The sequence below is a fragment of the Myotis daubentonii genome, chromosome 2, assembly GCF_963259705.1.
Source record: "Myotis daubentonii chromosome 2, mMyoDau2.1, whole genome shotgun sequence".
NCBI classification, from domain to species: Eukaryota; Metazoa; Chordata; class Mammalia; order Chiroptera; family Vespertilionidae; genus Myotis; species Myotis daubentonii.
This window is the reverse complement of record NC_081841.1, coordinates 152563596-152707774: the sequence shown is the minus strand read 5'-3', so window position 1 is coordinate 152707774 and position 144179 is coordinate 152563596. Positions and strand designations below refer to the sequence as shown.

The 144179-nt window shown below is 37.2% G+C and overlaps 1 non-coding gene and 1 pseudogene across 1 annotated transcript; one reads left to right on the top strand and one right to left on the bottom strand.

Annotated features, from left to right (window-relative positions):
* The first annotated feature begins 23545 nt into the window (after nt 1-23545).
* LOC132229045 (small nucleolar RNA SNORA17) lies at nt 23546-23675 on the top strand. Its single transcript, XR_009451615.1, has one exon. It is a non-coding gene; the product is annotated as a small nucleolar RNA SNORA17 (small nucleolar RNA).
* Nucleotides 23676-66419: 42744 nt separating this feature from the next.
* Nucleotides 66420-129207, bottom strand: LOC132226726 (14-3-3 protein theta-like; annotated as a pseudogene).
* Nucleotides 129208-144179: the final 14972 nt, after the last annotated feature.

Here is a 144179-nt window from a genome sequence, read left to right as displayed (position 1 = left end):
TACATAAATTTGGATTAGAGCATAGGAAGTGTGAATCCAAAAAACTGCACTTTTTACCACTGAGATATAATATTTATTTCTAATTATAGTACTCTCCTGCTTCTGCTTTTCATGACAGCTATTTCTATACTTATCAATAATCATATTTTATTTATAAACTAGTTATGTTAATATTTTATTGAGATTTGACTTTGTTAGAGAATTGGGACATTTTATTACCACTTCCGGAAATAAAATTATACCAATAATTGTGTTTGTGTTACATATAGGTAAACAATATGGAACATAATAGCTTCATTACTATGTCCATGTGTTAGGTTTAATTTTGTAAAGAAATTCTATGTTTATATTCCTATATTTCTTTATTCATTAAGAATGGAGATTATGTAGAGATAATGTACATGCTATTTTGTCCTATGCCCTTGATGGTTAGAACAACTTTCATAAAAGAGTGTTTAACTTCATAGACCCAGGATATCTGGTCAGGAACATGAGACAGACAAGTAAACCCATAAACAGTAAAGTAGAGCTGCGCTACAGGCATTAGCCAAGAGGGATAATTTCAAACTTACAACCATTCATTGTTCATCAAAAGCTTAGTTCAAAGAAACAGTATTTGTGGAAAGGATTGCCTGAAGGTTATAAAAAATCATGTCTTTTTCTTGTTTCTATAAAATATACCTCTAGGTTTCCCCAGAGGGGTATATTACATTATTCTTGTAGTAATATCCTTATATTGAATCATGCAACATTAGATTTCATCAACCCATGTTGAGAAACCCTCCAAGAAATGAGTCTTAAGCAATCTGTCCTCATGTTTAAATAAAAGTAATATTATTTTGATGGGGGACATAAAATTACATTTTTGGGAGGAGGCTAGCTATCTGACTATGTACCTAGTTAATCAGTATCCCTAATGCACATTCTTGTTAGCCAATAATCAAGTCATTGCCCCTTCCTTAATTATATGGTTGTGCAAGAACTCTTTACCTAAGTACATTTTACAGAGGCCATAAACCATGAACCATACACACCCTCCAGAGGGGGCTGTCAGTGCTGGTGCCAGGCCAGGCCTTTAGGTGTGGTCTCACGACGCCCATCCCAACACACAGGGCTTTCTGCAAAGCCTATGAAAGGTCCAGAAGTCTGATCCATATTTGGGGGACAAAGAAACCAAAGGGTATAAAGAGAAAGCTTCCTCCATATTGGTTTGCTCAGGATTTGGAAACAGGTCGCCCTGAATCATGGTACCAGTACATCTGGAAATAAATGGGTTTTTCCTGTATCTCTGGGTACTCCTGTGTGTATTTTTTGGTCACCTGGTAAATTCTGTAACAGTTTACAATAGAGACTGTTTTCTTTTTTAACATTTTAAGATATGTTTTAATTGCTTATGGACCAAGAATAGTAGTAGTAACTATGAAATTATTTGGTTTTAAATTTGTGCCTACAGTGAGTTGTGTAACATTTTGGGTTTGGCTACTTTAGACAGCTAATGCTATCTTTATAGAATCATTTGGCATTGTAGCTACATATTCAAACTGAAACCAGCCCAAAGGACCCTCAGGTTCTTTTGCCTGCCTCGGTGAAGCCAAACACGTGGCACAGAAGCTGATGGAATGAAAGAGGTTTATGCAAGTACTGGTCACCTGAGAAGAAGGAGGACTCTCACCCCAAAGCCCATTTTAGCATCTCGTGCAGGCAGGGGTTCTTATAGGGCAGAGGGAAAGAAAGGGACTAAGAAATTCTGACCACATGCAGTTTCATCTTCCAGCTATCAGGTGGTTTAAATGTTCTCTTTTGGGTATGTCAGTGTCTGGCATTTTTTCTCCCTGAGGTTTTATTGCTGATTTCTTGGGACAAGATGTTTCTGGCCTAGCCAGCCATCAGCATCAGCTACACTTCTGTGGTCAAGGCCAGCAAAAAGGTAACTAAAACTGGGGCTACCCGCAGCATGCTTAAATATGATACTATTAATATATTAGACTCTAAGTTTTGTTAGCATATTCTTATTTTTAATTATTGGTTAGTTCAGCGGTTCTCAACCTGTGAGTCGCGACTCCTTGAGGGTCAAACAACCCTTTCACAGGGGTCACCTAAGACCATCAGAAATGGTCTTATATAATTACATATATGATTACAAATGGTCTTATATAATTACATATTACATATAAATGGCCATATATAATTACATATTGTTTTTGTGATTAATTACTACGCTTTAATTATGGTCAATTTGTAACAATGAAAATACATCCTGCATATCAGATATTTATGTTACGATTCATAACAGTAGCAAAATTACAGTTATGAAGTAGCAACGAAAATAATTTTATGGTTGGGGTCACCACAACATGAGGAACTGTATTAAAGGATCACGGCATTAGGAAGGTTGAGAACCACTGGGTTAGTTAATTAAATACGAGCATTTATATACCCTATAAGCTGTTACATAAACTATTTTTGTAGGTGTTTTTTTTGCTTTTTCTTCCTGTTGTTATTCATACTGAAACAGGGATTTTAGGGGTAAGATAGGACAGGTTTAGGAAATTTTAGAAATTTTGGAAATTAAGGGGACCATGGAGGAAGCACAGGGCTGCAGAGCAACAGAAGGTGTATTTCCATGGAATAGGGAAGCTAGAAAGCTGCAACAGGTACATTTCCATAAAATGAGGGAGCTGGGAACAGCAAAGGGTCTATATTTACAAAATAAAGAGAAAGAAGCCCTTCATCCAGAAGCAGAGGAAGAAAGTGCAAAGGGAAGAGAAAAACAGTAAGGAAGGAGGGGTGAGGTTTGACCTTTGAGCCCAGGAGTTACTATAGTAACCAGTCTAAGGGAATAGTGACCAATCAGAGGGGATATCAAGGCACCAGGATCTGCAGCCTTTATAAGCCATAGGGAAAGGGAACTCAGTGGGACCCTTTTCCCCCTCCCTACTGGGGAGTCCATTCTGTGGGACTCTTTCCCTCTCCCCACATGGGAGTCTGTACTTGTTTTTCAATAAATCTCTACCTTTGCTATACTATTTTCTGTCTTTGGGTTCATTCTTTGATTCTGGAAGACAAAGAATCCGGGTTCCAATAAAAAAATTCCATGTCAATACTACCTTGTTTTATTTTTGAATCCTGATATGACATATTAATAACTTCTGATAAAATAAAGTAATTAAATTAGTGAATCACCTGATGAAATCAGAGAACAATTTTGATTAAGATGTAACAGTTTTCTAGAAGTCAATAGAAAAGCCTAAACATGATTTGTCTTGAGTTCATGATTTATTTTGAGGACCTTAAGAAAAAAGTAAATGCACTTTTCAGACATGTAACTATTTCTAAGAAAAAGAAAGATTCTGCTGGGCACCTCTTAGTAATAAAAATGTGTAATGTAATAAAGTCCCCCTCAAAGTAGTATAACTTTAAGAAGAATTTTAAGCTACCTTTCTAAAGATTGGTTTATAGAATATCAAGTAGGATTAATCCAATAAAAATCAACTTTTTGCAGTAGGTACAATATGGCAATGGAGAACAAAAACACATTTAGTTGATAATTCCTTTTAAGTCCAACATATATCTGTCCATATTACAATACAGCACTTTACTTACATTATTTAACTTCTACACTAAGAATAGTAAGCAATTGTAAGATAAATTTTTGGGGGAGAAAAAGACAGGTTTTAGGAAATTTTAGAAATCAAGGGGACCATGGAAGAAGCACAGGGCTGCAGAGCAGCAGAAGGTATATTTCCATAGAACAGGTGTATTGCCATAGAATGAGGAGCTGGGAACAGCAAAAGGTCTATATTTACAAAATAAGGGAAGGAAGCCCTTCATCCAGAAGAAGAAGAAAGCCCAGAGGGAATAGGAAAACAATTAGGAAGGAGGAGGAAGAACCTCACAGGTCCCAGGTGAGGTTTGACCTTTGAGCCCAGGAGTTACTATAGTAACCAGCCTAACGGAATAGTGACCAATCAGAAAGGATATCAAGGAACAAAAATCTACAGCCTTTATAAGCTGTAGGGAAAAGGAACTCAGTGGGATCCTTTCCCCCTTCCCATGTGGGAGTCTGTACTTGTTCTTCCATAAATCTCCACCTTTGCTATACCACCTTCTGTCTGTGGATTCATTCTTCGACTCTGGCTGACAAAGAATCCAGGTTCCAGTCCAAAAATTCTGCTTCACAATCAGCATTTTTGCATAATCTTACAAACAATTTAACTTATGTTTGGTAGATAAATTTAAATATAAAAAACCATAGGTTCTAAGCATAGCTTAACTTCATGCTGGATATATAGCAAGCACTTTCAGTTACTATTAATTATTATTTCAATAATCTATAGAGTAAAAATGTTAATAATGCTAAAATATAGCTTTTCAAATTATTTTTAGTAGTTAACATCCCATTGCTAATTAAGAGGATATTTGTATCATGACACTATACAAACTATCACTAATATATATATAGTGTTATTTCTAATATATATGCACATATATTTATAATGTTTTCAATTTATTTTATTTTTAAAAAATATATTTTATTGATTTTTTACAAAGAGGAAGGGAGAGAGATAAAGAGTCAGAAACATCAATGAGAGAGAAACATCGATTAGCTGCCTCCTGCACACCCCTCACTGGGGATGTACCTGCAACCAAGGTACATGTCCTTGACCGGAATTGAACCTGGGACCTTTCAGTCTGCAGGCCAACGCTCTATCCACTGAGCCAAACCGGTTAGGGTACAACTTATATTTTAATAGATTTTTTTATTGCTCACCTTCCCCAAATTAACAAAGTAATGCTTGCAATCCATACTTGCTGCTGAATTAGCCAATTGCAGGGCAAGGGAAAGAGAAAATGAAAATATGTGCTAAAATTGGTGCCTTAATGTATCTTATTCAAATGTTAAAAATGAGTCCTCTGTGAATAATTCAGTTTTAATATAATTTTATGCATATTTGCTAAACATGCTTATTAAAACCATTTATTGAATGCTGTTCACAGTCACTAATGTAGTACAATTTTATTGAACATTACACACATTTTTCTAGTAGTGCTTAGATTGGAAAATCTGCACATTTAATCTCAGGTTAAGGCCAAAAAAAAAAAATTGCCAAGAATTCTATTCTCATACTTGTAGACAATGTGTTTTAAAGAATTGCAGAAAAACACTGGCTGACTTTTTTAAACTCCACTTTTAGTGTATGAATTTACTAATATTTATAAGATGAATTAGTTCTCTTTATCTAATTAAAAAAATAAAATAAATGGCTTTGAAAACCTGCATTGAACTAAGTCTTCCAAGGTATGTATTTCTAAAACTAGGCAACCTTAGTAATTGGGTAGAGATGGGTAAATACCTAAATGAATTGCATGTTTTTCCTCTTAATACTTTTGTTGACAATTTTCTATTTGCTTAAATTAAAATACAAAGATAGTCTTATAGAAGTATGAAGAATGCTATATTGACAGCCTTATTGTTCTATGAAGCTGTGTAGTATATTTTTCACAGGGGAAATTCATAAAGCATTTCTTACCAATTCTTGGTAAGAAAACATGACAGGACTAATCAGTTGCATGTATAGCATCAAATTCAATCTGTACACTAAACTAATCCCTACCTAGATTCAATGATTGCATCTGTATCAAAACGAACATTAGATTATAATAATTTGAATTTTATGTAAACATAGAGTAGAATCTTATGATAAAGTGCCTCACCAGGTCTCATATTCAGTTATATTACATATCAAATTGCAAGTCCTATATCAAAATGATGCATCTGTTTTACACTAAATGTACAAAAAGTATAATACAAATATTATTATAGCCAGAGAATGGTATGTAATGGATTTTACTATCTATATTTTCAGTTGAGAATGTATTTTTCTCGGTGTGAGACTTCTACACATTCAAATTAATGAAAACTTCAATTTTTCCATGTGGAATGCCTTATGAAAAGTAATGAAGACAAGTCTATATAACATAACCCGTTAAAAGTTTAAAATTCATGAAGGAGAAAATATTTGGAAAGGTCAAGCCAAATCATATGCTGGAAGGAGTAGCAATGTTTTATAATAGATTAAAAAAATTTGGAGAAAGTGCAGGAAAGAGTTACAACAATGGCCTAATTAGCAAATTTGTTTTTTAAATTGGCTCATTTGTTAGAATAACACCATATAGTATTAAACCCCCTATCAGACAGTTATTTTAAATCTGCTTTATAATGAGCATTAGAGAATGTTGTCATCACCTACTGAACTCAAAGGTAATTTTTTTATATAAATATATCTATTGATTTCAGAGAAGATGGGAGAGGGAAAGTGAGCTAGAACCATCAGTGATGAGAGAGAATCATTGATTGGCTATCTCCTGCATGTCCCCTAGTAGGGATCAACCCCGCAACCCAGGCGTGTGCCCTTGACCAGAATTGAACCTGGGACCCTTCAGTCTGCAGGCTGATGCTCTATCCACTGAGCCAAACCAGCTAGAGCTACCTTGTACTTTTATGTGTACTAAATGTACATTTAGGAGGGAGGCATGCAGCAAGCTGTTAACTTGCCATTAAAACAAACATTATATCCTGATAAAAATAATTTCAAGTTTGAGTGGGACATGTTAAAATACTTATTTTGCTAAATTCCAGATGCATGATATCTGATTGTTAGAAACTGCCTCGATGCTAATCTCATCTGAAGATGCTAATGGAAATTATGTACACAGTAGAATTATATTATTAGCTATTATTTATTACCAGTAATTAAAAGGTACTAATGGGGAATATAAGACATTTTTTGGGGGGGGGGAGGGGCTAGCAATCTTAATCTGTGCCAGTAACCTGCCTTCTAACGCACACTCTTGCTAGCCGATAATTAACTCCATTTGTGAAAAAATGTAAGAGGCTAGCAGCCTGACTCTGTACCTAGTTAATCAGTATCCCTAATGCACATTCTTATTAGCCTATAATCAGGTCACTGCCCCTTCCTTAATTATCTGATCTTGCAAGACCTATTTCCTAAATACTCCCATTTTACAGAAGCTATAAACCATGAACCATACAAAACCCCAGAGGGGGTTATCAGCACTGGGGCCAGGCCAGGTCTGTTGGTGTGGTCTCACATCCCCCATCCCAACACACAGGGCTTTCTGCAAAGCCCACAAAAGGTTCGGAAGCCTGATCCATATTTGGGGGACAAAGGAACCAAAGGGTATGAAGGAAAAGCTTCCTCCACATTCACAGACTCAGGGATTTGGAGAACTGATCCCTGAGTCACTGTGCTAGTACATGTGAAACATCTGAAAATAAATGGGTTTATCCTGGATCTCCAAGTACTCCCTGTTTATTTTTTGGTTGCCTGATAAATTCTGTAACAGTACCAAAGCATACTTAAAATGTATAGTAAATTTATTAACTAGAAAATTAAATGTAAGAATGGATTATCAAGAAAGAAGTAGCACCTTCTACTATATCGTGGAAAGTCTTAATCTAGAGATGATTCAGTTGTTTTCATTTTTTGAAAAGGTATTAATACCTCAGTCACATTGATTAATCTACTTATTCTTTTGTCAATGTCAAAAACATTGAAAATTGGCAGAGGCAAATTCTTATACTCCAGGTAACCCTTCTTTATTAAATGTATAATGTAATATTAACATTTTACAGATAGCAATTAAACTCTTGAATTAGCTTTGACTAAAAATAAATTTACTACATTATTCAGAACTAGCAATGTAGATTTTAATATTTCTTGCAAAAATTATTTAATCATATCCTGAAACTATTTTCCTCTATACATTTCATATTATTTCTTTTTAGAAGATGGTCCCACAAATGCCTCCAAAATGGAATGATTTTATACCAAAAGAGAAAAATAATGTTAAAGTTCTTCCTCTCTTCCAACTGAAAAATTTTTAAATATTTTATATTTTATTTATATAATATATGCTATAATTTAACAAGATCAGATTAATTTTATTCTTTATGCTGATAAAATTCATTCTATTATGAGAAGATAATAGAGTAGATTCTGTCACAATGATGTTTTAGATACAATAATCATTAAATTGTAGCATTCTAATTGAGATATTATGATATATATTGGATATTTAGCAAGTCTAAGTTATTATCTTACATTTATTGAGTTTTGAAGTTCATAAGAGAGCTTCAAATATCTGTCTTTGTTGGGAAAATAAAATGTAAAAAAAGAAAAGAAAATGAAATAGATTAGCTATTTTATGCTGTCATAGTTAATAATTTGGATCATTTACAACTGCTTAGTAACCCTTCATTTCTGACAAAATTACTGGCTCAGTTGCCAGTATCCTTCATAAATTAATAAAATATAGATGGAGTAATATTTAAGTATCTGTATCTATTAAGTGGAATTGCCTTCTGGAGTCATGCATTATTAAAAGTTTCTAACAAGTTATAATGGATGTAAGATAATAGAATATCATGTATAATGAGTGATTTAAAAGATCATCTTGCTGTGCTTGTCAATGGTTTAAAATATAGATAATAGAAAAGAATAAAAATATTAGGCTAAAAGTTTCTCATGTACATACTTAAGATGTTAATCTTTTTCTAACAAATATTTTAAAGAAATAAATGATTTAATTATTATTTTCAAAAATATTTTTATGAATTTTTGGAGTGGCACAGATTAATAAATTTCAGGTGTATGATTCTATAATACATTATCTGGATATTGTACTGTGTGTTTACCACACCAAATCGAGTATCCTTCCACCACAATTTATTCCCCGTATACTCTTTTTTACCTTCTCCTACACTTCTTTTCCTCTGGTAATCATCAGGCTAATGTCAGTTTATGAGGTGTTTGGGTTTTCTGGGGGTTTTTTTCTTTGTTTTTCACTTAATCCCTTTACCTTTTTTACCCACCCGGCAAACTACATCCCCTCTGGCAACTGTCAGCCTGTTCTCTAGCTATGAGTACGTTTTAATTTTGTTAGTTTTTATTTGTTCATTTGATTCCACACATGAGTGAAATCATGTGGTACTTGTCTTTCTCTGACTGACTTACTTCACTTAGCACAGTTCTCAATCTGTGGGTGGCGACCCCTTTGACGGTCGAACGACCCTTTCACAGGGGTCTCCTAAGACCATCCTGCATATCAGATATTTACATTACAATTCATAACAGTAGCAACATTACAGTTATGAAGTAGCAAAAAAAATAATTTTATGGTTGGGGTCACAACATGAGGAACTGTATTTAAAGGGCCAGAAGGTTGAGAACCACTGAATGCTCTCCAGGTTCCTCCATGCTGTCACTAACGGTAAAATTTCCTTCTTTTTTACTGTTGAGTAGAATTCAATTGTGTAAATGTACCACATATTTTTACCCATTCATCTATAAAGGACACTTGGGCTGCTTCCAAATCTTGGCTGTTATAAATAACACCACAATGAAAATATGGGTACATATATTCATTCCCACTAGTTTTTCAAGTTTCTTTAGATATATATTCCCAGAAGTGGAATCATTGGGTCATAACGCAGTTCATTTTTAATTTTTTGATGTAACTTCATACTGCTTTCCACAGTGGCTGCACCAATCCACATTCCCAAAAGTTCATGAGGGTTCCCTTTTCTTCACATCCTCACTGATACTTTTGTTTGTTAATTTATTCATGATAGCCATTCTAACAAAGGTGATGTGATATCTAAGTGTGGTCTTAATTTGAAATTCTCTGATGATTAGTGGCATTGAGAGCCTTTTCATATGATTTTGGCCATCTGTATGCCCTCTTTGGAAAAAGTACCTCTATTTAGGTACTTGGCCAGTTTTCTTTGTGTTTTTTTTTTTTTAATTAAATTGTCTACTTCAGGGGTCCTCAAACTACGGCCCACATGCCACATGCGGACCACCAAAAACATTTATCCGGCCCGCTGGGTGTTTTTGCCGTCGCTGCCTGTTGCTTAGCAGCCGACGAGTCCTGGCCCTAAGTGCACATGTGTGGAATGTGCTCCACACTCTCCGAATCCCCTCCTTCTCTCTGTCTCTCCATTCCTCCTCTCAGTCTCTGGTGTGATTGGAGGAGTTACGAGCTTGCCTGTGCAGAGCCTGCTGCTGCCTGAGGACTGAGGTAAGAACAAGTTAGGATTTATTTTTTTTTGAAGTTAGGAGGTCTATTTTTTTTTTTTTTTATTTTGCAGTTAGTAGAGCCTTTTTTTTTTTTTTGAAGTTAGGAGAGCCTTTTTTTTGAAGTTTTCTTTTTTACTTCAAAATAATATATGTGCAGTGTGCACAGGAATTTGTTCATAGTTTTTTTTTTAAACTATAGTCCGGCCCTCCAACGGTCTGAGGGACAGTGAACTGGCCCCCTGTTTAAAAAGTTTGAGGACCCCTGGTCCACTTATTTGGTGTTGAAATTCTTTATAAATTTTGTGTATTAACCCTTATCAGATGTATATTTTGTGAATATGTTCTCCCATTCAGTGGGTTGTCTTTTCATTTTGCTGATGGTTCCTTTGTTGTACAAAAGCTTTTTAGTTTGATGTAATCCCATTTGTTTATTTTCTTCTTTTGTTTCCCTTGCTCAATGCAATATATCAGAAAAAATATTGTTACAGGAAATGTCCAAGATTTTATTGCCTATGTTGTCTTCTAGGATTTTTATGGTTTCAAATCTAACATTTAAATCTTTATTCCATTTTGAGTTTATTCTTGTGTATGGTGTAAGTTGGTCTAGTTTCACTTTTTTTTTTTTTGCAGATATTTGTCCAATTTTCCAAACTCCATTTATTAAATAGACTATCTTAACCCATTGTATGTTTTTACCTCTTTTGTCAAATATTAATTGATCATAAAGTCATGGCTTTATTTCAGGGTTCTCTATTCTGTTCCATTGATATGTCTGTTTTTATGCCAATACAATCCTGCTTGTATACAACACTGGCCTTGTAGTATAATTTGATACCAGATACCATGATTCCTAAAACTTCAGTCTTCTTTCTCAAGATTTATGTGGCTATTTGGGGTTTTTGTGGTTCCATATAAATTTTGGGAGTATTTATTGTAGTTCTGTGAAATATAGCTTTGGTACCTTGATATAAATTATATTGAATCTATAGATTGCTTTGGGTAGTATAGACATTTTAATTATGTTGATTCTTTCTATCCATAAATATGGTATATGCTTCCACTTATTTTTGTCTTTCTTTAATGTCTTATATTTCTCCAAGTATAGCTATTTAAAACCTTGGGATTATTTTTTGTTTCCCTTTATGATAGTTCATTATTGGTGTATAAAAATGCAACTGATTTCTGGATATTAATTTTGTATCTTACTACTTTGCTGAATTCATTTATCAGCTCTAATAGTTTTTTGTTGGAATCTGTAGTGTTCTCTATATACAGTATCATGTCTTCTGCAAATAATGACAGTTTTACTTCTTCCTTCCCAAATCTGATGTTTTTTATATCTTCTTCTTGTCTAATTGTCCTGGCTAAAATTTACAATACTATCTATATACATAAAAGCCTAATCGACTGTCTGACTGTTCGACCATTTGCCTGGTAGCTATGATGTGCAATGACCACCAGGGGACAGATGCTCTGACCAGTAGAGAAGGGAGCTCAATTCTTCGCAGAATTGGCGGTGGGTTAGGCTGCTGCTGGGCCACTGTCAGCTCCAAATCTGTTTCACCCGCAACCCAGACTCAGAGAGGAGAGAGCTTGATTCTGGGTTGCGTCACCCAAGAACTGCTCTCTCACAATCCAGGACCCCTCAGGGGATGTTGGAGAGCCAGTTTTGTCCTAATCCCCATAGGCTAAGCTAAGGGACCCCACCAGTGCATGAATCCGTGCACCAGGCCTCTAGTATTTAATGAGTAGTGAAAGATGATATCCCTGTCTTGTTCCTCATATTATGGAAAACATTTGTAGTCTTTTTCTATTGAGTATGAAGTTAGCTTTGGGTTTTACACATATAGCTTTAATTGTATTGAAGTATGTTTATCTATTCCCACTTTGTTGAGAGTTTCTATAATATTTGGGTGCTAGATTTTATTAAATGATTTTCTACATCTGTTGAGATGATCATGTGCTTTTTTGTTTGTTTGTTGTTTTTGTTAATCCTCATCCAAGGATACTTTTTTTCATTTATTTTTTAGAGAGAGTGGAAGGGAGGGAGGCAGGGGAAAGAGAGAGAAACGTCATTTCAGAGAGACACATCAATTGGTTGCCACCCACATATGCCCCAACCAGTGCCAGGAATCAAACCTGCAACTCAGGTATGTGCACTTGACTGGGAATTGAACCCACAGCCCTTAGTTGTTCAAGCCTATTCACTGTCCACTGAGTCACACTGGTAAGATTGAGCATGTGTTTATTTGCTTATTTTCTCCTTCATTTTGTTTATGTGGTGTACAACATTTATTGATTTGAAGATAATGTACTAAGCTTGCATTCTCAGAAAAAATAATAATGGTTTATGATCTTTTTAATGTATTTCTGGATTCAGTTTGTTAATATATTTTTGTTGAGGATTTTAGCATCTAGTTCATCAGGGATATTGGCCTTTGTAGTGTCTTTATCTAGTTTTGGAATTAGAGTAATGCTGGCCTTGTAAAAGGGCTTGGCAGTTTTCCTTCCTCTTGTATTATTTTGGAATAGTTAAGAAATATACTTGTTCTTTGAATGTTTGGCAAAATTCACCTATGAAGTTATCGATCCAGGACCTTTGTTTTTTAGGAATGTTTTGATTACTGCTTCAATTTCACTAGTTGTAATCTGTCAGTCCAGATTCTCTTATTCTTCCTGATTCAGTTTTGGATGATATTTCTAAAAATGTATCTATTTTGTGCAGATTGTTCGCATGGTTGGTATATAGTTGTTCATAATATTTTCTTACAATCCTTCCTATTTCTTTGGTGCCAGTTGTTACTTCTCCTTTTTCATTTCTGATTTCATTTATTTGGATTCTCTTGTTTTATATTGATGTTTCTGGTTAAAGATTTGTCAACCTTGTTTGTCTTTTCAAAGAGACAGCTCTTGGTTTCATTGATCTTTTGGATTTTTTTTCTTTAGACTCTAGTTTATTTATTTCTGTTTTGATCTTTATTATTTTCTGTCTTCTAATTGCTTTGGGCTTTGTTTGTTGACCTTTTTTCAAGCCCCTTTAACTGTAAAGTTGGATTGTTTATTTGAGATTTTTCTTGTTGCTTTTTTTTGTGTTTGTTTTTAATATAGGCCTGTACTGCTATAAATTTTTCTCTTAGGACTACTGTTATCACTGTGCCCCATAGATTTTAGTTTGTTGTGTTCTCATTTTCATATGTTTCAGGGGATCTTTTGATTTCTTCTTTAATCTCAGTGTTAATCCATTCACTGTTTAGAAGCATGTTATTTAGTCTCCATGTCTTTACGTATTTTTCAGTTTTTTCTTGTGATTGATTTATAATCCCATATCTTTATGGTTATAGAATATGCTGGATATAATTTCAATTTTCTTAAATTTATTGAGACTTGTTTTCTGTTCTAATATGTGGTTTATCCTAGAATATATCTTATGTGCACTTGAATAGAATATATATCTGAAATGCTCTGAAGATACCAATTAAATCCATCTGATCCAGTGTATCATTTAAGGTTGTCATCCTAGATTTTCTGTCTGGAAAATCTATCCAGTGATGTCAATGAAGTGTTAGAATCCCCTACTATGACTGTATTACTATCAATCTCTTCCTTTATATCCATAAAGATTTGCATTAAATATTTATTTGCTCCTATGTTTGGTTCATAAACGTATGGGGTTATATTGTCTTGTTGGATTACTTCCTTTATCATTATGTAGTGTCCTTCTTTGTCTCTTACAATAACCTTTGTTTTAAAGTCTATTGTGTCAGATATAAGTATTCCTACCTCAGCTTTTCTTTCCCTTTACATTTGCATTAAATATCTATTTCCAGCCTTAAATTTTTGTCTGTGTTTATCTTTTGTTCTAAGGTGGGTCTCTTGTGAAAGCATATATATGTCAAGTTTTCTTATTCATTCAACTACTTTATGTCGTTTGATTGGAGCATTCAATCCATAAAAGTGACTATTGGTAGGTACATATTTATTGCTACCTTATTCATTTAACTATGTGCCTCTGTTGTTGTTTTTTTCCTCTCTTGTCTTCTCAAAGAGGGCCCTTTACAATTTCTTATAATACTGATTTATTGGAAACAAAGTCCTTTAAATTTTCCTAATCTGGGAAGCTCTTTATTTATATTCAATTTTAAATGATAGCCTTGCTGATTACAGTAGTCTTGGTTGTAGATTCTTGCTTTTCATCACTTTTAATATTTCTTGTTAATCTTTTCTGGCTTGAAATGTTTCTGTTGAAAAATCAATTCACAGTCTTATAGGAGCTGCTTAGTAGACTACTGTCTTTATCTTATTGCTTTTAATATTTATCTTTGTCTTTCACCTTTGCTATTTTAATTATGATATGTCTTGGTATGGTCCTTTTGTATTCATCTTGTTTAGGACTCTATGAACTTCATAGACTTGTGAGTGTTTTTTCTTCACCAGGTTAAGGGGATATTTGTTCATTATTTCTTCAACTAGAGTCTTGATCCCTTTCTCTCTCTCTTATCCTTCTGGTTACCTTAGGATTCAGATGTTGTTATGCTTCATGTTGTTCTAAAGCTCCCTCAAACTATTCTCATTTTTTAATTATTATTTTTATTTTTGCTACTATGATTGGGCATTTTTTTCTACCTTGTCTTCCAAAATCACGATTTGATCTCCTGCCTCATCCAATCTTCTGCTCATTCTTCCCAGTGTATTTTTCCTTTCAGATATTGCATTCTTCATTTCTGACTTTTTTTGTGGTTTCTATGTTCTTTATCAGGCTGTTATAAGTTCCTTGTAAGTTCTTATATAGTTCTCAATAAGTTCCTTGTAGTTCCTATAAGATTTTTCAGCATCATTATAACTATGCTTCTTAAAACTCTATATCTGATAAGTTGCTTGCCTCCACTTAATTTAGCTATCTTTCATGGAGTTTTCTCTTGTTCTTTCATTTGGGGCCTGACTTTTTGTCTACACATTTTGGCTGTTTCCTTCTGTTTATTTCTATGCGTTAAATAGATTTTCTACAACTCTCAGTCTTTGTGAGGCGGCCTTATGTAGTAGATGTCCTGAGGGGTCCAGTGGTGCAGTCTTCTTGATCACCTGTTACTGGTACTCCAGGAATGTCTCTTGTGCGGATCATTTGGGCCCTTCTGTTGTATCAGTCTTGATTGAGATTGACCCATTGTATATGGAATCAACCTTAAAGCTGGTTTGCTGTGAGCTCAACCCCAACCATGGTGTGTGAGTTGTATACACATGCTGACCACATGACTAAGAATTCACCTCAACATGGTGTGGTGCATACCAAAATATCCCTTTAGGTATGCCCCTTGAAAGCTTATTGGATAATGCACTGGTGTTGTCTGAAGCTGGCCACTGCATGTGTTGGTTTGGGACATCTTGGGAGGGAGTCTAGTGCAGGCTAATGTCAGATTCAGCCTATTACTAGCCCTGAGCAATCTGTTTGAAGCTACAGAGTGATGCACAGTTTGTGGCTGCCTTTTCTGGGCCTGGATGTGTGCAAGAAGGGCCAATCTATGTACCAAGGCTGGCTATTACCAGCACAGGTCCAGAGGGCAGGTCAGCAAGAGTCCTAAGAGACCTGCAGATCTGCCTCCACCTGCCTTTGCCTGGAAGCTTTCTTTTAGGCTCAGTCACTTAAAGAGCCTCTGGTGGTACTCAAATTGCATGAGGTAGGTTCTCAGAGAATCACCAGGTAGGGGTGTGTGGTATTCACCAGATTGATATACATTCAATCTTGGTGCCAGTGCTGGGTCTGAGGCTACTCAAGGTATACCAAGTTTAGCTGTCATCTGCTTGGTGTTTGCACACATATGTAGTGGAGTAGGGTCTCAGGGTAAGGCCAGCTGAGTTTATCAGGCCCAAGAAGACCAAGATCTGACCATGTGAAGGGAGGGTTCTGCACTGCTCAGGTGTGCAAGGGGAAAATGACTCCTGTCCTAAAGCCATACAGCTCAGTCCACCCCAGTTCTTCTGAGAGGAAACTGAACTCAGCAAGGTAGGGCCTTGGAAAGACAGGATGGTGGGGCTAGATAATCTTTGTGAGGGGGAAGTGCCAGTCAGGCTTTGGGGAATTTAATGGGTGTGGTCCCCAGCCCAAAATTATACAACTCAGTCTGTATCTGATTTTGCCCAGCTCTCAGCCAGGAGGAGCCACCAGGAGCTGGGCATGTGGGGCCACTGGGAGCCTAGAAGGTGGGTCCACCCTGAGCCTGGCGAGTGGGGCTAATGGGTCTCCCTTAAAGGGGAAGTGCTAACCAGGTTCACAGAAAAGTGGGCAGAATGACCCCCATCCCAAAGCCACACAACTCAGTCACTGACACTCCCTAACTTTTCCCAGGCCTCTATGCCCTGGCCATGGCAGCTGACTTTCAGCAGGTTGTATGATTCGCAGGGTGGTGCGAGAGGGAGTCCAGAGGATGAGGCTATTACTTTCCCCCAGGCGGATGCCATATGGAAGGAACAGCTCCAACCCAGAAAGAGGGTGTCTGTGGTCCTGGAGAATGACTCAGCATAGGGACCCTGCAGCTGTCCCTTCAGCACTCTCCTTAGTGCCAGAAACCCCAGCTCTCCTCATACAACTTTAGTCCAGCCTGCCCTCCCTCCACTGGAGCCCTTGGTGAGTGGCTTTGAACAAAATTTTGTGTGTTGGCCATTAAGAGTGTGCCTGTGGCTCTAGTGCAGTGGTCAGCAAACCGCGGCTCACGAGCCACATGCGGCTCTTTGGCCGACTTCTGCGCATGGGCCACGAAGTTTCAATTGCACTGTATGTGGGCGCCCCAAGCGGTATTTTGTGGAAGAGCCACACTCAAGGGGCCAAAGAGCTGCATGTGGCTCGTGAGCTGCAGTTTGCCGGCCACTGCTCTAGTGGATTCCTGTCTCTCTCTATAGAATCCTCACTGATTTTCACAGTCAGATGTTATGTGGGCATCTGTTTATGGCTTTTATCATCTGGGCTGGGGAGTCCAGCAGGGGGTTGAGGTCCCATGCTTCGCAGGCAGAATCCCCTACAGCTTCGATATTCCTTTGGAGCCTCAGCTGCACCCCTGGGATCCAGGAGTCCTTTTCGTGATTTTTCTATAATTAAGTTGTAATTCAAGTTTGGTCCTGGAAGGAGGTAAGTATACCTTCTACATACTCTGCTTCCATATTGGATCAAGACTTAACTTTTTAAATAAAATTAATTTTAAGTATATGCCACAATTTAATATTGCATAAACAATCACTTAAGTATCTCAAAAGTTTTATCTAAATTAATTTAATCTAAATATAAATAAATAAAATGAGTGTTCCATTACATAATATGGTGATCATATTGGCTTGAAATAGTTTTAAATAAATTTTATAATGTAAAATAATACAACCTTCATAATGAACATCTATTTTGATGATACAGTCACTAAAAATATTTGGAAAATATTCCTGGCAAATAATTAACTCACTATTGTTACCATTCCAGCATAATGCAAAATGTACTATGACATGATATGTCACACAAAGACACCTAAACAAAAAATAAAATAAAATAAAACAGAAGAAAATTGTATATATAACGTGCCTGCCTAATATATTGCATCCATATCTCCAGTAAGGATTTGTTTTGACATCTTAAATTATCCACTACGTTAAAACATTTTTAAATTTTATTTTATTGTTTAAAGTATTACAAATTGTAGTACATATGTCTCTTTTTTTTCCCCCATTGACTTTCCCATGGCCTCCCCTACCCCCAGTCACATGCCTTCACCACCCCCCCCCCCATGTTGTCTTGTGTCCATTGGCTATGCTCATATGCATGCATATAAGTCCTTTGGTTGATCTCTCACTTCCCCCTCCCAAACCTCCCCAGCCTTCCCACTGTAGTTTGACAGTCTGTTAAATGCTTCTCTGACTCTGTATTTATTTTCATTCATCAGTTTATAATGTTCTTTATATTCCATAAATGAGTGAGATCATGTGGTATTGTTCTTTCACTGACTGGCTTAGTTCACTTAGCATAATGCTCTCCAATTCCATCCATGTTGTTGCAAATGGCAAGAATTTATTATTTTTTACAACAGCATAGTATTCCATTGTGTAGATGTACCACTGTTTTCCAATCCATTCATCTGTTGATGGGCACTTTTAAAATGACATTATAAAATTTACTTAAGTTTAGATTATTTCTGCTTAAAAAGTCCAATATATTGTCTGGTGTCTGGTAGTACCTTTTCTGAGCTTGGGTAGAAATGCAGAAGTACATTTTACTAATTCAAATCTAGTGAATCAGAATCTACATTTTTACAATATTCCCAGGTGATTACTACACACATTAAAATATAAGCAGCACTAATATTTAAAAAAAACACACTAAATAAAAAGACTCACTATAATATTTTTTCCCTGACATATTTTGGCACTCTTCCTACTTATTATTTGGTGTCCCAAAGAAACTGCATTTATGTGAGTTCAATGTCAGTGTGGGGAACTCTGAATGAGACCAATAATTATTTTCTACATTTAGTTTCTAAATTCATGTGCTCAACGCTGTTCATCAAAATTAACTTCTCAAATTTTTATTTTTTATAAAAAGAATATGCAGGTCTCTTCCCAGATGGAATAGTTAAATATAATTTAAGAATAAGTAAAAAAGTTGCAAGGGTGACTGGAGTCAAGTCATATTTTAGACATAGAAAACATGAAACATATTTGCTAATAATCTGGATCCCCTAATTTTCTTTAATGAAGCTGATGTCATGAACGACATGGTCAGTGTACAACAAATTTGTGTTTTAAACTTTAAGTGGCACTAAAAATCCAGAGGAAGTGATCCAAATGTCCAAGGATAAATTAATGAACAAAGAAAATGTGATATATAAGTATAATGGTTTAATATGCAGCCTTAAAAAATCTTTCACATGCTACAACATGGATTAACCTCGTGGACACTATGCTAAGTGAAATAAGCTAGACAAATACTGTAGGGTTCCCATCATATAAAGTCTTAAGTGGTCAAAATCATAAAAGCACAGTAGAAATATGATTGTCAAAGGCTGGGGAAATAAAGGAGGAAGAATTAGTGTTTAGTGGGTATTGACTTTCAGTTTTGTAAGATGAAAATGTTCCAGAGATTTGTTATATAAAATGTGATGATACTCAACACTACTGAACTGTACACTTAAAAATAATGTTGCTATATCTATCTTGAGTATTGTATATAATGCTGCAGTAAACATGAAGGGTGCATATATTTTTTTTTTCAAATTTGCCTTTCGGATTTCTTTGGATACATGCCCAGAAGTAGAATCCCTTGGTCAAAAGGCAGTTCTATTTTTATTTTTTTGAGGAAGCTCCACACCCTTTTCCATAGTGGCTGTACCAATCTGCATTCCAACAAACAGTGCACCAGGGTTCCCTTTTCTCCACATCCTCACCAACACTTGTTTGCGGATTCACTGATGATAACTTACTGACAGGTGTGAGGTAGTACCTCATTATGGTTTTAATTTTCATTACTCTGATGATTACTTATGTTGAGCAACATCATATATGTCTATTTGCCATCTAGAAGTATCCTTATTATCCATCGATAAATTGTGAATAAAATAGTTGTAGTACATATATACAATGGAATATTACTTGGCCATAAAAAAGAATGAAATCTTACCATTTGTAACAGCATGGATGGATCTAGAACTGTGGTCAGCAAACTGTGGCTCGCGAGCCACATGCAGCTCTTTGGCCCCTTGAGTGTGGTTCTTCCTAAGCCTTAGGAGTACCCTAATTAAGTTAATAACAATGTACCTACCTATATAGTTTAAGTTTAAAAAATTTGGCTCTCAAAAGAAATTTCAATCGTTGTACTGTTGATATTTGGCTCTGTTGACTAATGAGTTTGCCGACCACTGATCTAGAAGATAGTATGCTAAGTTATGTTATGATAGAGAAAGATAAATACCATATGATATCACTTATATGTCAGATCTAAAGAACAAAATAAAGAGACAAACAAAATAGAAAAAGACAGATACAGAGAATAAACTGATGAAGGCCAGAGGGAAGGAGCATTGGGGGACAGGGTGAAAAAACATAATGTGGTTAAGAAGTACTAGCGGGGAGTTAAAAAATAGTCAAGTGAATATAAGGTAAAACATAGGGAACCTAGATAACAATACTATAATAACTATCTGTGGTGCCAGATGGGCACATAAATTATTGGAGGTAACATTTTGTAACCTGTATGAAAAATAACACAATGATTAATAAAGAATACAAGAATAAACTCTGTGTTTTGCATACTCACAACTGTAAACCTACTTTTGCCTCACCCTTTATATACACATATGAAATATCTATTTTGTATTAGTCTTCATTTATGTCTGGATTGAAAGACAGGGAGACATCCCAGATAAAGGGAAATCCCTCAGCAAATCAAAGTCTACTACACAAAGTCTCCAGGTGCTTAGGACTGTGGAAAAATGCGTGTGTGTGTCCACAAATGCTATTGCAATCCAGAGAGGTTTACACATAACTGTGTTCATGATGCTATACCAATCCATCCTAGGACCTGTCAATATTATCTAGTAAATTATCTACAATGATGCTGCCTTTTCTTCAATATGCTAGAACACATATGTTGTATTGTATTGTCTTTTTCTACTAGTTTTATTTGAGTTCTTCATTATAGGAGATATAAACTATTTTGTCTTCTGTTAAATAAATACCAGACAGTATTATACAGGAAGGAGCTATTTCCTAATAATGAGGAGACTACCTTCTACCTGCTCTCATGATTATCAGTTTTCAAATAAGAAAACCCATCGAGATAATTTGAGAAAAACATGCTATCTGATTTAAAGATGCATAACTTTAATAAAGAACATAAAGCTGGGAGTTTAGCTTTACCTCAGTAATAGGCCAGAGTCACTGACACAGAAAAAAAGCAGAAAACATCTGCCTCAATTGCTCATTTGAACCTCAGAGGGAAGGTGGGGGTGGGAGGTTGAGGAGGGAAAAGATTAACCAAAGAACTTATATGCATATATGTATAACTCATGGACACAGGCAATAATGTGGTGAAGGCCTGGGAGTGTGTGTGGGGGGGTGCGGGGTGGAGGGGATTAATGAGGGGGGAGAGGGACATCTGTAAAACTTTCAACAATAAATATCAGACAGTATTATACAGGAAGGAGCTATTTCCTAATAATGAGGAGATATTTATTTAACATCTGTAATACTTTCAACATTTTTAAAAAGGAAACACGTCTTCATTTCAGCTAAATTTTTTTCTTCATTGGCAGACTAAATTTTATACTTTCCAGACTCTATTTGAAAATGACACCATCCAGGAATGCTAACTTTAGTTCTTTATTCAAGTGAATCCTCAAGCCACATTTCCAAATTGGGGGCTTATTTATCATTGGTCAATCTCTAGTCAGGGGCCTTTCTAATAAACTATTCTTGTCATATTATTTGACCATATACCTCTAGCCTGGGACAGTCAAGCTTGCTTCCACCGTGGTTGCTAGGGAAGGTGTCTCCCCCTGCATGTGCTATGTTGAACTTCTAAGGAGAGAGAGCAGTTGAAGTCATTCTCCAGTATGGTATAATGAACAGGTTCTCAAACTTCAGCCTGCATGAAAGCCCTGGAAGTATTTTCTAATAAACAGATTGCTGGGCCTCACTCCCAGAAATTCTGAGTCAGTGTGTCTGGGAAAAGGTCCAACATGTGCATGTCTAAGGAGCTGCCAGATGACTTTCATGGTACTCCTTGGGGCCCACACTTTGGAGAGCCCATCGTGTAATGCACCGATAACACTGTTAAAGGACACACACCTATATCAGCTCTACTTCTTAATATAGAACATCTTAAATGAAGGGTGATTCAGTCAATTGAACTATTTGAACAAAAAATAGAGAAATTAATATTGAATTTTTACTCATAAGCTTTATTTTTAAGGACAGTATTAGGTTCTCAGTAAAAGTGAGCAGAAAGTAGAAAGAGATTTTGTATAAACCCTGTCTCCACACATGTACAACCTTGCCTCTTATTGACACATTCCACCAGAGTGGTACATTTGTTAAAATAGATACCCAAAGTCCATAATTTACAATAGAGTTCATTCTTGCCATTGAACATTTTTTGTATTTGGATAAATGCATAATGACATGTATCTGCCATTATAGTCTCACTAGAGGCCCATTGCATGAAGAGATTCGTGCAATAGGCCTTCCGTCCCCTGGCTGCTGGCACCAGTTTTCCTCCGGCACCTGGGACCCAGGCCTCCGCTCTGGCCAGGAGTCTTCATCTTCACTGCTCCGGCCCGGAGCCTTCCATCTTCTCTCCACCGCTTTGGGCCTATGTATGCAAATTAACTGCCATCTTTGTTGGGTTAATTTGCATACTCTCCTGATTGGCTGGTGAGCATTGCAGAGGGACAGTCAATTTACATGTTTGTCTATTATTAGGTAAGATAGAGAGTTGTTTCACTTTCCTAAAAATACTTTGTGGTCTGCCTACTCATTCCTCTGTACCACCAGCCCACCACCCCCAAAAATCCTGGCAACCACTAATATTTTAGTTTCTATAACTTTGCCTTTTTCAGAATATTAGAGAGTTGGAATGAAACAGTATTGTTCAGATTGATTTCTTCACTTAGTAATATACATCTGAGGTTCCTCCATGTCATTTCATGGTTTGGTAGCTTATTTCTTTGTAGCACTGAATAACATGTCATTGCCTGAATGTACCACACCCTATCCATTCACCTACTGATGCACATCTTGGTTGCTTTTAAGTTTTGGCAGTTTTGAATAAAGCTGCTGTATATATCAGTAGGCAGGTTTTTTGTTTGTTTTCAGTCCTCGCCCAAGGATATGTTTTTATTGATTTTAGAGTGAGAAGAAGGGAAGGGAGAGAGAGAAAGAGAAAAAAAGTGAGAGAAAAACATTGATTGGTTACCTCCTGTATGTGCCCTGACAGTGGATTGAACCTGCAACCTAGACATGTGCCCTGACGAGGAATCTAACCCAAAACCTTTTTTTTTTTTTTTTTGGTGTACGAGATGGTGCTCTAACCAACTGAGCCACCCAGCCAGGGACAGTGAGCAGGTTTTTGTGGACATAAATTTTCAAATGATTTGTGTAAAAGCCAAGTAATATGATTGATGTAGATTTTTATTCCTCTAGCAAAAATGGACAGATCCAGGCAGCCAGAAAATCAGGAAGAACATAGTTCAATTCAACAACACTATCAGGTAATTGAACATAATTGACTTCTATGGATTACTTCATTCAACAAAAGAAAAATTACACATTTTTCTCAGGCTCCCGTGAAACATTCACTAAGTAGAGCACATTCTGGATTATAAAAGAAACCTTAACTAATTAAAAAAATAGAAATCATACAATGGAATTAAACTAGAAATCAATAACAGAAAAATAGATAAGAAATCCCAAATATTACTACCCCTAGATGCGTTGCAGGTGTGGCTGCCATGTGCTGTCTGTGTCATTAGGTGGCAGAGAGGAGAGAGGCTCTCCTATGCCCAGGATCTTGGCTGGGGATGTCTGGATGGTTGACAGTCTGACACTTGGTGCCTGCGCTGGGCTGCTGGCAGGTGCTGGAGACCTGGAGCCGTCAGGTAAAAGCTCCTTAATTCTCTCCTAGGAGAAAGAGAGAGAGAGAGAGAGAGAGAGAGAGAGAGAGAGAGAGAGAGAGAGAATACAAATTAATAATATCAGAAATGAAAAAGGGGACATTATTACAACTCCCATTGAATTAAAAATATAATAAAAGAATATTATGAACTACTTTATTCCCACAAATTTAATTACTGAGATAAAATGGACTAATTCCTTGAAAGACACAATTTGTCAAAATTCACACAAGAAGAAATAATCTGAATAGACCTATACTTATTCATTAAATTAAATTGAATCAATAATAAATAACCTTTCAATATAAAGAACCAGGTGTAGGTGGGTTCACCGGTGAATTCTATAAATATTTTAAGCAAGATTTATACCAATTTTATTCCAGAAGACAGAAGAAGAGAAAACACTTCCCAACTCATTCCATGAATCCAATGTTACCCTATTATCAAAATTGACATATATTTTTAAAAACCTTACAAACAAATATACATTATGAACACAAATGCCAAAATGCTCAATAAATTATTAGCAAATTTAATCCAACATTGTATAAAAATTATGCACCATGACCAAGTGGGATTTATCTAACTCATGCAAGGCTAGTTGAACATTTAAAAATCAATTAGTTTAATCCACTATATCAACAGGCTATAGAAGCAAAATCATATGATAAGATCAATAATATTGAATTTTAAATAAATATTCATGAGTCAATATTGAGAGGAATAAATTTTCAGTGCTAAATATTCCAAGTAATTTATTTTGATACTTCACCCTTGAGAAGGTGAAGCGTAACACCCCACTTTTTAAGTGTGGGCTGGACTAGCAACATACCTCCAAGGTAAAGGTGAAGGGAGGAAGGTGTAATTGTATGGTATAGAAATCCTGTAAATACTACCACAGTCAAGTGATCAAATTTAATATTAACAGTGAGAAGTCATACTGATAGTATGTACTTTTGGGATAATTTGATTAAAATGACTCTTCATTTTTGTGCTCTTCCTTCTAAAAACATATAAACTCAGTTTAATCCTGAGAAAAAAATCTTAAAATCCAAATTGAGAGATATTAAAAAATATAATAGCCTACTACTCCTCAAAACTGTCAACATCATCGAAAACTAGGACAGTCTGAGAAATTGTCACAGTGAAAAGATTCTAAGGAGTTAACAACTAAATCAAATGAGGCATTATAGATGAGATCTTGATACTCTAAACAGAGATGAGACAAAACCTAAGGAACTCTAAAACATGGACATCCTATCTAATAAAAGAGAAACATGGTAATTGGCGTACGACCGATACCCTTTTCATTGGCTAATCAGCGAGATATGCAAATTAACTGTCAGCCAAGATGGCGGCCGGCAGCCAGGCAGCTTGAAACTAACATGAGGCTTGGTTGCCTCAGTGACGGAGGAAACCAACGTTCCCCCCCTGCAGCAGGCAGGCCTCTGAGCGGGCAGTTTAAGAAACATTGTAACAAATACGCCCAACTTCAGCCAGCAGATTGGCAACATTGTAAGCAAAGGCCAGAAACCTACTTTCAGCCGGAGGCCTAAGAGCTGGAGCCAAGCCTCAAGCTAAAGCTGGCACAGAATTAAAAAAAAAAAAAAGGAAAAAAAGGAAAAAAGGAGCGTTTGGGAGTTCAGTCACCCCCAGCCTGAAAACAGCCCTCAGCCCCTCACCCAGGCTGGCCAGGCACCCCAGTGGGGACCCCCACCCTGATCCAGGACACCCTTTAGGGCAAACCAGCCGGCCCCACCCATGCACCAGGCCTCTACCCTATATAGTAAAAGGGTAATATGCCTCCCAGCACCGGGATCAGCGTGACAGGGGGCAGCGCCCAAACCCCCTGATCGCCCTGCGGCCCTGTGTGTGACAGGGGGCGGCGCCCCAACCCCCTGAGCAGCCCTGCTCTGTGCCTGATTGGGGGGAGCTCCCCAAACCCCTCCCCCCCACGGGCCCTGCTCTGTGTGTGACGGGGTAGAGCCATAACCTCCCCATCAGCCCTGCCCTGAGTGTGAGAGTGGCGGCGCCCCAACCCCCTGATCCGCCCTGCTCTGTGGGTGATAGAGGGCAGCACCCCAACCCCCTGATGGGCCCTGCTCTGTGCGTGACAGGGTACAGAGCCCCAACCCCCCTGATGGGCCCTGCTCTGTGTGTGACAGGGGGTTGCTCCACAACCTCCCCATCGACCCTGCCTTGAGTGTGACAGGGGGCGGTGCCCCAACTCCCCAATTGGCCCTGCTCTGAGCCCGACCAGGGGCTGCACCTAGGGATTGGGCCTGCCCTCTGCCACCCGGGAGCAGGCCTAAGCCAGCAGGTCGTTATCTCCCGAGGGGTCCCAGACTGCGAGAGGGCACAGGCCAGGCTCAGGGACCCCCCCTCCCCCACCGAGTGCACAAATTTTTGTGCACCGGGCCTCTAGTTAGTTAATAACAAGATATCATTGGTTTATTAATAGTGACAAATGATCCATAGTGTAGATGTTAATAATAGAAGAAATTGGGAATACAATACAGTGGGGCCTTGACTTATGAGTTTAATTCGTTCCGTGACGGAGCTCGTAACTCAAATGACTCGTATGTCAAATCTTAAAGTGAACGAGTGAGACACGTGATGCTGGGCTGATATGGCGTTCACTGTGACGTTCGCTGCGCCAACTAGTGGTGGGGTATCTGAAGCTGGCTCGTAACCCGAATTTTAGCTCACAACTCAAAGCAAAAAATCAGCTGAGAAAAGGCTCGTATCTCGAAAAACTCGTCAGTGGGGACACTCATAAATCAAGGCCCCACTGTATATGGAAATTCGGTGATATGTTCACAACTTTTAGGTAAATTTAATCTAAAAAAATTTAAAGTTTATTTAAAAAGGTTATTTCCTTACTGTACACATGCTTGTTTTAGCTTCCCTTCCATCATGAACATTTTCTCAATAGCCAGCATAATAAAAAATTAACATTTCACAAAGTAAGGATTCTTTTCTTAAAGCTTTTCAGTTAGTAGTGTACAGGTTTACCTCTTCGTCACATTTTTCTCTTACTGCAATTTTCACACGTCAAAACCATTTATTTTACATCTGCTTTTGTTTTTCAATCCTTAATTGTTGAGATACATACTAGTTTAATTAACTAAGCCATGTTAGTCTGAAGTATTCTATTTTTTATCTTTTCTATGATAGGACAATTCTGATGTCTCCTGAATTTTACAAACCAAAAACACATTCTACCTGGTTCTCTAAGGGGAAATGTGATATTTATCTTATTATATAATTTAATAAATTTTATTCATGTATTTTAAAAAGAATCTGTATTTAATAAATAAATAAGAACAAATTTTATTGTACTTGAGAAGGAAAATAAAAGGAAAACTACATGGAATTATCTCTCTGATGCTTTGGAAACAGTATCTGTGTGAGGTAAGAATTATTTTCATTTTACATTTAAGATACATCAGAAAAATTAAATCCTTATAATTAGAGTTAGATGTAGTAGTATTTGAAAGCATTTTCTCTATGGGCCCATGGGCTGAGTCAAAATCTCTGGCAAATATTTATATAGCATACCATCAATAATGACATCAATAATGGCATCCTCAGAAATGTCTACTAAGATATATTGCCTACATTTAGTAGTCAAAAGAAGATGATATTCCAGCGATATGTGCCAATCCTCATGTATGTATATATATATTGTTGTTAGGTGGTTGAGTGTGAGTTGACCTATGAACCAGGAGGTTGAGGTTTGATTCCTGGTCAGGGTATATGCCTGGGTTTTGGGTTAGATCCCTAATATCCGGTAGGGGACATGCAGGAGGTGGCTGATGGATGATTGTCTCTCATCATTGATGTTTCCATCACTCCTTCTTTCCTCTCTAAAATCTCTCTCTCTCTCTCTCTCTCTCTCTCTTCAAATGTATTGAAGTATATCAACAGTTGTTTGACTATGATAATAGCCATTTTAACAAGGTTTGATTTTTGATTAAAAGGTATTCATTCTTGAATGAATCTTATGCAAAAAAAATGGGCCCTATGACTTCAATAATCTATTTAAATTACTAACAACTAAGCACATTTCTAGAGAGGCTCTATATAGGAAAGTAAATTTCAGACTTTACACTAAAATGTGAATGCACAATGACAATCATGATAAAGGTGTTTTAAGAAAAAAATATGCAAAAAAATATCCAAATTGGATAGTTACATTTTTTCCTCAAAGCATATTTTTTAAATGTTATATTTTAAATTCAATACTTTTATTTAGGTTTATGGAAAATTTTTAAAGATGCATGACTGTGTGTGTGTGTGTGTTTATGCTAAAAGAAACGAGTTAGTTGAAAGTTATGTTTAATTAATTTAATTAAAAACTTCTATATAGTGTTAATGAGGTATTATTTATGCTCATCAAACAGACAAAACAAACTTTTCACATAATAATTTTTATTCACTCTTAATATAATAGCCCAAAATTATTTTCAAGTTAATATTATCATCTTATCAAAATAAACAAATTTTAACTCCTCTGATCACATAAAAACTAATGTTGAAAACTTTATGTTCCAAACATTATGTTAAAGGCTTATCAACAAAAGATCTACATATATAAAAGCCTAACGGACCATCCAACTGTTTGATCATTCTCCTGGTAGCTATGACATGCAATGACCACCAGGGAGCAGATGCTATGACCAGTAGAGGAGGGAGCCTGATTCCTAGTGGAATAGGCCATGGGTTAAATTGCTACTGGGGAACTGTCAGCCCCTAATCTGCTTTACCCACAACCCAGACTCAGAGAGGAGGAAGCCCAATTTCGGGGTGCATCACCCAAGAACCGCCCTCTTGCAATCTGGGACCCCTGAGGGGATGTCAGAGAGCTGGTTTTGTCCTGATCTCCACAGGCCAGGCTAAGGGACCCCGCCAGTACACAAATCCTTGCATCGGGCCTCTAGTAGTTTATAAAGAGAAAGTAGTTATGCTTTTTAACATATTAGAAGCGTTTGAAGCTACATCATATAAAAAGAAATTGCCTGACTCCTCAACAAATATTTTTGTCAACATAACTAGGGAGATGCTGTTGGAACTTATATGTTCCAGTAGAAGAGGTCAACAATTATATTCAGATCAAATTCTTTAGAAGTCTGACATAAATTCTTTTGAAGTTTCAAAAATAGTTTTACTTAAATAACTTTTCACTCCAAATAATTTTTTTTAATATATTTTATTGATTTTTTTACAGAGAGGAAGGGAGAAAGACAGAGAGCCAGAAACATCGATGAGAGAGAAACATCGACCAGCTGCCTCCTGCACACTCCCCACTGGGGATGTGCCCGCAACCCAGGTACATGCCCTTGACCGGAATCGAACCCGGGACCCCTCAGTCAGCAGGCCGACGCTCTATCCCCTGAGCCAAACCGGTTTCGGCTCCAAATAATTTTATGAAATATTTATATTGTATGAATTTCTTTAAAAATATAACATTATTAACATGTTGGATTGTTTGTTACATTGCTAAGGAATTAATAATGGTTGTTTGGTGAAGCAGCATTAGTTAAACAATTCAGACTTTAGAACCTCCCATCTACTAGCTGCTGAACTTAGGGGATGCTAACTGAAAACTGGAAGAGTAAGTATTCTTAAATATTAAACAGAGATCATAAGATTAGCTATAAGTGTAACAGAGATTTTTTATATAAAGGACTACATATTTTACATTTAGTAATGATAGTAAACTTATTATAATGTCTTAACTGCTGTGTTTATATATTATTTACACAGCCCCACACACATATAAACTTTATATATGAATTCATTTTTTCCGTTTTAACAAACATGTTTCTTGTATTTATGTGATGAGTATGACAATATGAGAAATGTGTGGAAGGGTTCCATATAATTGAAAAGTAATCAGAACTCCTTATAATAGCAATACATAGGCTTTGATATTTTAGGGAGAGTATTAGGAGGGTAATACAGAGAAATGGAGCCTATAAGTTTCTCTCTCTCTCTCCCAAAATGTATTATAAGGCATTGGATGAGATAATGGAGGCTGAGAAGCCCTGCAATCTGCCAAGTGCAGACTGGATGCCCAGGAAAGCTGGCGGTGTACTTTGAAGGCCTGACAACACAGAGAGCTGTTGGTGTAGGTTAGAGTCCACTGTGAAGGCCTGAGAACCAGGAGTGCCTAGGTAAAACACAAACAAACAAAAAAGCATTTATGCTCCAGCTCACACAGTCAGGCTGATAGTGAATTCAACCTTTCTCCTATTCAACCTTTGTGTCCCATTCAGGCCCGGAATGGGCTAAAAGATGCTTTCCTAAATTGTGGAGGGCCATCTGCTTTACTCAGTGCAATAATTCAAATGCCAATCTCTTCTAGAAACACCCTCACAGACACAATCAGTAATAATGTTTAACTAGATATCTGAGCACCCAGTGGCCCAGTCCTGTTAAAACATAACATCTACCATCCCAGGGAAGGAATGGCAGCTAGGATTTCAAATGCATCAGGAGCTGCCGTTTTTCCTCCTCTCTAAATTATACTCATAGCACTGGGGCAATCCACAGCTCATTGCCAAGCCCAAGAGCATTTCATTTCTTACTGCCCTTTGCATGTTAATGGCAGATCATGCCTTTCAGATATGGAGGAAACACAGTAGTGTTGATCTAGACACACGTGGATCTTCAGGACCATCAGTAGAAACACACACATGCCCCCTCCCCCGCCACACACAAACACACAGTAACTGGAGTGTTTATACTTTCATAATAAAAATTTCATAATAATGTGGACATATACACATGTTTGTTATGCAAGTAACTAGGTTGTTCTTTAAAAAATAAATAAATAAATAAATAAATAAATAAATAAATAAATAAATAAATAATTGCCCTGGCCGGTTTGGCTCTGTGGATAAGAGTGTCAGCCTGCAGACTGAAGAGTCCCGGGTTCAATTCTGGTCTAGGGCATGTACCTTGGTTACAGGCTCCTCTCCAGCCCAGGCCCCTGTCAGGGCTCATGCAGGAGGCAACCAATCGATGTGTTTTTCTCACATTGATGTTTCTCTCTGTCTTTCCCTCTCTCTTCCACTCTCCCTAAAAATCAGTGGAAAAATATCCTCAGGTGAGAATTAACAAGAACAAAAAAGAAACAATTTAGTCTGTCTTTTTCAGCATCCAGTGCATAAATTTGTAAAGTACAAACAAAAATAGGTAGTTATAATTTGAAGCAATGTACATATAGTCCGGTGTTAGATCAATGATAAAAGACACAAAATCACAAAGATTTTTTTAAGTATTGGTATCAATCTGTAGAGAGGAGCAAATAGTAAAGAGGAGCAAGCATATGATAAAGAGACTTAAATGGTATCAATTTGGCAACTCTGTCTACTATTTTCAAGCTAATTTATTTGAGTACACCAAAACGAATTCAGAGATATGCTTAGTTTCTGAACCAGCTGTCCTCATAGCTGAATAAGGTTAGACAAATTATTTATTGCAGCTCAAATCTCTCTTCCACTCTTTCAGTTAACATATGGACATTTTCCAGCTCTCTTAATTTTCAATACTTTTGGGACACAATCTCTGAAGGTGACATACGGCACATGTTACAATTACACTTATGGGGAAAAAAAGATGTTTCTAGAAAAATCCTGTGTGTATTTATGTATACAGAGTATATATGTATATGTACATATTTATATGTGCCAATATGTACACACATGCATGGACAAAAACAACAATATTGTATGTGAAAGTTTCTGGATGGTCTATAATGAAATTGCACAGTTTGCTAGAAATCTAACCATCTCAATTAGATATCCTATCTAATAAAAGAGAAACATGGTAATTGGCGTACAACCGCTACCCTTCCCATTGGCTAATTAGCGAGATATGCAAATTAACTGCCAGCCAAGATGGCGACCAGCAGCCAGGCAGCTTGAAACTAACATGAGGCTTGCTTGCTTCAGTGACAGAGGACTCCAACGTTCCCTGCCTGCTTGCCAGCCTCTGAGCCTGCAGTTTAAAAAACATTGTAACAAATATAGAAGCTAAACAAAACCCCAGAAACCTGCTTTCAGCGAGCCGGGATGTCAGAGCTGGAATTGATACAGAGTTCCGATAAAAGAACCTAAACAAACCAGATACCTGCTTTCAGCAGTGGGTGCCTAAGAGCTGGAGCCTCAGAGCTAAAGCTGGCCCAGAATAAAAAAGAAAAAAAGGAGCAGTTGGGAGCTTCAGTCACAGCCTGAAAACAGCCCTCAACCCCTCACCCAGATTGGACAGGCACGCCAGTGGGGACCCCCACCCTGAAGGGTGTGTGACCAGCTGCAAACAGCCATCATCCCCTCACCCAGGCTGGCCAGGCACCCCAGTGGGGATCCCCACACTGATCCAGGACACCCTTCAGGGCAAACCAGCCAGCCCCCACCCATGCACCAGGCCTCTGTCCTATATAGTAAAAGGGTAATATGCCTCCCAGCACCGGGATCAGCAGAGCCGCGAGGCCTCCTGGCACCGGGATCAGTGTGATAGGGGGCAGTGCCCAAACCCCCTGATCGCCCTGCGGCTCTGTGTGTGACAGGGGGCGGAGCCACAACCTCCCTATCTGCCCTGCTCTGTTCCTGACAGGGGAAGGCACCCCAACCCCCTGATCAGCCCTGCTCTGTGCCTGATAGGGGGGAGCTCCCCAACCTCTGGATCTCCCTGCGGCTCTGTGTGTGACAGGGTGCGGTGCCCCAACCCCACCCCCCCCACGGGCCCTGCTCTGTGTGTGATGGGGTGGAGCCATAACCTCCCCATCAGCCCTGCCCTGAGTGTGACAGTGGCACCCCAACCCTCTGATTGGCCCTGCTCTGTGGGTGATAGAAGGTGGCGCCCCAACCCCCTGATCTGGCTTGCTCTGTGTGTGACAGGCAGCGGTGCCCCAACTCCCCTATCGGCCCTACTCTGTGAGTGACAGGAGGGAGCTCCCTAACCCCCTGATTGACCCTGCTCTGTGCGTGACAGGGTGGAGCTCCCCAACCCCCTGATTGGCCCTGCTCTGTGAGTGACAGGGGGTGGTGCCGCAACCTCCCCATCGACCCTGCCTTGAGTGTGACAGGGGATGGTGCCCCAAGCCTCCAATTGGCGCTACCCTGAGTGTGACTGAGGGCGGCACCCCAACCCCCTGATCCACCCTGCTCTGTGAATGACAGGGGGCGATGCCCCAACTCCCCAATCGGCCCTGCTCTGAGCCTGACCAGGGGCTGCACCTAGGGATTGGGCCTGCCCTCTGCCACCCAGGAGCAGGCCTAAGCCAACAGGTCGTTATCTCCCGAGGGGTCCCAGACTGCAAGAGGGCACAGGCTGGAGTGAGGGAGCCCCCCCCCTGCCACCGAGTGCACAAATTTTTGTGCACCGGGCCTCTAGCTAAATTATATTTCCTCAGGATTTTGTTAGTGGTTACTATTTGTATTTAATTAAAACTAAAGTCTTAATTGGTTTGGCTCAATGGATAGAGTATTGGCCTGCCAACTGAAGCATACCGGGTTTGATTCCGGTCAAGGGCACATGCCCAGTTGTGGGCTCAATTCTCAGTAGGAGGCATGGAGGAGGCAGCGAATCAATGATTCTCTCATCATTGATGTTTCTATCACTTTCTCCCTTTCCCTTCCTCTCTGAAAGCAATAAAAATATGTACTTTAATTAAAACTGGAGATGAATTTATGTAATACTCTTTATAATACTTTAAGCAATAAAACAAAATTTAAAAAACTTGGGAACTATAAAGCATTGTAAAATCTGAGATGATATTCTTATTATACTTAAATATTATATTTTATGTATATTTAAAATGGAATTGTGCATTCAATTAAGACAAGTGGTCCTAATCTAAAATTCTGCCCTTTGTTAAACAAATGTCAACCTGACAAATATTGTCCATGCTCTTTTTTAAGACACATTTACATACATCCTGCAAGATAACAGATTAGTACATTTTTTCCATACTTCTTGTTGAGATTTATTTATTCACAATTGTGACTTTGATCAGCACATTTCAATTAGTCATCAAGTGATAGATAGTTTCATGGATATGCACCATTACATAAGCAACCCAGAAAATTTAGAGATCAAAATGGTCCTAGTCTAAAACATAAACAATGCATACCCCCCCCCCCAAAAAAAAAAAAACTTTCTGTGGAAATAAGTATTTTGAAATTTTTTTTATCAATGTATGAATTTAATAGTGTTTATCCACAATTGGTGTAAATATAGGTAATAATACAGATACTGCAGAAATAAACCACTAATTTCTTAATTTATGATTCATTTATTAATGTATTCAAGCAATTCGTTTTGAAAAGACTTAATAATAAAGTAACGATTCATAATCAGATCTTTAATGTTAGAGTTGAGACAGCAATCCAAAGCCAAACATCTGTGGAATCTAGGCTACATGCACTAGATAATATCTGAAACAAGTGAAATACATTTTATGTTTAAAAATTTCACATTTTATTATTCAAGGCCTATCTATATCTATATGCATGACATACATTGTGGGGGAAGAAAACCTGTACTAAAAACACCTTGCACATGTTAACATTTTTAAAATTAAAAATATATCACCCTATTTCTGGGAGATAAATGAGAAATGCTTTGTCCCCTTTTTATAAACTAAGAAATTGTAGGTCAAAGATATATTCCAAGGCTATGTGGGTAACAACTCACAAAACCAAAATATAGTAATTATTATTTTGATTTCTACTCCAGTGACCCATTACCTCTGCTATGATAAGAAAGCAACTGATGAAAAATTCATCGTTTCTTTACAATTGCATGGTAGTAGAACAAGATGGGAGCTTAAATTCACATGAAATTTGAAAGTTAAGGGGAACTATCACAGTGAAAAGAAACCACGTTTCAGTTCGTACATTCTGGTGTATATATTCTAAATGATTTCTACTACTGTATAATCATGCCTTTTAAAGAAAATATGCCTCCCAAAAGCATTAAGACCAAAAAACCCAACAGTGAGAATCAGAGTGTGTGGTTAACATAAAATAGCTAATGAAAAGGATGAATTTTTTGGTACCTAGAGGCAAGGTCAAATCTACTGTAGTCCCCTTAACTGAACTAGTTCTCAGCTGGCAGCCTGCATGCCATGACTGCCTCTCTGTTGGATTCTCATTGGACCCCAACATTCCTGCTGATAGACTTGTCTGGAAGATGACCTCTGGTTACTATGGTATGTTGTTTTCAGAGCAGATAACAGTGTGCACTCATTTTAGGTTTTTAGCTATAGGGATGCATTAGGTGAAAACAACCATATACCCTGGCTCCTAATCAAAGCTCAGAAGCACTCTCATGAGGCCTGCTGTTGGATAACAAGTAGGTTTTGGAATGCCTACAGACAATTAAGTATAGAACTGTGGCAATGTGAAAAATGTTTTTAATCAATTTTTCCCATGTTCTATGATATATCTTTAACATCTGTAGAAACATATATGGTATTTATATAAAGGACTTCTTGAACATTGCCATTTTGATATGTGTAAGCCTATTTGTAAGTGTTGTGTATTTATGTTGAGTAGGACTAGTGCCTGTGCCTTCACTAGTCCTATGTAACTTTTATCAATGACTAGGACCAAAACAAGTAAAAAAACAGTTTAAATATAAAAAAACCTTCATTAATGTAACTTCATTTAACTCATCTTGACAATTTAGTTGTACATAAATATTTTATGATATTATGTGATACAAATCAATTCAAAATTAAAAAGTAGTCACTTGCATGCATAGCAATGAAATAAACTTAATGTAACACAGTTTTCACACTACAAGGATGGCTTTGGTAGCAGTAGCATGGGTTAAAAATTCATTGTTTGTATTATGCTTAATCAAATGATTTCAAATTTAATATAAAAATATATTCAGAATCCTGCTATTTTTTGACAGTTCCACTCTGGTCTGTTTACAAAGTTAAGCTAGGTCAAGACACCCCTCTGCTCAAGCCCCTCAATGCCACTCAGGGTAAATGCCACGGACTTACAATGTCCTCGTATGCCCTGTGCGATCTGATTTCTGCTACTCACCTCCTACCTACACCTCTTGATTCATTCTTGAATATAGCAGAAAAACCTCGGCCTCAAAGTTTAGCACTTCCTGTTTCCTATTTCCTGTGTATGGAATGCTCTGTTCTTATATTTTCTTTGGCTTGCCATCATCTTCAGATTTCTGCTCACTTGACATTTTCTTTTTGGCTTCAGTGATCATTCTGTATAGAAACTCACACCCCCTCCTCCACCCACAAACACACAAACACTCAGCATATCCTAGGCCCTTCACTTAATTTTCTCTAGAGCATTCACGACCATTAAAATATATATATAGTGTACTGTCTGTTTTTCCCTACTAGAATATAAACTCTGTGATAGCAGAAATTATTGTCTATTTTATTTATTCTCAGAAGCAAACTTCTAGAATATATTCTCTGACATGTAGTTGGTGTTGAATAACTATTGCTAGGTTGACTGATTATGCTAATGGCAATGTAGTCGACTTGCCTATCAAACAGTGTGAATTTGAAAACATATATAAGTAAAGATTTTTTTAAGAATTAATTTTCTGTTTTAGCTATTAAACATTATCTATTTACTCAATCTATGTTCCAGCTTGCTTGCTTTGGGTAAGTTTTCATTGCTAAGAAAAAATAAATGAGAAACACTTACATTTTGAATTCATGATCTGTTTTGTCAAAATATTTTATAAACTTCAAAATTATTTACACAGTGTACAGTTAGCCTTAATACACTAATAATTTCAATGATAAAATTATGCTATTTAATTTGTATAAAATCAGAATTAAGAGATAATGAGAGACCTCATTATTAATATGCTATCTATGAATTCTATCAAAATTTAATAACACAAAAAGCCTAGTGAATTAAATGTTCAAGTTTCTAGATGATATGCCAAGCTTTTACTTTTAGTATTTTTTCCAATAATTTAGTTTTAACCTTAATATTTAGTTAAATATTACAATTGAATTTTATACCTATTAAAATGTACATATGAGTGCATGTATTAATATGGCAATAAATATATATGTACTAATGTGGATTTTTGAGTTAAGTATTTCATTTTAACAAATTATGAATACTAAATTATGAGGTGCTATTTAATCCAGATCAAGGAGAATGTATTTTATTGAGTCAAAATTAAATTTGGATTAATTTTGCTGAAATTTTCCAGTCTTCAATTTTGAGAAATTTATTTATAGGCACACATATATACATACATATCCACCCAGAATATAGGGTTTCAGATATACTATAGAGAGCCACTGCGGGACCACTGCTGCCTGCTACCTGACATCACTTGGATGATTATTTAGCCAAACGTCAGCTTATATCTTCATATCTTCTAGAGCTGGAGACTTTCTGTGTAGAATGCCTATAAATTATGAATGTATGTGTTTTGGATTCTTTTTTGTTGCATAAATTCTCAGTGTTCATTATTACAGTACTATTGACAAATTCAATCTCTTCCTCAAGTATTCTCAATGTGAGGTTAGGGGTACAAGAAGAGATAAACCAAAGAATTTATATACTTATTAGAGGCCCATTGCACAGACTCATGCACCAGTGGGGTCCTTTGGCCTCGCCTGTGGGGATCAGGCTGAAACTGACTCTTCAACATCCCCCGAGTGGTCCCAGATTGCTAGAGGGTGCAGGCCAGGCTGTGGGACCCCACCAGTGCATGAATCCGTGCACTGGGCCTCTAATATGCATGTAAGATCTTTGGTTAATCTCTGCCCACCTTTTCCCCTCCCCCTTCCATCAGAGATTCATCAGTCTGTTCCATGTTTCCACGCCTGCGGTTTCCACTCCTGCATTGAGCATCTGTCCCCTAGTGGTCAGTGTGCATCATAGCTACTGGTCAGCCAGTCAGCCATTTGGCTGGTCGGCCGGTCACTTAGGCTTTTATATATATAGATATGCAGAGCCCATGGATATGGGAAATAGGGATGTGAAGACCTGGGAGGGTGAATAGGGGCTGGGAGGATGGGGAGAAAAGGAGGAAATATTGGCGATATCTGTAATACTATCAAAATAAAAAAATATATTAAAATATGAGACTTTTATTATATCTATGTGTTGTAACTGGAAACTACTATAACTAAATTTGAATAATAAAATCAAAAAATTGCATAAAGTTAAAAGTGCTTATGCTTCCAGGCATAACACTAAATTTGTACATTTTATATATTTTATCCAAACTGTGATATACTTGTTTAATGTAAGTCATTTATAATTTAATATAAATTAATTATATCAATTATGGGACATGTTTTGATGTAGTTCAATTTGGGAGAAGGGAGTTAAATTTATTAACCTATTGAAATACAAATTACACAAGGTCAGTTTATCAACACTCATGAAACTTCACCCACTAAGAATGCTATTGAATAATGCATACTCCTCCTCTCATTTTTTTTTTAACTTCTAAGATATTAAAGAAAGGCATCAGTATATGGATTGATACTTAATCGTTTTTAATGTATAAAATATGCACATTACTGTTCTGTGTTTTAATTACTTCTGGTTTAGTCTTTGTATTAAACTAGGAGTTAATATATAATTAAGCCAAGGAAAATTAACAGCACAATCACTGAAAATGGTGTACCTTCCCTTGTTTGCACATAGTGTTTTTCATTAAACTGCAACAGGCATTTGTGGGTTTCAACAAGATGCTAATGTAATAGTGACAGAGATAACCTATACAAATACCTATGGGGAAATTTGAAATTGCTATTAACAAGTATTCGGAAAAATACTTTCTAGCAAGACACCCAATATATTTGTTTCTTACCTTTCAAACTATGAAACATATTTGCTTTCTTCTTACAAAATGTTTTCATGGAAAAAATAAATGCATATGTGGGAAATGGACTTTGAGGCTATAACGTATTGTAAAAGTGCCTATTAGAGGAAAACATGCTGTATGGTGGGTGGGCTTAGATTCATGGACCCAGGGTTCACTTACTTGTTCCATCAATTTGAGCAAAAAATTCCCAATCTATCATTTTTACCCTTCTTTCTATAAAATCTGATATAATGCCATTCCCGCCTTCCTATCACAGTGCTTGTACAGATAAAAATAAAAATTAAATGGTCCCTATTAAAGTATTTTATAAACTTTAAGTTACTATACAAATACAGGAGAATTAAAATTCCAACACCATAGTTCACGTAACTAGTATTTCTATAACAGCTTCACATAAAAAAAGAAATTAGATTTGCTAATGTGTTAACCTCAAAGGACTATTGATTCCTTTGAGGTTAATGCATTAATAACATAACAAGGTGAGTTCAAGATTTGCCTGAAGGGATTTTTTTCCTGCCTCATTCTTTTGTCCTTCATTTCTTTTTGTTTTCAACAGAAATTGAAAAGTAAACAACCTCAAAAATTGGCTCTGCTTTCTGGTAATACAAAAAGCCCAAACTAAAGAGTAATATGTCAAGAGAAAGATAAACTATTAAATAAGAGCTATAAATGTGACTTTTTCTTTGGAGTCTTTGTATTCTTGCTCTGCCTTTGTAAATTCAAGCATCTTTAACTTGTCTATAATTTTTATGTCATTGTTTTATGTACAGATCATAGCTTATATTGTCACCACATACGCAGTCCAGATTTTTGTATTTATTTTACTTTTCATTTATTTTTTGTGTTCTTTGTATTGATTTTATTGAGTGACAGTGGTTAACAACATTATACAGGTTTCAGGTGCACAATTCCACAACACATCATCTGTACACTGGATTGTGTGTTCACCACCCCAAGTCATATCTCCGTCCATCACCACTTATCCCCCATTTATCCTCCTCCACCTCATTCCAGAACCTCCCTCCAAAATCACTACACTGTTATCCACATTCATGAGTTTTTTCTCATTACCTCACTCTCCAAACTTCAAATAAATCATTAAATGGCTTACCACCTAAGGATCATCTGAATAGAAGCAGAAATATTTCTATTCCTATCCTAGGGTATCCCTGTTTTTTCTTTTATCATATTAAGATTACACAGACACATTTTGGAAAATACAATGAGTCTACTAATATTTTCAATTACTCTTAAGTATTTCATTTGCTTGTACTCTGTTGAACACAATCTGAATACTGTGATTGTACTCTGTTTAACACAATCTGAATACTGTGACGAGCCAGCTCAGGCAAGGGTTCTGCAAGCCTGTGAAGGATGAAGAAAAGACAGACAAAGAGAATAAGCCGGGTCTAGGTGGATCTTCCTGTGCCTGGCTGAGGCTACAGAGAGAGGTCCAGACAGCAAACTGAGCCTTTATTTTATAGTCAAAGGTAAACAAGGTAGTGGTCACCATAGTTACAATGTTCTTGTGAGTTGCACTTGTTTTGATAGCACTTGCTGCACTTCCCTCAGCCCATTAGCTTCCCAGATAAGATCTAGGGAGCATCATAAGGTCAAGCCTAATTATGCTAAGAGGGCTGTGCCCTCTAAGCTGGGACTTGTTTGTGGCTTTGCCAACAGGTCAGTCCAAGGCTTAACCCTATACACGCCCTACAGAATACTAAACATTCTTCTCCACAAGTCCTTTGTGAAGTAACTTTGTTATTGAGTCCCTATTTTCCGTAGTTGTTCATGAATAGTTCTGAGACGGAAGTCAAAGAACATAAATTAGGAAGTGAAGGTGAAAAAAAGTAATCCCATTCCAGTGACTTTAAAGATGAGTAGGAAATGTTCTTTGAATAATCCAAACTGCAGAAGCCCAAATTTTAGCAACTGATAATTTTTATTTTATTAGACTCACACTCAGATTTGAGTCTTTAGGGTGTTGACCATTTTAAAAAATATATTCACTTACAACCTTCAAAAATAGATATAAAGTATGTTCTAAAAGTGAACACATAAAAAATATGTTTTCTTTGAATACCTGAATTATAGGTTTCTAAGTCCTGAGAATTTTCATAACTAGAGTAATGCCATCTGATAGAAGAAAAATGTGTAATATCTATATCTATATATAAAATTTTAACTTGAAGATTTGGGGAACTATAAATATTTAAAAATTATACTATCTCAACATTATATATTGAATTCACTAGCCACCTTGACATTAATTTAAATAAACTGAAATTCACATAACCCCTTGGAATCATCATGTAGACAAAATGAAGGAAATTATTAATTATTAAATAAAACCACCAATTTTACAAATGAAGAAACTCAAAGACCAGAATGATCCATTTGCTTTTCTTAGGTCATTCAAGAAATGAGTAGTTAGTATATAGTACACTGGTCTGGCTTATAAAATTTAGAATAGAACTCAATAAAATAAACCATGGGTTTGAGGCATAATTAGATACTTTATAGAGAAAAACCATTAAACTAACTTCAACATCAAAATAATTTACCCTCTGTAATTAGGATGTTAGTTCAGGAGCTTTTCTAAACCATTTGTACAAATATTATTTCTTTAATGCCCAAAATAATTTGTGAAGGAGTTTCCCATAGGAACTTCCAATCTTAAAAACAATACCATTATTTTACTATTCAGTCTTTGTTGGCAATGAAAGTGGAGAAAATGCCATTTTACACTAGTAAGACATTAATCTCTTAGACACTTCTCCCTAGGAAACAAAAGATAAAAATGTTTTAGATCAAAATATATGTTAGCTTTAAGTCCTTGGGGATTTTACCTGATTTTAATTCTTTCTAATGCTAAATAAATAAGGCATCAGTTTCAGGTCCAGAAACATTTTGTGGATACATAAAATCTTGCTTTGATTTTTAGGAACTCAGACAGAAAAGGGACATGAAAAAACAATTGTAGAATACAATGATAGAATAATGAATAGAATAAATATGTCACTGAATGTTATAAGTAGTCACATTTGGTTGTTTTGTGATACACAGGGTATCTTTTATCCAAATCCTCACTTAGTAGTTAGAGGAAATCTTAACTGTAAATAACTGGGCAAAGAAACATATGGGTTGTGGAATTTAGAAAAGGTGAACACATTCTGATGCATCACATCTGTTTTGAAATATAGAAAATACACTTTTATATCGTATTCTGTATATTTTATGAATATCCCTTCCTTTTGTTTCAGACTTGTTGTAGAAATTTTAATAAAGTATAATCTAAAATACTCATAACTTTTTCATCTGAATTAGCTATACATCAACATTCTTCTATTTAGTGGCTGTATTTTACCTCTTTCTTTCAACTCTCCATTTCATATATTTGTAATTGATAAATATTCAAGTTTTTAAAATATTTTAAGTTAATGGCTTAAAGAAACTCCAGTTGGAAGTTTTTGTCACTCAATGTATAATACTTTGATAATATGCTGAGATAAGTGATGAATGACATTAGATATTTAAGAGATTTCCACTATATAAATAAAGAACAATGCTAATTGTCAAGTAAGAAAGCAACATTTTGATATATTTGTATTTCTTTTCTTGAGGAGTTATCTCTAGAAACACATTACTGTAGACTGAATCTTTGCCCCCACTCCCCCACCCCCGAATTTATATGTTTAAACCTAATCCACAATGTAATTGTTTTTAAAGATGGGGCCATTGGGTGATAATAAGACAAAGCTCTCATGAGTGGAATTAGTGCCCTGATAAAAGAGACCCCAGAGAGCTCCCTTGCGCCTTCTTTCATTTGAGTCCATAGTGAGAAGTTTTCAGTCTTTAACCCAGAAGAGGGCCTTCATCAGAACCCTACCATCCTGGCACCTGTTCTGCTCCCAGCCTCCGGAACTGTTAGAAAAAAATGTTGTTGTTGTTCATAAGCCACTCAGTCCATGATGGTTTGTTACAGCAACCTGAATAGACTAAGACAGACCTACATTAGAGTTTTCATAAAATATGTTTTAAAATTCCAACTAATGTGGAAGGATTAATAAATCTGGTTAATTCGCTGATTAACTTCTCCCACTCCCCAAACTAATAAAAAACTACACCACTTTTCCTTCTGAATTCCTTTTACCTTATGAAACTCAGTTCTTTACTAAAAGCTTCTAACACATTCATTATTTAGGTTTTTCTGAATATAGTGAGAGAAAATATGGGTAATGAGTAAAAAGAGTACTTCCTAATGCACTACAGAAAAGGACTCAGTTCCATTTTGTCTATCAGTGTGACTTCCACATTTTTCCCCCCTTCAGCTCATTGAGTTAAATTTACTCTTAACACATTTTGTAAGAAGCCAGCAAATAGTCCCTTGGTTCCCAGAAATGAGAAACACTTCTCTGAGTCCACTGAAATGGAAAATAATTCCTGAATGTGTCATGAAATTACAGATTCACCTGTCTTGCATGACAGTGGGAACCTCATTATAGCCCTCTCTTCAATTTTAAAGCAAGAATGTTTAAGACATTGCAGAATAATTTCATAGGCACTGCTTCCCATTTGTTTTAGTGCAGATTAAGGAGAAGCACATGATTGCACAGGAGCAGGAAATTGAATAACCATACATTTTAGCCCGAGAGAGAGAGAGAGGGAGAGAGAGAGAGAGAGAGAGAGAGAGAGAGAGAGAGAGAACAAGCTACACAGATTTAGAAAGAAAAGTGCCCTTCAAGGAATAAAGAATGGTTCTAATCCTACCAAATTTTGGGAGTGATTGAGCAAAAAGATATTGAGTTATTTAGGATGGATTTCCTAGTGAGGCATTATCATCATTTTGGTAAATGATTAATTCTTACCTTTTGAAATGGGAATAATAGTTGACTTTCTTTGCCATTATTTCACAAGACTCTGCAGTCCTGAAAGACTCCTAAGAGAAAGAATCCTATGCTTGATCCTTGCTTACTACATAGTACAATGTTGGAGTAACAGTTGGCTATATAGAATTTACTGAGCACCATCTACCAGATCAATAATCTTGCTTACAATAATAAAAGTAAAATAGTACAAAAAAGGTTCATTATCTTTTACATGAAGATGATAAATCCATTGGTCTCTATTAGAAGTACAAGTAATTTAATTTTGCTTTTGGTAGTGGTGATAGATACTTAATGAGTCAAGGGTTTACTTTCCTCTATTGCTCCTAGTAATTAAAAACTCACCTTTTCAAGACATTCTGGTATCAGAGGAGAGTGTAAGATTATGCCACAGTACAGTTAAATGGAACACAGCAAATAATGATGATCAAAGTAGTTTTTCTAACCTGTCACAAAATTCCCCAAGACATTTTAAACTGGAAAGATCGGGATAAATATTCATTGTTTGCCCAATGAATTTATGGTTTCTTATTGGTTTTCTCTGTTCTTCAGTTCTCATTTTCCACAATGAGACTTCATAATCATAACTCTTGCTGTAGATCAATGTTTATCTAAGTGTTTTCTGTGTGTTACAAGTGGAAGAGAATATTAATATATGCTTGAAGTAAAAATTGGTTCATGGTGGACTTAAAAGAGTTGAGCAGGCACTTTCAGTGCAATATTTCTACAGCCTTTATGTGGTTTGACTTTTAATTGTGGATGAAGAGGGGAAAGTGTGTATTTTCATAAATTATTTGACCATGAACACATTTTCCCCCTATGGAACATAGCTATGAACCAGGGTCTTGTTATCTTGTGACCAGATTTGGAAAATTCTATTGTAGTGTTCATTCTATAGGCTTTCTTAAGTCAGATATGTACATGGTTTCCTTGATATCCATTAACTATGTTAAATAAATTTAAAAATTTCAAAGCTAATTTTTTATATATAGTTAGGACCTCATATAGTTTTCAACTTAAAAGATTTTACACTTAGCACATAAATTAATAGGAATCATTATTTTTATTTTCTAAAAATAAAAATAAGAATAACACATAGTTGAATGAACAAATGAATTAATGAAAATGTTAATTTCCCATGCTTAGGAAATGTAGATATAAATTGTAAATTGCTGTGAGAGTCCTTCCTGGTCATATTTGTGTATCCAGAGCCAGGTCTATTGTTTGGGTTTTAGTAAGGATTTCTAAAGTGTTCACTAAGTAAAAAAAATAAATAATTTTTAGAAAGAACAAGTATAATAACTAAATAAATTGAGAGCTCTCTAGGAGTTGGAGTCTATTTCATGGTAGCATTCTGAGAATGTTGTATTTCTTCCCTTTGCTGTATCTAAGTGGATTGTGTGAAACTTACAAGTGAAAAATACAAAAATAACATTTATCAAAGTTTCCAAGTCCAAAAGTCAATATATGGTTTCCCCTTCTGAAATTCTAGTAATGAGACTTTGATTACTTAAATTGTGTCTTTTAGGCAGAAAAAAAAAATCAGCAAATGTTCTTGGTTGTGTTAATGAGTTTTAAGCCTGTAAGAGTAAGTATTCCTTATAAGTTATCAGTTGTTTAACCTATATTTAAAAAATAAAACTTTAGGAGAAAGATTTACATTACCCATAATAATATAGTGGAATTATTTAAGCTGAGGAATTGAAAGACTTGATTTTATTAAGCATGTATATTAGAAAATTTAAAGATAACTTTACATGAAAAACATCCATAGTAAAGACTCGGTGAATAACTAGGTGAAAAATCTTACCCAATGACACTTTGAAAAGAGGTGAAATAAAATATACAGTCATTTCTCTACTTGGCATTCTACTTTATGTAATAGTGTTTTTCAACATTGAGTGTGGGCAATATTTCACATTAACCAGTTAATAGCCTTGAAAGTGTCAGAATATTAAATGACTTAACCAGTGACCTGCAATTAGTATTTTTAAAATAGAATACAGTAAAATCTTGATATAATGGGTTAATCTGGGCGAGAGGGTGTCTTTTAAAGCTAAAAGTCCTTTATACATAGAATGTAGTAGTTTTTCCAAATGTGTATGTTAAAAAAATTGACAAATTAGTTAAGCTGTTTTACTGATATGGACATGTTTGTGTAATTAAAATTAAGTATTTATGAAAATTTTAATTTCACAGAAAAGTTTTCTATATAAATTACTGTAATTTTAATTTCATAGTGACTATGTGCCCTGGCTGGTGTCCCCAGTGGCTAGAGTGTCAGCAGGTGTACCAAGGGTTGCAGGTTCCATCCCTGGCCCAGGTGGGGTGCATGCAAGAGGGAGGCAACCAACTGATGTGTCTTTCTTACATTGATATTTCTCTCTCTCTCTCTCTCTCTCTCTCTCTCTCTCTCTCTCTCTCTCTCTCTCTCTCTCTCTCCCCTCCTTCTCCTTCCCATCCACTCGATCTAAAATCAATGGAAAAAATGTCCTCAGGTGAGACTTAACAAAAATAAAAATAAATAAATTTATACTGACTAAGTCTAGTAAACACGTGCATTCACCAGCCACCAAGAGTAAAGCAATGCACACAGCTGGGGCGTGAGTAAGCCCATATGAGAACATCCACTGGTACACATTAAAACTGCTACAGAAAGTCAAGAGATGGGACAACAGAAGCAATTTCCTGGAAAGATCCAGTGTGATCATGTGCTAATCATTTCCCAGCATTGTTTACGAGTGGTGATTCTTGGATTTAAATATGTAGACTATGGTTGTAGATATGTAATATTTATTTGTGTCAGTGAAATTACTATCGTATTTTTTCTAACATATGGCCTATTCACTAAAATTTGTTAAAAATAACAGTGAATTAATAACAAAAAAATAACCTTTTAATTTAAATATAAAGCAAATCTTGGTTAAAAGCATTTTAAAATTAACAGGGTGTTAATTTTCACATATGACATATAGACTGGAAATTTCATTCATTAAATCCAAAGTCCATTAAATCAAAGACCACAAAATAGAGGATTTACTATATGCTATTTTCCATTTTAGGTTATTAAATTTTCAAAATTTTACATTGTCAATTTCTCCTATTGTGATGGAAGATCCAATATGAAATTTGCATTTTTGTTAGTTTAGCACATTTCACCTGGACAATGAGATCATTATAATTAAGAATCATGACTATTTTTACCATGTTTATAAACTTAATGCTTTGCTCTGTGAGTTTTAGTGTTTAACCCCCTCCACAGCATGAACACCCTTGACTTGGCCCCCAATTAACTAACTTGTATTGCAGCAGAATAATTTAATACACACCATTGCATTGAGGTTAAGATAAACTCAAATTTATTTTTACAAAAAAAGGAAAGCCCTTTTCTTTTCAATAATTCCTATGGAATTAGACCATGAGCCATAATCTACCCTTGCGCCATACCATATTTGACTTATCTGATTTACACAGTAGAATAAATATTCTTCTAGAAACGCCAAAAGGCAGGTCATCAGTTGCACAATATGCATCTGGGTAAACACACAAATAGCTGATTATGGAGGGTGTCACTGCCAATTCCCAAGTCCCACTGAGTCCAGTAATGCGTATTGACCAAGGAGAAATGGGTTTCCTCTCTGAGGGCCAAACTTTCAGAAGATTTTTTATTGCTCCAGTGTCAAACAGACAAAATAGGTTTTGATTGGACATAGGTAACTGCCAGAGGTCTCTAATCTGTGAGTGGCATTAATGCTAATTATCGTCTAAGTGCTCTGTAATAATCATTTACCTGTTTTTCTTCAGTCTTTTGACATAGTCACCATTCCTGGTAAGTCTGAGGATCACCTACATGTTAACAGAAAGAACCAAAACATATTAACCATGTTTCATTTCATTACAAAATGAAGTAGAGTACCTTAGCTATTGATGTGAAAATTGATATGTTTTGCCAACTTTATTTTAATTCTAGAAAATGCTGCTAATAGGAAAAAAAGAAAAAGGAAAAACTAAGAAGAAAAACTAGATTCCCTGTAAAGATTTCTTTAAATAAAATATATTCATGAGTAATAGCATTGCATATTCCCAGCTACCATAAGTAGCTTTCTGTAAAAAATAGAATAAGATATTCTTTGCCTGTATGTATTAGTTTCCCTGTGTAAACAATAGCACTCATGTAATGCTTCTTTTTTTCCTTGTGTTTTCCTCTTTGCTTAATTGTCACCAAATTTTTTCACCTTTATCTTCCTTTTAAACATGTAAATAAAGTCACCCCCAAATCAGTGTCATCCTAGGTTGAGAGCTTTCATGGGACTCTAATATCAAAACCAACAGGCTTCTGACCATTAATCTCTCTCTCTAATTGTAACTCGATGTCTATACCTAAATTTTATTTACATTTTATTCTCATTCTCTTCTCTACCCTTACCTAATTCTGTATTTAGTTATTTCTATATACAAGCACAATCACATATAGATATTATTCACCACTTTTATTTTTAGCTTAATATGATGTGAACATTTTTCATACTAACACTATTAATAAAGGAGAGTGGTCATATATAACTTGCTATATTCCAATACTGGTCTAAATGGCACAATATCCTGATGGGGAAGGTCTCTTATTCCCATTTTGTAGAGGAGGAAACAAGCAGAGGGAGCTTAAGTAAGTAGCCCATGAAGCCTAGCTGAAATTCTGTTGCAGACAATCTGGCTCCAGAGAACTTGCTTTTAGATACTACCCTATACTTCATTTCTACAAAGAGGTCATCTTTATCTTTTTAATAGCTGTCTGCCATTACATAATAAGATGCATCAGAATAAATTTAAAACTTTTCCTAATTGATGGATTTTTAGGTTGTCTTCAGTTTTTCAGCATTATAAATAATACTGAAATAAACATTTAGCTACATACTAGGGGCCCAGTGCACAGATTTGTGCACTTTGAAAGGAACTGTGAGCTACGAGGCTGTGGTAGGCACAGGGGCGGGTCTCGGCCCATCCTCCATGCTCCTGCCTGGCCCCACCCACTACAATTCCTGGTCCCACCACTGCTACTCTCACACACTGATGGTGCCGGCCTCACTCCACCCACTAATGGCGTGGAGTGATTGAGGCTGGTGCCAGTAGTGGGTGCGAGCAGGGCCGGTGCCATCAGCGGGTGCGAGCTGTGGCTGCTGCCCCGATTGCCCCACAGGAGCAGGGGGAGGTGGAGAAGCCCTCAGAGTGATCAGAGCTGGCAGCCACCACTTGCACCCGCTGATGGCGCCCAGTGATCAGGACCAGCGCCAGGCACAGGCAGCGTGTGCGAGCAGCGTCTCTGGCACTAGCTGCAGGTGTGCACAGGGCTGGAACTGGCAATGGCTGTGAACAGTGGCTCCAGCGCCTGCAGTAGGTGTGAGTGCAGGGAGGGATCGTGGCACGCAGGAGCAAAGAATTTTCAGTAACCACCAGAGGCTTGTCCCGATGACAGAGACCAGTGCCTCACCTTGGTCTGGCGCCCCTGCTCACCTGCTCCACCATCCTGCTGCAGCCAACGCCCTCCATGTTCTACACACGCCCCCTGGTGGTCAGAGCACGTCATAGTGACCAGTTGTTTGGTTGTTCCACCGTTCAGTCTATTTGCATATTAGCCATTTATTATATAGGATAGCCTTGCATGCTTGTGTTACTTTTGTAAGGTAGTTTTCTAGCAGATAATTGGTTTAAAGAGTAGTCACATTTAAAATCTTATCGGTGCTGAAAATTTTCCTTCACTTAAAAAAATATTCCAAACACATGACTTTAATTTTTTATTGATAGTTTGCTTCAAGATCATTCTGAAAATGTAATTACTACCCAGAATTAACTAGTGTTACTGACTTTATGTGATTGGCCAATTTGATAAGCATGCCATCTAAATCTCTATTCAAACATTCACAAATACTTGGAATAAGTAAGATAGGATTAGTGATTTTACTCTGGAGCTTGAAAATGAATATCCTTTCTACTTCAGTTTATTTATTTCTTCAATAAATAGATATTGTTAATTGAATGCCACTGAATAATATTTATTATTAGCTTGTTTTATGCCAGATATCAAGCGTAGAATATAATCACTAATATGAAAAATATATCACTATTCTTACTGAGTAGAAAACTAAGGGTCCAAAAGATTATATTGCCAATTCAAACACCTAGTATTTGCAAGAACTGGGATGTGAATTCATGTTTGTCCAGTTGGAAAACCTTCACTCTTATTGTCTACTAGTATACCATACCTACTTTCTTAGGTTTTATGGCAGCAAGAAACAGATTTACTCAGGTAATCTCAAAAACAAAAGTTATCAAAAATGCAAATAAACACCAATAAGTGCCTGCAAAGCAGAGCAGCATATGTAGGGTGCTAGGGAAAGTGTGACCATGGCTTAATCAGGGTGAAAGGAAGCTCTATGTCAATGATTATATCTCATGCACTTCATGCTATCAATAAATGGAGCTTATTGACTTTCTTTTGAGAGGGAAATATTAATTTTCTATTCCCTTTGAAGGACTCCTCTTTACTTTTGCAGACTTTTATCCTTTGCTTCTTCACGGTTTCTACTGTTTCAATGCACCTGCACACTATATTCTTCTGAGTTGCCTAACTTATTTTCCCATTACTAATGATATACTAGTATTTGGCAACACTACTAAGTGTTGGAGATAGAAGAACAAGTCATGCTTTATGGACATGAATACATTGCTTATATCTGTAATTGTTTTCATGAAGTTCCTCAAAATTTTCAAGGCATTTCTTACTTCTTTTTGTACTAGAGGCCCGGTGTATGAAAATTCGTGCACTCGGAGGGGGGGGTCCCTCAACCCGGCCTGCACCCTCTCACAATCCTGGACCCCTCGGGTAGGGTCCCTACGTCAGGGCCTATAGGGGCTTTCTTTCCCCCAGCAGCAGGCAACTGGCCCCAACCCCGCCACTGCCACTGCTTGCCATCTGTGCAGGGCTACCCCCACCTCCCCTGCCACCAGTGGCCTCCCTCTGCAGGCAACAGGTGTGGGGTGAAATGGCTTGGCTGGCCTGGGCCTCCCTTTGCAGGGTGATTGCTGGCTGGCGCACACCTACCATAGAGTTGCCCCTGGTGGCCTGGGCCTCCCTCTTTCTTTGCTGGGGGGTGAGGCCAGCCTTGAGAGGGGCTGTCTGCCTACCTGATCACCCCTAACTGCTGGCCTGCCTACTTGATCACCCCTAACCACTCTGCCTGCTTGCCTGATCACCCTTAACCATTTTGCTTACCTGCCTAATCACCCCTAACTGCTTGCTTGTGGGCAGAGCCAGCCTGAGGAGGGGCTGTTTGCCTACCTGGTTGCCCCTAACCACTGTCCTCCCTACCTGATCGCCTCTAATCACTTGCCTGCCTACCTGATTATCCCTAACTGCTGGTCTACCTACCTGATCACCCCTAACCACTCTGCCTGCCTGCCTGATTGCCTCTAACCTCTTGCTTAGGGGGAGGGCCAGCCCAGAGATTGGCCATGGTGGTTCTGGTCTCGGTTGTTCCAGTCATTATGCTTATGGTGGCTGGCCTTTATTATATAGGATATTGCACTAGGTGTAATTGTACAAGATGTAATTACCTGTTTTCATTACAAGTATTAATTAATGTAATTATTATTACATATGGCTTGTTTTTTAGTAAATCTTCCACATTAGTCTGTGAGGAGCTTAGTATCAGGATTCCTATATTTTCTTCTTTGTAGTTTCTAAATATCATACAGTGATTAGAGCCTAATATATGCACAACATATATTAGTAAAACAAATTATTTATCAAATCACACTGTAGTTTTTCTACTCTTGCAAGGAAATATTTTTAAGGGCCTACCTAAAATCATAATTTTTTACTAGTATAGTGATATTAAGATGTATAATCAATTCTGTTAATTATGTAGTAAATAAAATTGCATTTTTAAAAAATATTTTTAAAAATTACTTTATAGAGAGAAGAAGGGAGAGGGAGAGATAGAAACATTGATGAAAGAGAACATTGATGAATTGGCTGCCTCTTGCATGCCCCCTGCTGGGGATTGAGCTCCCAACATGGGCATGTGCCCTGACCTAGAGTCGAACCTATGACCTCTTGTTTCATGGGTTGACATTCAACCACTCAGCCACACCAGCCAGGCAAAAATGCATTATTTTAAATTGATCATATCGCAGTATTTATTTACTTATAAAAACTCATAAATCCTATTCAATCTTCTCTTTTTTAATTTGTCTTTGTATTTTCTTTTTTCTTTTTTTTTAATTTTTTATTGATTTTTTACAGAGAGGAAGGGAGAGGGATAGAGAGTTAGAAACATTGATGGGAGAGAAACATCGATCAGCTGCCTCCTGCACATCTCCTACTAGGGATGTACCCACAACCAAGGTACATGCCCTTGACCGGAATCAAACCTGGGACCTTTCAGTCCGCAGGCTGACGCTCTATCCACTGAGCCAAACCGGTTAGGGCTGTCTTTTTATTTTCAATTCAGTGTGTGCCTCTCATCCAACTTCTGTATTATTAAAATTGCAAATAATTTGCAAAAGGATATATTTTTAATGTATATTTATCTTACTCAGCTACCATTTACTAAAAAAAAATGACTTAAAACTTCACCTCTTTATCACATTATTTTTCATTTTTAGCCAATATTTTTCCTCATTTACAACCACTTTAGATCAGCTTTTAAAACACATGTATGCATTTTCTGGAGACAAATTATCACTTCACCTTGAGCTCTCTTCTTCTGAAAGAAGTGTGTGTGTGTGTGTGTGTGTGTGTGTGTGTGTGCGCGCGCGCGCTCACACGCTCAAGCAAGAAGTTGTTCTGAAGACTGGAGGGAAAATAATTGGCAATTATTCATTCTTGAAAATTTGTCACAAAAAGCAAAATTACCTAACTTCAGGAGAAATCTTTCTCTCCCCAAGGCTACTTCAACTTCACTTAGTAAAATTGCCAATATTTCTTTCCCTTAAACATAACCCTCCTAAAAAAAAGAATGTTTCATTCTTAGATAATACAAAATACCTATATAGGTAAAATTAGAATGAAATATATATTTTAGATATAAGTGAAATTAAATACATATTTGAATATCACTGCCTAATATTCTTAATATTTAATTAAGATACACTTAACTTCAATACAAAATATGACAGTAATAATAAAACAAATGACATGTAATACTTTCATAATGGAAAGACTATTTTTTGTCATAGTTTTAAATATTTAAAGTAAATATTTGTAAACACCTCTTCTCCAAACTTGACTGCTTACCAGTCACCAAGGATGCTTTAAAACTCTAGTGGCTCTTGGGCCTCATTTTAGAAATTATAATTCAATAGGCCTGAGGTCGGGACCTTGGATAAGCAATTATTAAGTATTTCAGTTACTGTGACTCAAATGGAAGGCAGATTAATCTTTGGAAAAATTGTTCTTTTTACATGTAGATATTTATAAGTAAATAGTGAATCAGTTACTATATCTGAAAAGCATGGGGGATGCTTAATTTGGAGATGCATTATTAAATCTTGAATTGGAGTGATACATATCAGTGTCAGAGACATTGTAATTAATTCCATTTTTCACTAAACACATAGAGAGTACATGTGTAATTGTATTCTTATACTATATACATATTATAAAGTATAAAGAATAAAAATATCTGTATGGATATATTCACACGGAAATCAATATATACATGTGTATATGTAATGAAATATACAAAGACACTTGGTGGAGTATTCTAAAAATTAGAGGTTTTTTGTTTGTATATGTGTTATTTAATTTGCACAAGTCATGTTGTGTTATAAATTGTGTTCCCAACATTTTATTTTTGAGATCAGTTAATGCTATTGTATGTAGCCCTAACTCAGTCCTTCTATTTGCTAAATAGACAGCCATCACACATAGATATGTAGTATGCTTATCACTTACTAATGAAAACTTACATTATGTTTAACTCTTTGCACTCACAAATAATGCTGTGATGAGTCATCTGTAAAATCTCTGCTAGTTTTTCTCCGGCTAATACCTGAGAATGGAGTTGCTGGTATGTGGGATATTTGAGTCCATAATTTTACAAAATGGGGTTGTATTACTCTTTAAAATTATATTACCCATTTGTACTTCTGAGGTAGTTTCTAACCACCCTCTACAACTTTTAATCTTACTCTAAATTCTATTTTTTTTGCTAATGTAAATAAGTTATAAAGTGATGTCTTGATGCTATTTTAATTCACAGTTCTGTGAACACTTATAATTTTGTAATACCATGCTGATTACATTAAAGTTCCCAAATATGCTTGTAATTCTTGACTATATATATATATTATTTGTTCAACTGATTCTGAGACATCTATGGCAAGGTGAGTCTCTTATCATTTGTTATTCTTATTCAAAACTGTACCAGCTCTTTATTCTCCTTTTTAACTTGATATAAATTTTAGAACACGCTTGTCTAGGTTATCCAAAAATTTTGCTGGATTTCTCATATTAATTTCATTATAGCTAATGATTGATTTAGGGCAATTTGTACATTTATAATATTTAATCATCCTAGAACAATATATGTCTCCTCTTGCATTCAAATGTTCTTTATATATAATGGTGGGATTTCTAAATGCTTCCTATAAAGATTTAATTATAATATATATATATATATATATATATATATATATATATATATATATATATATATATATATTTTAATGTTGTTACTGTTGTGTTGATTCTCTAGTTTTCCTTTTAAAGCAGTATAATGACTCCAAACAACAAAATGTTGACCTCTCATTTTCAAATGTTATACTAATTACATTGTTTTGTCATTTTCATTGATATGATCAGTAAATTTATTATAGTTATGGTTTTATAGCATCATTTATGAATATAGTGGTGATGATGAACATCCTTATTTTGTTCCAAACATTAAATATCATTGTGATATTTTTCGATAAATAACTTTTATCGGGTTAATATAATTAGTCTCTATTCCTTGTTTTGGCTCCAGTGATTTTAATCATAGCTATTGGCCAGTTTCTTTGTTTTTCTTTATTATGACTCTTCTAACAATTAATGTTTAGATTACCTATCTTCTTCATAAATGTCACCACATTTTTTTTTATTTTCCTGGTTACACCTGTTGTTAGCTAAAACTCCCCACTCCCCACCTTGTACAATCCAGAATTATTCACTTTCATTCTCCCAAAGACTTATCATCAATTCATTATTATTGTTGCTGTTACTGTTGTATTAATTGAGGTTTATCATCAATTTATTGTTGTGGTCATTGTTGTTTCATGAAACATACTCTCTACTTCTTTCTTTTCTTCTATCTCTATGGTTTGGTTTTGGAATTAATCCAGAGTCCTGGTTCATGCAACAACGTTTCCTAAACAGTTGTTATATTTATAAATTAAACCTAAGAAAACTTCGATATCTCTTGATGCAAAACAAACAACAAAAGTGAATGATAAATACTATCTTCTGAACAGAATCTTTGCAGTAACCAAGAATCAATCAAGACAAGCTAAGTGTTATTTTTTTAAACATTTGAGAGACATTGATTTTAGTGCATTCAACATGTGGCAACTGGAGAATTTTTGCTCCTGAACTTGGTTTTTGATATGAAAGATGTAGAAACATTTGCCTTTTACGAAATACTTTAAGTTAGGGAATAATACCTATTGGTCAATTTTTTGTCAATCTTTATTCAATACCCTGAAATCATTCAATCTTGAAGTATCTTTCTCATCCAAGAGTGCTCCAGATCTTCAAGTTCTTCATTGCCAGTAGAAATATTTATGCATGTTTACCTGTGAATGAATGAGCCCTACTTAAAGAAGCATGGATTATTTTAGGTGCCTTTATTCTTCCTAGAAAGTTACCTGATACAAGATGCCTATTTCTTTATTTTGTAACTGAGAATGGGATCATTTTATACATTGTATTTTGTTCAAAATGCATTCTGGACTTGTGTTCATAGTGATTAACTAAAATTGAATAACTATGTCCAGTATATAGTTACATTCAAGATAACCGATTAATTTTCATTACTAAAAAATGATACCAACACAGTATTTTAATAATAAATATGAGGCATGGGTGAATTTTTTATATCTTCATATGCTTTTCAATATAATTACAGATAGGTTATTAATACATATCAATTCAGTTCATTTTTATTGAATTAAGTGAGTGCATATGTTGCAAAGCTGTAATGTTTATCTGATTATAAGATTTGATTAAGATTTGTAGATAAACCTGTTGCAATAAAAAATACAATATTCCAGTTTAATACTCTTTATTCTTTAATGTATTTAAAAATGAACCCCTAAATCCTTACAATTTAGTAATGGCACCATTTTATCAACTTTACAAAAAAAGGAAATTAGCTTAAATATTGGTCCTGCATCTATATCAATGGAAATCATCTATCTATATAAAAGCCTAAGCCACCATCGCAACTGAACAGAGTACTGAACAGGCTGCATGTGGTGACCAGGCCGGCAGGTGGGTCAGTGAGGGGCGACCAAATGACCAAACAACAGGCTGTGTGTGGCGACCAGGCCAGCAGGAGGGTCAGTGAGGGGCAACCAAATGACTGAGCAGCAGCTACAGGGGGCAACCAGGCCCACAGGAGGAACAGCTGAGGGAAATCAGGCCACGGGCGGGGGGGGGGCAGTGAGGGGTGACCAGGCCAGCGGGGGGGCAGTCAGGGGCAACCGGGCTGGAGGGGGAGCAGTTAGGGGCGACCAGGCTGGTGGGGGAGGGGGAAGTGGGGGGCAACCAGGCAGGCTGGTGCAGGGTAGTTGGGGGAGACAGGGGGTCAGTTGGAGGTGACCAGGCCAGCAGGGGGGGTGTTAGGGACAATCAGGCAGGCAGGCAGATGAGCAATTAGGAGCAAGTGGTCCCAGATTGTGAGAGTGATGTCTCCAGGATTGGGCCTAAACCAACAGTTGGACATCCCCTGAGGGGTTACGGATTGGAGAGGGTGTAGGCTTTGCTGAGGGGACCACCCCATGCACGAATTTCATGCACCAGGCCTCTATTCCTATATAATAAAAGGCTAATATGCAACTCAACCAAACGGCTGAACGACCAGTCACTATGACACGCTTTGACCACCAGGTTGCAGACACTCAAAACAGGAGTTGCCCCCAGTTGTCAGTGCACTCCCACAGAGGGAGCGCAGCTCAGCTAGAAGCCGGACTCACAGCTGATGAGCACAGCGTCAGTGGTGGGAGACTCCCACCTCTGCAGCAGTTCTAAGATGTTGACTGCTGGCTTAGGCGCACTCCCTGCATTGGGCATCCCCCGAGGGCTCCCAGACTGTAAAAGGGTGCAGGCTGGGCTGAGGGACCCTCCCCTCAGTGCACGAATTTTGTGCACTAGGCCTCTAGTAAAATATAAACAGCTCTGTTGGTTTCTCCTATTCATAGGAGGAAACATTAATATAATTAAGTGTAGAGTCTAGGTATTTTTTGTTGTTGTTGTTTAATCATATTCTCGCCACATAAACCGAGAATGAGATATACTTGTGATTAGGTGCAGTCAGTCTTACCAAAGGAAAACAAACTATTTCATTAAAATAAATAAACTTGCAATTAATTTATATGGGGAAACTAATTCCCTAAACATGCTGACATAGTTGCTTCCAGAGAAAAATGGATTATTCAAGTGTTAAACTGATACTCTTCACAAAGATGGATTTCATTATTCACAACAGTGTGATAAAATTGTAAGTAATAGGATAAATTTTACAAAATGAGCATTGCTTCAGCAATGCCTGTCAGTTTGTGGAATGCTTGGAAGATTTGAAGTAACATTTTATGTTTCAATGGTTTAGGCTCTCAGCATCCATCTACAAAGTCATTTAATTAAGGATATTATTGTTTTCTCTAATGCTTAATATGTCATTCATTAATGAAAAAAAAAATATATATATATATATCCAAAGATGTCAATTTAATACTTAGTAGATTTTTACATCTGCTATCTTCAGAGTTTTCATATTAATAAAACTTTTTATAGGATTATAAAATTAAATATATCTTAGAAATTTTCCAAGCATATGCATAAAATATAATTTTCTTTTTCCTATTTGGGTTGCAAGTAGCCTTTAATGAAAAAAAAATGTCAGCAGTAGCTTGAAAATATGTAATACTAGTACTTGAAAACAAAATATTGCTAAATATGTTACCTGTAAAAAAGATGACCTCAAGTTTACTTTGATTTGGAATTATAATACCAAGTCTATAAAGAAAAGTTCCTAAAGAAATTATCAATAGTCTCACTAGAGAATTGAGAATTTTAAAAAATGACAAATTAGGCCTTAGCTAATATTTGTATATGATATTTAAATGATTGAATAAATGTGTACGTGGATATGTATATAAAAATCTTAATTGTTTTCTTTAGATATAAGTAATTTTAACTGCTAGCATATTTGACCTTTTCTTTAAAATCACTTCAGTAAGACATTGTGCTAGAGATTCATCTAATATATTTCCATAATGATAAGCCCCAATGAATGATGAAACTTTTAATTCACAGAAGCACTCTAATCAATGCTATAATAGAATGTAATTATAATTATCTTTCACATTAACCACTGTATCTTTGGTCCCTGGATATCACTTCATGAGTGCTGTCTTCTTTTACCAACTATCTCTGACAGAAATATATGGGTAATTTATTACTAAAGAAAAGACCAAAGAAACTAAGCTGAGTAATCTTTAATAAGGTCATAAGAAAAACATACAGCCCAGGTATTCATGAATTCAGTATGAATTCTTGGTGGTAGTTAAACAATTTCATATATTACTATCCATTAAGATAAAGAAATGACTTTTATTCATTGAATGCATTCATTTAAATTTAAATAGCTAACACAGACCTAATACATGTGAGGTGCCTAAAGATAGCAAGTGTCAGTATAATGAAACATCTAAAAAATCTCTAATACCTAACATCTTATAGTATAGTTATAGAGTTAGAGAGAGAGAGAGAGAGTGAATGTGAGAATGAGTGAGGCAGAATTATGGGAGAATGTAAAAAGAAATAATAATATAAAGGATTCACCATTTAAAAAATATATGTTGTTTTACAAATTATTATTCTATGACTTAGTATTTTTATATGTAAACTGTCAATGATAATTATAACTATCTGTTAGTTGTGTGTATGTGTGATGACTAATCTATATATATAAAAGCCTAATATGCTAAGTGTCTGACCATTTGACCTTGCGGTCTACCGCTCAACCAGTGTATATGACACACACTGATGACTAGGGGCCAGTAGTCAACTACTGCTGGGGTCCAGCCAATCGGGACTGGGCAGATGGGCCGGACACACCTGAAGTCCTTCCGTGGTCCCTCCCCAGCCCTGATCCTGCACCGGTGGGGTCTCTCAGCCTGGCCTGTGCCCTCTCGCAATCCAGGACCCCCTCGGGGATGTTGGAGAGCTGGTTTCAGCCCGATCCCCACAGGCCAGTCTGAGGGACCCCACTGGTGCATGAATCCATGCACTGGGCCTCTAGTAAAATATAAAAACATAAAATAATAGAATGTCCAGGAATTTAAATTAAAAATCAACAACAATGTGATCTGTCCACATTGAAAAATTCCAAACATTCTAACGTAGTGCTTTATAAGATTTAAAGACTCTTTTGATAATATTACACAACACAATGACACGTACATAAACGAAAGGCAGAACATTGTTATTTACAAGTGAGAGATGGCCACCAGGGAGTTGCACTTCACCACAGGGTAATAGCAAGGTAGGGCCATAGGAGAAAGTTTATATATATATTAGGTGAGGTAGGGTTAGCTAGGTTTAATGGGCTCACTGTCAATTGACTAATTTGATTAATTTCTCCATGTCCATAAGGGATGTCCCTCGCTGTCTGATACTTAGCACCAGGGGCAATTGTGGAGGGTGTGTTATGACCCATGATTGTAAAGTCTTAGTAAGGGAAATGGTTGGGGTGTGCCTTATTCAGTTGGTTAAGAAAAGTAAGTGATTAGACTGTACTAAGGCCTCCAAATTGAGTGAAGACAATGTTTTAAATCAAACAAAACAAAACAAAAAAACACTCTATTACATGTGTTAAGTTAATTTTTAAGTTAAGTTTATTAATTTTAAAAGTTAATCCAAACTTGCATTTCTGAAATATACTTGTTTTGGATATGAAATGGTATTCTTTATGCCACAAAATTCAATTTGCTAGATTGTGCTTAACATGTTTGTATTTATAGTCATAAAAGATAATGACCTATTATTTTCTTGCCTTTTAATATACTTTTTTTAGGTTTTGACATTAGAGTTATACTAGTCTTGTAAAATTGTTGGAAAAAGCTTCCTCTGCTCTTCTTAAAATTGTTTTATAAAATATTCGTATTTTTTTCTTAAGTGTTTGAATGATTGGTTATCCATGATCCAATTTGGACCAGGGATCTCATTTGTGGAATAGTATTCCCTTCAATTTTGAATTAAATAATTGTATATGCCTTCTGTTTTCATTAATTTCAGTTCATCTTAAGGTTTCAGTTACTTGTGTATATTGCTTTACAAACCCAATTTTTCTGTAATTTATTTTTCTGTATCCTCCTCAAACTACTGAAAGATGAAATTTATTTTCACCTTAGGATACCCTTGTTGTTGTTTTTTTAATTTTTATTGATGTCAGAGAAGTGAGAGGGAGAGAAATAGAAACATCAATGATCAGCTGCCTCCTGCATGGCCCACACTGGGAATGGAGCCGCAACCCAGGCATGAGCTCTGACCAGGAATCAAATCATGACCTCTTAGTTCATAGGCAGAAGCTCAACTACTCAAACACACTAGCCGGGCACCCTTCTTGAATAATTATTTATATAATTTATCTTGCTATAGGTCTAACTGCCCAACATTTAAAAAATAATTATCTTTACTGAAAGTATTACAGATATCTCCTTTTTTCCCTGATTCACCACCTCAACTCCACTCTCGCCCCTCTGTGGATTTTATGGGGTGCCCTCCACCCAATTACATGGTTCTTAACTTTTTCTTATGACTTATTTCACTTAGCATGGTATTCTCAAGGTTCATCCATGTTGTTGCAGATGGCAGTATTTTATCTTATGACTGAGTTGTAATCCATTGTATATATATATATATATATATATATATATATATATATATACCACTTCTTGCAATCATCTATCAAAGGACATATAGGTTGTTTCCATGTCTTGGTCACCATGAATAATGCTGCAGTTAATATAAGAGAGCATATTATCTTTGTAAATAAATGTTTTCAAATAGATACCAGAAAGGGGGTTGCTGGATCACATGGTAACTTTATTCTGAATTATTTGAGAAACCTTCATACTGTTTTCCACAGTGGCTATATCAGTTTATATTCTCACCAGCAGTGAATGAGGATTCTTTTTTCTCTACAACCTCTCCCACACTTGTTATTGCCTGTCTGGTTGACAATAAACATTCTAACAGGAATGAAGTGATATCTCATTGTAGCTTTAATTTGCATTTCCTTAATAGCTAGTGAAGTTGAACATATTTTCATATATCTGTTGGCCATTTTTCTTGAGAGAAGTGTCTGTTCGGGTCTTCTGCCCTTTTATTTTTTTTAAATATATTTTATTGATTTTTTACAGAGAGGAAGGGAGAGAGATAGAGAGTTAGAAACATCGATGAGAGAGGAATATCGATCAGCTGCCTCCTGCACATCTCCCACTGGGGATGTGCCCGCAACCAGGTACATGCCCTTGACCAGAATCAAACCCGGGACCGTTCAGTCCGCAAGCTGATGCTCTATCCACTGAGCCAAACCGGTTTCGCCCCCCCCCCTTTTTATTGGATTGTTTGTTTTGTGTTGAGTTTATGAGTTCTTTATATATTTTGTATATTAATCATTGTTTTCGGAGCTGTTGTTTGCATATATTTTCTTTTGTTCAGTTGGTTGCATTTTTGGCTTGTTGGTGGTTTCTTTGGTGTACAGAAGCTTTTTAGTTTGATATTGTACCATTAATTTACTTTTGTATTCATTTCTTTTGCCATGGGTGTCAAATTAATAATATCTTGATTTGTATCAAATGTCATTTCTAATCTAGTATTCTTAAAGCTTTCTTTTTATTTTCCCAATATAATAAGGAAAATACATTGATTTATGGTTACCTATAAGTTCATTTTTAAACCCTCAGCCATTTCTAAAGTTCACTGATAATCAGTGTTTCATCATTAAAATGTTTTTGCTACCATTCCTTAGTCCAACACCTCACTCATTCTTACTATTCTCTATCCATACTAGGGTACTGCTGCTTACTTGATCATTTTTTAAAAATAATATGTTTTAAATCTTATCAGAAAAACCTTCATTAAAACTTAAGGATTATAGTCAACATATACTTCACTTCTAAAGTCTTACTTAAAAACAAATGGTTGTTTACATATATTTCCATAATCAATATATGGATATATATGAAACAAAATAAGTTGGTTATAATATAGTCATATGTATATGAATATACATACACACACACACACACACACACACATATATATATATATATATATATATATAACAAATATGTAGTATTATATGAGATATATAACAGATATGTAGTGGAATATATATATATATATATATATATATATATATATATATATATATATATATATATAATGTCCCATAAATTTCATTTTAACAATACATAGCACCTGTTTCTTTGATTATGCTAAACCCTAAATCTAAAATCCTAACCTCATATAACCATAGTTCACTCTTCTTTTGGGTTCCAACTTATGAAGTTAAAAAACATATCTAGCTAATCCAGTTTCAATGATTTTTCCTTTTGTCTAAATTTCTATTTTTTATAGCTAAGAAACTCATTTAGTACTTAATTCAAAATTTACTAAATTTAACTATACCAATTTCATAGTCCATAAAAGTAGAATTGTAATGTATCTTGCATTAAATTCTTACAGAATCTAAAGTTGTATACCTTTCCACATTATAGTTTCTTGGTGAATATGTCTTTATTATTTAGTGTATTGATAAAATAGAATTTAAAAAGACATCATATATGCCAAAACCGGTTTGGCTCAGTGGATAGAGCGTCGGCCTGCGGACTGAAGGGTCCCAGGTTTGATTCTGGTCAAGGGCATGTACCTGGGTTGTGGGCACATCCCCAGTGGGAGATGTCCAGGAGGCAGCTGATCGATGTTTCTCTCTCATCGATGTTTCTGACTATCTCTCTCCCTTCCTCTCTGTAAAAAATCAATAAAATATATATTAAAAAATAAAATAAAATAAAATAAAATTGGGTTATCTTAAAAAAAAAAGACATCATATATCTTCTTTATAAATAAAATAACTTTGTCTATTTTCATTGTTCCTTTAGTTTCAAATTCATTTGTGTCTTGTGGATAATAAGATGAATTGGAGGGTTAGAGGGGTTTAAGGATAAATCCTAATGAAAACACATTATAGGGGGAAAGATGTGTTAAAAAATAATGTTTTTTGCAAGATTTCACACTAAAATATATCAAAATAATAAATAAAAATCTAAAAATCTGTGTATGTTCCTGCTACAGAATCCAGTTCTGGATTTTTCCCTCTAAGTATTTGCTGTGTATCTATTTGAACACTATGCAAGATGCTTTTATCCATTCTCTACATTTCTGTTATCATTATCTCCTAGCGTTCTTTACAGTTTCCAGTAAAACATCATACACTCATAATTCTCAATAACTTTTAATTGGTTGAACATAGAATCACACAAATGCTTAAAATATATATAAAATGTGTTGAATTTATTTTACTTAACAATGAAAACTAGCATAAGAAATAGTAATAGTAGACATATTGTGATAAAGCATAATATGAAAAAGGCTATTTTAACCAATTCATACATTTGAAGCAGCAATAATAATCATTTCAAAATTGAAAATTAAACAGTTACATGGTCCACTTTTTATAAAATGTGCTACTGAAATTTTAATAACACAAAAATATCTAAAAGCACCTTTAAAATTTCATCTGAAAAAAATTATTGAAAATTTACTTTATTTTATAATGCTTTAATGAAAGTTAATTTGGTTTATGTAGTTTAAATAGGATTGTGTTTGAGAGGTTTTAGAAAACCCAGAATAAAAAATTTTAATCTTCATATTTATATTTTATACATTTCTATTTATAGATTGAACCTTTCCACATTCTTATATTGTACTTTTTTTTTTCAAATAATGACTTTTTACTTTTCAGCAGGGTACTTCTATATATATTTTATTCAAATTTTAGATGATGTTAGAAAACTTTATTAATTCATACTTCTGCAGTATTTCATTGTTTAAACAATGCACAAGTGAATATGAGAGAATTCAATGGCACTATGGTTTATTTTTATATGGAAATTTTCTCAAGGGCGTATCTTCTCTAAGGCATTAAGACTTTTAAACTTGTTTTGGCTCTGTGTCCCATTTTCTTTTCAATTGTTCTCACAATCTTCAATTGCTTCAATTGAAAGCCGTGTCTCCATACATTTTAGTCTATTTCTGGTTGTAAAAATCCAGCAGAAAAGCTGAACACACCATGCTATAAATACTTATTTCAATCAAAGCCTAAGTAAAAAGCCTCCATAGTTCCAAATTAAGAAAGGAATTGAGGATATTTGCAGCTTCATTATGTGGAGGCAGATTCTAATTTAAAAGGTAGTACTTCTACTCCAGCTGATGTATGGTGCTGCCCTTAGAAGTGCAATTAAGCTGTGTTAGTAGAGAGGTCACTTCAGAAATCATGAAAATTAAACATTTATAACATTGGATCAAAAGTGATTTGTGCATCAAACTGATCATCTTCCATTTATACAATTACCCAGTCCTTAGATTGCTTGGGTCTCAAAACATAAAAACTATTAATAGGGCAAAAATAAGTATGAAAGGAGCATTAGATGGAGTTTCTAATGAAAAATGTATTAGTCCATGGTAATGCAACCAAATAGAAGTTAAAAAGATCGAGGTAAGCGCAATCGGCTACAGCAGAGCATAATCACTCATGATGCTCCAACAGTAGAAAAATCAATGCTTCCAAAGGCTTGGAAATTTTAGCAAAGTGTGTGACTTTTAGAAAGTAAGGTCCATACTTCCCCCTGGGCATCCCTTTCTGCTCTGAACATCACATTTTAATAGGAATATTGGTAAAATTATACATATATCAAATAAGTAATTCGAATATCTTCCAAGACTTGCTATATGGCATGCTAGAGGTTAGGTATTAAGCCAAGAATATAGTTCCTCTTTTATGAGCTCAGAGATTTCTGTTGAGGGTGAGGCAGCAGCTGCAGCTCCTCTCATCTCTCTGCAGGATGTCTCCTTAAATGCAGAAGAGGTCAGATAAGAGAGCCAGGTTCTGTTTTACAATGCAAGGTTCAAGACCTTTTGACTCAGGGGACCAAGTATACATAACCCTGAAAATAATCTTCACATAATGTATATGAGGCAATCACCTGGTGTATCTATTTGTTTTTCAAAAATCTAGGGCGTTTTAAGTTTTCTTTCTTCCATTTTACTGCTTAAATTTGTGTGATTCCCATTTAGACTTGTAGTCACTTTTGTGCCAACTTACATGCCTGCACATCTGATAATGTTTATTTAATGTTAAATTGTTTTTCATCTCTCTTCTATATTGTTACAGAGGGTCCTTTTCGTTGGCAGGATCATTTTATTTTGCAAACACTGGACAATCGCCTATCACAAATTTGGCAGACCATTTTCTGCGTTGGAATGAAGATTAGGAAATCCCCTTCAAATTGTAAGCTTAATTTTTATGATTCTATTGTTTTCATGGAGCTAAAATAAATAAAATATACTATGAAAATACATTAATGTAGTTACAAAAATGTGAGGATTATGCATAACATGGGTTTCATATTTTAAGTCAATGTAATTTTGACAATCGAAAACATCTACAACCAAACTCTCAAGTATTGCACGATCTTCATCCATATGACATTAGACTACTTCAGAAAAGTCTTGACAGGAGTTCATTGTTCTGAAAAAAACAATCCGAATACATATTAAACCTTTTTATCTTTAAAAGATGGCATTAAAATACTGTTTACTCTCCAAGACTTTTTGAAATACTCATGTCAAAACTCTTGCTTTGCTATTTTCGTTAATGTGTTACCATTCTATCATGACTCTTATCCTTACTTAATCAAGACCCTGTGCATTTTATTTTTTGGAGGTGTAAGTGAATTTCTTTTAGGCAGGAAGGTTTCCACCTGAAACAGAATCCAATAAAGAGTGCATAAGGAAATTCCCTGTTGTCTCAGATGCATGAGGCCTCAACCATATGTGACACAGGAAGCATTTCAACGTGTGACCCCAACCCAGAAATGTCAAATGCTTTCTCATTCAGTCTAATACTTCTGGATTCCTGCCAAAATGGAACACATTAAGAAATGGTGAAGTTGACCACTGAAAGGAAACCCCCAAAGAAGAGTAAGGGAGGGAATGTAGAAACGAAGAAGTTATGTAAAACACTCTTCAATTTGTAATTCACTACATTTTCGTATCTTCGCAGTAATACAAAACAGTCACTTGCAGAACTGGTTCATATTACTTAAATACCAAGTACATTTTCAGTCCTCTCGGTAAGTGTTCGGAAGTTACTTATGTTTATGAGGCTATCACCACTCTTCTACAGCAGTAACTGCACACCAGGAAGGCCCGGACAAACACAGATCAAGGACTGGAGCTCCCCCACCGCTGCAGTGTGAGAAGGAGAGAAACAGTTGATTGAATCCACATGAATGGGTTTCTTTGCTTGAGGAAATCCAAATGGAATAAGGAATGGAGATGTGTACAACGGTTTCTGGGGGGAGGGAGGAGGATACCCTGTATGCAGTTAGTTTTCTGCCCCTTCGGCCACAGCACATTCTTCTCCTGCACGGTCAGATATCCAGGATGTGAGGCTGTCCCTAAGCACCTGCGTGTGGAAGGTGCTGTCTTTGTAGGAGTGTCCGATGCCTCATGAAACGCGGTTTGAGCCAGTGTGCAGGCAAGAGTGGGGTTATTAAGGGTCTCATAGTAAAATGCAGGAAAGTTAAGAGCGCACCTAGGCATATTGGGTGTGTGAGCTGCATCTCTTTCTTGCTTACATCAAAGTAAGCTCCTTGGAAATTATCTCTTTCATCTTCCATGGTGCTTGCAGATGGACCTCAGTTCAGACTCCACTTTCTCCCAGTAGTCCTTCACCAGCTGCAGTAGTCCTTAATCAGCTCCCACCTCTTCTCAGAGATGTCAGTTTTCTGCTGGATGCTCCAGGTGACCCTTCAGGCGGACCTGCGTCCCTGTCCCTGCTCTTGTAGGCCACCCAGGGCAGGTTGCGCTTCTCGTGGGACAGCTCGCACCTGCTCCCTCACGGCCTTCGTGCCAGTGGCCAGGCCTGGGCCTGCTCAGCCAGGTGGCCAGCTTCCCCTTCGGGGTCAGCTCCGTCTTCTCCATGGGGAAGCACTGGCCAGGATGGAGGAGGCATGCGGCGGGCTTTCTCTTCTCCACGTGGAGGCGCGAGTCAAGTCCCTGTGTATTAACACACAGAACGGAAAACAATTCACATAGTACAAAGAAAACACGAGATTTTACTCCAGTTAAATAAAAATTCTTTAAATCCAAATTCCATACAAAATTTTGGCTTATGTTGACAGAGTAAAAGCCACACAAAATAAGACCTACTCCTTACTGCTAAAAATTGAAAAAGAGTTTTAGCTTGTTTGGCTTAGTGGATAGAGTGTCAGGCTGCAGACGGAAGGGTCCCTCGATTCTGGTCAAGGGCACATGCCCAGGTTGCAGGCTCCACCCACAGTGTGGAGTGTGAAGGAACCAGCTGATGGGTGATTCTCTCTCATCATTGGTGTTTCTCTCTCTCTCTCTCTCTCTCTCTCTCTCTCTCTCTCTCTCTCTCCCCCTTCCTCTCTGAATTAAATAAATAAATAAAATAAATAAAAATTGAAAAGGTAAAAAATAAAAATGTAACTGATTTAAATCTCTCTATGTCTCTTTACCTATCTACATCTACAGTTATCTATCTTCATCTATATTTATATCTATAACTATATTTATATATATAGTATATATGTCACTGTAATCCCAGCAATACATATGAAAATGCGTATCATTGCCTACTTTATTCAGTGGGTTTGGTAAACAAGGAAAGGCAAAGAGAAATCTCTTAGCTCTAAATCCTGATCACTCTCCCCTTTCATAGAATTCTGTGGAAATTAGGTGAAAGTAAAAAAATAATAATCAGACAGAAATCCTGAAATTTCTTTTACTTCTAATTTGGAGTAAAGCAGATGGTTAGGTTAAGCAGAAATGCTGGGGATACATGCACAAATCTAAAACATCCTAATAACAGAAGCTGTGCATAAAGCTTGTGTTTCTCCAAGAGGCATGGGATACCACTTTACTAAGCATTTTTCTGCATGTCTATTGGGAAGATAACTGGAGAGTGAAGACAAAATTATCATAATCACCCAGAGCTAATTATCTCCTTCAGTAAACAGGAATTTAGAAGAAAGCAAGTTAAATGAGAAAATAGATAAGGCAAAATACTCTAAGGAAGGATGAGGGCCAGGAAAATAAAGTACCCCAGGAACTCAGATGAAGTTCTCTCTCCAGATGGACCCTAACAATGCCATGGCCCCCAAACCATGTGGCGCCAGCTGTTTCCTTCAAGGACCTATAAATGGAATGGGAATTGCTGAGAATGAGTCAGTGAGAAGTGAGGAGTGAGAAAGGGTCAGGGAAGTAAAATACTATGAGGCAATTATCACTATTGAAATGAATCTTTAGGAGGCCCTCAAATATGAGGAAAAGATTCAGACCTAAGTCATATGTTCCACATGAACACAAGAGTAATTTTTCCCATGTGTTCAGGGAGGAGTGGAGAACCATATAAAGACAATTACCATTTAAGGAGAAAATCAATTGCTCACTAAATAGCCAGGGTAATATGGTAGAAGTTTGGAATCTATGTCTATGAAAGCCTAAGAGATGTTACAACCCGTTAACCTTTCCGGTTGCTATGACACATACTGACCACCAGAGGGCAGATGCTCAATGCAGGAGCTGCCCTCTGGTGATCAGTGCGCTCCCACAACAGGAGCGTCGCTCAGCCAGAATCCCAGCTCATGGCAGGCGAGCCCAGCTGTGGAGGCTGGAGCCTCTCTTGCCTCCGAGGGGTCCCAGATTGTGAGAGAACGCAGGCCAGGCTGAGGGACCCCACCTGAGCAAGAATCTGTGCACCAGACCTTTAGTACTTAATAATGCAACATTGGTCTTAGAATAAATTACAGGTGAATCAAAAATTGTTCATTTGTAACATGTATATTGTAATCATCAAGGAATTCATATTCTTTTTTTAATATATATTTTTATTGATTTTTTACAGAGAAGAAGGGAGAGGGATAGAGAGTTAGAAACATTGATGAGAGAGAAATATTGATCAGCCTCCTGCACACCTCCTACTGGGGATGTGCTCGCAACCAAGGTATATGCCCTTGACGAGAATCGAACCTGTGACCCTTCAGTCCACAGGCTGACATTCTATCCACTGAGCCAAACCAGTTAGGGAGGAATTCACATTCTGAAGGTATCTGTTGTAGGTGGAAAAGAGAGGTTGCAGAGGTGACAGACAATAAATGAGAAAACTTTAATAATGTTAATGGGAATAATGTTTTAATGAGATTAATAATTGTTTTTAGACACTAAAATCATGAAATTTTAAAGAAATATCATTTAAAGTATTATCTTTCATTGATTAATGTTGAATTTACAGAAAATTTTGAAGTTTATTAAACATATGATATGGCATAAGTATTTTCATCCTAAAAACAGCTAATTTTAAAAAATAATTTAGCTTGATTTTAACAAAATTAATTTTAAAAAGCTCTATTAGTTCGGATTCAAAGGAAGTACAAAATTATTGTGATTCATTGTTATTTTTAAGAAGAATTCACAGAAAAGGGTTACTAAAAAGCATTAAAATTTCTTATCAAACTAAATCCATGGCTCCCCACAAATGCTATTAATATTTTCCAGAAAGAGTGGACTGTACATATATTCAAAATACTCCTAACATCTCAAAGGCATATGAACATCTTGATAATTTTTGAGACAAACTTTTTCATTATACAAAATTCATTCAAAATGTCACACAATTTCTCTAAAGCCTCAATTAATTTTAAAATATTTAACATTTATTAAGATTATTTTATAAATTAATATAAATTATATACTCACACACATGAATAAGCACCCAAGTAAAAAGATTAAACAGATGTTTGGGTTGAAGTACACATCTGCTAGCAGTGAAGATATTTTATGTGTGCTAACTTGCATCTGCCTCTTATTTTTCTCTAGATAGTAAATACTATGAGTAAAAAATGGTATTTTAACAATTAAAATAATCATCAGATTGTGAATTTTTATTTTTGTAACCCCAAATGTTGTATTTATTTCATGTTTTTATTTTATAAAAAAATCTGACAAAAAATATATTGTGTATCCAAAGTGGGATTTGCCTGTATAGTCATATTTATAATGATTACTTGTAGCTGTATACTAGTTTTTAAAATAATTGTGTTAGGATAAATTATGTTATTGAGCAATAACAAAATCTTTATTGTTATTAGTAAGAAGATGCTAATTAGAATCACTTTCTGATTACGTACATGCATATTTTATATTTACATAGTTACATTTTTTTTCTTAACATCACAAAGAATAAAAAAAGTCATCATTTATTTTCAGTTGTGGCAACCTGAAAAAAAAAATCAAACTGAATGAGCAAGCTCTAAACAATAGTGCACAGATTTAAAAGGGGTGCAGTAACTTAAAGAATTAAGTGGGTGTTGCATATATATTTTTGTAGCTGACATTTATTATATTTGCATATTGTTCATTTCTGGAAATACTGAGATTATTTTGGAGCTTATAAAATAATTTATTAAAATAACAATGAAAAATTTAAATATCAGGAAATAGGCCAAAAATGTACAGGTTTTGTGGGAATATACTTTTTCACAAGGAAAATTGGGAAATATCTTTTTTATAAAATGACAATTTTCATGAATAACATCTTTATTTTATTGTTAAGCATATATATGACAATATTTGATAGGCAATCCCAGATTTTTCAACTTTTCACCATTCTTATCCCAACAGCTTCCTGTTTATTTAGCCATGAAATAAAGTGAAGAATATTATATTTGGAATATAAAAATATAATTTTAAATATTGTAATAGGTACTTATTCTTACATGCCATATTTTTTTGCATGAAATATATGCCCTTCAAAATTTTGTGTAAAACTTCCATATTTTTTTGGCATAGATATATAGGTAATATAGAAGATTTTAGTGCATATTACACTACTATAATTCAGGGTATTTACTAAAAAATTTGCTTTTCCTAGGAGCTGCTAAATTTCTCCTGATATATTTATTTATAAGGCAAATTTAAAAAGCACCAGATAGTTTAATTTTTAATGAAGTGCCTTTAGAAACCTAAAGATAATATTGTAAAAACCAATATTACATAGTTCAAAACATATTTAAAATTACAGCATAAATTACATTTGTTTAATGTATATTAGTACAATAAATATAATTTATTCAATATACATTTACTTTAAGATGAGGAATTGTATTGGAGATAATAGTGTGAAATACAAATATGTGATGACTGTACATTTCATCTCAATAATGTAATTTAAAAAAGAATATATTTGTAGAGTTTACTTCTACCTAATACTAGTTGAGGTTTCTTAAATATAATCAAAAGGATAGTCTCTGAAAGAACTCTTAATATTTAACATTTTACTTCTTCTATAAGAAAATTACTGCACTTTTTCTCCAGAAGAAATCTTATAAACTATGTACCTTGCAATTGAGTTTTTTCCCAATGCTAATATCATCTTTCTAACACAGCTTCTAATAAGACTATCCCTCTGTCACAAAACCTTATTCTTAATTGAAAGTTTACCCTATTTGACATCTGTCTCAATATATACCTTTTTAAATTTTATCTTTATTGTTGAAAGTTTTACATATATTCCCTCCTTCTTTTCCTGACCACCCACCCGCCCTCATTGACAACTTCCTCCCCACTCCTGCCCCCTCCCCAGGCCTTCACCACATTATTGTCTGTGTCCTGGGTTTTACATATACGGGGTCTACATATATGTTATCTCTTCCTGCCCCGCCCACCTTCCCTCTAGGAATCGTCAGTCTGTTTCCATTCTTCCATGTCTCTGGCCTTATTGTATTTGTCAATTTATTGTGTTCATTAGATTCAACATGTAAGTGAGATCACACAATATTTGTATTTTGCTGACTGGCTTATTTTGCTTAGCATAATACTCTTCAAGTCCTTTCATTTTGTTTCAATGGGTAAGAGATCCTTCATTTTTACAGGTGCATAGTATTCTGTTGTGTTAATGTACCACAACTTTTTTATACCACTTACCTACTGATGGGCACTTAGATTATTTCCATATCTTGACTGTAACACTTCTATGAACATAAGGGTGCATATATTCTTTCTGATTGGTGTTTCAAGCTTCTTAGGATATATCCCAAGAAGTGGGATAACTGGGTCAAATAGCAGTTCAATTTTTAATGTTTTAAGGAAACTCCATACTGTTTTCCATAGTGGCTGCACCAGTCTGCACCTCTACCAGCAGTGTACTAGGGTCTTCTTTTCTCCACATCCTTGCCAGAACTCGTTTGTTGATTTATTGATGGTAGCTAATGTGGCAGGTATGAGGTGGTGCCTCTGTATCATTTTAATTTGGATCTCTCTGATGATTAGGGAAACTGAGCAATTTTTCATATGTCTCTTAGCAATTTTCATGTCTTCTTTGGAGAAGTGTCTATTTAGATCCTCCATCCATTTTTTAACTGAATTGTATGTATTTTGTTGAGTTTTATGAGTACTTTATATATTTTAGAAATTAACTCCTTATCAGATATATCATTGGTAAGTATGTTCTCCCATAGTAGCTTTCCTTTTCATTTTGATGAAGCTTTCTTTTGCTGTGCAGAAGCTTTTTTTATTCTGATGAAGTCCCATTTATTATTTTTTTTATTTTGTTTCTCTTGCCTTAAGCATTGTATCAGTGAAAATTCTGCTACATGAAATGTCTGATATTTTGGTGCCTATGTTTTCTTCAAGGATTTTTATGGTTTCACAGCTTACATTTAAGTCTTTTATCCATTTTGAGTTTATTCTTGTGTATGGTGCAAGTTGGTCATCTAGTTTCATTTTTTTTAATATTTTTTTGCATGTACCTGTCCAGTTTTCTCAACACCATTTACAGAAAAGACTGTCTTTACTCCATTGTATGATCTTGTGTCCTTTGTCAAATGCTAATTGTGCATAATGGTGTGGTTGATTTCTGGGTTCTCTGTTCTGTTCCATTGATATATATCCCTGTTCTTGTGCCAGTACCATACTGTTTTGATTGCAGTCTCTTTGTAGTGTAGCTTGATATCCAGCATTGTGATCCCTTCTTCTTTGGCTATTAGGCTTCTTCTTTTGGATAAACACCCCCTAGACCAGCGGTTCTAAACATGTGGGTCGCGACCCCTTTGGAAGTCGAACGACCCTTTCACAGGGGTTGCCTAAAACCATCCTGCATATAAGATATCTACATTATGATTCATAACAGTAGCAACATTACAGTTATGAATTAGCAACAAAAATAATTTTGTGGTTGGGTCACAATATGAGGAACTGTATTTAAAAGGCCAGAAGGTTGAGAACCACTGCCCTAGACACATGGACCTGCCTCCTCCATCAGGCATGTCTCACGCTATACTCCTGGAACACCAGATCCCACTGTGACCTGACACCACAGACACATGGATGAACTTGCCACAACAACCCAGCGCACCAGAACTGGTGCCACCAGAAGGTTGAACTCACGACTGTGATGCAGCACAAACCATCACCACCAGATGCACATACCTGCCCCCACACACTGGTGCTGCAGACTACAGGACTGCAAAGTGGGAGACAGAGAAACAACCCCCAAATTAAAGAAATGGAGGAATCACCAGAAAAGAAAGTAAAGGAAATGGAGGCAAGCAATTTGTCAGATAAAGAATACAAGATAATGGTTATAAGTGTTCTTAAACAACTTAGGGATGTCAGGTGATCAATATAGGGCTGGTAGCAGGGTAGAAGGGCTCTTTGTCCAGGGTCTCAATGGCTCAGGATGGCTGGTCTGAGTCTGGGGGCATTGTATCATGGTGGCAGGGCCGAGGCCCCACGTCAAGGCAGTGGGGCCAGTCATCCAGGGGTGCCAAGATGGGTGCACTTGGAAGGGGTGGCAGGAACATGCATCCTGGCAGGCCAATGTCAAGGAGGCAGGGAGGACCAGGCCCTGCGCTGGTGAAGGGCATTGCAAGGTGGCATTACAAGGTTGCTCTCCAATGGAGCAAGCAATTCTTGAAAGGGCTGTTGGGCAATCATGACACGTTCTTCCTTGAAGAGACAGCTGAGTGACTCTTCTTTTTCTACACCACACAGACTATTGCAAAGCAAATAACAAAAATGTTGGCATTGGCTTTGAATGCTTCTACTATATTGTTGATTGTATATATTTGTGTGTGAAGGTGTATGTGATAAATATTTTTCTATGAAAGTACTCTTTATTAAGTCCATTTTAGATACAATCACCTCAGTAATTTGAGAGATAAATTTTAATAATTGATATTCAGGATTCTCTGTTGATTAAATATTAATATTTAATATATGATTTTTATTTAAATCTTTTACACTCTATGTTCCTTTTTTCAGAGTTTGTGTAAAACTGAAATGGATTCCTTACAATGTATTTAAAAGAACTCATCATTAAAACAATGTGGTTGGCATTTCCTTTAAAAATGTATTTTATATTTTTTATTCCAATTTTCAATGTTTACAGGAATATTTCAATTTTTTTAATTTTTACTTCAGGTTTAATCATTGATATTTTTGTAAGTATATTTTGATTCTATCTACAATTATTAATGTAATGATATAAGTTGTTCACAATAAGTCTCAGATTATCTTCTGTGTATGAATGGATAAGCACTTGCTAGACCAAAAATTTACTATTGCTTAGGATCACAAAGCTATAGTTTATGTTAACATATAAAACATAAATATGTTAGAAATGATTTTGTTCAGAAGAAATGAGAATAATTTCTGTAAATCTGAGAAATTGCAAAGCTACACTTTTATTATAGATCTTAAACTTTATATCTCATGGACCCTGAGACTTTCTACCAGGTGGTCATAAAATCAAAACTTTTTATGATACTAAGAATTACTTGCCTTTTTTATTGTGTTGATATTTCCCTGGATATGCAAAAGCAGTAGCAGATACTTTTTTCATGGCTAACAATAGAGGATACATATATATAGAGAGAGTCTATTATATATAGACAGCTTAAAATAAATATATCACTTAATGTTATTTTGAAGCAGAGACAAATATTATTTTTAAATCTTCAGATTGAATGCACATTTGTTGTTAATTTCCTTAATATAAAATTTTGAGTATTTTTTTATTTTAAAACTAGAGGACCAGCGCATGAAAATTCATGCACTGGAGGGGGGAGTCCCTCAGCCCGGCCTGTCCCCTCTCACAGTCCAGGAGCCCACAGGGGCAGGAGGCGACCCAGTGATCAGGAGAAGGCGACGCCCCATCACACCTCTGCTGCTGCCACTGTCAGCAGTGCAAGCCTCAACCGACCCTGGTTACCTGAGCCTTGGGCGGGCCTGCGTGCCTGGCAGACTGAGGGGACTAGGCCCCACCATCTTGTGGCTGTGGGTGCCACCATCTTTGAGGACAGGTCAATTAGTATATCCCCTCCTTATTGGCTGTGGGCACCACCATCTTTAAGGGCGGGGGATTCAATTAGCATATTCCCTCCTTATTGGCTGTGGGTGCCACCATCTTTGGGATGGCGTGAGGGTCAATTAGCATATTCCCTCTTTATTAGGATATTTTGTGAGGAAGTATATGTTTGCTTCATAACAAATTATGATAGTGTTTCCTAGGAAAAGTACATAAGACATAGTTTACGTTACAAGTTCAAACATGTTTTTTCTTCCAATGGTCAGACATTTGTATTTGAAAAATAAGTTGACAGAAAATCTATGATTATCCAGTCCTGTGTATTTGGCAGACATTTTGTTAAAATGAACAAGGTGAAACAGTCACTTTATAAAGAACAACCGCAGTTTTGCTTTCAGTAAGAAAATGAGAGCTTTCAAGCTTCTCACTACTTGAGTTTTCTGATATGATCAAAAATGATATTGATAAATTTGATTTTTGATAATGTACAATATATTGCAGTCCATAATGTGTAAATATTTAGGATATCTGCTAATTCAGCAAGCCATCTTCCTACCTCAAATTTGATAAAATTAAAAAATTAAATGTGCGCCCTAACCGGTTTGGCTCAGTGGATAGAACGTCAGCCTGTGGACTCAGGGGGCCTGGGTTCGATTCCGGTCAGGGGCATGTATCTTGGTTGCGGGCACATCCCCAGTGGGGGGTGTGCAGGAGGCAGCTGTTCGATGTTTCTCTCTCATTGATGTTTCTAACTATCCCTCTTCCTTCTTCTCGGTGAAAAATCAATAAAATATATTTAAAAAAATTAAATGTGCAATTGTAATTAAGATAGACTATATTTTTATTAGAAGTTAGAAAAATACATTACAGGTTTGTAGCTTTCTAGCAATATCATTTTTTCTTTGATAAAATGTAGAGATAGATTGTTAACATATTTCTCTAAAATATAATATCAACAATTTAACAGAAAATTAAAAGTGAAATTAATAATCAGTTCTTAAATGTAATTTACCTTGGTTTTATTTTGTTTCATGTTTTTATTTTTTAAAAAGATTAATTGATTAAGATCTGGGCTTCTCAGTGAGAAAAAAATACAGTTAATGTTTTAATTATTTAATCATCTGGATATATTACCATCTGCAAACTACTTCATCCATCAACAGCAGATTACATATTTTTCTCAAGCTCACATGAAACATTCACCAAGATAGATCACATTCTGGGCCATATAACATGCCTTAACAAGTTTAAAAGAACAGAAATCTACTCTCAGAACATTATGAAAATAAACTAGACAATCATAACCAAAAGATAACTGTAACACCCCCGTATCCTTGAGGATTAAATAAGAGTTTTAAATAATACATGTAAAAAAAGTATCAAGACAAATTACAAAATGTTTTGAACTAAGTGAAAACACTTCTTAACAAAATTTGTGGATTCAATTAAATGTATATATTAGAAAAGATGCATATATATTAGAAATGCATATATAGAAGCATCTATTGAATGCATATGTTAGAAAAGAATATGGAAAATCAAACATCTAGACTTTCACTTCATATACACATTAAAAGAAAAAAATATATGCAAAGTATTAAGAAGAAAATAAATAATATCACAGCAGAAATTAATAAACATGAAAATAAGAAATCAATAGAGAAAATTAACAAAACCAAAAGTTGGTTCTTTGAAACAATAAATAAAATCAATATATCTCTAGCCAAGCTAGCTAAGGAAAAAAAAGAGAGAGAGAAGGAAAAATTACTAAAATAAAAGATGAGAGGACATAACTCTCAATCTTCCGGCCATTAAAAGAATAATAAATATACTATGAATACATGGTATTATATGTCCACAGATTTGATTACCCAGGTTAAATGAGCCAGCTCTCTAGAAGGCAGTCTGCCCAGATGCTTGCAAGAAGAGAAGAAAGGAAGAAAGCACTAGGCCCAATGAGTAATTTAAGAAATAAATTTATCAGTTTTCTGCAATTATTTCAGAAGATTAAAGCAATGGGAATGTACCTGAGTCACTCTAAGAGGCCACATTATTTTATTCCAAAACTGGACAGATATACAACAAGAAAAGAAAACTACAGATCGATTTCTTTCATGAAGTTTGAGGTAAAAATCCTCAATAAAATACTAGCAAATTAAAGTAAATATTGTATAAAAATAATTATTTACCCACAATATTTTGAAATTATTCCAGGTATTCAAGGCTGGTTTAACATTTAAAAATCAATGTAATTCATCACATCAACAGGTAATTGAATAAAAATCACATGATCATATCAATAGATGCAGAAAAAATATTTGACAAAATCCAACACTATTGATGAAATTCTTCATAAACCAGGGAAACTTCTTCACCTAAGAAATATCTACAAAAATGTACAGTTAAAATCATACTTAATAGAGTGTAAATCAATGCTTTCTGAATAAGATCCGAAACAAAGCAAGAACATTACCTCTCACCATTATACTGGAAGTCCTAGCTAAACCAGCAAGACTAGAACATGAAATAAAATGTATATTGAATGAAAAAGAAGAAATAAAATGTTTTTGTTCATGAATGAAATAATTTTCTGTCTAGAAAATTCAAGAGAATTGATTTAAAAACTCCTGAAACTTATAAACATCTATAGCACATGTGAAGAATAGCAGGTTTATATACAAAAATAAATCATTTTCCTATATATTAGTAATAAACTAGTGGAATTTAAAATTGAAAATACAATAATATCATTTACATTAGCACTCCAAATATGAAACACTTTTTAAGAAATATATATATTTCTTTAAAAATTATATATAAGAGGAAAACTATAAAAATCTGATGAAAGAATAAAAAACTACATAAATGGAGAGATATGCTATGTTCATGAATAGGAAGACTCAACATTGTTAAGATAACAGATTTCCCAACTTGATCTATATATTTAAAACAATTCCATTCAAAACTATAGCAGATTATTTTGTGAATATTGACACACTTATATCTAAAGTTTCATGGAAAGATAAAAAACTCCAATTAGCCAACACAATATTACAGAAGAACAAAATTGGAGAACTGATTTTACCCTACTTTAGTACTTATGATAAAGCTACAATAATCAAGACAATATTGCATTGCTAATATTGTTCATGAATAAAATAATTTTCTGTCTAGAAATAGATACACATAAATGTAGTTAATGATTTTTTTAAATATATTTTTACTGCTTTCAGAGAGGAAGGGAGAGGGAGAGAGAGAGAGTTAGAAACATAAATGATAAGAGAGAATCATTCATCAGCTGCCTTCCGCATGCCCCCTTCTGGGGATCGAACCCCCAACCTGGGCATGTGCCCTTGACTGGAATTGAACCCGGGACCCTTCAGTCCGCAGGTTGATGCTCCATCCACTGAAGCAAACCAGGCAGGGCAGTTAATTGATTTTTTACAAAGGAGCAAAGGCAATACAACAGAAGAAATATAGTCATTCTAGCAAATGGTGCTGAAACAAGACATTCATATGCAAAAAAATATTTTTTTAAAATTAATCTAGACAAAGCCTTTATACCCTTCATAAAATTAACTCAAAATGTATCACAGAATCAGATGCAAACAGACAACATGTTATCTCTTAGGAGATAACATATGAGAAAATCTGTATTCTCTTAAGTTGGTGATGACTTTTTGGATATAACATTGAAAGCATGATTTACGAAAGAAACAATTGATAAACCATATGTAATTACAATTTAAAAATTTAGCTCCATGAAAGATACTGTTAAGAATGAAAAGGTAATCCTAGCTGGTTTGGCTGAATAGATAGATCGTCAGCCTGCGGACTGAAGGGTCCCAGGTTGGATTCCAGTCAGGGGCACATGCCTGATTGCGGGCTAGATTCCCAGTGGGGAACGTGCAGGAGGCAGCCAATCAATGATTCTCCCTCATCATTGATGTTTGTATTCCTCTCCCTCTCTCTCTTCCTCTCTGAAACCAATAAAAATATATTTTTTTAAAAAGCATGAAAAGATAAGTCACATTGGGAGAAAACATTTGCACAAATATATCTGTACTAGGGTTCCTTTTTCCTCCACATTCTCTCCAGCAGTTGTTTATTGATTAATGTCTGTAGCCGTCCTGACAGGTGTGAGGTGATATCTCATTGTAGTATGTAGTACATTGTAGTGTGTAGTATGTAGATGTATTTTAAGAAATACATCTGCAGTATGATGCGATAAATGATTTAAATAATATAAAGGGATTTTTCTTTTCAACCTACAAAAGATCTGATTATAAAACAAGTTGCTTGGAATCATGTTAAATTTTAATTATCATTGTTGCTACTAAAGTGGTTTCCAAAGACCTTTCTTCACTTGCTCAGCACTCATAAGAAACAGGTATCAGATCAAATGGCACAAAAGCTAAATTGATTTTCTTAAGTTTTTATCATCTTTGACAACACAGCCATAATATAGAATGATTGATTTTCATTACATTTAATGTAATGATATTAAAGTTAGGTAAACAGCCAGGATTAAAAAGGATAATTTGAAATTGTTTCCTATTTATTTCAAGTCTATCATTTTGCTCTGTGATTGTTCAATGTGAGACCGATGAAGAAGACATTGAAAAGATCTTTTTTCTAAAATGATAATGAAACATAACGATGTTTTATAAACTGTTGAGTTATAAAAGCTAGAAATTGATTTTTATAGGAAAAATTGAAACAAATGGTAGCATTTTAAAGTTTAATTTTAGGTACAATGAAAGAATCATATGTTCTTATTACCAGCATCTGTTAATTATGGTGATCAGGTGAAGTATTTTTTCAATAAATAAAAATATTTTGAATTGCTGCATTTTTAAGTAGGTGGAAGCCATTCACTAAACTAAACAGGCTGTCCTTTTTGTTTGGCTTTGAAGATCTTGGTGAAGGATTTCTAAAATTTGCAATTTATTACTCATGTTAAAAATAAATTTAAGAATGCTCATAAGTTTTGCATTTCTTAGCATTTTCTAACCTATTCTAATGTATGCTACAGAATGTTTAGGTTTAAAAAATTTATTATGAACACTCAGTGATCAAAATAATAGATTCCTTTCAGACATTAGTCCAGTGATGGCGAACCTATTGAGCTCAGCGTGTCAGCATTTTGAAAAACCCTAACTTAACTCTGGTGCCGTGTCACATATAGGAATTTCTTGATATTTGCAACCATAGTAAAACAAAGATTTATATTTTTGATATTTATTTTATATATTTACATGCCATTTAACAAAGAAAAATCAACCAAAAAAATGAGTTCATAGGTTTGCCATCACTGCATTAGTCAATTTAAATTAGCACTATGATACCCTGAGATTTTACACAGGTTATTCAAACTACTAAACATGAGTGACACTTGCTCTCTGACACTGTAACCAAGGAAATATGCCCACTTCTCTGGTGAGTCTAGGTTTACATGAAGCAGACCCAAAGAATTCTCTATTAGTTTTGAACTAATGAATTGATTTTGAGCTCTAGAGTTCCCTACAGCTGATGAAAAATTTCAGGACAATTGGAAATATGAAACACTTAAGATTTTGATGACTGGTCGTTTACTTGCTTACAGGGTGCACTCTGGCATTGATGCAGGTTTCTTCAAAAGGGTAGGAGGTGGTTCTGTGTAAATGAACAGGGATTGTAATGGTTTAAGAGGTCCTGTTTTATAGGTAGTTACTATCTACATATATAAAACCCTAATATGCAAATAGACCAAATGGCAGAACAACCGAACTGAACAACTGGTTACTATGACGTGCGCTGACCACCAGGGGGCGCGCATGGGACATGGCAGGCATTGGCAGCAGGAAGTAGAGTGCGGAATATGGCGGTTATCAGCTGTGGCGAGGTGGTGGAGCAAGTGAGTGGGGGCACCAGGCCAAGGTGGGGTGCTGGATGCTATCCTTGGGGTGAGCCTCTGGTGGTTACTGAAAATTCTTTGCTCCCGTGCACCATGGTCCCACCTGGCACTCGCACTGCCAGTGGGTACGAGTGGCAGCTACGAAGCCTGACCACCCTTCAGGGCTGCTCTACCTCCCCCTGCTCCTGAGGGGTGATTGAGGCCAGCAGCCGCTTCCTGCACCCACTGCCGGTGATTGCCTCATACCTGCTGCTGGTGTCAGAGCCGCCACTTGCAACCACTGCTGGTGCTGGCCCCACTTGCACACGCAGCTGGCACCGGAACCGCTGCTCACACCTGCTGCTGGTGCCCAACACCGGTCCCAATCTCTTGGCGCTGTCAGCAGGTATGAGCAGCAGTTTTTAGCCGCAATGGCCCATGAAGGCTTCTCCACTTCCCTCTACTTCTGAGGGGCAATCAGGGCAGCAGCCGCCACTCACACCTGCTGATGGCACTGGCCCCACTAACACCTGGTGCTGGCACCAACCCCAATTGCTCAGCATTGTCAGCAGGTGTGAGCAGGTCCGGCTTTGTCAGTGCATGGGAGTGGCGGCAGGGGGAGTGGGCTGCTGGCAGACAGGGGACTGGGGGCCACGGTGGGAGGGGCTGGACAGGGGTGCAGAGGATGAGCTGAGACCTGCCCCTGTGCCCACCATAGCCTCATGGCCTACAGTTCCTTTCAAGGTGCATGAATTTGTGCTAGGCTCTTAGTTTATAAAAAACGATGCCTTTGCTTACGTAAACTGTCCTGATTTTCTTCAATATTAACCTATAGAACTAAGTAAAATTTGAATTGGATATTCAGTGTCCTCAAAATTGTACCTTTGGAAAATCTCTGATTTTAAAATTTGCTCCTGCAAACACCAATACACATACATGGCAAAAAAAAAAAAAAAATCTTTTAAAACTACACCTATGCCAGGGCTGACCAGCAGACTCTGACTGATGAGTGAATGATTACTCTGACACAACATTTGCTGTGAAAAAGAGTGCTAAGGGACTGCCTGGCTAAAGGAACTATACAGCCATTATCACCTGCCTCATTAGGCTTTTATTGTAACAGCAGTTTGAGATAAAGTGTATCTTTTAGATACAATCAGTAGGCTAATTAATCTTGGGAGGACATGTGTGTTTGTAGTCTCCTTTAAGCAAGGACACCCAAAGATTAAGCATAAGGATTTCAGTAAACACTCGGAGGTCTGCTCTTTCACAGACTTGTTTGGAAAGGTCAAGGAATAATTAAGGGTGTCACCTTCTACACTCCCCTAAGTTGGAATTCTAATAAACAGGGCAGGCGGCCTTCTGCACACTTCCCTTTTCTCAGAATGTCCTCCTTACAACTTCCCAACCAAGTCTCCTGTGCTCCCCAACACACCTATAGGACAAGAAGGTAAAATAGTTGTTTATATGTTGCTTTTCAGAATAGTTATTTATTTATGATTATGGTTTTATATAAGTAGAAAAGTATAGAAAGTTGAGATAATATTGCATTATGGTTATTTTAATATAGCCTAAGAAAGAACAATACGAATTCCAGGTCTTTGTACTTTTATGGTGCATCTGTTAGAGAAAGCTTATTTCCCATTAACTCACCCATCTGCCTTTCTCCATGCTGTCCCCAAAGCAGATGAGCTCAAATAGGGAAACTCCATACATAGCAAAGCAAATAGATTCTATCCTAAAGTAATAACCCGTTATTTTTAAGTCTTCCCTATTATAGTCTAGAAGTATTGTATATATTCCCCACTTCAACGGTGATTTAAAATATTCTTAATTTTGTTTGCAAGTACAGATGTATTACATCTTTCCATATTGGTAAAGATTACAATGGCACAGAAATATAAGACATAGTAATTTAGCACTTATACTATATGCAAGATCATGTCATAGGAGTTGTAGGATAGTAGGAGACACAGGCAGCCATCAAACTATCACACAAATAAATTTAAGTTATATATTGTAAGCTTATAAAGGAGAGGCACTTAAATTATGAAACTGATGAACCAGTCCTTGTTGCAGTTTACAGAGAAAAATTCCCCAAGGAAATGAATGTTTTACTGAGATTTGAAAATTAGGAATTAATTAGGTGAAGGGTCTACACCAGGGTTGGGCAAACTTTTTGACTCGAGGGCCACAATGGGTTCTTAAACTGGATGGGAGGGCCAGAACAAAAGCATGGATGGAGTGTTTGTGTGAACTAATATAAATTCAAAGTAAACATCATTACATAAAAGGGTACGGTCTTTTTTTTCAATAGTTTTATTCATTTCAAACGGGCCGGATCCGGCCCACGGGCCGTAGTTTGCCCATGGCTGGTCTACACTATACCCCATTAGGAAACAATGTAAGGAGGCCATTGAGGCAGGAACTAAAAGAGGAGGAGCTTCATAAAGTTGCTATTAGTCCAGGGCCAAGTGACTTTGTCTTCACCAATTTTTTCTCAGACTTCTAAGAAAAGAGAGAAACCTTCATGTGTTCTAAGTGGTGAGGAATGCTTCATATTCATTTTGATGCAATCATGTTGAACTGACGTAGCCCAATAAAACTGCCCCTTCAGCTGCTGCTCTAGAGGTAGTGCCATCCTGGGCATCCTATTATCAAGTATGCTCCTTTTCATTCAAACGTGGAATTTCCTCCCAGGTCAGCCTGTTTTTGCTAACTGTTCTGTCTTCAGTTTGTTTTTGAATTTCCCCCCTCATCTATATACTAGAGGCCTGGTGCATGAAATTCATGCAAGGGGGGTGTGTACTTCAGCCCAGTCTGCAACCTCTCTAATCAGAGACCCCTCGAGGGATGTCCAACTACCCATTGAGGACAGTCGGACATCCCTTTCAAAATCCAGGACTGCTGGCTCCCAACCGCTTGCCTGCCAGCCTGATCACCCCCTAACCACTCCCCTGCCAGTTGGATCAATGCCTAACTGCTCTCCTGCTGGCCAGATTGCCCCTAACTGCCCTCCCTTGCAAGCCTGGTTGCCCCCAACTGTCCTCCCCTGCAGGCCCAGTTGCCCCTAACTGCCCTCCCTTGCCAGCCTAGTCACCCCTAACTGCCCTCCCCTGCAGGCTTGATTGCGCCCAACTACCCTTCCTTTCAGTCCTGCTCCCTCCCAACTGCTCTCCCCTTCTGGCCTGATCGTCCACAACTGCCCTCCCCTGCTGGCCATCTTGTGGCAGCCATCTTGTGTCCACTTGGGGCCGCCATCTTTGACCACATGGGGGTGGCCATCCTGTGTGTTGGAGTGATGGTCAATTTGCATATCACCTCTTTATTATATAGGATATAAAGCACTAATATGCAAATAGAGCAAACAGGGGAACAACTGAACAACTGTACAAACAGTCGCTAGGTCATGTGCTGACCACCAGGGGGTGTGCACGAAACATGGTGGGCATTGGCAGTGGCAGGGTAGTGGAGCAGGAGAGTCAGGGCACCAGACCAAGGTGGGGCACCAGTCATTGTCATCAAGGCGAGCCTCTGGTGGTTACTGAAATTTCTTTGCTTCCATGTGTTGTGCTCCTGCCCAGCACTCACACCTGCTGTCAGTGCCGGCCCCGCTTGCACCTGCTGCCAGCACCAGAGCCACCATTTTTCATTCACTGCCAGCGCCGGCCCTGCTTGCACCCACTCTTGGCGCCAGAGCTGCTGCTCACACCCATTACTGGCGCCCAGCACCAGTCCTGATCACTTAGTGCCATCAGCGGGTATGAGCTGCAGCTGCTGGCCCCGATCACCCCTGAGGGCTTCACCACCTCCCCTGTTCCTGAGGGGTGATCAGGGCAGCAGCCATCGCTTGCAACTGCTACTGGTGGCAGCACCAATAGCTCTGCGCCCTCAGCGGTATGAGTGGGGCCGGTGCCTTCAGCACATGGCTGGCACCATCAGCATGTGGGAGGAGTGGCGGCAGGAGTGGGGTTGCTGGCAGAGAGGGGACTGAGGGCCAAGGCAGAAGGGGCAAGGCAGAAGCTTAGAGGATGGGCTGAGACCCACCCCTGTGCCCACTGCAGCCTCACAGCCCACAGTTTCTTTCAAGATGCACAAATTTGTGCGCTGGGCTCCTAGTATATTATAATGTTATACTGGCTATAAAGTGCAATAAAATAACATTTGAAACGTGATGCAAAATTTTCTTTTTTCCTTTTGCCTTTCATTTCTAGCCCCTATAAGTAGGCTCAAATTCAGATCTGAGAATATAGAGTAATCACAAATAGAAAATGTTTTGTTTTTAAAATAAAATTTAGAATATTCTCATGCTATTTTAATCGCATAAAATCAAATAGTATCTGGTAATGTTTCTTCAATGAGGCAAAATATATTAATCTCTGAATAAGTAGAAAGAATAGAAGTAGAATTTGAAACTTAAAAATAAGAATAACGCTTCAACTGATGAGCAAAGTACCACTTCATCAAGCAGCAGTTCACTGTTTTTATATTGTGAGTTTCTTTCTACTGGTTTTTAAAATTCTTTTTTACACTCATTCAGTCAAATATATAAGTATTTAGTTAGAGGCAATTTACAAATGCATGAGTGACTGAATGCTTTCAATTTTTTCACTTCTAAGAGTAGAATGTACTTCTGTGTATTTCATGATTTCTGTATCTACTCAAAAAATAAAGTTGGGGTTTATATTTAAGGATTTTCACATACTCTAGAAGAAATTTAGAGTAAATCTATACAGACCACTAAACTGAAAAATCATGTTTGCTCATGTTCCAGATTTCTGACTCTTATTCTATGTAAGAGTATCGACGTGAATGCAGTTTAAATTCCAGAAAAAAAAATTACTTGTAAATGTCTCTTTCTATTTTATTTAGTGTTCTCAACATGTCCTTGAGTCTTTATATTCTCATCAACTTTTATCTATTCCTGGAATATCCTATTAAGTGCCTCAGTTATGAATGCTTTTGTCTATTAATATATCTTTGTTTTAAAGAAAGAGTTGTTGTCTCTTTATTATGTAATAAAGCATTGATTTTTGTGACTGTTAACAAGACCCCGGTTCAGTAAGGCAGACTTGGATATTGCTTCACTGGATCCTGGGCTCAAAGTCCTCCCCAGAGTCCAGCCATATGGCAGCAATGGCTGCAGTCTCCACAGTCTCTTACAAGAGAATGCTCAAGGTTCTCTTCTAAGTTCATGGGTTATTGTAAACCTTTGATTTACATGGCCCTCTTCACAACATGGCAGTTTTCTGTTTCAAGGTGAAGAAGTGTGCCTACTGCGGCTTCTTGTCTTTTAGTGCCTCTCTTACAGGGCTCACCTGACTATCCCACAACCACAATCAAGGATAATCTTTCCGTTGCTTAACTCAACATCAACTGATGAGAGATCTTCATTACATCTGCAAAAACCACTTACCTTTGCCATATAAGGTAATTTTTAAAATATGTTTTTATTGATTTTTAGAAAGAGAGGAAGGGAGAGGGAGAGAGAGAGAGAACAACATAGATGAGAGACAGAAACATTGCTGTCTCCTACATGCTCCCTACAGGGGATCGAGCCTGAAACCCAGGCATGTGCCCTGATGGGGAATCAAACTGGTGAACTTCCAGTGCATGGGACAATGCTCAACCAATTGAGCCACACCAGCCATGGCACCACATCATGTAATTTAAGCAACAGAGTGTTATGCCATTTTATTTATAGGTCCTACAGAATATTTGATGCCTTTCAAAATGTCCATGGAGACATTTGGTCCATGCTAAAAGTCCTTAAAATTTGGTCATGTTTAAAATGCCCATGGATATTTGACCCTGTCCAAAACATCCACACTTAGAAAATCTCCCTGGGATCACATAGCCCATATGTTTGTTTATACTTTTGGTTTACTGCATTAACATATAAAAATGCTATCATGTTCTATTGGTCCCATTATTTCATTGTGGTTGTAATGCCAATAATAACCCACCTTGCCACAGGAGCCTTGCTGGTAATGGCACATGGGGTTAGGTAGATGGGTTGGTGTGGACCAGAAGTCTCCATAGATGTTTTAGACAAAACAAAAGGTCTGCTATTTACTCACAGGCCCCAGCTCCACTCAATAGGAAGGACATACACAGGACATGTACACCAAGGGGAAGACATCTTGTGGTCATATTAGAACCCTGCCTACTATGTGAGTTTTAAGGACACTTCTAAATAATATGTTTAGCATGATTGTTTCAGGAGGGTAAGTGTGCAAATGAAATGAAAGTGTTCATTTTGTGAACAATACAATGTATGTTTATAAGTCTGGCAGCCAATTAAACATTTAATGTTTTTCATATGAAAATGATATGGAGTCCCTCCACTAGGTTAATAAAATTGCAGGTTTAGGGAAAGGGAACAAAATTTAATCAAAGCGCTGCTTTCTCACACATTTCAACCTATTAAAAATTTGCTAAGAAATTTTAAAGCTACTTAAAGGTATTTATTGAATGCAGTTGGGATGAAATGCAATTAGGTGAACTCTTATTTATAATGTTGCCAAATTCTCTTCCATTATCTAGTAAGAAAATGCCCTAAAGGTGGAGGGAGAATCTTAAATTAAATTTTCTGTTACATGAAGTACACTTACTAGTCTCAACTTATTTAAATAATATGTAGGGAGCTCTATCTTTCTGCTTTTCACTACTTGGTCCTAAATTAAATAGCAAGTAATGAATATGATCTATGGTTTTCTGATTTATTATTGCATTACCAAATTAGATTTTCATTACTTAAAGGTACTTGGATCTGTTTGATGGCACTTTAGAACATGGTTATGTTTCTAATTGTAGCATTCAGTATCTTAGAAGAAATTATATTATTAAAACTATATATGAGAATTGTAGATTGTTTCAGAATTAAGAATAATGTTCTTAAAGTTTTAGAAAGATTAATGCAGATCAATTCTATCACCATTGTTAGTTCTTCTTAAAGATGTCTTTATAGGCAGAAGATATAAAAGGAAAATTATGATATGGAACTGATCTCTAATAACATTAACTCCATTGTAAGAGTTCATCTTGCTAAACAGCTTCTCATTAAGTAAATCAAGCATTTGGGGGACATCACTCTAATATGTTCCTTAATGTAAAATTTATTCAATATCTATTTTTCAATTAACTAGATGGATTTTTGTATTCTAATATTTAACATGCATATGGTGCATACTGCTGTGTGAAACTTAAATCCTTTCGTTTTGCTCTACATGATTAACATTTCACCCAGCTTAATCTGTATATTTGATTTTAAACTTCTGGGATGGTCTCTGATGCATGCTTTGAATGAACAAACAACAGCCTCAACTCTGAGAAGATGATTTTGTTATGGTCTCACTAGCAGAACTGATCCATCTGCTCTCAATTTCTTGCACTTTACAATTCACTTTATATGTGTATGTGTGTGTTTCATTCACATTCTGGCTCCTGCAAAAAGCTCTGGTTACCTTTCAAACAGAATAAGAAATGTTGTCAGTTTATTCATCTGTTCCTTCATGTACAGGGTTGAGAAGGAAGCTGCAGAAAGCAACCACAAACTTCTACTTATGAAAACTTCCTACAACTGTATTGAATGAAACGAAATCAAAATAAGCATGAAGACAGCCTCAAATATGATATTTGTGGGTAGGCGTATTTAATAACCATACTGTATGTTAAATAAGAGTTTGTTTTGTCATGTTAAAATTTCACTGAAACTCAAAAATCTGTTTGTCCTTGAGTTTATTCTTTTTCTCTTGATTTTTAATTATTACACTCTATTGTTGTTTAACTACTGTCAAAATGCTCTATGCAATTTTTAATCAAGAATTATCTCCAGTAAGCAGATTTTTAACTTAATTTTAAATATCTTTCACACAAAAATCATGAGAAAGTAGAGTCCACATTTGCTATTGTAAAATTTGGGTTAAACTTAGAGAATTTTTTTTCCCCTCACTTCCTTACATCAGTCTGTTTTTCCCAAACACAGCTGTAACATCCTTTAAGATATTATGTACTATCAACTGTTAACAACAACAAAAAAGATAGAAAGAAAGAAAGAAAGAAAGAAAGAAAGAAAGAAAGAAAGAAAGAAAGAAAGAAAGAAAGAAAGAAAGAAAGAAAGAAAGAAAGAAAGATTTAGGCTGTAATAAAGAAAAAATAAATGTATTGAGCAAAGTATTGCAATCTGAGAATCTGAGATATGTATACGTAGGTAGTAACTCAAACTGAAATTTGGAAAGAACAAAGAAAGGCAGGGTTTATAAAGGCCAAAACCACAAAAGGTAATTCTTTCATGCAAATGAGGATTGCTGGTTAGGGTAACAGTGATTGGTTAATTCCAATATGCAAATAAGGTGAGCAAAAACTATAAGGAAGGAAGTAAAGTCCATGTGTGCGCATGTAGCAGTTGTTATTCCAGGATGTTTATGGCTCCAGGATGTTTTGAGCTGAGTTTAGCCGTAGGCTTAGCAACTTAATAGCAGCTTTGGGCACGGAGGCACAAGATGTGCATGAGCTGCATGGGCCCCGCTTCCTTAAAAGCCTCCTGACTACATTTTAAGCGACTCTCTTAGCAATACTCATTTCATTTTCTCCATTATCACAACCTATATCCATACAAAATGCACATAAAAACATCACTAATCTGAAAAATGGCACATAGTCTTATCCTCCCTGATGCTGATAATTGACTCTTATTTTATGGTATTCAGTAAAAAGATTTTGTTTTATTTCTGAGCCAAGGACACCTTCAAATTTGTGTCTAACACACCCATGGATGATTTTGGGAGTATAAGATAATATACCTTATTCATCGATTGAGATTTGTCATTTATTTTTATAGATATGTATACAACATGTACAATGTGGAAGGTACCATGCTAATGTCTCAAGTAAAAAACCAATATTCATTGAAAATATATTTATCATCATTAGCCATTATGGAAATGAAAATTAAGACCTCAATGAGATATCACTATGCACCTATAAAAATGGCTAAAATAGAAATAGAAAAAAAAAGTGTTGTCACACAATTGCTTTTTGGGAATAAAGACTGTGAGTCCCAGGAAGCTGACGTTGACGCCCAAGCAGTCAGTTACCTTTTAGAACCCTTCTCAGACTGGAGCAAAGTGTTCAAACCAGCAAGTGATGCTTCTGAGGCAGCCCCAGGGAGGTTGATTCAGTCCAAAGAGACTCCTTTAATTTGAGAAAAAAAGTAATTTTTTAATATATTTTTATTGATTTCAGAGAGGAAGGGAGACGGAGAAAGAGATAGAAACATCAATGATGAGAGAGAATCATTGATCCGCTGCCTCCCGCATGCCCCCCCCACTGGGGATTGAGCCCGCAACCCAGGCATATGCCCTTGACTGAAATCAAACCCACAACCCTTCAGTCCACAGGCTGACGCTCTATCCACTGAGCCAAGCTGCCTAGGGCAAAGTGACTTATTTTTAATAGAAACAGTTTTTCCTTTAGAAATAAGAACAGGTGGGATTAATAGCAATATCAAGATGAGTTATTGATACTGTCTAAGTAAACATTTGGCATATCCATGTTGTAGTTTATCAATATAAACCCACAACTTGATTTTTAAATTATATGAAAGGGGAAAAAAAGTTTCCAAGAAGAATTAAAATATTGATTTAACACAGATTTATTAAAAGTATAGCCGAAACCGGTTTGGCTCAGTGGATAGAGCGTCGGCCTGCGGACTGAAGGGTCCCAGGTTCGATTCCGGTCAAGGGCATATACCTGGGTTGCGGACACATCCCCGGTGGGGGATGTGCGGGAGGCGGCTGATCGATGTTTCTCTCTCATCGATGTTTCTGACTCTCTATCTCTCTCCCTTCCTCTCTGTAAAAAATCAATAAAATATATTTTTTAAAAAAGTATAGTTAATGGCATATCTGTTGTAGAAATTGGCATATCCTTGCCCTAAATGGTAATGAGTACTTTGTGATGGTTTTATGTTATACTTCAATATAAGCTTATGAATATGTACTAATTTTCAATAATACCCCATTATTGAATCAGACTTTTTTGTAAACTTTTATATTTAATTCAAAGTGCAATGCCAATTGCAGGTCATTGTAATGGATCGCAAGCTTTTCATTCATTCTTAGAAGCAACCATTATGATTTAAATATGATTGCAAAATAAATAGAATTGTGTTCTTTAGCACCATCTAGCTTACATTTTAAGCACTTCATGGCAATAAAACATCTTTATAACAATTGGGCAATAACACCTACAGATAGAACAGCTATGAAAGTCTATGAAGATAGGTCAAAAATGACTAAAAGCATTAATGTCATTTTTAAAAAAATGCACACTGTTGCCTTCTCACAGCATTAAGATTGATATTTTAATACTTTCACCATGTCTTATGAAATAATTTTCTTTGTGATAGTTACCAGAAATGCTTCATTTAAAACAGTTAGAACATTCCTCTTAATTGTTCTTTAATTGCTGATAATCTTTAGAACTAATGTATCTTTTATCAATAAAGATTGAGTGCACTTTGTAAAAATGACTTCTCAAAGCCCATCATCTTTATATTATGAAATACAAGTTATTAACATTGCTCTGATAGAAAAGAGCTAAGGTATATAGAGATTAGGGAAACAAAATTTAATATGTTAAGCTTTACTTAGATGATAAGCACAGTTAATCATATGAAAATAACATTTATTGCTTAAAATATCTTCTAGAAGAAAACATTTTGGTCAATTCCTGATTGTAGTGCACTAGATTATTCTGATATTTCCTACTCTTTTGAATTTCTTTGTCACTATTTAAATCTATCTATTCTGAGTGAGGTTGCCACTCTGTTTTATTTTGCAATAGTTGCATGATATTACCTATTTTATGCTTATTTCCAGCCCAGCAAATCTATTTAGGAGAAAGCATAGAACTCTTAAAAAAGCAAGATATGTACTAGTGGGATGTCATGTAATATAAAAGAGCACTCATTGAATGTTAACTGAGAAAAATACGGAAACAATTGGAATTTTGAAATTAACTGTGGTTTTAAGATACTAGTAATAAGAATATTCAGGCAAATATTAAGATATTTTATATACTATATTTATAAGCATATAATTTGGTTTCCTTAATTTACATGAATGCAATAAAATATTTTAAGAATAATCCATTAATATTAAAACTATTATGATATTTTTTTAAATTAGAACATTTTTCCAGTTTCCCAATGAAAAAATTATATTGTACGTATGACTGGCTTGAATTGAAACTTTATAATGACATTAGTCATTATCAAAATGACATAAAATTTGAAGGTATTAGAATGATTAATTTCCAATCTTATTCATTCATTCACTTATACAACAAATATTTATCGAATAAACATTCCTTTTCCGTCCCTGTCTAAATTAGCAAGCTTCAGTGGTACTCACTGCAATTAAGCTCTTGGGTCTTAAAGAGCTTCTGCTAATAGGGAGATACAAACTGTGCCTGTGTGACATATGGGAAACAGTGCTAAGTGTTGTATAGAGAATTAGTGATGTTATAGTGACTTTTTTTCTTAATTGGATGGGCAAAAGTATGATATTTAGGAAGAAATTTCAAGGTTAAGGAATAAAGCATAGAAAGAGCAGAAAGAATATTCCAGGAAATCAGAATTCCTATTTCAAAACCTTTTAAGTGGCTAAGAGCTTATCATGTTTAAAAATCTAAAATTGTATTATGGATTTAACATGTAGATAAAATGAAAAGTGATGAGATACATGTGAACACATAAGCCTTTCATTAGCTAGGAAGAGTGAATCTTTCCTTCCTTCTTTTTTTCCTTCCTTCCTTTCATCCTTTCTTCCTGCTTCCTTCCTTTTATCCTCCTCCTCTTCCTCCTCCTCTCCTCCTCTTCCTCCTCCTCCTCCTCCTCCTTCTAATTATTATTATTATTGAAATCTCAGTGAAAGTTGCCAATGGTTTTTACTAGGACGGTAGTAAGACATACATAAGGATATGTGCAGAGGCCATATTCCTTTGGAGGTAATATAAATGGGATTTTCTGATGAAATAAATTTTGGAGACTGTGGTTGGAAAAAGAGAAGAATCAAGGAAAACAAAATTATATTAAGCTTGAAGATTTTGTGCTACTGTTTCCTTGAATAATTTGATGCTAATGTTGCCTTTTGCAAAATTAAGAAACTGGTGGACATGCAATATAAATGATAGCAGAATCAAGGTTTCTGTTTTGGCTTTTTCAGTTTTGAAATATTTGTCTTATTGAGGCATCAAGGAAATACTTATTGATATCAGTCTAGAATTTGAACTAGAAGCTAGAGCAGGAAATATAGTGTTTGGAATCATCTGCACATATAAATTTTCTCTAGACACAAATATATGCCTACTTATAATTAGTTTCAATCATGGTTTTTATATGGTATGAGAAAAAAATACTATTTTTATTTTTATTTCTATTGATAAATAGTAAATTGAAAAAATAGCACACGAGAAATTTTAAGTAAAAACAGCAGTATTTTCAATACATATAAACATAAAAATTAGTATTCTGATGTATTTATTTTTAGATTTTCAATGTTGAAAACAAAGTATAGTTCACTAGATAGCATTATTGAAGCTAAAATATCACCAAACACTTTTTGTTTAATTTATTTTTCTATAACTCTAACCATAGTTCTGTTAAAGAACACAACCTAATCCCATGGATCATTTTTAAAATCCCTATTCCCCATACTACTTTTTGAATAAAAATTTTTAATGTTGGCATTATTGCAGTTGTCAATTTCTTTATAGGACTTCAGACTCAGCAACCCATAGATGGTGGAAACACAAGTGAAATTTACTACAATGGATAAAGTTTAGCTAGATCAGGAAAAGTAGAATACAAAGCAAAATATACCCATCTGCTACCCCTACACAAACATTTAGCATGTTCTCTACTTTCCTATTTTACAGGATGCAGCTACTCATCTGTACTTCATTAAATTTAATTTGCTGATAGCCAGGATTCCATATTATCCTCTTTTCATTTCTCAATCATTGCCTATAATATTAAAAAGTCTTTATTCGGGAGCAAAGCCTTGATTTTTGGCCCATGCTCTGCCAACCTGGAAACAGCTCCAGAGTCTTAACTCATACTTATACAGAATGCCAAATTCTATTCCCTTAATGGTCTCAGCTGGGGAGCCAGGAGTGCATCAAACAGCTGGTGGCCAGTGTGTATGTAGCAAATAGGTAGGGCAAACTCTCCTTCTGCAAAAGGCAGTGCTGTTCTAAGAATCTTTGCAGTTAGGGGTTCTTCCCTATGGAGGAAACAAATGCAATTGGTTCTGTTAAAGCTCATTTACTATACACAGCCACCTTCCAGATGGTAGCCTCTGACACCACAAAGTGCCCGAGGCAGAGTTGTGGTTGTAAGGATGTACATGTGACTTTGATAGGGTAAAGGATATATTTTTAACAAGCAACTGGGGGAAAAAAAAGCATTAAAGAAAAGGAGAATTTGTAACGTTGCTCTTCAGACTCAGTGGTAAAGCTGTTGAGCTTTGCAATTAGCATAAAACTGAGATGCTCTTTCGCTCATTTGTATGTGTGTTTAAGGTCTATTTTAGGTCTTCATTGTTTTCCTATGAATGTGCAACATGCTTTTTAAAAAAAAATGCCACAAAATTTTGCACATTTTGTTCATATTGTAGTCCTTTGTCTTGAGATTTCTATTTCTGAACCTCTGAAGTTTAATTCTAATAAAAAGCCAATATCAATTTGTCTCTTATATTTGACCTAAGAGTTTATTCTTAAAGAATAAAAGATCACATTTGCTATAAACCTGTATATTTTTGTTTATGCATCTGTGTTCAACCCCTAAATATTTTCTAGATTAGATTCAAACTTGGATGAGTCATATGGGATATTAGAGGGGATTAGAAATGATTAACTTAGTGCTGTTGCATTCCGTAGTTGCAAAAAAAACAAACAAAAAACCAACATCATAGTAATTATCACATTTTGGAGATGTTTTGTTGACATGGTAATATTTGCCAGTGTTATTTTAAAATAAGCTAAATCCCAAAGTAAATAAGATGTAGACTGATAATCCTATAAAATAAAGAGGTAATATGCAAATTGACCATCACTCCAACACACAAGATGGCCGCCCCCATGTGGTCAAAGATGGCTGGCAGGGGAGGGCAGTTGTGGGCAATCAGACCTGCAGAGAAGGGCAGTTAGGGGTGACCAGGCCTGCAGAAGAGGGCAGTTGTGGGGGACCAGGCCTGCAGGGAGGGCAGTTGGGGGGGACCAGGCCAGCAGGGGAGGGAAGTTAGGGGCAATCGGGCAGGCAGGGGAGCAGTTAGGTATCAATCAGGCTGGAAGGGGAGTGGTTAGGGGGTGATCAGGCTGGCAAGTTATGGGCAATCAGGCAGGTGAGCAGTTGGGAGCCAGCAGTCCTGGATTATGAGAGGGATGTCTGACTTCCTGTTTATGCCCAAGGGGTCCCAAATTGGAGAGGGTGCAGGCTGGGCTGAGGGACATCCCCCCCTTGTGCACAAATTTTGTTCACTGGGCCTCTAGTCCTATATAATAAAAGCCTAATATGCTAAGTGTTTCACCATTCAAACAGTTGCTCTGATGTACACTGACAACCTGGGGGCAGACACTCTACCTGGTAGGTTAGCTTGCTGCTGGGGTCCAGCTGATTGGGACTGGGTGAGAAGGGCCGGACATGCCCTAGAGTCTTCCTGCAGTCCCTCCCCAGCCTTGATAGTGCGCTGGTGGGGTCCCTTGGCCTGACCTGCGCCCTCTCACAATCCGGGGCCCCTCAGAGGATGTCAGAGAACTGGTTTTGGCCCAATCCCTACAGGCCAGACTGAGGGGCCCTACACTGGGCCTCTTGTTTATTTCTAAAACATGACATAATCATCATTTTTTAAGACTCTTCCTCTTCTGGAAAATAGAATATGTAAATGTTTAAGAAATTCAAAATAATTACATTGGGGAAACTGAATTGTTAAAAGTGATCTTCTGGTACATAAGACACATTTTTTGAGAGCTTGACATATTTTCTAGAATATCAGAGTATTGACATTACAACTTCAAGATTTTGTCAAGATAATCTTGTAATATAAGAGTTGATAGCCCTAGCTAGTTTGGTTCAGTGGACAGAGCATAGGCCTGTGGACTGAAGGGTCCCAGGTTTGATTCTGGTTAAAGGCTTATGCCTGGGTTGCAGGTTTGATCCCCAGTAAGGGGCATGCAGGAGGCAGCCAATCAATGATTCTCTCTCAGCATTGATGTTTCTATCTCTCTATCTCTCTCTTAAATCAAGAAAAATATATTTAAAAAAGGAATAAAAATGTTTTTAAAAAGAGATGACAATTAGCTTTATGCATAACTTTTATGTCTTAAATGTATTGATAGCCACTGATGAAATGTCAAGGGTATATTGTAAGCTAGCAAGCATTTAGGTAAAAATAAAAAGTATGACCCATTTTGTTGTCAGCAGAATAAAATAATTAGGCTCTTTCACAGGATCTCTAGGAAAGAATTCCAGGGATCCTTGCATGTGAGATTGTAATGTGACAAAACTATTTATTTGTTATAGCTGCCCTTTCTCCTTGGCTTCCAATGCCCCATCTTGCTCCCTGCAGCCATGGAAAAGGTCCAACAAGGTCAAGGCAAAGGGCTGTCCAGAGTTTCTGCTTCATAGTCCTTTTGAGCTTTATCGTCTGCTGGCCCCAGTAGCTGCTAGACCCACATGATCACATGATCCAGAGGGAGAGAAAACAGAAATAAATGGAGTGAGTGTGGGTCCAGAAAAAGAGAGAGAGGGAGATTGAGAGAGAGAGAGACGAGAGAGAGAGAGAGAGAGAGAGAGAGAGAGAGAGAGAGAGAGAGAGAGAGCTTTGTTCTCGAGGGGTTTTAACCAGGAGCTTTTCAAAAAACCAATTAACTTCCCAAGATTTGGGGGCTTGTATTGGGGTCTACCCCAGCCAAAAATATTTTTCCCAGGTTAGACTGAGAAAAATATGGTTAAGTTCCTCCCCCTGTGCCATTTTTATTTTATTGCTCATTTCCTTATTTCCCCAATAATCCATTAATGGAGATGGGGAGGGAAGAGTGTTGATTCCCTTGGAGAGACCAGGCTAAAATACCATGGGTGTGAAAAGCTATAGCTCCCAGGTGAAGCAAACAGGCCTCTGCTCCACAGCTGACCATGCTCAACAGTCTGTAGCCCCTTTGCTCATTTCCAATTAATAATTAGCTGGGTACATGAACAATTTGGCATAAATTAAAAGTTGAATGAAATGGCGGAAAACCAAAAAATAAAACATAAAAAGGTCTCCTAACCTCACTTTTACATAATAAAAAAAGAAGAGAACCAGTTATACAATATGTTAGGAAACTGAAACACACAGACAAGCATATCTATGTAGAATGATATAAACAGAAAAGGAGACTATAACTAAGTTTCTTCAATATTCGCGGACAAACTCATCTGATTTTGAATGGCATGGAAAGTATACATTCATCAATTTGCTTTTATTCAGAGATATTTCTGAGGGGGTTTTTGCTAGCCTGTTGTTCTGAAAATTAGTTTTTAGAGTCACATATGCCTGAATGGCATTCTTGGAATTTGTTTTTAAGTAAATGCCTTTGAGGTAATAAAGAAATACACAATATGTACCAAAAAAAGTAATTTTCAAATAAAATAATGTTTTGTGTGTATTTTATATCCTTACCTAATAATAAAATAATTTATATTTTCAACAGATGTCTTTATTATATCAGTCCAGATTTTTCTATTTCTCAGGTGAGATCAGCCCACTTAATATACTACCCACTGGGGAAATAACAGAGAAAAGTGAAAAATTAGTATTTATAAGTTTGTGAAAGTTCTAGCTTATAGGACCTCAAGTATATTGTTTCTCCCATGTATGTCTCAGGGGAGCAGGTGGATTTTTAGACTATTTATGCATTTCTAGCTTAGAAAAGATATCCAATCACAAATATTGAAGGATGCCATGAAATTTGGCACAAATAAAAAATAGCAAACATGTAAGAATATATATAAAAAAGAATATATGTATATAGGTATATAAATAGAAACATGTTTATTAGAAATTATAGCTATTGTGTTAAATTGCATACTTTATATGTAGTAAATTTAGAATATTTATAAGCATATAAAAATGCTATAATGAGTTTATGCTATAGTTAATAGTTTAAAATTTAATGTTGAACTTGTGAAGAATAATGTTGAAATAAATTTAAGATTAAAAGAGAGAATTTATGATTAGGGGACTTACTTTCTAACAAAATGAGCTCTGCTTCAACTAAAAGGCAAAACAAATCTGTACTTTTATATATATAATTGATTTCAGAGAGGAAAAGAGAGGGTGAGGGAGAGAGAGATAGAAGCATCAATGATAAGAGGAAATAATTGATTGGCTGTCTCCTGCCTGCCCCCTAACAGCGATTGAGCCCACAAAACTGGCATTTGCCCTGACTGGGAATTGATCCATGCTCTCCTGGTTCATAAATTGACCTCTCAACCACTGAGCATCATTGGCTGGGCCAAATCAATACTTTAAAATATTCTTTCAGCATGTATCAGCCTCTTTTTATTTCTCTGTTTCTCTTTAATATATACTCAATTCACTCAACACAGCAATTAAGAAATTAGTAGATTAAAAAAGCAACTTAAGTATAGATAATATTTATAACTAAAATATTCTGCTATTGGATGAGCTTTAATCTATATTAATAAAAGGGAGATATGCTAATCAGGGCAGACGTCTTCTGGACATCCATCCGGATGTCCATCTGGACAAAGCCACAGCAGCTGTAAGGCCCGGTCTCAGGCCTTGCAGCTACCGAGGCCAGCAGTAGTGGCAGCAGCGGGGTGAGGAAGGTGGCGCCTTACCTTGATCAGCCTGGTTGCCTCCCGCAGAGAGTCCAGACTGTGGCTTAGGCCCGCTCCCCCTGGGAGGAGCAGACCTAAGTCATCAGTAGGACATCCCCTGAGGGCTCCAGGACTGAGAGAGGGGACAGGCCGGGCTGAGGGACCCCTTCCAGTGCATGAATTTTTGTGCACCAGGCCTCTAGTTAAAAAATAATGTTTGTTGATTCTACAAATTACATTTACTTCTATTTCATTTCTAATCTCTCTTAAGGACTCTTTCTAATAATCTTTGATAATATGACACATGCAAGTGTTATTGGAGAATTGAACAGATGGAATTTCTCTGTTGCTAGTGGGACTGGGGTTCTTACCATATCTTGAGTAAAAGTTTTTCTAAGACTTACATGGATAAAGTTATAGTCCTCAGTTTCAAAATTCCAATTTCCCTTATACCAGACCTAGAAAAGATGCAGCTGGGATTCAGCAGAGCTAAAAGCAAAGCCAGTGTCCAGAGTTTCTGTTCCATGGTGGAGCTGAGTCTGACAGAGCATCAGTCTAGTTATAGTCCATTATTCCATTGTATGTGGGGTGCACATGGCTGTGGGTCATGTTGGTGAGTGCAGAGTGTGAGAGCATGCCTCCTGCAATAAGAATCCCAAGAGAGCAGAAGGGCCAAGGGAGAGAACTCCCATTTTTAGGAGTTGAAATATCAAATCTTCCCATGCTTGCAGTGGCCAAACCTACACTCCTACTCTAGCCAAGGCTGTGTTCCAGGTATGACTGACAGAAAAGTACCTTCTCTATGTCATTTAGACTGTACTGGGCATGCATCTAAATTGCAGCTTCCCTTTTCTCCATTCCTGTTATTAATTAACTAGAGTCCCAGTGCCCGAATTTGTGCACAGGTGGTGTCCAGCAGGCCCGCCCTGATCAAGATTGATTGGGCCAGGCTGGCTGGAGAGAGGGGAAATGGGTGGTTGGCAGGCTGGCTCTGCCCCCAATTGGGGTGTGAGGCAATCAAGGGCAGGGCCTGCTGGGGGAGGGGCTGCAGGCAGTTGGTGGGCCAGCCTCACCCTTTGATCAAACTCCCAGTTGAATTCCCGGTAGAGGGGATAATTTGCATATTATCTTTTATTATATAGGACAAGAAGTCCCGTGCACAAAATTTGTGCATGGTTGGGAGATCCCCTCAGCCCAGCCTGAACCCTCTCCAATTCAGGACTCTTGGGGGATATCCAATTGCTGGTTTGTCGACCCTCTCACAATCCAGGACCGCTGGTTCCTAACTGCTCACCTGCCTGCCTGCCTGCCTGATCTACCCTAACTGCCCCACTCCACCAGCCTGATCATCCCTAACTGGCCTCGTCACACCCCACTGCCGCCTCCCCCCCACCCCCGCTGGCCTGTTTACCTTCAACTGCCCCCCTGCCAGCCTGGTCACCCCCAACTGCCCCCCTCTGCTGTCCTGGTCACCTCTTGTTGGAGTCCAACCCCAGCATGTCCAGGGGTTCCCAAAGGTGTGGATGGAGTCGGCTAAGAAGGAATGACACGGAGACAGCTTTCAGTTGATCAGCAGCCTAGCCAGGTTCTCTAGTCAGGTTCTCCAGCCAGTTTCTCTAGCCATGTTCTAGCCAGGTTCTAGCCAGGTTCTCCAGCCAGGTTCTCTCTTTATTCTCCTGTTACATCTGTGTTTATACCATTTGATTTTAATCCTATCCATTCTATTCCAAAGGTTAGGGCATTTGTTATCTCCATTCCAAGGTCCCTACTCTATGATTCTGTTAAGCTACAAGGAAGTAACTGAGGGAGATTATCCTAAGTAAAGATTATGTAGCTTAAGTGTGATTGTTTGTAGTTAAGGTGATTAACTACCTGCCTGGCACTTAGTTAAGGGGTTTTACTGATTTATTCCCTTTTTAGTCCTGTTAATCCCTAACTCCAGGGAAAAATCCCCACCTGGGGAAACAACCTTTCTCAGAGAGGTGACCTTGGTTAAAACACATAGCACTTAAGAAGGGGAGCAAACATATTAAGAACAGTATGCCATATACACCAGGTCCCTTGAAACATATGCTGTGCAGATGTTTTTTCCCTGCAGTGACTGTGTCAAGCAGCAAGGATGGACCGGCTTCCGGCAACCCCTCACTGCCCTCACCACCAGCCAGATCACCCCTTAACTGTCCCACTTGTTGGTCTGGTCTCCCCCAAATGTTCCCCCTGATGGCCTGGTTGTCCGCAACTCACCCCCCTCACTATCCTGGTCCCCCCCAAAATGCCCTCTCTGCTGGCCTTGTCACCCCCAACTGCCTCTTACTGCTGGCCTGGTCTCCCCCAACTGCCCCCACTGCTGGCCTGGTTGCCCCCAACTGGCCCCTCTGCCAGCCTGGTCACCCCACGCAGCCTGCTGTTTGGTTGTTTGGTCACCCCTCACTGCCACCCCACTCCCAGCCTTGTCACCCCCAACTGCCCTCCTCTGTAGGCCTGGTCGCCCCTAACTGCCCTCTCCTGCTGGCCTGGTCTCCCCTAACTCCCCCCCCCACACACACACACACCCCTGCCAGCTTGGTCGCCCTCCGCAGATTGCTGTTCAGTCATTTGGTCGTCCCTCACTAACCCCACTGCCGGCCTTGTTGCCCCACTCAACCTGCTGTTCAGTTGTTACTGTGAGGGCATCTTGACCAATTTGCATATTACCCTTTATTAGTATAGGTAATAGAGCTAAGTACAAAAGTATCACATTGAGGTCTAGTATATTAATGATAGTGTAAAGTTTAAAGCCAAAATGAAAGCATAGTTACAATAAATAACTCTAGGGACCTATAGTAAGTTAATGACAATGATTTCCACATTTTTTTTTCTTTTTTTTTTTTACTATTTTTTTTAATTAAATCTTTATTGTTCAGATTATTACATTTGTTCCTTTTTTCCCCCCCATAACTCCCCTCCTCCCAGTTCCCGCCCCACCCTCCGCCCTCACTCCCCACCCACTGTCCTCATCCATAGGTGCACGATTTTTGTCCAGTCTCTTCCCACATCTCCCACACCCCTTTCCCCCCCAAGAATAGTCAGTCCATTCCCTTTCTATGTCCCTGATTCTATTATAATCAACAGTTCATTCTGTTCATCAGATTATTTATTCACTTGATTCTTAGATTCACTTGTTGATAGATGCATATTTGTTGTTCATAATTTGTATCTTTACCTTTTTCTTCCTCTTCCTCTTCTTAAAGGATACCTTTCAGCATTTCATATAATCCTGGTTTGGTGGTGATGAACTCCTTTAGCTTTTCCTTATCTGTGAAGCTCTTTATCTGACCTTCAATTCTGAATGATAGCTTTGCTGGATAAAGTAATCTTGGTTGTAGGTTCTTGGTATTCATCACTTTGAATATTTCTTGCCACTCCCTTCTGGCCTGCAAAGTTTCTGTTGAGAAATCAGCTGACAGTCGTATGGGTATTCCCTTGTAGGTAACTGAGTTTCTTTCTCTTGCTGTTTTTAAGATTCTCTCTTTATCTTTTGCTCTTGGCATTTTAATTATGATGTGTCTTGGTGTGGTCCTCTTTGGATTCCTTTTGTTTGGGGTTCTCCGAGCTTCTTGGACCTGTAAGTCCATTTCTTTCACCAGGTGGGGGAAGTTTTCTGTCATTATTTCTTCAAATAGGTTTTCAATATCTTGCTCTCTCTCATCTTCTGGCACCCCTATAATTCTGATGTTGGTACGCTTGAAGCTGTCCCAGAGGCTCCTTACACTATCCTCGCATTTTTGGATTCTTTTTTCATTTTGCTTTTCCGGTTGGATGTTTTTTGCTTCCTCGCATTTCAAATCATTGACTTGATTCTTGCGCTCCTCTGGTCTGCTGTCGGGCGTCTGTATAATATTCGTTATTTCAGTCCGTGTGTGCTTAATTTCTAGTTGGTTCCCCAATATAAGATCGAGGGTCTTATTAGTTTTCGTGTAGATCTCATTAAGTTTATCGGCAGCTTCTAAACAGTTCTTGAGAGACCTTAAAAGTGTGGTTCTGAAGTCTATTTCTTCCATTGACAATTTTGTCCTGTTTCTTTGTCTCCGCATTTTGTTATGCTTCCTTGGTGCACCCCCTAGTGGTCTTTGTTCGCAGTCTTATAGATAAATCTTGATTATTGTAGCTAATCCCAGGGAGGGTTTGACCTCCAGGCCAAGTGGCTATGAGAATCAGCTGTGTCAGCAGTGAGAGAACTTCTGTCCTCTAGGGAGGTACTAATCTAGCCTTTGCCTGAGGCTATCCGGCAAATGCCTCTGTGCAGGGCTTGGGCGGGGCGGGTCGCACAGGATCAACAGGGTGGGCTGGAGAGAGCAGTTATGGCAGCTCTCAGTCCTGTCCCCAGGGGCTCTGCCTCTCTGAGTCCCAGCACCCGCTGCAAAGCTGGGAGAGAAAGCTGCACTCGCTCTGACCAAAGCCAGACAGTCCCGCTTCTCCCGTTTGAGTCTGGGTCCCTAAAGACTCGCCTGTATCTGGTGCTCAGAGTCTGCGACTCCCTCCCGATTGAAAACAACAACCACGCCCTCCGCCGCCAGCCCGCTCCGCGCACTCCACACCTCAGAATTTGACTTCAGCACTGCGCCTCCTCTGAGTGTCCGTATGCGTTTCTCTTTCCTCCTAGTTGTAGGACTTCCACTCAGCCAGTGTTCCTGTGGCTCTGGGTGATGTCCCTTCCGTTTTTTGGTTTCACTTTTGAAGTAGTTGTTCAAAGCAGCAAACTCCGGCGTTAACCTATGCCGCCATCTTGGTTCTCCTTTTCAATTTCTAACTTGCCTTTCTCCCTTTCATTTCTCTGTAGTACCCTCTCGCCTGCACTGCTTTTTTCTTCCTTTAACAAATGTCCCCATTGTCCCCATTGTCCAAGACCCCGCTTAAGCCTCACACAGCCTGTGAAACCTCCCTACCTACTGTTGCCCAGTCTGATTTGTTTCCTTTTGTTTTGGATTTTCATATTTATAGACCAAATCCTGCTGTTCAACTGTGCTGAGGGAGAAATCATTTAGAGACCACCTGATGTCTCCATCTTGACCCATCATCATCTGACTTTCTTCTCTTGAAGGAAGACATTGCCTTCTAAACATTTTTTAATTGAAAAGACAAATATAACAACAATACCAAAGGAAAGAATGCTCACAGTCCTGAAACAGGCTAGTATGGGAATAAATACAGCCAAGCCCACACTAGTAAGCCAGGACAAGCAGAATAGGGAAACTGAGACACATAGTTGATTAGCAGTTTGCAGCCACCTGGTACATCCTCGATTTCCACATTTAAAATACTGAACAAGTCATAAAAAGTTTCTGCATGCAACTTATGACAAAATTATCAGTTTAAATTCATCAGCATTATAATAAATACAAAAAATGTTTGCTCATTTGAATACACTATATATTTTAATACTTATTAGTGCAGCATAGGAGAAAACTCACAGATGCATTTGTCAAACTTGGAATTTTTACAAAAGGATGAAGCCAAATTATAGGACTTTAAAAATATATATTTGCTATATATTGAGGTCCTACAGATTGCTCAACCCTTAATTAACTGCTGGCAGCAAAAATAGACAAAACAATATCTAATGACTCTAGCTTTGACAATTTAGAGATCAAAATAATCCATTTTATTATTTTATAGAGACAAGCTCAACCCAACAAGATTAGTGTCTTGGACAAAAACACAAAGTTTACAGACATGGCGGGGAGGGGTTTACAGACAAGTATAGAGAAACAACAGGGACCAATAACAGTGTGGAGAGATGCTGAATGGAGGAAGTGCTAATACCATGATGAGGCCTGAAAGGGCAAGGAGAGGATGAAACCAAGGTTGATGAAACCAAGAAAGAGAGAAAGCTGGGGAAAGTTATCTAATGAACCAACATGAACCCAAGAAAGGAAACTGGAAAAAATAGTAACATAACCCCCGACTCTGCCCTCCCTCAGATCTCCTACTTGACCTTCTGTGTCACATGTTGGTTTTAACCATTTGGAAGCAAGGAGGCAATGGAGTCCAATTGAATATATGAAACAGTCTTGTGGCACTGAGCAATATACAGCAAGGTGGAGAGTTAATTTTGATAGGCAACTGAATGATAGATCACTCCCTCAACCCTCTTTACCCTCAGCATCTCCTCCTTTTATTTATTGAGGTGAAATATTGTCTCCCAGTACAATTTTTCACCCTTTATTGTGTAATCATGGGTGATTTTTTTTTAAATTATACTTTTACCTGAAACCTAAAATATTCTTTTCAGGGTTTTTTATATATGATAGTGGGAGAGAATTTATAAAATTAAATAATGTATTAGCATAAATAATTTTGACATACTCCTTTCTTTTATATTAAGTTATAAAGCTCAATATTTTAATCACTTCCTACCTCCCCATGTTTCCTTTAACCTCAGCTGGACAAAGTCTTTATCTAGTGGAGCAACTCCAATCTTCCTTCCAACATCATTTGTGTCCTTGGGAGCTTATCTTCATTGAGTTGCATCCTATTGAGATTATTGGGCAGGAAGAATTAAAAAGCACCATAGTGAGTCATAATAATTAGAAAAAAAATCTTCATTGGCCCTATTGTGAAGCAATGAGCCAATTTTTTTTCTAAATTGAGTTAATACACAACCTTATATGCTATGGGCTCAGTGGATGAGGACGCCAAAATGTATGGATGACAGTCTCAGCTTCTATTTTATCAGAAGTATGACGTCTCTCAGAAGAGTATTCATCCTTCCATTACTAGCACCTGCCAAACTCTGAAGATGGTAGTTGCAAAAGCAATATTTCCTTCAGTCACACTAGTTTTAATAGTGTGATGGGACGCAACCATCTCCTTTCCTTGGTTTCTATTAATTCTATCAGTGAGATAGATGTCAGCATAAAGATACCTTTAAGAAATATACCCTATAGGTGGGACAGCAACTTGTTTATGTAGTCTTTAACTTTTTAAAATTTTATTAACTTATTTTACTTTTCAATTACAGTTTACATTCAAACTTATGTTGTATTAGTTTCAGGTGTATGGCACAGCCATTAGACAACCAGATACCTGGCAGTGTCCCCCCTGATATTTAAGGCACCCACCTGGCATCATTCATAGTTACTACAATATTGTTGATTTTATTCTTTGTGCTTTATAATCCCATGACTATTTTGTATCAATTAGTACTTCTAATCCCTTTACTTTTTCATTAGTTCCTTGTTGAATTTGAATTAATACACATTTTTCTATTGATAACATGATAAAATAATAATGATAACATATCATATTCTATTACTAAATGCTTACCCTTTTTCACCTTTCAGTGGGATATATGCCATAAACAGATTACTTGAGTGGTCCTGTTTGCATTCCTGATGTTTTAGAAGGCATATTTGATAGTTCTCTGCTATCAACCTTTGCAGAAGTGGCTGCTCCAAGGAGAGAGGCAAAACATCATCAAAGTCTCCTGCTGGCTTAGTAAACACTGAAAATATGTTTGAATAGGTGAGTGGGTACTTAAAACTTATTTTTTATTAATGATGCTTAAATCAATAAGCATTTATTAAAATGTGGATAAATCTACACTTTAAATGATAATAGAACCTTACTGTAAGTGTAGAGGATCACTGGTACTTTCAGTGACAATCAATTTTGCTAACTACAAATGTATGACAAGTTTTAAAAATATTTTAAAACTCTAGATGATTGTACATACTCACTTGTGCATTTTTCTCTGACTCTGTTTTATTGCAAAATGTTTACCCAATAGTTCTGTGAAGATGAAAGCTGAAAGTTTCACTTTCAAAGTTATTTTGAAAACTCCTAATTACTTCCTCTAGGTAATAATATTTTTTTCAGGAAATAGTGCAACACTGGCTGGATATTATAGTTTTATCAGTAATACATGAGACTATCATGTTCACAAATTTAAGGAAAAGTAAATCTTTGTTATTTAAGGGAATGCCATCCTTTTATATGTCATTTTGTTGTATTTTTAGTAGTGTGATTTTTTTTCAAAAATGTTCTTTGCAAACATATCTTGGCATCACATATTATGTTGATGATGAATATATTAAATTTTTGCTGTTGACCCAAATTTTGAAAACTTAATGAGTATAATTATTAGAAAGTATAAATGTATTGGAAATTAGGAAATTTGACACTTCATTTGCATGTTTATATAATAAATTTGCTCATTCATTTGTTCATTCATCAATATTTTATTCAATTTTTCACTCACTTAAGAAAAATACTTAATATATAATAACTATACTTCAGCATTGAAAGACTCTGAGAACAGATGATAAACAAAATGAATACAGATAAACACCCTAGGACCGTGGTTGGCAAACTGCGGCTCGCAAGCCACATGCGGCTCTTTGGCCCCTTGAGTGTGGCTCTTCCTAAGCCTTAGGAGTACCCTAATTAAGTTAATAACAGTGTACCTACCTATATAGTTTAAGTTTAAAAAATTTGGCTCTCAAAAGAAATTTCAGTCGTTGTACTATTGATATTTGGCTCTGTTGACTAAAGAGTTTGCCAACGACTGCTAGCATGATGCTTAAAGTTAATGAAGCATCTAAATAAATGGCTACAAAGAACATAACTACCTACATGAGTGGGTAGATAGATGGATAGATGGATGGGTGGGTGTTATAGAGAACAGTGAATATATGTAAATGTGTCTTAGATGTTAGATGTATACAATCTGGTGATATTTTAAAGATCCAGTAAAAAGGAAAAGGACCGATAACATTATGTCAAAGATAATCTTTAGCTTTTAGGGTGAATCAACCTGTCAAATGAAATAAGACTTATTGAAATGGAGAACCCAGGTGGAATAAATTGCTTCATTGGTTTGGTAAAGGGCTAGGTGTGGAGTAGGAAAAGGAAAGTGGCAGGAAGAGATGTGAATTAGGCATTCAGTTCTGAACATATTAATTTTGAAGTGGCTAAGAAGTATATGTACAACTGTAGTTATCAAAAATATAGTTAGGTATATGGATGAAATTTTATAGCTAAAAATATAATTTAAGAAATAGAGATGCAAATCAAAACAACAATGAGGTACCATCTCACACCTGTCAGACTGGCTATCATCAACAAATCAACAAACGACAAGTGCTGGAGAGGATGTGGAGAAAAAGGAACACTTGTGCACTGCTGGTGGGAATGCAGACTGGTGCAGCCACTATGGAAGACAGTATGGAGTTTCCTTAAAAAACTGAAAATGGAACTCCCATTTGACCCTGTGATCCCACTTCTAGGAATATATCCCAAGAAACCGGAAACACCAATCAGAAAGGATATATGCACCCCTATGTTCATAGCAGCACAATTCACCATAGCTAATATTTGGAAACAGCCTAAGTGCCCATCAGTAGATGAATGGATTAGAAAACTGTGGTACATCTACACGATGGAATACTATGCTGCTGTAAAAAGGAAGGAACTCGTACCATTTGCAACGTCATGGATGGAACTGGAGAGCATTATGCTAAGTGAAATAAGCCAGTCAATAAAGGAAAAATACCACATGATCTCACTCATTCATGGACAATAGAGACCATTATAAACTTTTGAACAATAATAGATACAGAGGCAGAGCTGCCTCAAACAGATTGTCAAACTGCAGCGGGAAGGCCGGGGAGGGTTGGGGGGCAGGAGGTGGGGGGTAAGAGATCAACTAAAGGACTTGTATGCATGCATATAAGCATAACCAATGGACATAAGACACTGGGGAATAGGGGAGGCTAGGGGACTGTCTAGGGCGGGGGGATAAAATGGACACATATGTAATACCCTTTGTAATACTTTAAGCAATAAAAATAAATAAATAAATAAATAAATAAATAAATAAATAAATATGGAGTTCCAAAAAAAAAAAAAAAGAAAAGAAATAAGCCAGATGGTTTAAAAGACATGTAAATAAATTAATTCACCTGAAGATATACTGAACATGAGAAACCAAGAGAATCTAAGATAGTCTTGAAGAATTCCAGTATTGACACATTGGGTTAAACGGATATAGCTATGAAAGAAAACTGAGGAGAAACTTACAATATGAAGGAAATTAAGAGAATATTTCAAAAGAAATATTCATTTAGTTGGTTTGAATGTTGCTAAGATATCAAACAAAATGGCTAAATATGCAAAGAAATAAATTAAATATTAAGGTAACTGATTTCTTTGTTTATATTCTAGGCAAAGACTTGTATAATTTGCTTGCATGTATCATGCCTAGAATTAAACTAAAGAGGATTTGAAATATTAATGAGTTGCATTGCATCAATAGATTTTAAGATAAAGCAATTAGAGAAGAATAAACTTGCATACGTGTTTTCCCATGAAATAAAACTGATCTATAGCATTAATTAAATTTAGGAATTATTTCTATTTAATCAGCCTTTACAGAGTGTTACAACATTGTATGAACTTATGAAAAGGAAATAATACATGATGCTGTTATCAATTCTATTAAATAAGTATAGATCAAAGTATGTTAGCTTTTGATGATAATATTTAGAGATAGCAAATATAAAAGTTAATAATTGTATTAAATGGTTTCTAGCAGCTCAATTTTTGAAATTCTTATGTTAAAAAATTAGGGTTACATTTATTAAGGATAAAAATCTCAAATGGTATTCAAAACAAAGAGAATATTCTTTTCCCCATAACTGACTGTGTTTCACCTCAAATTCATTTATGTTTAATAGCAATTACTTGAATCAAAGCAAAATTAATCCTCATTTTATCTGTAGTTAAAAAACACCTATGCAGCTTTTAAGAATTCAAAGATAGAGATATATGGGATTCTGTTTCCTACCTACTCCATTATTGCAGGATTCCCTAGAAAAGCTCCAGTCTTACAAAAGCAGCTGCTTGTATTTAGTGCTAATCCTCTGTACTATTAGGTTTGTCTTTTGGGATAGGAAATTGATTGCTTGACCTTAACACAGTGAAGACTTTGCATGTGTCTTGCCTTCTGCCTCAGACAGTAAATTAGTTATGTAAACAGTAAAAAATAATTGAGAGTACAATGAGGTTTTAGTTTGAACAGAAAAAAAAAAGTATAGAAAATGCAAATAATAGGCTTTTATTATTTTATTTTCCACTAGAGGCCCGGTGCACGAAATTCATGCACTGGGAGGGAGGTGTCCCTCAGCTTAGCCTGCACCCTCTCCAATCTCAGACATCCCTCTCACAATCCGGGACTGCTGGCTCCTAACCACTCACCTGCCTGCCTGCCTGATCACCTCCTAACCACTCCCCTACCAGCCTGGTCAATGTCTAACTGCTCTCCTGCTGGCCCAATTGCCCCCTACTGCCTTCCCCTGCCAGCCTGGTCACCCCTAACGCCCTCCCCTGCAGGCCTGGTTCCCCCCAACTTCCCTCCCCTGCCAGCCTGGTTGCCCCCAGCTGCCCTCCCCTGCTGACCTGATTGCCCACAACTGCCCTCCCCTGTTGGCCATCTTGTGACAGCCATCTGGTGCCCACATGGGGGCGGCCATCATTGGTGAGGGCGTGATGGTCAATTTGCATATGACCTCAATATTGTATAGAATAAAAAGTTACAAATTAAAATGCTACTATCCTAAATAATGTATTTTATGGTGAGTTTTTATATATCTAGTAAGCACATTCATAAACATTTTAGCAGAGAGTGCCAATGGGGAAAGGAATGACACCAAATATCATGATGCCTGTATTTCTGTCCATTGGGGGAAGGACTTTTTAGCTTGGATACTCAGAGTTTGACAATTTCCATTCATAACCTGAACAAGACAGATCAATTACAAACCACCAAGAATTGAATATTTTCTCTTAGTCATATACGTTTAATTTTTTTTCATTGATCTGTTATTACCAAGAAATTAAAAATTAAAAATTAGTGTGAACACCCCTCTGAATAACAAATACATGTATATATAATTTTTTGCAAAACAAAAGTCATATTTTCAAATGTGGTAAATATCCAGCTATAGTTGAAAAATTATTTTGTTTCTCTTCCTTACAATAATTTCTCAGGGTCTCATAAAGTCCTATTCACAGGGTAGCATAGACTCTATTGAGAAAAGCTGTATTGAGAAAAAAAATAGGTATTTCCTTCTGCTATGTACCCGGGATTCTATCAACTTAAACAATGACAAAGTTTTTACTGGATCACAACAAGAATGCAAATAGAATAAAAACAAACTTCATGAAGGCAGTACTAGAATTGTGAATCCTCAATGTGAGTGTGGAAAATAGACTCTTCTATAGCGTACATATTTATGTTAAATGCATAATGAATATAATTAGGTATTGTATATTATGTAAAATATATTAACTAAATAAAATCCTATATAATAAAAGCCTAATAAACTAAGTGTCCAGTCGTCTGTTCAACCAATCAAAGTGTAATATGCTAATAATATGCTAACTCTTGAGACACTGAAAAAAAATTTTTCCCATGACATAAAGGGAAAGGTTTTTTTTACATTGCAATCCTAGTATGTGATACCCAGAGCACTGTTTCCACCTTCCCACTGGAATGTCCTGATGTTTCTCTTGCTGTATGATATCCTATATAATAAATGCCTAATATGCTAAATGTCCAGTCAACCAATCGGCCATTCAACCAATCAAAGCATAATATGCTAATGATATGCTAAGATCGCTCAACCACTTGCTATCGCATGCACTGAACCACCAGGGGGCAGATAGTCAACCAGTTGACCAGTTGTTATGACATGCACTGACCGCCAAAGGGCAGACACTGCGACTGGTAGGTTAACTTGCTGCTGGGGTCTGGCTGATCAGGACTGAGTGAGATGGGCTGAACAGGCCCTGGAGCCCTTCTGGGGTCCCTCCCTGGCTGGCCAGCAACCTGCATCGCTCCCTGGGCTTGATTGTGCACTGGTGGGGTCCCTCAGCCTGGCCTGTGCCCTTTCACAATCCGGGACCCCTCAGGGGATGTGGGAAAGCCATTTTCGGCCCTATCCCTCGGGCCAGGTCGAGGGATTCCACTGGTACATGAATTCATGCACTGGGCCTCTAGTATATAATAAAATGTATGATAAATGGAATAAATATATAATATATTAAATACATATATTTATACAAACTGGTACAGTGACAGTTGCCAGTTTGTTTCAGTTTTCCTTTGAAAATGTGTGATTTCTTTCACCTCCAGGTTTACCTCTCCTATAAAAATGTGACCTTCACCTTAGATTGGTTTTTAAGTCTTTACTCTTCCCCTGATTTGGGCTAGAGGCTTTACTTTCTCCATCACTTGGATCTGTAGAAGCAATGGTCTACTTTAAACAAATCATGTTCCCAATGCTTGTTAACACTCTGAGTTCAGTCACAGCTTTCTGTCAGGAATTTGTAGATTCCTCTTACATTCTAATTTGTTTGATATGCACCTTAAAGGATATTTGCCGTGTCCAACATTTATTTATGACAGTATTACTGGGTTTTCATTGTAAGAGTGTTTTCAAACATGTAATTTGTTATTTTTTTTGAAGCAGTATTCAAAGAAAAATACCATTACAATATATTATTCTTAAATGGGAAAATTCTCCACATCTTTTTTTAAAAAACTTAGTAATGATCTTGTTTCTCTTGGGCTTTTATATTCTTTACTAATTTTAATATAATAAACAGGTTTTTACGAAGTGTTGTAAAAAAAAGTAGTATTGGGTTTTTCAATGAATTTTTAAAAATCATACATTATTCTGTTCATAATTTTGAATAATATCATTTATTAACATTGTAAATATCACTTTATAGTCAGATTTAAAAAAGATAATATTTGTAATTTCTTCATCAATATATCTTAATTTGATTTTTTTCCCCTTAGGATCTGTGGCTATTGTTGATAAAAAATGTATTACATTTTATCATTTAATTAGTTATTGCAATTTTACATATTCAATATTAATTTTGTATGCATATACTACATCAATCAAATTATTTTAAATACTTTTTAGGCAATTATATTTTCTGTAAGTGATGTTTTTATTTCTTTCTTGTTAATATCTGTGATACCAATTTCTCCTTTCTTATTTAATGAAATTAACTAAGACTCCCACTGTAATGTGAAATGATTGGAATATAGGTGTTTTTGTTCCACTAAGTTGAATGTGAATATTTGTGAAGTTTGACCACTGTGGATCATATTAGCGCTTGATTTTTTTCAGGTTCCTTTCACTAAGCTAAGACAGTATTCTTCTATTTCTAGTTTTCTAAGATGTATTTACAGTTGATCCTTCAACAACATAGGGTTGGGAATGCTGTCCTCTCTGTACAGTAAAAAATCCACATATAATTTAAGTTGAGCCTCTGCATACACAATTCCCAACCATGGATAGAATATATTTAAAAATTATGTATACATTTGAACATTATTCATTTTTTTATTTTGATTTTTACCTTCATGTTTTATACTTATTCAACTAAGGCTATACAATCTTATATAATAAAGAGGTAATATGCAAATTAACCATCACACCCTCTTAAATGGCTGCCTATGACCAGGCCAGCAGGGGAGTTAGTGAGGTATGACCAAACAACTGAATAAGCAGGCTGCATGGGGCAACTAGGCCAGCAGGGGGGCCACGAGGGGTGGCCAGGCTGGAAGGGGGGGCAGTTGGGGGTGACCAGGCCAGCAGGGGGGGGCAGTAAGAGGCGACCAGGCCAGTGAGGGGGGGAAGTTAGGGGCAACCAGGCCAACAGGGGGTGTGCAGTTGGGGGCAACCAGGTCAGCAGGGGGAGACAGTTGGGGTTTATTAGGCTGGCAGTGGGGGCAGTGAGGGGCAACAAGGCCAGTGGGAGATGCAGTTGGAGGTGACCAGGCTGGCAGGGGGGGCAGTAAGCGGTGACCAGGTTGCAGGGAGGGGTAGTTAGGAGTGATCAGTCTGGCAGGGAGGAGGAAGATGGGGGCAACCTAGGCAGCAGTGGGGGGCAGTTAGGGGCGACCAGGCCAGCACACAGAGGCAGTGAGGGATGATCAGGACAGCAGGGGGGCAGTTTGGAGTGACCAGGCAGACAGGCTGGAAGGTGAGCAATTAGGAGCCAGCAGTCCCGGATTATGAGAGGAATGTCAGACTGCCAGTTTAGGCTCGTGTGGGATCGGGCCTAAACCAGCAGTCGGACATCCCACAAGGGATCCCGGATTGGAGAGGGTGCAGGCTGGGCTGAGGGGGAACTCCCCTGCCGCATACACAAATTTCGTGCACCAGGCCTCTAGTTTATTAATAAATGTTCTAATGTTTATTCTTGCTTTTTTTGAAAAACACTGCTGAATTTGATATTGTATATTCTTAGAATGATAATAAGTAACAAATCTGTCTTTCATCTAAACAATCACAAAAATAATTCTGATTGATAGATTTGGAATACACATCAAAGATCAAATTATCATTTACATTACCAGTAAAAGCTGTGTAGGATACTATGACTTATTTTTCTTACCCATATAGACTTGTTTATTCTCCCAGACAAAATTAGATAAACTTACTCTTTGGGTCATACACACTGCTAAAAAAACTCCAAGTCTTCCAATTAAGATTCTGCTGTGGTAATATTTATAACATGGAGAAGCTACTGTCTTTGGATTCTCTCTTTTTTTATGGAATTTCTAACTTTTCTTTTTTACTTCTGTTATTGTCAAGTTTATTCATGTATTTATATATTTAAACACATAAACATATATTATGAAAATGGGAGTCTCTAATTTATCTCTAATGTAAATTTGCTTTATCTAGCAAGTTTTGGTATGTAGTACAACAAACTTTAGTATTAATTGCTTCAAAATTATTCTGATTATTATTTTTGGTCATTTAATTTTAATCATATAGAAATTTTTAGACTACACTTTTCCCCCCTGTTTTGGTCCATTTGCATGTAAGTCAGATTATTGTGTCTTGGTGGTTAGGTAATTAAAAAAACACACATTATATTTACTGTTCAGAAAAGTTTTTTTGCTTTTGTTGTTGTTGTTGTTGTGGTTGTTAATCCTCACCTGAGGATACTTTTCCATTGATTTTCAGAGAGAGGGGAAGGAAGGAGGAGGTACAGGGACAGAGACATGATGTAAGAGAGACACAGCCATTGATTGCCTCCCGCACACTTCCCGGCCAGGGCCAGGGATTGAGCCTGCAACCCAGGTACATATCTTTGACCAAAATCAAACTTGGGGCCCTCTGCATGAGAGCCAACACTATCCACTGAGCCAAACTGGCTAAGGCTCAGAAAAGTATTTATTATATTTGCAGGTACAGAGTTTATTCATTCATTCAATAAATGCAGTATTTATACATCTACTATCTGCCAGGTATTTTTCTAAGAACTGAGAATATATCAGTGAATCAAATCGTTTCAATGTCTTACTTTAACAGATTGTGGATTTTAGAAAAAGACTTTGGAAGTGAAAAACAAGGAAAGGAGAAAAATATATTGTGTGATAAAAATGTAAGAGGAAAAGAAAACAGCAGAAAAGAGAAAAAATAAGAATGTCAAGAACTATAAAAGGTCTGAATGGTTTTTTACCCTGTTTGCAAACCAACTTATTAGCTTGCCACAACATTATGGGCATTGATTGAAGAGATGAGACTCCTGGGTCAGAGATAAATAACATTATTACTGATGGCACAGCAAAAATCATGAGCATTAGCATGTTTGCCTCAATTCTGCTTAAACCTGAGTCCCATAAGGGCAACATTGCTCAGCTCAGATAGATGTCTGTACAGTTTGTTAACTTGCAGAAGAGGAACTCTGAGCATTATAAATCTGAATCTTTTATAATAGGTAGTAAAACACACACACATACACATACACACACACACACACACACCTGTCATTTGCTCTGAAAAAGACATGTCCATTTTTCAAGATTATTCATTACATAAACATATTAGAAAAGATAGTCTGAAACAAAGAAGACTTATTCTGTTCACAAGACAAGCAGAAATGTAATATATTCAAGTGGCTCCCCATAATATTTATTTGTTTCTATAGCACTTAGTTGAATTTTTTCATGAACAGTGAAAACTGTTCTTGGCTAGTCTCAATAATGTGGCCAACAGAGGCTGAGATCAGATCTATTTTAGTTGTCTCACGTAGCACTTAATTTGGGCTACCCTCTAAAGGACTCCAAGCACCAGAACCTCTCAAAGGGAAGTCCACCAAGGAATGACATGTAGGCTCATCTGAGGGCTACATGATCTACTGGAAATGTATCCTAAACATTTGAAAGTTCTTTATTACCACTCTAAGGTCCATGCCACCATGGTTTTAGAAAGAAAATAAATTAATTCCAGAGATTGGTTCCAAATAAAAAGCACAATTCCAGAGGTCTATAGAAAGAAAATATTGGTTGCATTTATGGGGCCTTGAAAATTTTACCTACATCTGCTAAGAGGTACAAGTCAACAGTGCCTCCAACATGGGACTCTCAGCTGACTAGTGGTACCTGGGGTTCCAATCAGTTGAACGATTGAGTCTAGTTCTTGTTTTTGGAGGACTTACCTAAGGTAGTTATTCCTACCTCTCTAACTTGTTTAAATCAACAGCCAAATGACATTCATTCAGCCCATGAAAAGATTGAGAACGTGCAAAGTGGATGTGAGTGGAAAAGATATCCTAAGTTGTTGACAGCCGCCATTTGTGGCAGAGGGGCAGGATCTGGGGCCATCATGTTTTGTTTCCAAGTACCATATGATTTCATTTATATGTGTAATCTAATGAAGAAGATAAACTAACAAAGTGGAGACAGACTCATGGATACAGAGAATATTTTGGTGATTGCCAGAGGGAAGGGGAGTGGAGGGAGGTAAAGAGGGTAAAAGGGAGATAAATGGCGATAGAAGGAGACTTGTCTTGGGGTGATAAAAACAATACAGTATACGAACCTGAAATGTATATAATTTTATTTATCAATGTCACCCCCATAAATTCAATAAAAATTGAATTAAAAGAAAAATTGTGATCAGATTTGGATTATGGCAGGGTTATTTTTTTTTCTTTACTGGCAGAAGGGTTTAGCATTACAAATATATCCACAAATAGCCCCAGGAAAATTTATGTGAAGAGCAGATATCAGACATTATCACCTACCTCGGTTGTAAAAGTTTGATAACAATAAAATTATGGCTGATAGAACTGAGGCTTCTGACTTGCCAACTAATGGGCCATCATCTGTATAGTGAGATCTTAGCATCTCAGAGATAGAGATATTCATGCTAATTTCTGACTGACAAACTTGAGGAAAATGTTCCAAAGAAATTTGTCTCACTAACATTTCTCTCCATAAAGATCTTCATTATCAAGACACTACTCTCTGGTACCATGAGGTGCAAACATGTAATTCAGTAATTTCTACTATATACTCAGATGCAGAAGCAATAGTAGTGTAGGGGATCTCAGAGATGCAATATGGCTACAGCAGGTAAAGGCATCTGTGAAATATTGGACTTTCTGTTTACCTTCTCTGGTGTTTAACTCTCCTTATCCTCAAGTTGGCTGACTACCCAGTAAACTGGAATGCTACCCAAAGATAAACATCAGGTCCCAATAGGAGGTTAATGAATGTATAGAGTATGGATAACTGCCTGATGATATATGTTAACTTAGAAATGCATTGTTCTTTCTGGTGGTCTACATGACTACCCACCATGTGGCTTACTATTAATCTTCAATAAGCATCTGGTTTGGCTGTGTACGTAAGTTCTTCCTATTAGAGCTCATATAAATTTAAATCAGGCTCGATGTCAGTTATTTGGATCAATCCTGAGTCTAGGACTTTTGGGGTTTCCTCCAACAATAGTATATAGATTTTGTCTATAGAACCTCACACAGAGTCATGTTAATGCCTTCTCCACTATGAAATTTCCCATCCATTGAAGTTGGGCACCCATACCCCATGGTTCCAGACAGGATTGTAACATTGGTGTCTGCATGAAATAGAGGCATACAAATGCATTTCCTTGTCTCACCAAAGTAACTCAGAATACACACACAGGTGTGCATAATTTTCAGTTCTCATTGTGGACAATGTGTCTTTGGCTTACCTATAATCATCTCTCTCTTTAAAGTATGTTAGATCAGGGTAAGAGAAAGAGAAGTGGTCAGGGGTGCAAAGAGTGGTTCCTTACAGGAAATCAAGGCTTTGACTTACAGTGGCATTCTAAGACTCTATGAACAAAGCCTAATGAAGAAAAATAGTTAATGGTCCAGTTTCAGTATTACAAAGCATGGGGAAAAATAAAATTGAAGCAAATAGAAACTAAATTAATAACTGGTATGGGCCACAGTTTTGACTTCTCACCTTCTATATATGCCATTATTCAAACCAAATAAGGCATAGCTATTCCTCTTTCAAGTATAGTTTCATCTTCTTTCTAAAATAGGAATACAGAGTCTCAAAAATAATTGTATCCATCTTACAGTATATCAGTTACTCAACTTCTGGCAAAAGTACTACTGAACATAGATAACAAAATGTTCAGTAGTACTTTGACAGAAATTTAAGTATAATAAGAATAACTTGTGAAGTCAACTTCCAATAAATTGTACATATAATAAAAATGGAAAGAAACAAAGAGAATAAATAAAATTTTATATATGCACACACACTTTATAAATATGTATACTATAGGCCCAGTGCATAAAAATTCATACACTGGAGGGGGGGGGGTCCCTCAGCCTGGCCTGCCCCCTCTCACAGTCTGGGAGCCCTCAGGGGTGGGAGGTGACCCGGTGATCAGGGGAAGGTGATGTCCCATCACACCTCTGCTGCTGCCACTGTCGGCAGTGCAAGCCTTGGCCAGCACTGGTTACCTGAGCCTTGGGCAGCTGACATCTGAGGCTTGCTTGTGCCTCGGGTGTTGGCTGGGCAGCTGCCATCCAAGGCTTGCCTGCACCTCAGGCTGGCCCGAGGTGTCTGGGCAGCCGCCATTCGAGGCTTGCCTGAGTCTCGGGCCAGCCCTGGGTTGTTGGGGAGCTGAGAGGATTGGGGGACTCAGGACGCAGGCGCTCCAGTGGCGCTGAGGGGACTGGACGCCATAATCTTGTGGTTGTGGGCACTGCCATATTTGAGGGCATGGCAGTAATTAACATATTTCCTCCTTATTGGCTGTGGGTGCCACCACATTTGGGGACGGGTAAGTCAATTAGCATATTCCCTCCTTATTGGTTGAGGGTGCTGCCATCTTAGCGATGGAGTCGGGGCCAATTAGCATATTGTCTCTTTATTAGATAGGATATACATATATGTACACATATTACATACTAGAGGCCCGGTGCCTGAAAATTATGACTGCGCCTGGGAGATATGGCCTAAGCTGGCAGTCAGACATCCTTCTGGCAGCCTCAGACCCTGCTTCCTGGGAGCAGGACTAAGCCATTAGTCGGAAATCCTTAGTGCTGCCACAGAGGCAGGAGAAGCACCCTTCATCCTCACTGTGCTGGCCAGCCATGAGCCAGCTTCTGGCTGAGCAGCGCATCCCCTGTGGCAGTGCACTGACAATCAGGGGGCAGCTCCTGCATTGAGTGCCTGCTTCCTGGTGGTCAGTGAATGTCATAGCGACCAGTTGTTCCCAACTGTTCCGCCATTAGGTTCAATTTGCATATTATCCTTTTATTATATAGGACTAGAGGCTCAGTGCAAAAAAATTTGTGCACTCAGGGGCGTCCCTCAGCCCGGCCTGTGCCCTCTTGCAGTCTGGGACCCCTTGGAGGATGTCCACCTGCTGGTTTAGGCCTGCTCCCTGGGGGATCGGGCCCAAGCTGGCAGTCAGACATCCTTCTGGCAGCCCAGCAGCCATTGGGGGATGTCCACTTACCAGCAGGGATCAGAACTAAGCTGCAGTCAGACATCCTTAGTGCTTCTGTTGAGGCAGGAGAGGATCCTGCCACCACCGCTGTACTGGCAGCCATCAGCCTGGCTTGTGGCTGAGCAGAGCTCCCACTGTGGGAGCACACTGACCACCAGGGGACAGCTCCTGTATTGAGCATCTGCCCCCTGGTGGTCAGTGTGTGTCATGGTGACCAGTCATTCCCAGTCGTTCTTCTGTTAGGGTCAGTTTGCATATTACCCTTTTATTATATAGGATAGAGGCCTGGTGCATGGGTGGGGGCCGGCTGGTTTGCCCTGAATGGTGTCCCGGATCAGGGTAGGGGTCCCACTGGGGTGCCTGGCTAGCCTGGGTGAGGGGCTGATGGGTGTTTGCAGGCTGGTCACTCCCCCTTCAGGGTGGGGGTCCCCACTGGGTGCCTGGCCAGCCTGGGTGAGGGGCTGATGGCTGTTTGCAGGCTGGTCAAACCTCCCCCCCCAGTGGGGACCCTCACCCCATGGAGGTTTGGCCAGCCTAGGAAAGGGGTTGATGGCTGTTTTCGGTCTGGTCACACCCCCTTTAGGGTGGGGGGTCCCCACTGGGGTGCCTGGCCAGTCTGGGTGAGGGGCTGAGGGCCGTTTTCAGGCTGGCCAAGTCCCCCCGGTGATGGAAGCTTCCAGCCTCTCCTTTTTTTCTTTTTTATTTATATGGAAAGCAGTAATCCAATTTATCCTGGGTAACTAAAATCAATTGTTCTAACCAGTAGAAGAATCCCATTTTTTGAGATATTGATTTAGTTGTACAAGGATCCACAAATGACAAAGTGTTCATCTCATCTTCTAATTTACTGGAACCATTGTTGTATACTTTAGTGGAGCCATTTACTCAAATGAGAACTAAGACCTCCAAACTATCAGAAGTAAAAGTCCTTGGTATAGGAATCAAAACCTTAGTAAGTGGTTTAAGGAATGATAGAGGATTCATCTCTTGATCCCCAGATCCATTTGTTTTGGCTATGGGGGAGATAGCATCATATTATAGCCTTTTATCAAAAGCATATTTTTACTTTATGACTCAAAACCTCATCTATTCAGAGTGTTGGTTCCTGAAAGGTGCCATAACTGAGTCTTACTGAGGACATCCTTTCAGATGGTTGTAATGGAATTTGCATTAAGACCAGCTAATTTGATGAGAGCAATCTCTTTGCTGTTCTTCCTTTGGTGTAAAAATAATTTCTCCATTAGAAATTGTGTTCTGTATAGTATCATGATGATGCATAGGCGCTCTGTATGTCCACAGATGATGATGCCTGCAAAAGTGTTGCAAGCAAAGAAGGCGAAACCATGTCCAGAATGTGTCTACTCCAGCGAAGGCAAATCTCTGCCTCTTGCTGGTGGGAGATATCCAATCTAATCAATCTGTTACCAGATGGCAGGGCTGGTTCTCCATATCCTGGACTCAGCATTGGACTCTGCTATTGGCAGACCAGTAGCTGAACAGTACTGCTAAGGGGAAGTCTTTGTACTGGAGCTCATTAATAGACTCTTCTCTGTTATCAGGGCCACTTTGTTTATGGACCAATTAAGCAAACACTAACGTATTTGGGGAAAGAGTATGACTCCCATGCACAAAGCATATTATTTGTTTATCTGATTACTGTATAACTCCCTCTGATTCAGTGGATGCCCTTTGGTGGTAATTAAAATATCTTTAAATTGTGAGTCTATTCTGAGTGGTTTAGCCATATATTATTTTTACATTTAAATGTGGCATAAGTTGTCTTAAACTAAAAAAAAAAACAAAAAACAAAAACAAACACACACACACACACACACACAAAATGATAAAACACACACTTACCATGCTTTTTGCTCCAATGTACAGCAACTTTTCTTCACCTTAAGGTGAAATGGGAGATATCTTGGCATGTTACAGATCACCAAATCCTCAGAAATTTCATTTAGGTAGCAAAGCCACATTTTTTTAATGTTTATCCCCTACCATCTATTTTAAGGGTTGAACAACTTTTTCTTTAAAGGACAAATATAATCATTATTTTAGGACTTGTGGTAGATATGTCTATCAAAACTCTATGGTTGTGGTATAAAAATAACTAGAGATATTACCTAAACAAATTAGCATGACTCTGTTTTAATAAAACTTTATTTATGAATGATTTAACTAGCAGATTGTAGTAAAAGTATCCTCTGGGTTGAGAGGGGTTAGTGAGGGACGACCAAATGACTGAATAAGCAGGCTGCGTGGGGCGACCAGGCTGGCAGGGGGTTAGTGAGGGATGACCAAATGACTGAACAAACGGGCTCTGTGGGGCAACCAGGCCGGCAGGGTGGGCAGTGAAGGGCGATCAGGACAGCGGGGGGGGGGGGGGCAGTTAGGGGTGACCAGCCAGGCAGGCAGGTGAGCAATTAGGAGCCAGCAGTCCAGGATTGTGAGAGGGATGTCTGACAGCCGGGGATAAGACCTAAACCAGCAGTTGGACATCCCCCAAGGGGTCCTGGATTGTAGGGTTGTGCAGACTGGGCTGAGGGACCTCCCTTCCTGCACGAATTTCATGCACCGGGCCTCTAGTACTAAGATATTTAAGATATCCCTACTTTCTACTCATTAAATATAATCAAAGTAATGGAATTAGTGATAAGTAGTGTGATGATTTTTAGAATGTGAAAAGGATCAAACTATTGGCAGATAATATTATTGCAGATAAAAGAATTTACGTAGCCCTGAGAAAAAACTATGAAGCTGTGTTGTTGGTTCTACTAGGTAAGAAAAAATTCTTCTAATAAACTTTGCCTATTGATATAGAGAAAATAGTATCAGTCAAGTCAATAGCTACATATCAAATGCCAGGAGCCATGGTGTTTTACCCAAGATACTACATCAAACTAGCAGTTGCAACTAAAACTAAAACTAGATTAACATTTAAAATAATAAAATTATTATTGAAGTACAGCCTGATTCTTTGCAGGATAAACAGGTGACATAAATGGACTTTGGAAGAAGTAACCACCAATGATTTTTCTTAATACATCTATTATGACATTAAAACCTGTAGTTCCACCAAGAATGTGACTTGCTTCTGTTAACTATCTTGGTAGGGAGGGAACCTTAGTAGGAATCTAATGGTAACAGAAGGTGTTTGAGATGGAACTTGAGGAGAATGAGCATTGGCAAGTGGCTGAGAAGAAACAGAAGGCATGATACTTTCACTGTAAGGACGGCTGAGAAATCCCAGAGTCCCAAAGCTCAGTTTTGCTGGAGTCCAAATTTTCATTCTAACTTTCAGGGCCCCCTTTTTCTCCTAATCCACACACTATTTGTCACATGAGAAATTTGGTGGGGTGGTGAATTTAGTTGGTATTGTATTTCTGCTGCACACAATTGCATTTTCTGCTTATTTTTAGCAATATCTGTTCTGTAGATATATGAAATCGATTATTCTATGGCTACCATGGAAGCTCTTTCATTTTAGAACTGAATTTAAACTGCGAGTTAAGACTGAAGTTTTCTTTCTCTAAGGGATGCAGTGTATTTAAAAGAACTCATGTAGTATCACAGTCAGACAGTTCCCCGTCATTAACCTCTGTAGCAGGCAAGTGGAACAGCCTCTAGGGCTCTCAAGACACTTGTTTCAGTGAGAATTTTATCACAGTCACCCACATGCAACAACCTGATAAATTAGAAGCCACTGCATGCTATGGATCACTACATCTCGGTGACCATTGGGAGGAGCTCAGCACCACGTTGAAACCAAATCCAATCCCAGTGTAGAGAGCCTGGCTCCTGGGAGCACTCCCAGTGTCCATTCTATATAAGTCAGATCTCATATCAGGAGACAGAAAATGCTCATAATTTGGAACAGGGAATTTTAATATAAAGAGTGTTTAACAAGACAAAGGCGCTTGACCACTAAAAGAGGTAAGAAAATACTCAAAGAGATCCAAATTAGCAAATGCAAGCATGAAACTACTATCTATTGAGTAAGGGAGAATGATGAAAACAAGAAGATCGATGCCCAAAGATTGAGATTCAAATCTCTTTGAAGAGGGTTTGACAAACACAGAAATTAACAAACAAGCAAAGAAACAAAATAAAAACACAAACAAAAACTCCTACTGGTGTCAAAGCAAGTTCCCTGAGAATGCAAGCTGGAGTTATGCTGTAGAAGGCACCTTCAGTGGCCACAGGTATGAGCATGTAACCGAATCCAGATTCTGCTGCCTCCACAAAGAAAGCCAAACTTGTGAGACAGGTGCTGGTAAAGGAAAGAGGTCTAGGAGATTTTTGCCAATCCTCAAAAACCCATTTCTCTCCCTCAGTGCAGGCTGGGATTATTATCATAGAGAAGAGTGAAAACAAACAAAGAGACCAAGAGGTGGAGGGTGGGAAACCCCCTCTTCCAGGAGTACAAAGAAGGAAGGCTGAGGAAGAATCACTACCCATGGTCTCCTCTCCTCATTTCAGCATTATCTTTCAGAATTTTTAGGATTTTTTTAATCTTTATTGTAGAAAGTATTACATATGTTCCCCTTTTCCCCCCATTGACCCCTTCTAGCTGGCCCTTCCCCCTGCCCCAGGCCTTCACCACCTTCATTGTCTGTGTCCATGGGTTATGCATATATGCATACAAGTTCTTTGGTTGATCACTTCCAACCCACCCATCCACCTCTGCCTTCCGTCTGATATTCCACAGTCTGTTCTATGTTCCTAAGTCTCTGGATCTATTTTGTTCATCAGTTTATTTTGTTCATTAGATTCTATATATGAGTAAGATCATGTAATACTTGTCTCTGACTGGCTTATTTCACTTATCATAATATTCTCCAGGTTCCTCCATGCTGTCTCAAAGGGTAAGAGTTTCTTCTTTTGTACTGCTGCATAGTATTCCCTGATGTAAATGTACCACAGCTTTTTTAGCCACTCATCTACTGATGGGCACTTGGGCTGTTTCCAGACCTTAGCTATTGTAAATTGCACTGCTATGAACATAGGGGTGCATACACTCTTTCTGATCGGTATTTTAGGTTTCTTAGAATATATTCCTAGAAGTGGGATCACTGGGTCAAATGGCAGTTACATATTTAATTTTTTGAGGAAACTCCATACTATTTTCCACAGTGGCCGCACCAGTCTGCATTCCCACCAGCAGTGCACGAGGGTTCCCTTTTCTCTACATCCTCACCAGCAAGTGTCATTTGTTGATTTGTTGATGTTAGCAATTCTGACAGGGTGTTTTAATTTCATCTCTCTGATGATCAATGACTTTGAGCATTTTTTCATATGTGCCCTGGCCATCTCTTTGTCTGTCTTGGAGAAGTATGTATTTGGGTCCTTTGCTCATTTTTTTTTAATTGGATTTTTGCCTTCCTTGTGTTAAGTTGTATATTTTGGATATTAACCCTTTATCAGATATATCATTCCCAGATATGTTTTCTCATACAGTAGGACCCCTATCATTTTGTTGATGATTACTTTTGATGTGCAGAAGCATTTTATTTTTACGTAGTCCCATTTCTTTATTTTCTTCTTAGTTTCCCTCTCCCTCGGAGATGTATCTACAAACATATTGCTATGAGAGATGTCTGAGATTTTGCTGCCTATGATTTCTTCTAGAATAGTGATGGCGAACCTATGACATGCATGTCAGAGGTGACACGTGAACTCATTTTTTTGGTTGATTTTTCTTTGTTAAATGGCATTTAAATATATAAAATAAATATCAAAAATATAAATCTTTGCTTTACTATGGTTGCAAATATCAAAAAATTTCTATATGTGACACGGCACCAGAGTTAAGTTAGAGTTTTCAAAATGCTGACACGCCGAACTCAAAAGGTTCGCCATCACTGTTCTAGGATTTGTATAGTTTCATGGATTACACTTAGGTCTTTTATCCATTTTGAGTTTATTTTGATGCATGTTGTAAGTTGGTGGTCTAGTTTTATTTTCTTTTGCATGTATCTGTCCAATATCCCAACACCTTGTCTTAACTCCATGGAGTACCCTTGCCTCATTTGTCAAATATTAATTGAGCATAATGGCTTAGGTCAATTTCTGGGGTCTCTGTTCTGTTCCATTGATCTATATGCCTATTCTTGTTCCAGTACCAGGATGTTTTGGTTACAGTGGTTCTGTAGTATAATTTAATATCTGGAATTGTGATCCCTCCAACTTTATTCCTCTTTCTCTTTGCTATGGTTATTCGGGGTCTCTTTTTTTGTTCCATATAAATGTTTAAAGTATTTGTTTTAGATCTGTGAAATATGCCATTGATATTTTAATAGGGATTGCATTGAATCTATAGATTGCTTTGGGTAGTATGGACATTTTAATGATGTTAAGTCTACCAACCCATGAATGCAGTATATTACTTCACTTGTTTATATCTTCCTCTATGTCTTTTTTCAATGTTCTTGTTTTTCTAATACAAGTCTTTTACTTCCTTTGTTAAGATTATTCCTAAGTATGTAATTTTTTTGTTGTAATGGTAAATGGGATTCTGAGAATTCATTATTGGTGTATAAAAATGACATCGATTTCTGGATGTTAATTTTGTATCCTGCTACATTGCCAAATTTATATATTAAATCAATTAGTTTTGGGTGGAGTCTTTAGGGTTTCTATGTACAATATCATGTCATCTGCATGACAGTTTCACTTCCCCTTTCCTATTTGGATGGTACCCCGGCTTTTTTTTCACTTCCATTTGCATTGAAATGCTACCCTAAGCATGCTTTTTTTATTCTCTATGCAAAGAATTAGTTAACAATGTTAGTTTGAGATGGTATGGAGGTGAAAATACTTTTCCAATGATTTTAAAATACTCTAAATCAGATGTCAATAAATATAAGTCTCAAAGACTATGACCAGAATATAAGAGGCTACCAAAATTTCCAAACACTGATGAAATGAATGAATCACTCAGGATTTGCACTTGAAACGGTAACTGAGGTGTGTATTATTATCGGAAATTATATTAGCAAAAATAATTTCTGCCTGTTTTAAACTTTTTCTAATATTTGAAACAATATTGGATGGGGTTGATCTTAAATGTGAATGAATTGGCCATTCCACTTGCTCATTCTTTCTTTTAACCAACAGGTTTATGATTATTTATTTGCTTGAGGTAGAAGATATAAGAATCTTCAAGACCCAGTTCATACTCCCAAGAATATATCAATCTATTTTGTTGAAATAATTTCAGTACTTTTTGTGTTTAGTTAACCAGATATTTTTTCTTGTTTTTTAAGAATAAACCTTTAAAAAAATGCACCTGCATAAACACACACACAACAATGAGCTTGTAATTGTTAAATTTCTTTGACACCTAGCATATTTTCACCTTTATTTCATAAATTTTTATTAATTTTAAATTGTAGAGTTTGTTTGATTTGTAAGCATTTTTTTCCTAATTTTTTTACCTTGTTCCTTTTCAGAGTATGTCAAATTTCATAAGTATGGATTTTGTCTATGATCAAACTCTACTGGCATGGCTGAGACATACTAAATTCCTTTATAACTTTATAAATTCTGTTGTTTTTTTCTATTTGTAGTTTATCTGGGGAGATACAGATAACATTTATGATCTTTACTTGCTCATATGAGAATTGCTGCTGTTAAAATACCCTGAATACAGCATTTCAAATTAAGCCAAAAATGATTTGCCCCATGCTGTTCTCATCTTGTGTGAGACTTAAACAAGAAACAACTGTGAAATAAAAGCTACTAGTAATGCCCAGAAAACTGAAGTGAAACATAAAGAAACTCAACCATGACTGGATAGTACATTTTCTTTCCCCATGCTTCTGCTAAATGAAAAAAAGATGATAATGTGTGACATAAAATTGCTAGAGGTCACAAAACAGATAGATTTTAATTCTAAATATAGTAAGAATTCATAAAATGGCTCATTTCTCTAGTATTTTGGTCTTTATATAATTGAGCAATGATGCACTAATGTTGCATTACATGCTAAACATTGAATGTGATATTCTTTAAAACTAATAGAAACACTTTCTGAAAAATGAAAATTTTTACCATATGTGTCAGTATTAGAGGAATAGTTTGATATTTTGTTTGTTTCTATCAAAATCACTATATACTTAATGCAGAAGATCAAAGACACTAGTTTTTAGAAAAATATTTTTCCAAATCTTTGACTGCTAGAGGGGTCATTTTCTTAACAAGTTTTTCTCTATTTTTAGGTTTTTAATGACTCCAGCCACTGTTGTCATGTTAATGCAGCACGTGATGGAATAGAAAGAATCTGAATGCATCTCAAACCAACCACAAGTTCATTCATAGTTCTCTTAAGTTACATGCAGCACGATGAAAATTATTAATTTATGTAAAATCATTAGTTCCATTTATAACATTACCCTACTTAATAGAATTAAACAAAATTATCAATTAATTGTACTATCACCGAAGGTGTCTTTTGGAAGGGTCATAAGTAATTAGTAAAAAGTGAAAAGATCTATTTATGCTCACATATGATCTCCAATGTGGGAATACAATGGTATTTGAAGCATGTCTCAACTGAGAATTTATATATTAACTAGTGGCCTAGTGCACAGATTTGTGCACATTGAAAGGAAATTAATTAGAAGAAATATTTTAATATCTCTATCTGCCCTTTCTCTATAATAGAAGTGTCAGCCAAATTCACGATCGACAATGACAGATCAAAACACACACGTGCGAATGGTGCCAGGGAGAGCTTTATATGTATCATGCATGTGCAAGTCAACTTAGCCTTTTATATATGTAGAACTAGAGGCCCGGTGCATGAAATTTGGGGTGAGGGATGTCCCTCAGCCTGGCCTGCGCCCTCTTGCAATCCAAGACCCCTCAGATAGGGTCCCTAGGTCTGGTCAGCAATCGGGGCCTAGCGGGGCTTTCCTTCCCCTGGCTGTCGGCAGCTGGCCCTGCCCGGCCGCTGCCACTGCTTGCCATCTGTGCAGTGCTTCTACCCCTCCCCCACCACCAGTCACCTCCCTCTGCAGACGACAGGCATGGGGTGTGATAGCTTGGCTGGCCTGGTCCTCCCTCTGTGGGGTGATCGCTGGCCAGCCCCACAGACCCACCACAGTATTGTTGGCTGGTGGTCTGGGCCTCCCTCTATGGGGTGATCGATCATGGGGCCCCCAATCAATCACTCCACTGAGGGAGGCCCCACATACCCGCCATAGTGCCACCAGAAAGGTGGCCTGGGCCTCCCTCTGTGGGGTGATCAATTATGGGGCTCTGCGATCAATTGCCCAGCATAGGGAGGCCCCACCCACCTGGCTAGGGCTCCACAATCAATCACCACACAGAGGGTGGCCTGGGCCTCCCACTTTGGGACAATTGATCACGGAGCCTCCCCCCTCATCAATCACCCCACAGAGGGTGGCCTGGGCCTCCCTCTGCAGGGCAATTGTGGGGTGATGACGGGGCCCCCCAACCAATCACATCACAGCCATCTTGGGTGGCCAGCACCAGTGCATGTCATAGCGTGGTCATTCAGAAGGTGGTCCAGACGGTTGTTCTGCTGTTCGGTTGTTTGGTCGATTTGCATATTACGCTTTTGTTACTATAGATCAACTTGCTTAATTAGACCTGCTTTCTGATGCAGCTAAACTTTTTCCAGCCCAGTGAAGCACCCCAACTTCTCTTTCAGGTAATTTTCAGCAACACAGCAATAAATATCAACACGAAGCAGGTTATTATTATAGAGCACACAGGGAGAACAAAGGTAAAATATTTAACTGAAGCAGTATTTGACTATATTCTGCGCAGTGTGATAACCTGAAGTCTTTTCAAGGTCCACCATTTCTTACTTCCTTTCAGTCAGGTCAAGTCTCTAAACTTTCTGAATCTCCATTTTCCAGCTAATGAAAAGAAAATAGGATTCCACTCAATCTCCTATCTACCTAATCCAGGACTTCTGTGAGGATCAAATGAGATGAGGCATGGGAAAAAACTTCACAGACATTTGGTTAAAGTGTGAAATGTCTACACCTGGCTATAAAGCAAGTGGTGTTCCTGGGCTGAAAAAAATGAAAGAAGGCTATTCGTTGCTAAGGAGAGGAAGCCAGGCATTGCTATGTGATGTCATTACCCAGCGCCCAAAGAGACCATTTCCAGGCTGGGCTGAACTGTGGGCTGCATTTTACACCATGGCTCTTGGCAACATTGGTTGAGATTTTGTGGGCTGTCACTCCAGGGTGGTGGCGAGGCCTGTGTCCCACTTGGGTGAAGCCAAGTGTTGCTTTGTGGGCACCAGATACACGGTGCCATTTCTTGATAAATGGCCAGTGTGTATCACAGCAGCTCCTGCATTGAGCGTCTGCCCCCTGGTGGTCAGTGTGCATCATAGCGACTGGTTGGAAGGTTGGAGGGATATTTAGCATATTAGTCTTTTATATATATAAATAGTCATGTGCTACGAATGCAATTCAGCGTAGTCCTCTAAAAATTGATTTACAGTTAAATTTATATTTAATATTCACTCTGTGATTTTCTCTTGTGGAGACCTTAGGAAATGAGACTCAAGTTGCACTTGGCCTAATGGGGCATGAAGTACACATATATATCTCTTTATGCTCTTACCTTATCATTATGTAAACCATGCATTTTTAAATTACTAATTATAATACCTAACATTTTAATATATAATAAAATGAAAATAAATGGGTATTTTATGGGATTTTTCTGTTTTTAAACATTTGTTAGCATGTGAAAATTTTAAAATTAAACACTTTTAAAAATAATATGTGACACAGGAACTGTACTTGTGTAGCTTGTCAAATGTGATTAAACTCTCTTATCAATTTCATTTTATATGCATACATGTTATTGAGTTTGAGCCTCATAGGAACTTTTTAAATTAGTATTATATGTTTAGAGGGGATACACACCAAGAAAACTTGCCTGAGTATTGGCTGTTGGTAAGTGACAAAGTCAGGATTATAAAGCAGGCTTGTTTAACTCCAAGTGCTTTATTCTTTGCACTACCAGGAAGTATTTATTATTTAAAGTTGCCTTTGAAATATTCCACAACATTCACTCAATTAAATTGTAATCACTAGCACAATACATAAAAACTATACTAGGAACCTCATTTAGTCTAACTGAAGTGGAAAAGGGGGCAAGTTTGGGAAAAATTCATACATTAACAAACACAAGTAGTCTCTCATAATCTTTAAATAGTCTTAAAGTTTTCCTCCTTATTTATGTATTTGGTTTTCGTTTTGTGATGATACTAAAATATATATAGATTATCATAGACTTGTTTCCAAATAATGTTTACAATATTGACTGAAATAATTAAATAAATAATTTTAATATGTGCTAGTATCTGTGCTAAACCATATATTTATTTCTAAGTCAAGTAAGAATGACATTGCAATTTCAAGGTTAGAAGCATTTAGAAAAAATGAGTTTTCCATCTGTATTTTTATGATGCTATCAGTTGATCTGCATCTGATACCTGTAACAGATAAAGGGTATGCCAAAATTTACACAAGAAGTAATTTTGATAGAAAACACAGGTTTATAATTAAAAATTGTAAATTTTTTTTTAATATATTTTATTGATATTTAACAGAGAGGAAGGGAGAGGAATAGAGAGTTAGAAACATCGATGAGAGAGAAACACCGATCAGCTGCCTCCTGCACACCTCCCACTGAGGATGTGCCCACAACCAAGGTACATGCCCTTGACTGGAATCGAACCTGTGACCTTTCAGTCCGCAGGCCGACGCTCTACCCACTGAGCCGAACCGGTTAGGGCGTAAATTTTTTATTGATTCATAAAGTATACAGTATAGGGTTATGTATGGAATAGCATATCGGGTAAATGGCCTCCACGGCTTTGCTGGTACATACGCACTCTTTTGTTGAAATTTTCCATGACCGTTTTGCATAAATGTGGCTGAATGTCGTTGATACAGCGCTCAATTTCCTCCTTCAAGGCATGGGTGGTTGTGGGCTTTTTGGCATAAACCTTAGACTTCAAAAAACCCCAAAGGAAAAAGTCTAATGGTGTTAAATCGCATGATTTGGGTGGCCAATTCTGATCACCAAAATGGGAAATTACACGACCAGGAAATGACTCATGCAGTAATTGAATTGTTTCTCAGGCTGTATGACATGTGGCGCCGTCTTGTTGAAACCACATATCGTCCACACCCGTATCTTGCAATTTAGGCACAAAAAACTGGATTATCATGTCGTAATAGCGAGCACCATTAACTGTTATTGCCTGAGCAGCCGCATTTTCAAAGAATGGTCCGATGATGCCTCCAGCCCCAAATCCGCACCAAACAGTGACACGTTGTGGATGCCTTTGTTTCTCAACCAGCACTCGTGGATTTTCTGAACCTCAAATGTGACAATTTTGTCGATTAACCAAGCTATCAAGATGAAAATAAGCCTCATCGAAATTCAGCCACATTTATGCAAAACAGTCATGGACAATTTCAATAAGAGTGCCTATGTGCCAGCAAAGCCTTGGAGGCCATTTACCTGATATGCTATTCCATACATAACCCTATACTGTATACTTTATGAATCAATAAAAATTTACAATTTTTAATTATAAACCTGTGTTTTCTATCAAAATTACTTCTTGCGTGAATTTTGGCACACCCTTTATAAACTGTAGAGCACATTTTCAATAAAGGGTTACAATGTAGGAAATAAACGTAAGACATTAATAATTGATCGTGCTGTTCTTTCCTCCTGGCCTGGACAAGACCTCAAAATTCTTCTCAACAAGTGGTCCAGGCAGCTACTACCAATTAATTGGAATTGGCATTTGAGTTGAAAAGATATTTACCATTCTTGCCTGGAACTCCTTTCTTAACACAGTTGCCAAACTTGTGTTTCTAACATACTATTTCCCTGCTAAAATCCTTTGTTGAATTAACATTGCTTTTAAGATAAAGAACAAACTCCTATAAATATTATAGAATGCTATTACAGTTTCTGGTCTGTGTCTTCAACCTCAATGCCAATCCTGCTCCCCCAAATACACCTCAAAACAGGAACTTGCACACATACACACACACACACACAAACACACACACACACAAGAAAAATACTCTAAAACAGACATACCATCACACACTTCTATACCCATGGACATATACAACCTGCACTCAACTCACACAATAATAAAGCTCTTCAAATAAAATCTTTCAACAGTTGCGCATATTGTGGTCTCTGTCTATTTCACTTTCCCATTAATCTCCTCCCTTTTCAAATTGTATAATTTCTACCTAGCCTTTTGAATGAATGTCTTCCTTAATTACTTGGGCTATTTAAGAGCCCAAGATGCATCTTTTATATTTTTTTATAAAAACTATTGCATTCTGTGCATACTGCTGCCAGAATATTGACTACATTGAATTTTTATTATTGGCTTTGCCCAAACCGGTTTGGCTTAGTGGATAGAGCGTCGGCTTGCGGACTGAAAGGTCCCAGGTTTGATTCCGGTCAAGGGCATGTACCTAGGTTACGGGCACATCCCCAGTAGATGTGCAGGAGGCAGCTGATCGATGTTTCTCTCTCATCGATGCTTCTATCTCTCTCTCTCTCCCTTCCTCTCTGTAAAAAATCAATAAAATATATTTTTAAAAAAATATTGGCTTAATCATCTGTCTAGATAGATTGAGAACAAATGGAGTAATAATTTCTTGGTTTTGGTGCATACAATGTGTGCACTACATAGTAAGCATTTAACGAGTTCTCTGTTGTATAGATTGAAACATTTTGTCTTACTATGTTATAATTAATATACTAATACACATTTATCACATAATATATGCTAGTTATTTTTATGTGTTTTGCATGCAGTACCTCACTTAATCTTCATGGCAGCCTTTGACTTAAAGACTAAATTCTAATATTTGAGATGAGAAATTAGGTGCTTTTACTCAATTTTCCCAGAAGGAGACTCTGGAATGAGAAATATTAAGCAAATAATTTTTCTAGAAAGTTTTCCCAGGAGAAATCAGTAGGAAATGGAGGAAGCAGCTTGAGAAAAGTAAAGAAACCAAGTAAGATGTAATGTCCTGCTAACTGTGGCCTTATTCCCAGAGGGAACCTCTAGAATATAAATTAGATCTTACTAGTATATTTTGTTCTCCAGGCACATGAGCTAAATGTTCCCCCTCCTGCATCAGTTATTCATTGGCTAACAATACCCCAGACAGTAGTAAGCTTCCAGGCGCATCCTGCTCTCTACCTGTAGTCAAAAAGACTTTCCAATGCAAATGGGAGTCCTCTGAATATAGTCCCTGGTATAGCAATTTGAAGCAAGTAGCACATAGATGGGTGTGGAATGAGCATAGATGCATCGAGTTCCAGGGTGTTCTGGGAGGGATACAACAGTCTCCATTACAGGTAGAGTAGGGCTAGATCAGAACCCTGAGCATCTGGTTTTCAATTCTGTGCTCTTAACTACTGTATTGTGCTGTTATACCTCCTAGATAAACTCTAAGCTAATAAATAGACAAATAATACATGCATTGCTAATATTCCCATTGAGTACTGTAGCCTAAGGTCAAATAATTCTGTTCCAAGTAGGTGGTAGTATATTTTTATTATTATTATTTTTACAAAATTCTTAAAAGCATGAGAAGTGTATCGGAACAAAGTGAACTTATTTTATGTCAATTTAACTTTTATGTTAACTTATCAGATTTGGGGTGACACAATTGATTTCACTTTTTAGTTTGTAGGCAAGGCTACAATGACTTTAAAATGTTATTGATATGATTGATCCATTTTTATGTTCCCCACAATAAAATATATAGTTTTAAAATTTGAAGACAGAACAATGAAATTCAGTCTCTCAGATGATCAATGAATTCTGACTGAGAGTTTGATTATTCTATTATTTTGGTATATATATACAATATTGCTAAGCAATTTATTTGAGTTTGAATCTTATCTTTTCAAAAATATCCTCTGGGACAACTGAAGAACAGCTTTGTTAACACTGAGCAGATTCTTGGATAGCACATTTGAAATTTGTGGTAGTATTTACAAATAAAATATCACTTTACTATGAGTGTCATGGGTAATGAATATGCTGGCTTTTTGTGTACAGCGAAAGAAATATATTTTGGTTAAAAAACACATAATTTTTGGAAGCTATAAGGTAGCATTTTTTTCATCCTTTGTTATTAAAGGGTTTCCAGAAGCCAGAGCTGAGGTTTTGAAAGACTTTTCATAACCCGATGTATTCATTGTGTATTATTGTGTAACAAATCACCCCCAAACTTAGCAGTTGAAAGCATAGACCTGTCTTAGCTTGCCGTTTCCGCAGGGCAGAAGTATGGTATCAATTCAGTTGCATAGATTTACCTAACCGTCTCTCACAAAGCTGCAGTGGAGGTGTTGTCTGGGACTGTAGTGATAGCAGGCTCCTCTGGAAGGGGAATTGCTTTCCAAGCACACTCCAATGGCTGTTGCCAGGCCTCAGGTCTTCGCCAGCTGTTGTCTAAAGACAACAGGTTCTTACCATGTAATCAGCTCCACAGAAATAAAATACAAACACTATGGTAACCTTTCTTTCTTCAAAGGAACGTAAGACATAAGGAAAGAGGTAGAGATAAAGCTGGAGATAGAGAGAGAGAGCAAGAGGCAAGGATAACCAATGTGGAAGACAAACTTTTACCAACCTAATTAGCAGAAGTGATATCTCAACACTGCTGTCATGTGTTATTCACTAATATCAGGTTAAAAAAAATAAAAAGAAGAAAGAAAAGTACGGCCTCTTTTCAAAGAAAGGAAATTTCATCAGAGCATGAATACCAGTAGACAAGGTGCAGTGGGGCCATCCGAGAGTCGGCCTGCCATTGTCTTAACCTCGGTTTCTAATGATTCACATCCTCCTACTATGCAAAATACACTATATCCCCTCTAAATTAGCTCAAAAGTCTCATTCCATTCTTACATAAATTCACATTCCAGAATCTCATCATCTAAGTCAGTCCTAGGTATGAATAAGACAACTATAGTTCCTTAAGTACAGGATCTCAAGTCCAACTTTTCCAGATCTGAGGGTCTGTGCAGGTAAACAGTTAAGCATTCTGCCTCACTGTTCTCAGCAAACACCCAACATAATATTGGGATAGGCATAGGATAGGAATTATAGGCATTCTTGTTCAAAAAGGGAACATTGAGAGGACAAAGGAAGAAACTAATTCAAAGAAACTCTGGCATCCGGTTAGGCAAATTTTGGCAGGACTTTCATTAAATCTCAAGGTTAATAAATAATTTTCCCTGGCTTTCAATTCTGACCTTGGGCCTCTTGATACCCTACCCTGAAACATCTTCCTTCCTTCCTTCCTTCCTTCCTTCCTTCCTTCCTTCCTTCCTTCCTTCCTTCCTTCCTTCCTTCCTTCCTTCCTTCCTTCCTTCCCTCCTTCCTTCCTTCCTTCCTTCTTTCTTTATTTCTTTCTTATTTCTTTCTTCTTTTTTTTTAATGAAACAAGGCATGTCTGCTGCTTGCCAGTAGAATTATGGGGTCTAAAGGTTTCTCCTAATTTTGTACTATCTTTGAGATTGACTCTCAGTTCTTGACTCTCAGGTGATGTTTTTGCATCTTATATCGCAAATCAGGATCCTAACTTTCTGCCTCAAGAAACTAGGAAAAAACAAACAAACAACTAAACCTAAAGATAACCAAAGGTAGACTATAATAAATTTTAGAGTTGAATTTAATAAACAATAAAATAGAAAACAATAAAGAAAATTAACAAAAATAATTGGTTCTTTCAAAGATCAACAACATCAGTACACCTCCCTACATATAAGTAAACACTGTACTGCTGGAGCCTGGTATGCACGTTGCCTGGTCTCAGAGACCTCAGGTCATGCACTGGTCACTTCCCTATAACACTGCATTCATGTTATATTCTAGTCTGTGGCACAGCCTGACCACTCAGTGAAAAGTGAACGAATTCCTAAGACAAATAAAATCCTATAATGCATGGACACCACAGACAACAGTGTGGTGAAGCCAGAGCAAAAGGGGGTCAGGGGCTATGTGTAGGGAGGAAAAAGGGAGGAATGGGGAAATCTGTAAGAGGGTCAACAAGAAAAATATCCTATATCTATAAAAAACCTGTACATGAATTTTCATAGCAACATTGTTCACAATAGCCAAATATTGGAAATAATCAAATTCTCCATTAAATAATGAACAGTAAATAAAATGGAATATCATCCTATCTAATAAAAGAGAAACATGGTAATTAACCGTAACTTCGCTACCCTTCCCATTGGCTAATCAGGGCGATATACAAATTAACTGCCAACCAAAATGGCAGCTGGCAGCCAGGCAGCTGAAGCGAATAGGAGGCTTGCTTGCTCCAGGGATGGAGAAAGCCAAGGTTCCCCCGCCTGCCACTGCCGGCCTCTGAGCTTATACTCTAAGAAACAATGTTACAAATATAGAAGCTAAACAATCCACAGAAACCTGCTTTCAGCCAGCCGGCCCTTGGACCTGGAGCTGAAAAAGTGTTTCAATTATAGAATCCACAAACCTGCTTTCAGCCAGCCGGGATCTCAAAGCTGGAGTTGAAACAGTGTTTCAATTATAGAACCCAAACAAACCAGATACCTGCTTTTAGCAGCGGAGGCCTAAGAGCTGGAGCCAAGCCTCAGAGCTAAAGCTGGCCCAGAATAAAAAAAAAAAAAAAAAAAAAAAAAAGGAGCGGTGGGAACTTCAGTCAACCGCCAGCCTGAAAATAGCCCTCAGCCCCTCACCCAGACTTGCCAGGCACCCCAGTGGGGACCCCCACCCTGAAGGGTGTGTGACCAGCTGCAAACAGCCATCATCCCCTCATCCAGGCTGGCCAGGCACCCTAGTGGGGACCCCCACCCTGATCCAGGACACCCTTCAGGGCAAACCAGCCGGCCCCCACCCGTGCACCAGGTCTCTATCCTATATAGTAAAAGAGTAATATGCCTCCCAGCACCCGGATCAGTGGAGCCACGAGGCCTCCCGGCACCGGGATCAGCGTGACACGGGGCAGCGCCCAAACCTCCTGATCGCCCTGCAACTCTGTGTGTGACAGGGGGTGGGGCCACAACCTCCCTATCCGTCCTGCTCTGTTCATGACAGGGGAAGGTGCCCCAACACCCTGACCAGACCTGCTCTGTGCCTGATAGGGGGGAGCTCCCCAACCCCTTGATCGCCCTGCGGCTCTGTGTAAAGCAGGATGTGGTGCCCCAACCCCCTGATAGGCCCTGCTCTGTGTATGACAGGGTGCGGCACCCCAACCCCTCCCCCCCTCCCCCACGGGCCCTGCTCTGTGTGTGATGGGGTAGAGCCATAACCTCCCCATCGGCCCTGCCCTGAGTGTGACACTGGAGACGCCCCAACCCCCTGATCGGCCCTGCTCTGTGGGTGACAGGGGGGAACTCCCCAACCCCCTGATCGACCCTGCTCTGTGTGTGACAGGCTACGGAGCCCCAACTCCCCTGATGGGCCCTGGTCTGTGCTTGACAGGGGGTGGCACCGCAACCTCCCCATCGACCCTGCCTTGAGTGTGACAGGGGGCGGTGCCCCAACCCCCCAATCAGCCCTACCCTGAGCGTGACTGAGGGTGGCATCGCAATCTCCTGATCTTTCTCTGTGCATGACAGGGGACGGCGCCCCAACTCCCCAATTGGCCCTGCTCTGAGCCTGACCAGGGGCTGCACCTAGGGATTGGGCCTGCCCTCTGCCACCCGGGAGCAGGCCTAAGCCAGCAGGTAGTTATCTCCCGAGGGTTCCCAGACTGCAAGAGGGCACAGGCCGGGCTGAGGGATCCCCCTTCCCCCCCGAGTGCACAAATTTTTGTGCACTGGGCCTCTGGTATATATATATACCTAAGCGATCAGTCTACCACTCAACCGGTTGACTGGTAGCTATGACATGCACTGACCAGCAGGTGCAGATGCTCAATGCAGGTGGTCAGTGTGCTCCCACAGCGGGAGCACTGCTCAGCTGAACCACGGGCACCAGATGCAGGGCTCATGTCTGGCCACCTCATCCTCGAGACCACAGCGGAGCGGCAGCAAGCCTACCCAGCAGTAGCAGCAGCAGGTGCAACAGAGCCAGAATGAGCAGGAGAGGCAGGCAGGAACAGCAGGTGGCATTGGACTCCTGGTTTCAGCCCCATCCCCGCAGGCCATACCGAGGAACCCCACTGGTGCATGAATCCATGCACTGGGCCTCTAGTATCTCAATAAAATTGTTACATAATAATTTTCAAACAAATATGATTTATGTTTTGAAAAAATAACTTCAATCTGTTATGATTACCTTTTTATTTTAATCCTCTTTTCTTATTAAGCAAATAAACATTTAAAACTCTTTTAATCAAGATGGCATAGTATGGAAAACAGGCTGGGAGGGAGGACTGGAGCTTCCAGAGTGGTGGGCGTGGGACGCATTCCTGGCTGCAGGAAGTTAGCCGGGGGTCTTTGGGTGCTTGGAGCCATGAATATTTCCCTTTACACCCCTGAGGGAAGTGAGGGAAGGATTTAAAGAGACTGCTGCTGCCAATACCTCATCTAAACTGTTCTCTGTGTGACTGCTCAGTTTTCACGCCTTATTTCGCAAATACTCCCCATTGCCTTCTTTCTCCTTCCATTTAATGGAGTGATGGAGACAGTACTATTGTTGAGGGAGTTTGATCTCTTGGGTCGGGGGTGGGGGAGGGTGGGAAAGGCATTCACTGGCATAAAAACAGACACATAGATCAAGGATACAGGACAGAGATCCCAGAAATATATCCATGCCTGTGTGGTCAATTAATCTATGGCAAAGAAGGCAAGAATATAGAATGGGGTAAAGAGAGGCTATTCAATAAGTGGTGTCAAAGAAAATGAACAGGTATATGCAAGCAAATGAAACTAGAGCACCTTGGTACACAATATACAATAATAAACTGAAAATGGATTGAACTTAAATGTAAGATACAAAGCCATGAATCTCCTAGAAGAAAACAGGAAGTCAAATCTCGGACATTTCTAGTCGTAATATTTTTTTGGATATATCTTCTCAGGCAAGGGAAACAAAAGAAAAAATAAATGCATGGGACTACATCAAACTAAAAAGTTTTGCACAGCAAAGGAAACCATAAAAAATGAAAAAACAATCTACCAATTGGAGAAGATATTCACCAATGATACATCTGATAAGGGGTTGATGTCCAAATTGTATAAAAACCTCATCCACTTAAAAAATGGGAAGCTCTGGCCAGTTTTCTCAGTGGTTAGAGCATCATCTTTGGACCAAAGGGTCATAGGTTCAATTCCTGGTCAAGGGTACACACCTTGGTTGCATATTCCCCAAGCCCCCGTTCGGGCACATGTGGGAGGAAACCAATTGATGTGTCTCTCTCATGTCAATGTTCTCTCTCTCTCTCTCTCTCTCTCTCTCTCTCTCTCTCTCTCTTCTCTTCCTCCCTCCCTTCCACTCTCTCTAGAATCAATGGAAAAATATCCTCAAGTGAGGATTTAAAAAAAAATGGGTGGAAGATATAAATACACATTTATCCAAAGAGAACATACTGATGGACAATAGACATATGAAAACATGCTCATGCTCAACATTCCTAATTATCAAAGAAACACAAATGAAAACTACAATGATATACCACCTCACAACTGTCAAAATAGCTAGGATGTGGAGCAAAGAAACCTTCGTGCATTGTTGGTGGGGTTGCAATTTGGTGCATCACTATGGAAAACACCATGCAAATTCCTCAAAACATTAAAAATAGAACAACCTCATTACCCAACAATTTCATTTTTGGGTATTTATCCAAAGAAATAAAAAAACACTAGTTCAAAAAATCATATGCAGTCCTATGTTTATTGAAGCATTATTTACAATAACCAAGATATGAAAGCAGTGTAAATGTCCATCAATAAAGAATTAGATAAAGATGGTGTGATACATATATAAAATGGAATATTATTTGGTCATAAAGACAGAATAAAATCTTCCATTTGTAGCAACATATTAAAATACCAACAGCGTATTTCACAAATGGTTCTCCCATTTGCAGATAGTTGGATATCTTGCTTCTTCACCTACATACCACATGAGCCAATTGCCATAATACATCTCCCCTTTTATAAACCTCTCTCTCTCTCTCTCTCTCTCTCTCTCTCTCTCTCTCTCTCTCTCTCTCTCTCTTTCTCTCTCTCTCTCTCCTATATCTCTAATCTATCTATCTATCTATCTATCTATCTATCTATCATCTATCATCTATCTAGCATGTCTATTTCTGTATCATCTATATCTATATCACCTCTATCTACTACCTATCATCTATCTTTGGTTCTGTTTCTCTGGAGAATCCTGACTAACACACGATGTAATATATGATAAACTGTTAACAATAATAACACCTACAATACTAGATAAATAAAATGAGATAAGAAAAACTGAAATTTTGGTCTGGTTGTATAAAGTCAAGATAGATTACTTATTTGAAATGCTAGTCAGTTTTCTAATTACTCTAATAATGAATTGTGAATCTCTAACATTATGTATTTGAATAAAAAGCAAACTTTATACATTTTACCAAATTTACTAGTCATGCGGTTATGATTTGCTAGCCACAATTTAAAGTAAATATATAGAAAGCATTGCATTCAGCCTTATATTTTTAACATGGGGCAAAGTATGAGTTGAACTTTATATTTTTTCATTAATATGAGTTCACTCCTTTTTCAATTTAGGTTTCAATAAAATGACCTAACTTGTCTTATTGTATTGTTTTATTTCAGATAACCTATTATATAAACCATATCCTATTAAGCACAACTTTTTACAACATGGACTATATTTCATCTTACAAGAAATGATGTGGTACTAATGCATGTTAGGCATTGTGGTGGATTCAACCAGCTACTGGAAAGACAAAGGCAGGAGTGCCCTGGAGTGAAAGACCTTACAATGGAATATGTCTCATCTTTAAAACCTCTTTCTTTGAAAAATCTCAAAGTGCTTTATTCTAATTTTGCATCATGGTTAGAGTTTGACTGACAGTTTAGAGAAGGTCCTAGAGACATTATTAATAATAAAATAGTTTTTTTATTTATTCAGTTTTTATCAGGTGTTAGGCATGAGGCTAAATAGTTTTCATTTATTATGACAAAAACACATGCTCATAACAGCAGTATGAGTTGGGTTACTTTGCAATCACTATTTTAAATATGAAATTAATATTTTGAATTTATAATGATGCAATAAGTTCATACAAACTCTAAGTGACTCAGGGCTCAAAAACAACATAAATAAGTTTAGAAACTCCATACTTCCATTATTCTAAACAGCTGCTTACAATTATTTCTACTTCCTTGTGTTCACCTGGTAGATATCTCCTTTTTAATTCTTATGTTTAAATATTAATAGACCATTTTGATGTATGCAAAAATTATTTTAAAAAATGTATGCCACTTTCATATATTTCAAAATTGTGTATAAACATGACAATATATGTTTAATTTCTAGAATTCAGAGCTGAATGATTTTAAAAAGTCCAATAAAATTTCGAGGTGTGAAAACTTGAGTCTTGCGAAAAATTTCCCTCCTTTGTCTTAATTTATTTCATTTTTGTCTCTTGTTCTTTTAGATGTTTAGTCCTGCCTATTCTAGCATTTACTAAGCTGCAAAATATATAATTAAAGCCTAAGTCTTAATCATTACATTATTACTTAAGTGCTGAGATAATTACAACTCAACCCAATTTCTTAAATTCTGTATATTTAATTAGTATCCGTTAGTAATAGCAGCAGTGATGTGTGTGTGTGTGTGTGTGTGTGTGTGTGTGTGTGTGTGTGTGTTTAGGCACAGCGTGGTAGTAGGAATTAGCATAGTTACACTTTCCTTTTGTCCTGCTTTTCTGTTCTGTAGTCACAAGTTGTCATTGTGCTATTAGCACATTCTGTTTAATTCTGTTGAAACAAATGACTGATTTTAGGACTGTTTCATAGAATTTGAAACCTGACTTTTAAAAGAAAGGAAACATGTTGCAAAAGAAACAAACATAGGAATAATATAAGATATAACAAACTATAAACATTATTTTTTTCAGATATATAATTAGTTTAAGCAGCGAATCAATTAACAGTGATAGAAGAAAGATATCCTCTTTTAAAAATAAAGAGTACCAGTGTTCTTTGAAAAGTATGAAACTAATTTTTGCCTTCTTTAATTTTACTAGCTCATGGGATATTCTTCGGAAAAAAAAATATTTTTCCTCTGAGATTGTATTGCACATTTTAATTATGTGGTAAATTTGAACTAGGTATCAAATATAGTATCTGAATAGCAGCTCCAGTTCATTTTAAAAGAACTAGATGGAACCCAAACATTATCTTATATATGCTACATAAATAATTCATTTTTAGGAATCAAAGAATCAGAGAAAATTGTGGTATTTTGTACTAATTATCAAAAGAACTGATGATTAGAAAAATCTTTCTAAGAATGTAGAACACCACAACCCAAATACTTCCATGGAGATAGTAGCTGAAAAAGCAAATGAATAATTGCAAATAAAAACATACAGGGACAATGAAAATGCTATCATATAAAATAAAACAATTGGGAAGGAGGTGTGATTTTAGCTTAAAGAGAGGTGAGGAATAATAACAAAACTAAAGAAAATGGTGAGGTATGTGTAAGTTTTAGTATCATGGTTAAACAAACTTAGAAATCATGGAAAGAAGTAAGAAATGCTAGAGGATATGAAGGAAATTATGGTGATTAAAAATGAAGAATTTGAAATTTTATGTGAATATAGTTATGTGATATTAAAATGGAAAATAACACTTAATACAAAAATAAAGATACAGATTAATTTTTAAAAGTTGACCAATATATTTCAGAATAAAGAATGCATCTGGGGAGTGGGGGCTAAATATCACTTTGAAAGACATCAAACCTCTTCAAACATGTAGATTCTAATTTACTCTTGAACTTGCTTGGGAAAGTTTAGCTTCCTATACTTTGTCATCATTATATGGTTGTTTTTCTAAGTGATCACACCTAAATCAAGGTTGAAGCTTATTTTTAAAATAATTTATATAATCTAAAATGAATTTATAATGAAAGGAGCATGCCTTTTATATTGAAATCATTCATTAAGAGTCAT